The sequence below is a fragment of the Tauraco erythrolophus genome, chromosome 2 (assembly GCF_009769465.1).
Source record: "Tauraco erythrolophus isolate bTauEry1 chromosome 2, bTauEry1.pri, whole genome shotgun sequence".
NCBI lineage: Eukaryota > Metazoa > Chordata > Aves > Musophagiformes > Musophagidae > Tauraco > Tauraco erythrolophus.
Window position 1 is genome coordinate 115,182,957 of NC_141466.1, and position 141,609 is coordinate 115,324,565.

Sequence of the window (141,609 nt, forward strand, 5' to 3'; positions counted from 1 at the left end):
TATCTAATTTCATTATATATCTTCATGACAGGATGCAGGTTCGAGGATAGCCCGTGATAAGATACTGACTGCGAAAACAGATTTGGAACAGTGTCAGTGAAGCTTTGCAGACTGGTAGGAAAGAGTTGAGTTTCAGTAACAAGTACAGCTGTGCTCCAAAGCTTCCTCCACTGATAAAAATTAATGTGAGCTGAAATACCAACATACAGAAAAGGTGGATATTTTAGTTTAATATTTAAAGTCCTTTTTAAGATGTTTGTTTTTATCAATCCTGAGTTCATAGTGATAGGAAAAGAGAGAAAAATCTGGACAGAAAAGAGAAAGAGTAGAGTTACTGCTGTATATTGCCTCAGTCTTCACTGGCAAGAGCTCCAGCTGCACAGCCCAAGTCACAGAAAGCAAAGGCAGGGACTGGGAGAATGAAGAAACCCCCACTGTAGGAGATCAGGTTTGAGACCATCCAAAGAACTTGAAGGTGGACAAGTCCATGGGACCCGATGAGGTGCATCCACGGGTCCATGGGACCTGGCAGATGAAGTTGCTAAGCCACTATCCATCATATTTCAGAAGTTGTGGCAATCTGGTGAAGTTCCCAATGACTGGAAAAGGGGAAACATAGCCCCTATCTTTGAAAAGGGAAAAAAAGAAGACCCAAGGAACTACTGGCCAGTCAGTCTGACCTCTGTGCCCGGCAATATCTGGAGCAGATCCTCTTGGTGATTATGCGAAGGCACATGGAAAATAAGGAGGTGATTGGTGACAGCCAGCATGGCTTCGCTAAGGGCAAATCCTGCCTGACTAATCTGGTGGCCTTCTATGATGAGGTTACAGCATTGATGGATAGGGGAAGAGCAACTGACATTGTCTACCTGGACTTATCCAAAGCATTTGATACTGTCCCACACGACATGCTTGTCTCTAAACTGGAAAGACATGGTTTTGATGGATGGACCACTCGGTGGATAAGGAATTGGCTGGATGGTCACACTCAAAGAGTTGTGGTCAACGGTTCAATGTCCACGTGGAGGACTGTGACAAGTGGTGTTCCTCAGGGGTCAGTACTGGGGCCGGTGCTATTTAACATCTTTGTTGGTGACATGAACAGTGGGATCGAGTGCACCCGCAGCAAGTTTGCAGATGACACCAAGTTGTGTGGTGTTGTGGACATGCTGCAGGGAAGGGATGCTATTCAGAGCGACCTTGACAGGCTGGAGAGGTGGGCCTGTGAGAACCTCATGAAGTTCAACAAGGCCAAGTTCAAGGTCCTGCACGTGGGTCGGGGCAATCCCATGCACAAGCACAGGCTGGGCGGGGAATGGATTGAGATCAGCCCTGACGAAAAGGACTTGGGAGTGCTGGTGGATGAGAAGCTCAACATGAGCCAACAATGTGCACTGGCAGCCCAGAAAGCAAATCATATCCTGGGCTGTGTGAAAAGAAGTGTGGCCGGCAGGTCAAGGGAGGTGATTCTGTCCCTCTACTCTGCTCTCGTGAGACCCCACCTGGAATACTGTGTTCAGCTCTGGAGTCACCAACACAAGAAGGACATGGAGCTACTGGAGCGGGTCCAGAGGAGGGCCACGAAGATGATCTGAGGGCTGGAGCACCTCTGCTATGAAGACAGGCTGAGAGAGTTGGGGCTGTTCAGCCTGGAGAAGAGAAGGCTCCGGGGTGATCTTATTGCAGCCTTCCAGTACTTAAAGGAGGCCTACAGGAAAGCTGGAGAGGGACTTTTTACAAGGGTATGTAGTGATAGGACGAGTGGCAATGGATTTAAACTGAAAGAGGGGAGATTTAGATTGTATATCAGGAAGGGGTGAGGGTGGTGAGGCACTGGAACAGGTTGCCCAGAGAAGTTGTAGATGCCCCATCCCTGGAAATGTTCAAGGCCAGGTTGGATGAGGCTTTGGGCAACCTGGTGTAGTGGAGGGTTTCTCTGCCCATGGCAGGAAGGTTGGAACTAGATGATCTTTAAGGTCCCTTCCAAACCTAACCATTCTACGATTCTATAATTCTATGATTTGCCTCTCTCTTGGCCCATTTTTTTCCTAAAGCAAAGGAATGGACCACTGGAATCTCACTGGTCCCACACATCCCCAAAGAAGCCTTAAGGAGAACTTGTGGAAGGGACACGGTGCACACAAGACTTGCACAACTCCTGCCATCCAGATCGGCGCAGCATTCAGCCACAAAGCCTTGCCTGGGAGAGACTGAAACGTGCCACCGGTTCAGCCAGCAAAGGAGGGTGACTGCAGAGCCCTGAGGCCCGTCACACCGGGCACTTTAGATGAGTCTCACTGTGTGACAAAGGAAAACCACAGACTGGTATGTTTGGACTGAACACCTGCTAAGGATCACCCCAAAAGTGCTGGTGGACCCTTGCATGGAAGGATGGATCCAGGCACCCTCCTCACACTAGCCAAAAGGCCAGTCACTGTCATTTCAGCATTGAGTGGCCTTCCCAGTGTGAAGAGACATGCAGCACACCGTTTCTTTGAGGATCAGTGCTACTGGCTACAGGCTGCTTTTTCAGAAGTGTTGGAATTTTGTGTGCCAGCCCTTGCACATAAAAATTACCTGCTGAAGAGCTGGTGGGGCACCACCGCAGGAGACAGGGAAGCAGCTAGCATGCATTGAATCTGGTTTTCACATGCAGTTTCTAGGGATAACCAAGGCTATTATGATCCTGCATTCCCAAATGATCCTTTAAAAAAGTTTTTTGAAACTATGGCTCAACCGCTAATAAGTAAAATCTACTCCTGTGCAACTAGCCAAGGAGCTCCTTTGCCAAAGAGCATTAACCACAAAGCACATAACAAGTTTGCTGCAAGAATGACAAGAAGGGAGACCTACCTTTGTCTTTGTTTTTTGGTTACACGCTTCTGTTAGTACCCAGGGAAGTTTAACTTGGGGCTGGGAGACATGGCATGGTCCAGTCCTCAGGTTTCAGCACTGCTCTGGCCATCCATCACCCTGCAACTTCTCCTCAGCAATTCGGTCCTGAGGCATTAAACTGTCACAGCTCACACCAGCTGTCACACGTGGTGAGACTCAAACATCTGTCCTTCCGAAGGGACTCCCATTTCATTACTGATAAATAACAGCTATTGGCCTTGCCGTTCGGTAGCGTTCAGTTTTGCAGGACACTTGAATACATTATAGTTGGCTCATATGTGACTTGTGTGGGCAGCTTGCCCATCGTACTTTCACTTTGGGCTGTGATCTCATTAGACCTCACAAATTAAGCAGGACCAGGCTGGAGGAGAATCCTGAAACAGCACTGTTTATTTGGCTCTGGCAAGTGATAGGAGATAACCAAAGGAAGGATTAGCAAAGAGAGGGATGCCAAGAGGAACAAGAGCAGGCGTTTTTAGGAGATGCTAATCCAGCAACCGAAAGCGTCGAGCTGACTGGAGAGGTTAATGGGAGGAAGATTTGTACAGGAGAATCCACTCTAATCTAATCCTTCCACCAGCCATAATGCGATGACACTTGGAGCCCCACTCAGCAAGCCCTATTTTTGATGTTCAGAGCATTTCTTAGCAGATACAACTAAGGTGCTGATCTTAAATCTTCAGGAGAAAATAAATCTTTGTCCTCAAAGTTAGAGATGATTACCTTGTGTGATCAGTCATTACCTTGTGTGATCAGTCATTCCCTCTGCTGAGTGACACAGTAACATCAGCTCCTGTATGTTCAGCTTACAGCTCCTCAGCGTTCTATGCTGAACTCCCTCTGGCAGTTTGCTAGCTCTCAACAACCTCAGCAGATAGCACCTGAGACTCTCCTGGGCCTCCAGGACCTCAGCTACTCTCTCCACCAGGTTCTTCTCTCCTCCCAGCACATCAGTGGCATCTCGGTATCAGACTCTCTCCAAAGGGCAGCTTCTGCAATGTATTTAGCCTCATAGTTCAGTCTAGAGCAGCAGTTTCAACTGTGGCAAACACCATGCTGCAACCGGCACTGCCTTCAAGAGATTGGTGGAGAGGTCAAGGGGGAAATATGACCTTTTCAGCGGAACTAATAGAGGCATTTATTTACAACAGCTTTATGCAGTGACCCCCTGAGGAACGTAATGACCGCCCAGAAATACGGCTATCCCTGCCCTAACCTCAGCATTTCGCTCTGATCCCCTCCCCTTTTCACACTAGCCCCTGCCAGCAGGGAGAGGGCTAAGCGTGGACAACAAAGCCACATCACCAGATTTCAGGACTGGCACGCCAGCCAGCACTTCAGACCATCTGCGTATTCAGCCTGTTCGCCAATAAATCAGGCTTGGTTCTCTTGGGAGGTGCTTTTTGAAGCCACAGGAACTAAAAGTACACTTAACAATTGATGAAAGCTGAGATTCTGCACACACTAGCAAAGCTTCATGCCCCAGACAAACACTGTGCAAATTACTTGGGACACATAGACTATGCTTATTTAACTCTCTTTTCTACACACACCTTCTCAAAAGGAATGGAATGATATCCTTTATGGTCCCTGAGTGCACTTAAGTTCTGCATATTTCCAAAAGTACTATCACTGCTTTACTTAAAAAGTCATCATCAAGTTCTTTCTTTTTTTTCTGTCATTCCAGCAATTTAAGAACATTGCAACAGCCTTCCTCACAGAGGAGACAGACTGATGTGGTGCGAGACAAAGACCCAAAAGCCACTTTCAAAGGAGCAGGTGCTGAGGTTTTCCTGCGTGATGAACCACAAAGGCCTGGAGACAGATCCCAGGCAGCGCAGAAGGAGGTGGGATACTACAGCAGTTTGGCATTAGCTGCTTTTCCCCACCTTTTTGCAAAGCAAGCAACAGTTTGGAGCAGCAGACTGGAAGATGAGAAGAAAAACCTGCCTCGATGGTTATTGTGTCTCTTCCAGTCCCCAAAAGCTGTATTCCCCATTCTGAGGGTATTTTAGGTGTTTCACTGCCTGGTCCAGAAACAGAAGCAGCTTGACATTTGGTTCCCTTTCCAAGATAGTGTGGATTATAGCTCTGTTATCAACACATCAATTTTTAAATGTTGGACTATGACCAGTCCCAGGAGCACCACTGCTTCCTGGAGTGGTTCTGAACAACGTAAAGAACTGAGAGCATCGCGTCTGGTGAGTGGCTCTGGAGAGGATTTCACTTGCACTGCTGCCTGCTGCACTACCTCTCAGCAGCTCTCCTCGGCAGGACCAAGTGGGAAACAAAATTCTCAGAGTGAAAACTGAATTTAAGATGAATGAATTCAATGGACTTGAATTCAAAAAAAGAAAACGAACACACACACACAAAAAAACAAAACTGACATACTTGGGGATTGTTTTATGAGAACCTAAAGGACATTAAATGAAAATATGAAATTAAGTTCAAAAACAATCAATTCCAAATAAAAAGTCAGCAGTTCTGCTAGGAGACTAATATAAAATCCTTCAGGCTCTCCCCAACAAAAACAACCAAAACACTTGGGAGTTTCTCTTCAGTTTTTCCCTCCCTTGTCCTTCACTGCACTCTCTCCATTTTTTGTGCATCAAACTATTAGTCTGCTCAAAATTCACTTCTTCTTCTGCCATTGTATCATTTCCAAGTCGAATTGAAATTTCATTTCCAACTTCAAGCTTCCAGAAAAGGAAAGTATTCCCGACACCACTTCGAACCAAAAGCCACCCTACATCCATAACAATATACTTCCCCTGACAGACAGACAGACTGAAAGGAGATCATCCATGAAGAGCAGTGAGGACCACCACGGTTCTGAACCATGGGGCAGCGACAAGGGTGGCCTTGCCAGGGGAAGCAGGAGGAGGATGTTAATCAGCCCACCAGCGTGTGCAGGCTGGTTCCCTACCTGCAATGTTTTGGAAGCACTAAGAAGGACCTGGATGCCATCTAGTGCTGTTCCACTCAGGCTTCAATTGTACAGAAATGCAAACACTCATTCTCCCAGTCTTCTACAGGTTCTGCACATCATGCATCAGGCTGGCTTATCACCATTCCAGCAGGGCACCTTTGGAAGATCCAGGGATGTGCAGCCAAAGCCTCTGTGCACTCAGGAGCACACGGGGTGCTGAGCAGATGGTTGCATTTCTTCTGCTTGCAGTTCCTGGCAGTGGTCATCATGGCACTAATATACGTTAGAAAAAAGCATCTAGAATAAGCAAAGATTGGCAAACTAAGTTGGAATTTATGGTACTTGGTGGGGGACAGAGGGGAGGACAACCCCCGGAAGCACCAGTCAAGCTCCAAAATTGTTATCAGACTCCTCCACAAAGCAGCAGCAAGTGCAGGTTTCAGTGCCTGACAAAGAGAGTCTTCCGTGGAATTACCTTAGTCAGAGAGCAGTTTATTTATTTACAGAGAGACGGAAAATCCCTTCCTCTAAACATGGAAATATGTCACTGGAAATGAGGAGGCTGTAGAAAAGGAATTGTCACTTTGAAACTCCCTTTATTTAAAGGACAAGTCGTTTGCAAAGTCTGAAGCATCCACCAGAGTTCATGCTCTCCAGAACAGCCTTCCCTTTGTCCTGTTAGTTTCCTGCACTAAAACGTACCCCTTTTCCAAATCTTTAATCGTATCTGCAAACTCTATTACAGCTATACACCTTGCTTTGAGGAGCCCGAACGCACGATGCAGCTTCAGAGAACCGCAGGTTTGGAGAGGACCCAAGCTTCTTCCTACCTACAAGTGCTGGAAGCCAGTCAGCTGAAACAGTGACCACAAAGACCCATGTTCCTACGTTCCTCGAGTTCACACCATGAGATTTGTTGCATTGCAGAAATCTCTGAACCGACACAGTGCAACTCCAGTGAAAGCAGGTTCTCCCAGCTTTCGCTGTCAACCCCCTTCCCAGAAACCCCAGGTTTAGCTGGGGGCAGGAAACATTGCTTCCATCTGATCACAGGAACTTCCGACTTGAGGCAGCTGAAAGGGTCATCGGTTCCTGAACCAGACAGTCTGTGTGATACCATTTCAGCCTGACTTACCTCTACCCCACCTGTCTGGGAAGGGTCACAAATGGTCTCACCTGGTTCAGAGGGGGAAGATTTTTAATACTTTCATTGATGTGGACATGAAAAAGATTCTTGTTGATACCAGTTTCCCACAGCAACTGTTGCCAGGGTAATAAATCTTTTATTGCCCCCACCATGGGCCAACAGCTGAATATAAAGAATGAGTTCACTATGTGCGAGAGAGCACAAGCCCGCTCCTTCTGAAACATGCCATCGGGCACTGAAATACTGAATATACCGAAACACTGAAATACTGTTGACTGTCTCATTGCAGGGCCTTTGGGAAGGCACTAAAATAACCAACAGACAAGTGCTCTGTAATGAGTTTATGGTCCTGCTTTGTATACTCTGGCTTACCTTCTAAAGATACGCATCCATCGGGGATTAATGCCCCTTCTACCTTTATCTCTTTTCTAGCAGCCTGTTTTGCCTCTCTATCCGCCAGTTCATTTCCTCTTTCCAATTCTGTGCTCACCTTCTGGTGTGCCCTGATGTGCATAATTGCCACCCTTTCAGGAAGTTGTACTGCATTTAAAAGTTTTAAAATCTCTTCTGCATGCTTGATAGCTTTTCCTTGGGAATTTAGCAGTCCCCTCTTTTTCCATAATGCTCCATGGGCATGTACAACTCCAAAGGCACATTTAGAATCAGTCCAAATATTCACAACTTTTCCTTGAGCTCTTTCTAGAGCTCAAGTCAGGGCTATGATGTCAGCTTTCTGTGCTGAGGTGTCAGCTGGTAATGGTCCCGATTCTATTACCTTTTCCGAAGTGGTGACGGCGTATCCCGAATGTCGCTTTCCACTTAAAACATAACTGCTTCCGTCTGTGAACCCTCTACGGGGGCATCTTTCAGGTCAGCGCAGCTGGAGTGCGTAGCCTCAATTCTTTTGAGACAGTCATGGTCCACTGGTTCTCCGGTGTTCCCACTAAGAAACGAAGCTGGGTTAACAATGTTAGTAGTTATAATTTCAACATCATCCTGTTCAACCACGATGGCTTGATACCTCAGGAACCTCTGCGGGGAGAGCCAATGACCCCCTTTTGCTTCAAGAACCGTAGACACTGTGTGGGACACGAAAACAGTCATTTCTGGCCTAAGGTAAACTTCTGGGCCTCTTGGATATTCAGGATGACTGCTGCCACCGCTCTCAGGCAACTGGGCTATCCTTTTGCGGCGGCATCTAGTTGTTTGGAAAAGTACACCACAGCTCATCTGTATGGTCCCAGATCCTGTGCCAGTATCCCTAATGCTATTCCCTGCTTCTCATGGGAAAATAAGAAAAATGGTTTACTCGCATCAGGGAGTCCTAATGCTGGCGCTGACATCAGGGCCTTTTTCAGCTGATGGAATGCTCGGTTTGACTCCGTATCCCACTGGAGGTGCTTTTGGCTGGATGTTACTAAAGAATACAGCGTTTTAACAAGCAAGCCATAGTTGTATATCCAGAGCTGACACCACCGCGTCATTCCTAAGAAAGTTCGTAGTTCTTTCACAGCCTGTGGTCGGGGTTCTGGCATATGGCTTCTTTCTGGGCTAGGAAACACTGACCGGCACTAATTTCATACCCAAGGTATGTAACTTGTTATAACGTCACTTGTGCCTTTTTCTGAGACACCTAGTACCCCTGGAGCCCAAGAAAATTTAGTAAACTTACAGTCCAGATAACTCGGGATTCTCTGGTCTTGGTCGCGATAAGGTCCAGGTTTTTGCTAGTTGGTTCCCGAAGATCGTAGGGCTGTTCTTAAAACCTTGTGGCAACACCATCCAGGTGAGCTGGGTCTTTCGACCACTCTTGGGATTTTCCCATTCAAAAGCAAAAATTTTCTGACTGGCTTCATGGAGAGGGAGGCAAAAGAAAGCATCTTTTAAACATAAAACTGTAAACCAAGTCAAATCAGGAGTCAGGGTGGTTAACAGGGTATATGGATTAGCAACCACAGGGTATAGATCTTCCGTTATTTTGTTAATGGCTCTCAGATCTTGAACTATCCTATAGGTGCCATCTGGTTTTTGAACCGGGAGGATAGGAGTATTAAACTCTGATTCATATTCTCTTAATAAACCTAACTCTAGGAATCATTCTATGATTAGATGAATCCCTTCCCTATCTTCCTTTTTTAGTGGGTATTGTTTAATTCTTACCATTCTGTGTCCGTTTTTCAAATTTATTACCACCGGCTGGGCATTTTTGGCACGTCTTGGAACATCAGTTGCCCGAACTCTGGGATATACCTGGTCGGTGATTTCCGCATTGATTTTTCCTTCTGTGGGAACATTAACTAAAAGCAAGCTCATTATTTGTATATACTGATGATCATTTACCTCCACAGTAATTTCACCTTTTTTGAATTTTATCGTGGCTCCCAATTGTTCTAATAGATCTCTTCCCAAAAGGGCTTTTGGAGAGTTTGGCATATACAAGAATTTATGAATGCCCACTTGCTTACCCAGTTTATATTTTAAAGTAAGCCTTTTCACTCTGGCCAGTTGCTCCTTTTACTACAATGTAATCATTTCCTAAAGGCATCAAGGCCTGATTTAAAACTGAATACGTTGCCACCGTATCTAGTAAAAATTCCATTTCCTTCTGTTCCTCCCCTAGCCTCCTAGTGATCTTTTGCAAGATCTCCGGCAGTTTTTATGACTAATTGTTTCTTTGTCTCAGTTAAACATTCTAACAATAATTGCATATCATTCCAGTCAGGGTTGTACTGCTTTATTATGAATCTAAGATTTTGGGCGGTGCTTACTGGATCGCTGCGATATTCCTGAGCAGCTGTCTTCCATTCCCTTAAATCGTTACAGGAAAATGGTACCTTAATTCTTATTGTCCCACCGTCCGGTCCTACTGCTTCCTGGAGTGGTGCCTGCAGAATTGTTGCTGTTGGCTGCTCTGCTGCTGCCAGCTGTTTTTTCTTAGTGCGGGAGGATATCGGGCTGTCTGGAGGAGTAGGGGTCTCGTTTGAATCCTCATTCCGCTCCTGAGACTGAGGGGGAGGCTTAAAAATATCAGTTAGATCTTGTTCTGAGTCCTGGCGTGTTTTACTTATTCTAGTACACCTCTGTCCAATGCTGCAGGCTGAGCAGCATCTTTTTAATTTATTTTTGTTCTCCCTCTTGTTTTCTTTTTCTAATGTGAGGACTATAGGATCTCACGGAGGCATTAGTCCGCAATCTGTCATTCAGGGTTATTTCGGAGAACAACGAACATATCTGCGTATTTAACTTCATCCCATTTTTCTTCCCTTCTTACAAACAACATTAATTGTAAAAGCGTGTCATAATTTAGTGTTCCACCCTCAGTGGGCCATTTAGCTTCATTTTCTAGCTTATAAAGCGGCCACCATTGGTTACAATATTTGATTAGTTTCTTTGTATTCTCCGTGCCTCCTTGTCCCACTATGTCTTTCCAGTGTGTTAATATACATCCCAAAGGGGATTTTTCATAAAGTTTACTTTTTGCTCCTCCCATTTCACTTAGTTTCCCTTTTCTCTCTTTTAACTGCACCTAAACATTCTGCCTGATGCTCGTGTGTGTAATAATACAGTTTCTAGGTTTGTCACTCGCTTTGTCCGTCTCCGGCTGTTTCCCTTGCGGGAGAACAGAACCACGGATTCAGACTCCGCACTCACTTCATGCGCAATTGCACGTCTCGCTCATTCACACGTAGATTTTTACGTTATCATGCACTTCATTCGTCTCCGGCCGCTCTCCTCGCGGAGAACACGGAACCACGGATCAGAACTCCACAGTCACTTGGCAGGCGGGCTGCGTCTCACTCGCTTACACACTCACTCAGTGATCAATCACACAATCACACGTTCCAGGGCTAGCCCAGCAAACTCATACAGACATCAAAGGCCTTATTATATGCGCTGATGTTACACGGTATAAACTTTGAATGGTATAAACTTTACGAAATACACGGCACCAAATTTTACAATAGATAGCAGTATATAGAGATTTCAAATCGTCCCCCTTGCTTTCTGACACCTCTCACCCTTTTCGGGGTGTAGGGCCAGGTGCAGCTGGAACAAAATGTCCTCTCTTGTTACTTACACTAACCCAAAACACCGATTACACAAAACACGGAACAACAGGAACAACAGAACATTTACACAGCAGATAACAGACAATTACCAATCCAGCTATTACCCCTCCTGCAGCTGCTAATATTCCATAAGCCATATGACTGTGAGGTTGCGCTACTTACCCACCCCTCTATGCCGGACTCAGTGCTTAGGCGCCCGAGTGAAGCGGCGAAACGGCGCCTCACCCTTTAGGGAGGTAGCGACAGCCTCTGAGTTTGCTCGATCTGCTCGCAAGATCGCTAGCAGCCTACCAGTCTCTGGTTCTTGCTGGCCCAGTTTCCGGATCTGGGTTCCAGCTCACCAGTCTCTGGTTCTTGCTGGCACGGATTCCAGCTCACCAGTCTCTGATCCTCTAAGGCAGCAAACTCCCCAGGGCCCTTACCTTACCGCAGGGCACCCTGCCCTGCCCGGGGACAACGCCGCACGCCGGACGTCTCTGCGCGCTCTACCAGCAGCCCCACACGCCGGACGTCTCCGGCCACTCTTACCCGAACATACCGTCTGTCCGCGGCTCAGGAAGTCCTTGTCTGCCTCTGGGTAATCGGCTGGCACAGGAGGCTCCTCCGAGGAAAGTTCTCGGGGCGCGCCGAGGGGCATCCGCTCCGCAGCCGGTTCCACAGTCGAGCAGAGAGTCTCTCCTGCCTGGATCGCCAAAACTGACATGCGGAAACAGACTCCACAACTCGGAGAGTTGTAAAGTAGGCATGTTTATTGCAGCGCTGGGTGCACGGCGGATCGCTCCACCACAAACGTGCAGCCCCGCCGTAGCAGTTTTCTTGTATTTATACAGACACACTCATAACCACCTCCCCAAAAGGGTAGTCTCTCCCAGGAGATCATTTCCATAGTCCCCGCCTCAGGATCCGCCTCAGGCTCCTCCTCGACGTGCCTCCTGGTGGTCGTGGGCAGGGGTCTTCAGGATGAAGGCCGTAGGTCTTCCTCACTGTGTATTTTTCACTTCTTCCCTAGAATTCCTGTTTTGGCTGAGCTTGCAGAGCCAAACCGGTTCCCAGCCTGGCCTGGCCTTGAGTGGACATCTGGTTGTCTCCTACTTGTTACTGTTTGAAAACAAATGTTAGTTCTTGTTAGTCCTTATCTCTCCTCTTTGTCTTTTCTTTCTCCCTACAGGTCACGAGTTACAACCTTGCCAGCATTTATTTTGTCTCTCTTACCGGCCTTCTTTTCGGGTAGTGAGTGTTTCAAAGCAGGGATTAGTATTTGATAACTTCTAACATTTCACAGAGCTATTTCACAGAGCTATGTATTTCCCAGAGTCTTATGCAGTCTTATGCCTATTCTTATACCTATCCATAGAAATAATAGCTAATATAGTCTTATGCCTACTCCTATACCTATTCCCAGGGAAGCCTAGAGTCTCCTGGATGGTTCATCAAGGTCTCACAGCTGTAGTTTGGACACATCTGCAAGGAAGCAGAGCATCTGCCACAATCACCTCTCTCCAACCCCCTCCTTCCAGGGAGCAGGGAATCAACACCCCAAAGGGCACAGGTGAGTTTCTTGGAGACTTCATCTTGGTGGATGTACAGGTAAAAGGAGCAAAGGGCAAAACCATGCACAGAATGAGTTTTCCTTAGCACCAAACTGTTCCCTCCCATGCAAAGAAGGGCGAACATAGTGTCAAGCCCTTGTTTCACCACAGGACAGCCTAAACTACAGCTTGGCTATCAAGCTATATGCCATCTCCATAATTTTCACATGAAGTTTTCAAATGTCTGCATGCTGATGTTCCCAGTAATCGGGTATTTGCTAAAAACTAGTTCTGCATCCTGAATCTTTCCTTCTTTTCTCCCCTTCCACGTCCTCCTCTACCCTGTCTCCAACAGCATGTTTCACTTTTGTTTGCTTCTTCTGTTTAGTCTGGAGAAGAGGAGGCTCAAGGGGGACCTTATTGCTCTCTACAATTACCTGAAAGGAAGTTGTAGAGAGATTGGGGTCGGTCTCTTCTCCCATGTTATGAAAGACAGGACGAGAGAGAATGGCCTCAAGTTACGCCAGGGGAAATTTAGGTTAGATATCAGGAAGAATTTCTTTACAAAGAGGGTTGTGAAGTATTGGAACAGGCTGCCCAGGGAGGTGGTGGAGTCCCCATCCCTGGAGGTGTTCAAAACCCGTGTGGATTTGGTGTTGAGGAACATGGTTTAGGAACCCTGACAGTGCAGGGTGAATGGTTGGACTCGACGATCTTGAAGGTCTCTTCCAACCAGATGATTCTATTCTATGATTCTTAACCAATGTCATTGAGAGAGTTATTTTGGGACAGAGAAGCCATTAGCAAAAGTAATTTAAAGGATAAACAGAAAAAAAAGGTTTTGCTTTTTAAAACCAATTAAATCATTTCCGACAGCATGCAGGGGGACAAAAAGCAGAACATCCATACTCCAAGTTCTTACACAGCAGAACTTCTAACAGACACAGGTGCACATCCCACACGGGCAGCTCCTATTCCCCTACCAAACTGCCGAGAAATCAATTGAAACACTGAAATATTTAGCAAAAGAGGCAACGAGCATTTCTTGAACCAAGTCCTGGTGAAGCACTAAGTCTCTTTGGAAGTAGGGCCACAACAAGACGCGAGAATGGGAGCCACACCGTCTTACAGCAGGACAATCCATTCAGCGGCAATGCGATTATGCCATCCTCAAAGGCACAAACCATGGGTTGCTCTTCCTGCCCGCTAATCCAAGGAATGTTTGTAGAGCTGGCTTGACACCTTCTGGCCATCTATGGTATCGCGCCTTATCACATTCAGAGTTTATTTACTTCCGTAACCTGGAAATGAGGCCACCACCACATGAAAAACACCGAACAGAAATCCCTTACGCTGTGCAGCGCTGCCCGGACAAACGTGAAACACACACCTGTAAAGAGGACACGATACTAGTTAGGCAAATAAAAACAAAAGTACACCTGAGTTTCCACCCCATTGATTTGTTGACTGCTTAACCACAGAGGCTCGCTCTGGACACACCTTGGACTGGTCACACAAACCCTCATCTAACCACTGCTCCGAATGAGCAGCTGCTCTGTCCTCCTTACTCTCTTCATTGCTCCCAAACTGCCAGGATTAGGGCTGCAAGGCAGGACCTACCCCATTTCCAGCCTCTTTTCCAGATGATGCTGCATCTTTGGAAGACGGAGGCATGAACAGCTTAGTTAGTCACCAACTAGCTGAGACCTTGGTGTTGCACATAACTAGTTGTAAGGATTGGAAAGTGCACAGAACTGTCAGTTATCAGCTCTCAGGTGAGGGGAATTTTTGGAACCACCAGCCCACTTGCTTGCAGCTGCCATACCCAAACCATTTCACACAGAACAGCTGCTGGAAGATGATGCAGGCAGGAGGCTCACAAGACAGCATGACCCAGCTGTTGTAGCACCAGAGTAGGAGACCAGAACTCGTACCCCTGCTACCGGCTTGCTGTCTGATACTGAAACAGACTTGCATAATCTTGATGTCGGCGAGACCGAAGAATGAAATCCCCCTCTTCTTCCTGCTGCCAGGTTCTCCCACAGCTCCACTCCTGTGACAGGTTTCAAGTGCACCGGACGGACAGACGCAGTAAGTGTCTGCCTTACAGGTATGACAGGGAGTGGTGGCAGCTTTCCAATGCCACCGCTCTCCATACTCAAAAGTGCCAACAAGATACTCAGCCTTCTCTTTGACCCCAACCCAGGGCTCCTGCTTCAACTTCTGGACAGGCTGGGACACACATAAACGTAGAATCTCGCACAACCAACACACAGCTGCTCCTTGCGTTACTCCACCCCAAAAGCTCAGCAAACCAGCACTCACTTTCATTCACATCCCTCTTTCATCTGATTTGAAGCCTGCCTGCATAGAGTAACATCAGTACTGGTTAAAAACTTACAGTTCAGCTTGATTTGGTAGCTTGTGTGAGCACAGACAGTGCACAAGCGTTGGTATTTATTTTCACAGCGTCTCAGAAATGAAACAAAAACAAAAACAACCTAGTTTCACAAATTAAGACACTAACTTATTGTCAGTTAAAACCCTCCGAAGACTGGAAGCCTCCAACTGCTACCCTTCTACCTCCAGCTCTCCGAAGACAAAACATGTCTCTTCCAGCTTTGTCAATGACACAATCCCCTATGCCTCCAGACAACGCTGCAGCCCCAGTGCAATCCCCAAGCCGTGGACAAACCAACAGACAGGACTGAAACATAGGGAGCGAAGAAATCAGTAACAGACGGTTTGCAGACCACTGTAACCTTCTAGGTTGGCCTCCTCCTCCACTAGAAACCTGCCTTCTACAAGCAGCACTTCATCCTTCACCACCACCCTTAGCTACCTAAGGTCTCTCTCAACAAACACCACAGGACAGGTATTTGGTAAAGGAGATGTATATTTATTCACTTTACAAAGAGGGTGGTATTTAGTTGCAACAGCTCCATTTATAGACAAATATATTATTGTACATTATAGTGGTGAACGGCTCGAACCTTTACCTTGTTTTGCTCTTAAAAATGTGTTTGCACCACTTCAGCTTCCATTAGCTGAGCAAATAGCTGTCCTTGTTCCGCCACTGAGAGATTAAAAATCCGTAATAAAGGTATAGCTGTGCGCTACGTATTCACAAGCATTCACCTTCTCGTTTCCCTGTGTTACTCCTCTCTTCCCACCCAATTCAACACAGTCTGTCCTCTGGGTTAGCATCAAACTTATATGCAGCCTCCAATAGAACAAGATTAGGAGCCACTGGTAGTTCTAACCTCCTTCTGAATCACAAGAAAAGTAATTGATTTGTACATACAAAAGTCTTGAGTTCAAATTTGTTAAAAAAAAAAGAAAAAGCCATTTTTAAGTCAGGTTAGCATCTAGGTATTGCCATGGCATGGCTAAACCAATGGAGGATGGGGGGGGGGGGGAGAAAAGAACTTTAGTAGAGAATTTAAATATTACAAAAATATCATCTTTTTTTTTTTCTTTTTTTTCTGTTCGTTTTTTTTTTTAAAAATGCAGCAGGATGCCCACTCGCTATTGCTAACTGAAGCATGGAAAGAAGGTACAGACCAGTTGTCTTTGATCCTTGAATATTCAAAACAAATTCAATGTAAAGCTGAACCAAGTTTACCACACAAACAGCGGTGGCAGATTTATTTCACTTGAGATACAAATGCATGTCCACACGACAGGCATAATCTGACCATGAGGTGGAAGAAATGTTTCTATAAGTAAGCGCAGGAAAACAGGGCGAGAGAAGGCTGGCATGGTTAAACATTCTGGACTCAGAAATGCACAGTGCCCCACGTGTGCCTCTGCACACAGGCCGTGCACAAGGTGGCACTCCCTGTATGCAAATATGGCATCTTTCAGCAAGATGATCCAGAATTACAGTTTGGTGGCCCACTTGTTTAAACTGTGAAAATTATTCTTTCGTGACGTTATTCTTCTTCGCTTTCGTTTTCTGGTTCCAAATCAGAATCACCATTGATTTCCTTTTCAACAGTCATGTCCTGTTCATCAGATTGCTCCTCTTTTTCTTCATCTTCATCCCAGTTTTCCTGGGGAAAAGATAAACAGGAATGTTTCAACCTTTGACAGTCACACAATTTCTGTTACAAGCCAATGAGAGAAGATCTGATCCAACTCCACTTACATCAGAGTCTTTATCTGCAATCATCTCATCATCTGAGCCTTCCTCCTCTGAGGATTCTGCAAAGAGAAAATAATCCCTCACTCTGGAGAACGGACTTTAAAGCCTTGTGCAAACAAAGCCCAACCCCACATGCTGCTGAGCCTCCAAACTGTGCTATTTCAATTTCAAAACTAATTCTACCCAAAGATTAGACTGATCAACAAGAACCAGGAGCAAGTCACCTCTGCTAATGATTATACAGTACGCAGTTGCCGTAGAAAAAAAGGCCAAACTGGAAGCGCACATGCACACACACTGACATCCACTACCTTGACATCCTGCTGACTCAAATGCGAAAGTGCCTCGACTGTATCTACCTTAGCAGACGGGCAGCTAAGACTAGAAATTTGAGGTTATCAGTTAAGTTAAGCAGCATATTGAACTTCCAAATAACTGATTCCTTAATTTGTGAAAAGGGCATGGGAGGGTGGACTAACTACAAGATACCTGCATCGTTAACCACTGAGTTTCCTGCCATGGCCTTCTCAAAAAAACTCTCTGCTTGCAGACTGTACACTAAGAGGTAAGCCCAGCAGCATGATGAAGTACTGGCTGTCACGTGAATCGAGGAGCTGAGCTACACCTAGCGTTCAACACTTACCATCCTCATATACCAGCTTTGCAGTCTGATTAACCTCAGTTACATCCTGGCCTGTTTCCGACGCTGCAACCTGAATGCAATTTGCAGATTAGCCTTAGATGCAATCGTATATTCCAATCTTATAATTCAACAATGTAAATCAAGTCTACATCAAGTTTAACACAGATTAATTCATTTATAGTAGTAGTTTAACAGCCAAACAAGTATGAAGGACAAGGTAAAATCTGAGGCATCTGCTCTGAAGCGGCCCAGTACCTCCTATCTATTCCCCCTTAAAACTCCACGGGTTAATAGACACATTTGGCAGGAATAAATGTGTCACACTTTCAGTGAGCACGGTCCCACTAGACAGTCAACCGAGTACACTGCTTTGAGCGTTATCAACATAGCTGCACAGCAGCTGTATTAAGTTCCCGATGACAGGTCCCATCAGATGTAATCACATCAGAAGGTTAAGTCTGCAAAGAGTACTTCCATACCTCCCGTGTTATTTAGTTGGAACTCACCTGGGCGACAAGAATGAAGAGTCTTCCATGCAGACGGGAAAGCTTTTGCAAAGTTTTTACTCTGCTCTCCATTAACTGGTATAGCATTCCCAGCTGAGGAATAAGGTCTGGCAACTTGGGAGAAGAGAAGGATGAAGAAAAATGAAGCTGTTAACCAACACATCCCAAATGTCTTATTTTCACATTTTTAAACAACCTTTGTACATTGAGAGTAAGCCATCCTTGCTCACAGTATTCTACACAGAAAGGAGAGCTGGGGGTTCACAGAAACCACCTGCAGTGTGATCAATTAGCATTTAGCCATGTTTAGAAACACATCTACTTTTAAAACACGGCAATTCTTACACTACTTTCCACAGTCACTGCCATAAGCAGGTACCAAAGCACTATTTGGAAAGCTGTGTAAAGAGGAATTGAGTATATACCAGTGTATGAGTGCAGCCTCAGCAACATGTGCAAGTTCTGATGCACAGCAATCCGATAATCAATGGGAGAAAGGATTAACAGTGCCAAAATGTCTTTTTCTTAACTGAGCAAGAGTGCTTTATCCATCACTTGTAAGGCAAGGCTGGACTTCAACCCAGGAGGCTACTACATTACTACCCTGCCAACTTTGGCACACCTTTGCCCTATAAATCTAACCATGCCCAAGACAGTCTCGAGATGAGCATTACAACAGCAAGGCAAATTTAGTTCCATAAGATTTAGAGACACAAGCTAGATTACTCTTTGACAGCAATTTTGTTCCCTAACTCTCACAGGCATGACATAATTTATCTTGGTTTGACTTTGGGATGACTACAATTATGTCATGAATGACTAAGACAAACAATTCATAACCAATGGGCAGCAATTCAGCAAAAGTGGCAGAAGTATAGCCCTCTGTACATTGATCTGGGCACCACCCTATATGGAGAGCAGGAGACAGATTCCTGAAGGAAGAACATACATCTATTTCAGCATTTAAATCTAGTTTTAGGTACGTGCATTGGCATTCAGGCAAAATACTTACTGTGGAAAGGTAGGATGCATGTAGAGTAAAAACAGACTTCAGCCATCGAACCATTAGTGAGGCACTGGAAAAGAAAATAAATTGCATCAAAGAGATACTGGCTGAGAAACACTGCCTTAACAAAAGTTCCTCTTTGCACCCACAATCAGGTGAGAACTTTTACCTCAAGATGCTGCAGTTTAATTACAGTTACTACAGAAATCAATCACGTAGGAGGAGGGACAGATCATAACACAGACACTAGAAAAGTTTCAGGTGAATTAAACTGTAGTTGAGTTGTCTCTTACCTGTACGGGTTGCCCTGCAATCTCTTCGTAAGCTGAAAGGACAAAAACAGTCAGTGATAAGTAACAAAAACACAATGAGTTTAAACACTCAACGTTACATCCATGCGACAGCCCCAGTATTGGGGCAGAAAGATCTCCAGGCATTTGAAGTTTGCTAGGATTAACCCTTGCCAGGCTCCTGAATATTACATTGCTGGCTCTACCATCATACACGCAGGCTGATCGCTTGCAGAAGCGGAGTTTAATCATTACAATAAAACTGGAACTCTCAACATGTGATACATCCAGTGAAGCTTAAAGCTGGCAGGAATAAATACAAGGAAATCCCTTTGTTTCTGTGTCTCTATCTGCTTAGTAGTGCAGCTGTTACAAAGTGGACAAGTTGGGGAAACAAGTGAAGGCAATACCAGGTAAAGGCTATTTCACAGAACAAACCTCAAGCCCTGGAGAGAACAGTTACATGAAGATCTGTCCATCCACTGAGATTACACAGTCTAACACTTGCACTTAGATTCTCTGACAAAGGTCCCAGAGAAGAAACACTGCACCTCCTTAACATAAGTCTAAGAAGGTGTCACAACACATGCTTAAAGGAAGTCTAAACACTCAAAACCAGGCCATCTGCATAATTCAGTTGAGATTAGTACCACAAGTACAAATTAAATCTTAACTTGTGGCCAGTGCATTAAAATATAAGAGAAATCTAACCATTAACTTATGTTACAGAATGTCATTCACATAACAAGAGCAACTAACTGATGTTCAGTTTAAACAAAGTAATGGTAATGTCTAGATAAGGCTAATCATTAAAATATTTCTGTCCAAATACACATTTTATGTAATATCACTGAATAAGCAGTTCAGAAGCCAAATCTCTTTTAAAATTATTACTAAGTGATGTCACAAAGCTTAAATATAGCAACTGGGCTTCTGAGCTATCTTCAAAAGAGGAAAGAAATTGCCCCTCGATTTCCAAACACTATCTAAACTCACTGCTCTAAATACATATTCTATTTTCCCTTCTCTCACATGAGTATCTAGCATACTTATGCTCAGAGAACTTGCCCTGGCTAGCACTGTGTCCTAGTTTTAGCTGGGACAGAGTCTTTAACAGCCAGAAGAGCTCTGTGTTTTGGTTTTACTCAGAGGCTCACTCTGAGAAGAATGTTGATAGCACGCTGATGTTTGTGGTTGGAAGTGAAACTCCACACTTCTGCGGAGTGCAGAAGCACGGCGGGATAAGGGGGGAGCATAGCTGGGACAAGGGGGACATGATTCCCCTTGTGATTTGTGGTGGAACTTAAGACTGAGGGCCAAACTGGCCAATTAGTATTCCATATCATGCAGCGTCATGCCCAGTATAAAAGTGAGGGTCAGCCGGGAAGAAGGGCTTTTGCGCTGTGGCTCTTTTGCGCTTCGGCTCTTTTGTGCTTGCTGCGCTGTTGCTCTGTTGTTTTCCTTCCCCGCACCCCCCCCCACCCCTCTCTATTTCGGGGCCTCGCGTTCGTCTGGGATTTGCAGTTTTCGGGACGAGACGGGCTTCGCATACGAGGGGGTGGTGAGCACCTACACTGTATTAAATCATCTGTATTAAATCACTCTTATCTCAACCCACGGGTTTCCCGTTTATCCTTTAATTCTCTCCCTCGTTCCTGGGGGTGGGGGAGGGGGAGTGATCGGCTGTGTGTGTGGGGGGAGTTTTCAACCTAACCCACGACACACTGCTGTTTTCATGTTTCAAATTACCATCCAGTTTACTTGTTCAAAAGATGATGTAACAGTAATTTTTTGCCATGGGCTAAACAAGCTTTAGATTACTCTCTTCCTTTTCTTTTTCCCCATATAATCATTTAAGATAATATTACATGATCTAACGCTTTTCCTAGCTTTGACAGTGATACTTTGTCCTTTGGTTAAGCTTCAGCCAGAGAAGATAAGAGCGTATCAGAGATAAATTAAGAGCAATTTCTGTCCTGTAAAATTACCAAACCAGTTTCAGTGGCAAAAATAGAGAAACATACATATTCTGGATTTTCCCAGCTAGAACGCAAACTAAATGTGTTTTGTATGACAGCACAAGAAACGCAGTCTCTCCTACCTCATGCAGCAGTGGAATGACAGCATGTATAGGCATTCTGGCTACTGTGTTCTTTATTACGTTTTCCTTTCTTGTGTTAAGCACTCTCTGTTAAAACAGAAAAATAGGATCAGAGAATCATTCGGTTTTAACATGTGCATGAGTCATGAGCACAATCAAAAATTCCTGGCTTTAAACCTCTTTTTCTACTTCACTACCTTTGTATGCTGAGATGAGGATAACGAGTAAATGAAGATTTTTCTATGAAAAGGAGCTCCATTTTTTTAAGTCAGCTACAATTAACAAAATAAGACAGTTGAATAACCCATCTAAAACAGTCTAGCATTGCCTCTAGCTCACTCACCCCATGTTAGAAACGCAGCATCACAGGTATATTAAAATTTCCCTTGCTATTTTCTGTGCTTGACTTCTGTAAATAATACCTTTCTCCAGTATACATGACAAGGAATTTCTATTCACCATCAAAGTCTTAGGAGTTCATTTCCCTGCCCCAGAACTATCATTTCCTCATAGTCCAAGTGCAACAGAAAGCTTTTCCAGTGAAGCCGTTGTCTTCAATGCCTTTTTCAAACAGTAAAGCTGTTGTCTTCAATGCCTTTTTCAAACAGTATCTACTGGCCCTCCAGTGTCTGATGAAAGGAGTGTAGGCAGGTGCCTTCGGCCTGCTGCCTCAGTGATAGTAGGGGGTGATATGTGTAGTCAGGAGCAACACACAAGTTGCCTAGAGGTAAAAGAAAATCCCAAAATAACAGCTCAGGTAATAAAGCTTCCCCCCCCTAGGGGTGCAGTGGGGTCGAAAGCCCAACTTACGTGCTTCTATACGAACGCACGCAGTATGGGCAATAAACAAGAGGAACTGGAAGCCCTTGTTAACCAGGGAAACTATGACACAGTTGCCATCACTGAAACACGGTGGGATGACGCGTATAATTGGAGCGCTACCATGGATGGCTACAAACTCTTCAGGAGGGATAGGAGAGGTAGGAGGGGTGGTGGGGTTGCCCTGTATGTAAGGGAAGGTCTAAACTGTTTAGAGTTAAATGTTGGGGATGACTTGGTAGAATGTCTGTGGGTGAAAATCAAAGGGGGGCCTATGAAGGCAGATATTGTAGTGGGAATCTGCTACAGGCCACCCTATCAGGACAGTGAGACTGATGAGCTATTCTTTAAACAACTGGGGGAAGTCTCGCGCTCACTAGCCCTTGTCCTTATGGGTGACTTTAACCTACCTGATGTCTGTTGAAAGTATAACATGGCAGTCAGGAAACAGTCTAGGCGATTCCTGCAGAGTGTGGAGGACAACTTCCTATCACAACTGGTCAGTGAACCAACTAGAGAAGGTGCTCCCCTAGACCTGCTGTTTGTGAACAGAGAAGGTCTTGTGGGAGATGTGAAGGTTGGAGGACGCCTGGGGCATAGTGACCACGAGATAATAGAATTCTCAATTCTAGGGGAAGTTAGGAGGGGGAACACTAAAACAGCCAAGCTGGACTTTGGGAGAGCTGACTTTGGGCTGTTTAGAAGTCTGGTTAATAGAGCCCAATGGGAGACAGCTCTCAAGGGTAAGGGGGCGCAGGAGGGATGGTTACTACTCAAAAAGGAAATTCTGGAGGCACAGGAGCGAGCTGTCCCTGTGTGCCGGAAATCGAGCCGCCGGGGTAGAAAACCAGCTTGGATGACAAAGGAGATTTGGGAACATCTCAAAAGAAAAAGGGATGTCTATAAGTCTTGGGAGAATGGGCAGGCATCCAGGAATCAATACAGGGAGGAAGTTAGGGCATGTAGGGAGATAATCAGGGGGCAAAAGCCCAATTGGAACTTAGACTAGCCAGCTCCGTAAGGGACAACAAAAAGTCTTTCTATAAATATATTAATAACAAAAGGAGGGCTAAAGATCACCTCCAGCCCCTACTGGACTCAGGGGGTACGTTAGTCACTAGGGATGAGGACAAGGCTGAGGTCCTTAATGCCTTCTTTGCCTCAGTCTTTAATAATAAGGTTAGTAGTTCCCAGGTGAGCTGGCCTTTGGTGTCCGAGAGCAGGGAGGGAGAGCAAATCGAAGCTCCTGTGATCCAAGAGGAACGGGTCAAGGATCTGCTCCTTCAGCTGGATGCGCACAAGTCTATGGGGCCTGATGGTATCCACCTGAGAGTCCTTAGAGAGCTGGCAGATGTCATTGCCAAACCCCTGTCCATTATCTTTGGGCAGTCTTGGCTCACTGGGGAAGTTCCACTGGACTGGAGGCTGGTGGATGTTACCCCCATTTACAAAAAAGGGCGGAAGGAGGATCCAGGGAACTACAGGCCTGTCAGTTTGACCTCGGTGACGGGCACAGTCATGGAACAGGTTATCTTGAGTGCTATTAATGAGCACATACAGGTTAACCGGGTGATCAGGCCCAGTCAACATGGGTTTATGAAAGGCAGGTCTTGCCAATCAAACCTGATCACCTTCTATGACAGGGTGACCCACCTGGTTGATGAGGGAAGGGCTGTGGATGTAGTTTTCCTTGACCTCAGTAAAGCCTTTGATACAGTTTCTCATAGTGTTCTGGTTGAGAAACTGGTAACTGCTGGCCTGGATAGGCACACCCTCCTTTGGGTTAAAAACTGGCTGGATGGCCGGGCCCAAAGAGTGGTGGTAAATGGGGCTAAACCCGGCTGGAGGCCGGTCACCAGTGGGGTTCCCCAGGGCTCAGTGCTGGGTCCAGTTCTGTTTAACATCTTTATCAATGACCTGGATGAGGGGATTGAACGTACCCTCAGTAAATTTGCGGACGACACCAAGCTGGGAGGCTGTGTCGATCTGCTCGAGGGTAGGGAGGCCCTTCAGAGGGATTTGAACAGACTGGATCGTTGGGCTGAGGCCAATGGCATGAGCTTTAATAAGGCCAAGTGCAGAGTCCTTCACTTGGGGTATAAAAACCCCAAGCATCGCTATAGGCTCGGGGAAGAGTGGCTGGAGAGCTGTCTGGCGAGAAGGACCTGGGGGTGTTGGTTGACTACCGGCTTGATATGAGCCAGCAGTGTGCCCAGGTGGCCAAAAAGGCCAATGGGATACTGGCGTGTATCAAGAATAGTGTGACCAGCAGGAATAGGGAAGTGATCCTGCCCCTGTACTCAGCACTGGTGAGGTCACACCTGGAATATTGTGTCCAGTTTTGGGCCCCTCGCTTTAAGAGAGATATTGAGCTCCTGGAGCGAGTCCAAAGAAGGGCGACTAAACTGGTCAAGGGGCTGGAAAATAAAACTTATGAGGAGCGGCTGAGGGAGTTGGGGCTGTTTAGCCTGGAGAAGAGGAGGCTGAGGGGAGACCTGATTACAGCCTGCAAATACTTGAGAAGGGATGGTGGGGAGGTAGGGGAAGGGCTCTTTACATTAGTGTTGGGTGATAGAACAAGAGGAAATGGGTATAAGCTTAGTCAGGGGAGATTCAGGTTGGATGTTAGGAAGTATTTCTTCTCTGAAAGGGTTGTCAGCCACTGGCATAGGCTGCCCAGGGAGGTGGTTGAGTCCCCATCCCTGGATGTGTTTAAGAATAGGGTGGATGATCTACTTAGCGATATGGTTTAATGGGGATTAGGGACAGTTGGACTCGATGATCTCTAAGGTCTTTTCCAACCTAGAAATCTATGAGTCTATGAATCTACTTGGAAACCACACACTCAGGAGACTAAGCACAGATCATGCTCACTTGAGCTAAAGTGAAGATGGCTGCATTAGTAACATCGCTTGTAAAACATCTGGACTGTGACATAACAAATTTACCATAAACAGAAGCATCTCAGAAGTTCACGGATTGACTTGGAAAGCAAAGTAGATAACAACAACAAGGTAACACCACCACCATCGTTTACAATACCACTGCCTTGAGCAGCACATCAGCAAGGAACAGCTGGGAGAAACAACGGATTCTTGACTGTTCAGCCTTCCTGGCTTTCAGGAAGGCTCCCCACAAGTCTCAGTAAATAGATTAAACAGCACACCATGATCTTGCAACACTTACATTTAAGATTTCTGCATCGTTGCTTTCCAAGCCCTGCACCAAAAGCACCGCGAAGCTGTCTGTTTGCGGAAGGCCACTTGGAGTTTTAACTTTGCTCACATCGATATCCAATGCCTCTAGGCGCTGCTCAATGCTTTCCTGCAGATGGTAGACAAGGGCAGTGCTGTTTCAGCGCAGTTTCTCAGAAACATCAGCTCAAAGTGCCTAACCTACAGCATCCCCTCCGATTCTGCACGAATGTAGCACAAATTTCGCATGTTCTTTTATACGTACTGACAGAGAATGGCCCAAGAAAAGAAGAAGTTTCGATTGAAAAGCAGTAATACACCTTAGCACAGAGAGACAGACACAAGCGTGCGACACAGTTTCTGCAGGAACACGGCAAAAGCATGGCACGGCACACAGGGTTTGAATGAGGGAAAGGTTTTGAGCAGAGGGAATTCTCTTTCATACAAAAAGACGGTATCGTTTACTTTGCTTCCACATCAAACGAAGCAAGTTCAAGTTCACCTAAAGAAGCTGTAACAACGATTTATGATTCTAGTTTCTCCGTTATTGCTTCGTTAAAAGAGGAAGCACTTTACCTCTGTCTCTCCTGGTTTCCTTTTGTTTTTCTTTTTCTCCTTTCCCGAGGATGGAGTTTTGACAGCTGCACTATGTCCTGGAACGCCAGGCACTAGAACTTTGGTGTCCGAGTTCACAACAGGTGTCTTTACCTAGCAGACAGAGAGAACCACGTTTGCAGGAACTGCTCACAGCTTCAGTTTTCTTCCAATTTAAAATACTGATTTTATTCTGAGACTCACATACTTGGTAAAACCAGCCTGCCACAACTTATTTTCTTGACATACATATACTAGGAAAATCCTACATTTTTAAGAGCAATTAATAACGTCAAGCAACAGTCAGCTACTTTTCATAGTTACCTAAAGCAATGGTCTCTTCGGAATCACCTGTGAGTCACTTTTCTTACATGCTTGTTCCAAAACACTCAAACTAAGTGTTCGTATCCAACAACGATTTGGTGTTCACAATAGATAAAATGTGTACTAATAGTCAGGCTCATAAACCACATGCAGATTAATTCAGCTTCCACTGGAAGGTAAGACCCGATCACGAACAGCAGCACAACGTAACAGTGAAAGGTGGTTATTTTTCACTTCAGTCCCACCAATTTCCTTCTAGGGATTGCTCAGACACAGAACTCAGTAGTCTGAATTAGACCATAATCACAATGACAAACAGAGCAACCTTAGGTTACACCAAACGAGCTATGGTATCCATCTTCAACAAACACAAAGGAGATCAAATTTTAAAGGCAATATATTTAATAATCAAGTGCTCCCCTGACCCACAGAGGATGTAAGGGAGTATGCCACTTCCAGAATATCAAAAATGACACCTGCTACTTCCAGAACATTTCTTTAAGCACAATGCTTCTGTGCAGGCGTTTTTTTGAAGTACTTGCCGCCCAGCTGTGTGCCCACTAAAGTGACACAAATATCACCTACCACAGTGAGCAAAGCAACTTCCATATGTTGTGTGCAAAAGTAAAACAAATTGATTTCGTGGCTCAAGAATTTTACTGCAGAACAGCAATGGTGTTATAATACTCGCCCTTTCGCTCACCACACTAATCACTGACCTTCTCCCCACAAGGCATGCTCAGACAGCCAAGAGAAATGCGTCTTCACTAGAATTCGGCAAAAAGCGAAACCAAGACGAGTATCATCACCGCATGCCAAGGAGTTCCTACACCTCTCACTGCATTTCAGCTCTGCTACCCACCAGCTCCAGGACCAAGGAATCGGCACAAAACCTCTCCTGGCTGATGGAGCACCAGATCCCATAGGCAACTTGAGGTGAGGGTTAGAAAAACAGTGCTGTCTGCTCACTTCACTGACACTGCAAGCGTTTCACATTTTCAAGGCCTTGAATATGCACACTGATTAAGAACTTCACAGACTGTCTCTAAACCCCCAGAGGATCCTGCATGAGAGAAAACAGTGGCAAGTGGCCTCAGCAGACACTGTTGCCACCTAAGTGTCAAGCTCACATTCCCAGGTGCCATATCCCTGTGAATAGGAACATGTGAAGGCCACCTAGAGAAACAGCCAGAAGGTCATGCCCTTTATGGCTCCATCACATTTTATTTAGACTCTAAACCAAAGCCATCCCAACTTCACCCCAAACCAGAAGGGTCAAAGAGGCTGTACAAACTGTCAGACTCCAGGGGAAGAACTGATCTCAAGCAGAAAAAAAAACATCAGCCAGTCCTATCTATCAAGCAGCCCTGCTGACAACAGGACTTGCTGTGAGCTACAGGAGGGTAACTGTGTGCAGGAGCATACTGGGACACAGAGCAGCCACGAAGCACTTTACCCACATGTGCCTGAGTGCTACGGACGTCTGTAGCTACCACCGCAGCTCTAAGCAGGCCCATCCAGAAATCCAACCCCATTTTAAAAGAAAACAGTGAATTCTACCATTTCTAAAGTAAAACAAGAGAAGGGACAAAATCGCATTTCATGCAAAGCTCACCTTTGTTAGAGCAACATCTGTTTTCAGTGACAACACTTTCTGGACATCCCTTATCAAACATATGTGGGATTCACTGGTGTTCAAAGACTAAAAGGACAAGAACAAAACCAGTTAATATATTTGAGATTCACCTCTCTGCTTCATTAAGCTACTCAAATATGAGAACAAATTCCAGAGGTATAAAGTAGAATTAACTTTTTTTTTTTTTCACTCTAGAACAGCAGCTGCTTTGCACATCTGCTTTTTGTTACCAGATCTCTATGCTACCCAAAGAAGCTCGCATAGGTAAACTGAAATAGTATTAAAACCAATTTCAATGGCCTAACTCAGTAACAGCTGAAATAGCAAGAAACAGCCAGCAATAACGTCAAGCTGTATTTTAACTGAAAGAACAGAGGAATACAAATTGCCTTTCAAAACAGCTGAGGGGCAACAGTTATAGCTCCCAGAAAAGCTATAAGAAAGAATAAGCTTTGTCTTGTTATACAATTTCAAAAAATTAAAACCAAAAAATCTCTCTCCAACCAAGAGCTGTATGCAGTCTGTATTACAAAATCCAAAACCTCTCCAGTAAGTTTTACATACCACTTTCTCTATGATGGGCTGTAAGGTGTTTCCATACACAAGCAGCAGAGACTGTTTGTCTGTGCAAAATGCAGCTGCTAGAATAGGGACTGGTCTTGGTGTGGAGTCCCCATCATCTCCAGGCGTTGCTATCTGAATAGTACAGTTTGATGTTAAGGGTTTTTTGCAATAACTGGAGAGAAAAAAAAAAAAAGGGAATTAAAAAATTCCAAGAAGTTTAGCTTAAACACTTCAGTATCTTGCACATCTAAGCACCTTTCATTAGCAGGTCCCCAGCAAATTCAGTCAGTTTACATCTTTTCCAGATGCCTAAGATGAGGTACAGATACAAAAAAAAAATCTTGGCTAAAGCAACGTTTAATACAAAAGTGCAGCACAGACTCCAGCAAGCAAGTTCTCCAAAAATGTGTCCAGTAACCCAAGAGAAAAGAACCAGCTGGAACCTGGTTTGCGAACAGATATGAGAGCTTAAAGGCAGCAGCACACCCTACAGTAGTCCCAGACCTTTCCCAAAGATGCCTTCAACATGAATACTAACTTACCCATTTAAGATATGTTCAAATAAATGCAACTGCCCATCTCTGCACACAACTGCTAACTTCACAGGCTGAAAGAAGGCATAGTAAAAGATTTTAATTAGATCAAAGGACAAACCTCCCAAAAGCACAGGACATCAGCAGACAGCTGCATAGCTGCAATTTGACTTTTTTCTGTAACTAAACACATTAAAGATACAATTATATCCATAAGGAAGATCAAAGACACTAACATCTCAGGAACATTTAGTACAACTATTAGGAGACATGAAGACAAAACTCCTAACTGTCATTTAGTGTATCACTACTGATATATCCAAACTTGAACAGTTTGGACAGTAGCAGATATATGTCATCATAAGCAGCAAAGTTCCAAAAATGCAGTACCCAACATCTCTAGAGGCACAGGTCTACAAAGGCGCTGATATTGAAAATATACTTAGAGCAAAGAAACTGAGACAAGTACTCTGGGAAATTAAATAAGAGGTGCACATTACAGAATACTCTTATCTCTAATGCATGCAGTAAGAGGGCACAACTGGAAACATCAGAAAATACAGCATGAAACATTGTTTTTAGAAAAGGAATCTAAAGGCAGCAGGAGAAAAATACTTTAAATAATTACTGAAACAGTTTATGAACATGTTTCACACACGTATACATATATCTCTTTCATAAGACAACTACTTTTGAAAGATTTGTACTTGCTGAAATTGAAACGTGGGGAATGAACACTGCTCCTTTAACTCATTAAAGGCTAGTTAATTCAAAATGCAGTTACGCTGTCAAAGCCACTTGAGATCAGAAAAAACAGGACCATACCCAAACTGGAGTTTGAGAAATCATTTTTTTGTGTTTTTTCCTGCCCAGTTCTAACACTCATTTTGATTACTAACTTTTTCTAAATAGGAAACGACTGACATTTCCACCATCACAAACAAAATTCCTGAAGAGAACACTGAATTTGCACTTAGTAGCTTTGAAAATTACTATTTCGAACTATCAGCTTTATAAATGCACCTGTAATAAATATCCTTACACCCGCGAATGGGCATTCTATTAGATTCCATGATTCAGATCTCATCTCTGCACAACAGAAGCCAAATACAAATCAAGCTTCTGTCTTTACACCCTTAAAAGGAAACTGATGTGACAACTGAAAACTGTTGAGCATATTTGATTAGAATCTATTGCACCTACCTCTTCTTTGACTTCTGATACAGTCAGGTCAATGAAAGTTGGTTCATCTGTTACTGTGAAAGACATGACAGCATTCTTTTCTTTCCGATCTGATCTGATCTGCCTGGAAGACACAAACAGCGCACACTATTAACCACAGCACAAATAGCACTCTCTGCACCTGAAAAGCCTTATAAAGCCTATAAACCACCAGTGACTGCGGTAGTATCTACCCCACCCAAAAATACTCATGCTGTAATTTTAGCTTTCAGCTTAGAAAGCGTTCTAAATTCCAAGTGCAAAGTAACTCCCAAGTGAAATTTATCAAGAAAACTTAGCATAAACCTTACAGTAAGTACAAAGAACTAGGAAGCCTATTACACAGTATGTTCTTGGCATACATTAGTGATTTAAATGGCAACTGGAAGCATGCTCAGACACAGCCAAGGAAATTCACGTCTTCATTCAACAATCAGTGAGTTGAAACCACCATTTAAGAGATCATCACTGCATTTCTCCAGAGCGCCTCTTCTGCTTAACCTTGTTTAATCACAGAGTTCAGAACATACTTGCTGAGTCTATCCTCAATACTGATCATAATCAAAGCTACAAATTGTGAAAAGCTTACATACCATACACTCAGTAATCGGTCATGTATAGCTCCAGACAAGAAATAAAGTCCTGTAATTCCATCAAAGGGCTTATTTTCATTTATAGGTTTCACTGTGGTAAACATTAACGATGACACTGATGTGGCATGGCCTGTGAAATGCTAAAAGAAAAAAAAATCTTTCAACAATTGCCATAATCAGTCACATGGCAAAAAATAAAATATTAGTTAACAAAGAAAGTCAGGAAAGATTCAAGCGGTACTGAGTCAACAAGGACATTCCAGTGATACCTTTTTTTATTTATTTTTTTTTCCTAGTGATCGGCTTCCTTGCATTTCTACATTTCAAGGAAACTTTTTCTGATCCTCCAGATACTTACGAGAATTTTAAAAGTTAAACGAGGAATGAAAGGCAAATTCACTAGGACTAAGTCCATGCAAAAGAAATCACATTCACCTGTACTGCTGCTCCTGTCAGAAAGCGCTTGCTTTCCCCCTGCCCTCCACAATTTTACACTTCAACTTTTACAATGAAACTACATTCATAGTTTCATTCTCAACTGTAAGACAAACACACGTCTGTCGACATGCTAAGGCTGTTTGACCCCACCTCCCCCCCAAAAATAATCAGTTCTTCAATCTGCTTTCATAAATAGTGGTTTTGGTCATCGCAGGATGCAGACATACACCGTAGCTGTCATGTGCCAGCAAGTCCACGTTAACAGCACATCCGTATACACTCACCTGACAGCAAGCACCAGGAGATCAGAGACTAGCTGCACCCTATCAGCCAGCAGGCAAGAGAACATGACTGCATTCACAGAAGAGATAAAACATGGTAATTCTGTCATGTCTGAGCCCCGCTCAGGGGCTCCTATGCCTTCCAACTGTTTCAAAAGCAAAACTGGTAATGCCACCAGTTACATAAAGCTTGGCAGAGAAACCCAAAGGCTTTAAGGAGGGACTCATGATAAAAGGGAACTCATGCACAAACTCAGGCCAGCAGTAACTAATACTGTGATGAACTGAGTTCTCTTGCTAGAAGGGTAACAGGACGGGACCCAGTGAAAAAGAACAGCATCCATCTTTCTGCCACAGGCTTGAGAAAGGCAGCTGGCAGCATGCTCAGACACAGCCAAGGAATTTAATGTCCTCATTCAACTCTCAGCAAGTTGAAACCACAGTTGAGGGTATCATCACAGCAACAGCTTCCAGCAACCTCAAAACTGCCAAATGTCTCCTCATACCCAATGAAAGTTTCTGATGTGCTATGAGGAAACACTAGATACATCAGGTCACCAATCAAGAAGGATGTTTTTTTGCATCTAGTTTAACAAAGTTACTTACTCTGTAGACTTCTTTGGTCTCCAGGTCCCACAGTTTTATAGTTCTACCGGCTGACAGCAGCATTTTCCCATCTGGACTAATGCATAGAGAGGTGACACTGCTATTGTCGCCTTTCCACTTGCTATAATTTGGAGGGAGGGTTTTTGTAGAAAGGGAGAAATGGAAAAAGCAATATTAATTAGCATAATCTCAAAATGCACATCAATCACACTGGAAAATTTAAGGCAAAAATTATTTAAAAAAAAAAAGTAGTTCAAAGATGAGGTCAAAGTTATTCTGTTTCTGCTCCTCTCCTTCAAATTAGTTTACACAAAAATACAGCAACTCAAAAATGTAAAGCTATTTAATATCGAACAACTGTTGGCATTTTTTTAATATTTGCCTATTCTGTTGCGAATTCCTCTCTCAAATTTCTCTACTACTCAAATAAAGTAAGAGAAGCCATACCATTTCAAGACTTCTCTTTGCACCATAACCCAAGAAGCTTATACCGACCCCTTTAGAAAAGCCTTTTCAACACTAAAATTCAGAGTTTCAAGGCTCCTTCTGTTCCTGGCCCTCCTCCCAAGTCTGTCAATGACACTGACAACAGTAAACCTGACCTGAAAGGCCTATAGTTCAAAGCACTTTAAAAAAAAAAAGAAAAAAAAAAAAAAAAAAAAAAGATGCATGCTGTCATTAAAAGCTTGCATCTGCTTTGAAGGAGCCTGAGTAGTACACATCTCTAACAGGATAAAATTGCAAGGAAAGCATTAACACAAACCCTTTACAGATAGGAAGTATTCTGCAACCCATCACATTCCGACTGTGAACAGCTGCTCTGGAAATACTTCCAAATAACTTTCACATGCCCAAGCAGCACCTCTCCTGTCTTCCAAAAAAGAGCTCACTTTTTGTATTGCTTTTGATTAGATTTCATAGAAGCTGAAAGTTTTAAGGCCTACAAACTTGACAAACAACATTACATTGTATTCTCTTCTAAAGAGGAGGTCAGGACTAAGAATTTCAAACCATTTAATAATGTGAACCCAAGAAGGTATTTTTAAATGTACTAAAAAGACTATATTTATATTTTTAAACAAGAAGCTGCATAAGGAGATGTACTGAATGCCTTTGAGAATTCAGAGTATTTAAGACATGAAAAAGCTACAGCCAGAGAAAGAAGTAATCCAGAGTGTTTTAGACTACTTCTCTCCAACACCTTGTCTTGCCTCTTCAGAAACTCTTCCCCAAAAGCTTGTCCCTCTGTCAGATGTTTCAATGGGCACTGCACAGACCTCCTGAAGTGGTTCTACAGACTACTTATACAGTAATTAAGAAAGTGAAGCCTAAAGCCAGGCGGTTTCTATTCCCTATCTAGCAGTTGACACTTCTACAGGAAAATGTCTAGAAGCCTGAAAACGAAAAGGAAGTTGAACACTTCTCTACTCCAAGAGCAATGATCCTGAATTCTCCATGGGACATGTAAGGATTCATTTCCAGGTCCTGACCTGACAAGTGTTAAAGAATGCAGGCAATCTCACAAGTGCATTGGGCATGAGCAATTATTTTTGATAATTTATTCCTCTAGTCTCATCAACTTAGGTAGAATTTTAGAGAATTGTTTTCTTCTACTCTTACCAATGTCACTTACCTTAGGTATGACTCAAAATATCACCAGGGAAAAAATTCAGGTAAAAAGTATGATATTATATTGCTGGTGTACTTTTAATGTATACAATCCAAGAATGATTTTTTTGTTGTCATCTTCAAAATTAAAGAATACAATCCTTCTAATTACCTTTTATAACCACAGTCCCCCAAAAAGCAGCAGTATGGGTCAGGGGCTAAGGGAAACACCCAAGATGAAGCATGACAGGAAAAATTCTCACATTTCCCGAGAAAACAGTATGACTGGGACCCATCTCAAGTATCTGTGCATGAACACACATGCTATGGCACACAGAGTGAATTAGATATCCACAGGCAGCTTCAGATTTGATTGCACCAGAATCACAGAGAAACAGTGGAATAGCTTGCAAGACAGGATGCTGCAATAAACAGACCTTTAGGAAGGAACTTCAGCAAGGACATGCCAGGAATGCAAAAAGGAGAGAGGTTTCTCCACACAAAAGGGTAGCAGGGCTGCTACTTGGGGGCAGTTCAGCAGGCTCAAGAAACAGGCTGTCAGAATCTCAAAGCTCAAAGAAAAATAGAAAGTCCTGCACGTGGGATGGAAAAATACCAGTACAGGCTGGGGACAAAGGGCTAGAAAGTAGCTCTGCAGAAAAGAAGCCTGCAGTCCTCATAGTCAACTGGAACACAAAGAAGCAGGGAGTCCTTGTATCAATAATGTCAACGGCACACTGATGCGCATTAGGTGGACTGTAGTCAGCAGGTCAAGGCAAGCGATTCATCTCCTCTGGGCACAACTTCTGAAACTGCATCTGAGCACTATGGCCAGTTTGGGACAGCACAAGAAAGTCAGTGACATGGCGGAATAAATCCAGTGGAGGGCCACAACGGCAACTTACAAACTAGAGCACGTAACATAAGAGGAACAGCTGAGGGAAGTGGGTGCCTTCAATCCTAAAAAGAGAAGACTGGAGGGAGATTTTACCGCCATCTTCTGCTACTTTACGTCAGGGTCTCAACTTCATATAACCAAAGGATGCACTTCTTGTCTAGGGAAATCAAAGAGGCTATTGATGATGGGCTATCTGCAGCGCCCACACCATCTTTAACAAAACAGACAGAGCTGCAGTAAGAACAACAGGCCAATTGGAAACATTACGGAAAAGAAACAACAGCGTAAGAGAAGGGTCAAGGTGCCATCACCTCTAGGCTTTTGTTGAAGTAGGATAACCAGGATCATTCATAGAAATCTTGGCGGCTTCTTCTTTAAAGTTCTAAACCAGTCTGACTTTATTACAAAATCATAGAATCATAGAATGGTTAGGGCTGGAAGGGACCTTCAAAGGTCATCTAGTCCAACCTCCCTGCAAGGAACAGGGACATCTCCAACTAGATCAGGTTGCTCAGGGCCTCGTCCAACCTGGCCTTGAACGTCTCCAGGGATGGAGCATCCACCACCTCTCTGGGCAACCTGTTCCAGTGTTCTACAACTCTCATGGTAAAAAATTTTTTCCTAATGTCCAATCTGAATCTACCTCCCTCTATTTTAAAACCATTACCCCTTGTCCTATCACAACAGGCCCTCCTGAACAGCCTCTCCCCATCTTTCTTGTAGAAAGTAAACGCCTACACCAGGCATCCTGTTACTCTGCACTAAGCTCTGTTCTGCTCAACAGCACTTTAAAAGTACTAGCCTGCTCAGACAGCCAAGTGGAACTGTCCCCACTGCACATCAGTAGTGAGCGAAACCAAGGGCGTTGTCATCACAGCAAGGCCCTTGGAGCAAAGTTGGGGGCGTGTAACTCATTTAATTGGGATAATATGTTCCACTATCTGCTCTTCTATATTTCCAAGGGTATTTCCTAGAATTCACATTTTTCATCGTCAGAAAAGTGACTGGAAGCCCATGTCCTACTAAAAGTTAACATGGAGGGACCCAAATCCCTCTCAGCGCAGTTACTCAGTTCATCTAGTCTTTCTGATACTGTGATGGGTTGATGTAAAGGGGTTCTGGTGGCATGAGAGGGGATTGGCTCCCTGTGACTTCCCTGGTTTTGGAACCGGGTCAGACCTGGTTCTGGCCACCAGATCGGACTCCCATCCCCTTCGGGGTTGAGCCAATCGGCGCCTCTGCGAATTGCTCTATTTAAGTTAGGACAAAGGAATCAGAAACGGTGCTTTGCCCGGGATTGAGAAGACAAGGGAGGAGGGCACTGCCCCCGCTCTCCAGCTCCCAGCCGGGGGCTGCCCACGCCAGGCCGACACCACCCGCTGAGGACGGCGGCGGCAGAGCCGCCTCGGGAACCCGCTCCCAGGGTGCCCACTGGGCCAAGTTCACCCAGAGAGGACTGAGATCTGAGAGAAACAGCCACACAGACACCAGGTCAGTGAAGATGGAGGGGGACGAGATGTGCCAGAGCTGAGTTTCCCCTGGAACCGGTGGCGAGACGGCAGGCAGCCCCCCTGCAGCCAGGACGGACTTGGTGGAGCAGAGACCTACTCGCGGAGCAAGTGGAGAAGCCCACGTTGGAGAAGAGATGCCTGAGTCTGAGGACAGTCATGGAGCATAGGATGCACGACAAGGTACAGATGCATCTAGAGTCCGTGGGACAACCCACGCCAGAGCAAGTGGCAACAACTCCCTAAGAATCCGTGACTGTGGTAAAGCCCGCACTGGAGCAATCCGACGGGGAAGGACTGCATCCTGCGGGTAAGACACGCTGGAGAAGTCTCTGGATTTTTCCTTGTGAGTAGGGGATCCACAGGAACAAGGGAAAAAGGGTGTAAGGACTCCTCCTCCTTTAAGAAAAGGGGCGGCAGTAACAACATGGAATGAACTGACCTGCACTCCCCCATTCCCTGTTCCCCTGCGCCACTGCGGGGGGAGGAGGTAGAGCCGGGAAGAAAAGGAAAGGGGAGGGGAGGTATTGTTTTTAAGAACTGGCTTTGTTTCTTTTTATCCTCTCAAGTAACTGGTTTTGTTTCTTTTTAACCTTTCAAGTAACTGTTAGTAAATGGTTTTGCTTTATCCTCAAGCCAAGTCTGTTTTGCCCAGGACCATGGTGGGTGGGTGCTCCCTCTGTTCTTGTCTCGACCCTCAGTCCTTTTATTATATTTTTTTCTCCTCTCCATTTCACTGGGGAAGGAGTGAGAGAGCAGCTGTGTGGAGTTTAGTTGCCAGATCGGCCTAAACCTCGACAGATACACAGAGGAAGAAACACAACCATGAGAACTACTCTTTTATCCCTTAATAAAACCACTTCCAATCTCAGAAAGTAACAGCCAACAATCAAGTTTGTACTGTGGGCATGAAGCCTGGATAGCAGAGTGCAGCAGTTCCAAGAGGGCCTCACTGAAACCTGTGAGGGAGGAAATACACAGAAGGAAGCCAGAAGGAATCTGACTGAAAACCAGCATCACTTACCACTTTACTTTGCAGGTCTGTGCATTCCACTCCACGATGTGCTTGTCCTCTGAACAGCTATACAAGCAGCAGTTGTCCTGATGCCATCTCACACAGTTTACCCTATTGTCATGACCGCCATCCTACAAAAAGTAAAAGAGGGTCAGCTCATTAATAAATGAACAAGTCTGGAGTACTGAGTCTTCCTCACACCAACGTGAACAAGCTGCTGCAGAAGTAAAAGAATACCCGAGTTTCTCAAAGTGTTGCACAGAGTCATTCACACAGATTTATCTTGCTTGTTATGTAAGCCAAGACTAAACCCAAGCTACTCAGGAGTAACAGGGAAGTTACGAACGAGAAAGCCAAACCAAAAACCAGCGCGTCTCATCTGAGAAAGATCCTGTGCTGAGAGAGCTCGAAAGCTTCCACAGGGGAGGCCAGTTCATACAAGAGTCCATCACAACAGCAGCTTCCCAGAATCGATGAGCACTTCAGTCCTGCCCTCCTCTCCCACCACACCGCGCAGGAACTCAGGGCATGACACTCCCATGGACAGCTTCGCTGTCCAGTTAAGCACTTCACTACTGTTATTTTTAATGCCAAATAACAAATCTATGCACAATGTTAAGACATCACACTAAAGTTGACACCAAGATTTCTCAATGTCTACATGCTGCCAATAACAGAACAAGCACCCTTTGAAGATTCCCAAGCACCTCAATTACTGCACCTCTGTCCCCATACGCAGCTATTATGGAAAAAAACAAACATGAATAATTAGTTTAGCTTATTCTGTTTTCTAGGAGCAGAAAGAGCAGCATAGACTGACTGAAATCATGAGTACTTGGCAGCGTGTGATGAAGAGGGTATTACTTACCAGCTTGCTCTGTAATTCTCCCTTTAATGTGCTGTACAACAAAATGCTACCAACTGCTGTACCAATCGCCAGGATATCTAACTGCCTGTCCACTTCTGCAACTTCAGACTTCCGTTTTTTCCTCTGGGGGCCATCCTGGAAAATTAAAAAACAGAAAACGTGAGATAAATTCGACTGACCAGCTAATCTCAGTGTTAAAGCAGAGGGGAAAAAAAACTTTTGTAAGTTTGAGACCCAGTCAGACTGCACAAACTCGGCTAAGACACAAAATGAAGACATTAAAGAGCAGAGAAACCAAGAGACTCATCTAGTACCTCCACGTACAAGGTAACAAAGTCACCATGAGTCACTTGGAAACATCTGGTGGAGGCCATTTTGCTGGCCTGCTGACCACACACACAAGGGAAAAAACACATTTCACTTTTGCACAGAGTGCGTGTCCCAGAGGCAGAAGTAAAGATTAACACGATCAAAACTCTTCATCCACAAAATGGAAACACTTGATCAAGAACCGTCAGTTTATTTTCTCCTCAAAATCTATTCAGAAGAGTCTTGCAAATACCAAGTATTCAGAATGCCTCTGAAAAAGAAAGTGCTACCCGCTGCACAGAGGGCAGCAACCAGGACTCAAAGCTACGTGCTCTGCCCAAGTCCTGCCGTCAGTATCAGAGCTCCTCCTACCATCAGGCAATTCTTAAGTCCTCGCTCTCTCGCTCTGCAAGTGCTATCAACCACGTCAAGGAGGAATTTCACTTCATCTCAACCAGAAATGGGCACATGCAGCACATCACTAGGAAGGGGAGAAGGAATAAAACTGGCTCGTGAGCATATGAAACAAATAAAGAAGGCAGAAGCAGCCACTACATTTATTCTCACTGCATTAATCCCACATAACTAACCGCACACACATCATGAAGAAAGCTAGAGGCAGTAAAGGTTTTCCAGTTATTTTTCACATGTATTTCTTTACTGACAATCCTTTATCAGCATCAGTGGGGCATTTTGTCAGAAACTTCTGCATGAAAGAATTGCCAGTGGAAAATTCAGACACCTATTAATGTTGGAGATGACTGGAGAAAAGACTCCGAGAACTGAAAAAAGAAGATAGAAAATAAAAAAACCCAAAACTTTTCTACGCTGCATTAGATAAGTACATACATAGACCAAGTGCAGTAGAGATCCATGCGGGATTCACTTGTGGATCAGGGTCTTCAACATGAAAGCACCCTGTTTTCATGGATAGGACAGGACAAGATGGGGGAGCTGAACTACACCAAGCATGTTTCCTTTTTATTTTTTTTCCAAACTCATGGAAACTCAAGCTTATTTATAAATCCTTCAACTTTGCCTGGAAAAGCACAGTGGTTTAATTACTAGAGATGAGTAAAAGAACTTATTTGAAAAGTATTTCTCCATAATGTTCTTACTTGAATAGGGCAGCCACTGAGACTTTTTTTAAAAAAAACACCACAGAAATCAGATCTCTGCTGTTCACATGTCAAGTAAAGCACTTAAAACACCGAAACAGGGGGAATCCTAAAGAGGTTTTGAGAGCAGATGATGACAGAACAAATGCAACTTATTAGGAAGAAAGTGGAAGAAGGTATTTTGAAAGTCAGTGGTCCACATACCCTTGCACCAGGCACCACTTCATGGAGCAGGTGCTCGCCAACACCACAAGCAGGAAGCACTGACACTTGGAAAGCAGCTGGGCAGGGAACATCCCAATAAGCCACCACTGCATCAGCAATTCCAGGGCCTGCAGTTCAACATTTAACTTCTAATATTCCCCTCTCACACATGGCCTTCATTAAAATGGCAGCAGTTCAAAACACACTTACTTCAGGTGTAACTTGGCCAAACATCGTTTACAGATATCTACTGGCACAGTTTTACTCCTCAACACCAGACACTAGTGCTACCTAGAGAGATGTTAACTCGCCAGGAAGAAAAAAAGACTAAATAATGTCAGAAAAAACATACTCAATAAAATATATTTGGCAGAACCATCACAGCTGTAGTTCTTCAGTTCAGTCTAACAACAAACTAATGAATTTTACAAAAGTTTACAGCATAATTATTCCAAGAAACAGTACGTTTTCCAGCTCCACTTCCAAATGTACCAACTTTCAAGCAGTGGACAGCATTCAAACTACTGGAATAATAAGAAAGCACTGACAGGTAGCCAAGTGCTGTCTGATTTAGTCCATTTTCCACACAACCCTGAACTAGGTTAAACTGGAGCACCTACAGCCTTCAGGGACAGGTCTCTAAAAAAGGGGTAGTTTTCAAAAGCTACTCAAACTCCTGTGCTTGACTTACGGCACCACGGCAGTGCACCATGTTAGATCAAGTTTTATTTCACACCGGACACATTAACCCCATTTTCACATGGCAGCTTCAGTTTATTTAAGAGTGAAGAACCACCTACACAGCCCTGCAATTAATGCACGTATCCTCATTTTCTCCAAAATTATACGACAAATGAACAGGTTAAGGTCAATCTAAAACTAACCCTTTCTGCCGCATTCTTCAAATGTTCTGGAACTTTTCAAAGTTCAGAGACTAAGCTACTCAACTAAGAAAAATGAGACAATACCATCTTCCTTTGGATTGGTGGTCTGTGTGTAAAGCGTTTTGAAATACTTCTTACAGTACTTCAAATAAACTAAAGTGTTGATATGCCAAAACACATTTTAAAAAGCACTTACTGCTTCTTATGATAAAGAAAGTGGATCTGACATACTTCATCCATGGGATAAATTTTTCCCCAGGAAACAGGTGTATTCTAGCTAAGAAAATAGGATTACTTCAACATAAATGGATGCACAGACACCGACCTGCTCTGTAGCATCACCTTTTTGATTAAGGTGAGGTGTGCCATGAAGTAACATACCTCGATCCTTCAGGGAAGGCTTCTTCCACGCAGGTCATACGAAAGACAAACGATTTTACACAGTCAGTGCTTCTGCTGATAGCCCCTTTTTTTTTGTTTAAAAAAATAATAAAACCTCCAGTGCCGCATCTCCCACCAACACGTGAACTTTCCCTTGTGAAGAGCAATCCTGCCATGCTCCTCTGAGGGACATTCCACCCCACCTCGGGGCACGTCACGCGTGGACATGCCCCAAGCACCGCCGAGGGCGCCGTGGCTGAACCCCACAAGCTCCGCTCCTCCCCACGGGACCCGGACCCCGCACCCCGCTCCCCGCACCGGCACACCGGGACACGGCGCCTCCGCTCCCCGGCCTACAAGGCCACGCCGACCCCCGCCACATGGCGCCGAGAGGGCGGGGTGAAGCCGAGCGGGCCGCGGCCACGCGTCGAAGCAACGTGGGTCGCCCCCCTCCCCATCGCACCCCCTCCTGTGCCCCCGTGTCGCCCCCGCCCGCCCCGCCCCTCCCCTCACACACGGCTCGTACCTTGCTGGGGGGCGGGCGGCCCCCCGGCGGGGCCCAGGCCAGGCAAGTGCAGGCAGCGCTGAGGTGGGCGGACGGCACGTACTCGTGCTGCAAGCGGCTCTTCGCCGTCTCCCACACCCGCAGACGCCCATCCGAGCCGGAGATGGCGAAGAAACGACGCTCGCGGGGGGAGAAGGCGCAAAGGGCCCGCGCCGCCACCGCCGCCTCCCCGCTACACGCTGCCGCCGCCATGGCGCTCCCTGCCCGGCCCTCTGCGCCGGCGCATGCGCCGCCCGCGTGCTCGCCCCGCGCGCCTGCGCCGCGCCCCGCGATGACGCCGCACGGCCGCCTCGGGAGGTGCGGACGCGCGCCGGCCGCTTCCTGCCGCCCCGCCTGACATGAGCGCCTGGCGCGCGCTGCGGCGGGCCGCCTCCTCCGCCCTCTCCTCTGGCGATGCGGCGGCTCCCGGCGGGAGGCCTCGCAGGCGGGCCTGGGAGACGTCGCTGTCGCCGCTGGAGCGGGTGAGGCGGCTGCTGCCGCCGGAGGAAGCGGCGGCAGTGGGCCGGTGCGCGGCGGCCCCTCAGGCTCCCCCTGAGGAGGACGAGGAGGAGGCGGCCGCCCCTCAGGTGTCTTCTGAGGGGGCGGGCGCGCGTCCCGTCCCTTTCCGCGCCGGGGAGCTGGCGCTGGCGGAGACGCGCAGGAAGTACCACACGACGCTGAAGTTGCTGTGCCAGCTGGCGGCGGGGTCGGTGCTGTCCAGCCCCCGCGGCCTCCTGCCGCACCGCGACATCATCGGGCAGCTGCCCGGGCAGGTGCTGCGCACGTCGACTGGGGCGCCGCTGCTGCTGAGGCGGCCCTCTCTGGAGGAGTACGTGCTGCTGATGCCGCGGGGACCCACCATCGCCTACCCCAAGGTACAGGCTGGCCGGTGACGAGGAGCTCGCTGGCCGAATCTCACCCTTACTTTCCAAGACGAGTAACGTGCTGTGTTTTTTCTCACCCGCAGGATGTAAGTGCCATGTTAATGATGATGGATATCCACCCAGGAGACACCGTTTTGGAAACTGGCAGTGGGTCTGGAGCTATGAGCTTGTTTCTGTCAAAAGCAGGTGAGAACCTGGGTTTAGGAAACATAGAAGCAGCACAGTTCTCTTATCGTACATTGCTTTCCTTTTGACCAAATACTCATGATCTGTTCCTAAAAGTTTTGTTCGCATGTTCATACATAGTTTGTTGACTTAAAGGAAAATTACGTCTGTGCCAGAGCCAGTGCAGGGACTGAAAACTATTTTGACTGTCTTTCATGGGCCATAGCACACAGGGTTACCAAAGGCCCTGCAGAAAGCTGAATTTCAACTATCATTGCTGTTGGCTTTGGCTTACCTGTGTTAGACTCTTTCTCTGATCTTTTGCTTTTTCTCCATCTTGATGGTCTACATGAATAATCAGATTGCTGGGCACCAGTGAAAATGCTGATGTGGACACACACTGTTATTTTTTCTTATTACAGCTCACCTAGTTTGATCTAGAACTCAGTACTCTAAAAGGTAGAGAGCCTTTGCACTCAGCAATGTGACTAGGGGTGAAACCTCACCCTTAAACTTCATCTCATCTGTAGGTATCCTGTTAGTGGACCACATTTCAGAGTAATTTGATTTAGGGGCTCTTGCTAGAACAACTTCCTTAAGGGAAAAGCAAAAAAACACCCACAATTGTGTGCTGCAGTTGTTTTTGTGCATACCTGAAAAACTAAGCACTGTTTGAATTTTGGTTTTGAATTGTTTTTTTTAAATGTATTTCTGCTATTGCAGAATGCCGCCCTTCCCTCCGATATTAAAGATGAGCTTTGAGTGTAGAGACAGGAACCTCATCATGGATCATCTTGAATTGATAGAGCAGAAAACCACCAGTTGCATATCCTGAAGGCTGTGTTTCAGCACAGCCCACCATCAGAGTAACTGAACTCTGGAGAGTGCTAGCAGTGGTCACTGAGCCCGAGAAGCACCTTTGTATCCTGAGCTCCCATGAAACCTCAGCGCTAATGTTTCTGTTTTACCATTTTCCAATACACGTTACAAAACATCCACATAGACTGTGCTGTCTCTGCAAAACATTTACAGTTTGGGCTGCCTTTGTGGTTGGACTCTGTATCATTCGACAGCTCAAGATGTTTCAGTGCTCCCACTTGCAGCCAGCCAAGCATCTATGGGAGGGGATGCTTCCTCTCACCTTCTTGGGAGGGAGACAAGCTGAGCCCATCAGCTGCTCTTTTTGTTCCAGACCATTGAATAACCTTAGAACTCGAAGGCAGCATATTGGTTTTCTATTACTCTCCCACGTAGCGGTGCTGTATGTCCACTGTCCCTTGGCACGTGTTCCAGGATAACAGTACAAGACTTTTTAGAAGCGTAAGTTTTTTCTGAGGAAGTTTATCATCCAGCAAGTATGTTACCAGTGCTATCAATCTAGCTGTGCTCTGGAATGCAGGTGATGCTGCTGAGGCTAACAAGGAATTAGGAACAGTTACACTCAGTGAATGGGACAAACTAGAGTGCTGAAGTCCATCAGGAGCTTAAAATTGGTCAGGGCATGTAAGCAATGGCAAAAGGAATCTGGAGGGTCCCCTATTGAGATAAACAGAGCAGTTTGTTCTTCCTGGTACTTTGTTTCAGCTGCAGTGATCTCCACCTATAATGCTGATTCAGTTGGAAACACTTATTTTGATGGTCAGCCATAAAATGCTGCCCCAAGATCACTCAGCTGCAGGTGGTTTTGATACATGTTGGGCCCAGGTTTTGAGGTCAGCAGTTGCACCTCTGCTCCCTCTCCCTATTTCTGCCTCCTACTGCGGTTCCTTAGCTCCTTCCAGTCATCTTTCTGCAATAAACTAGGTGGGCTTTTTAGTTACATGATGGGATTTGAAGATAGTATGGGATTATCCATGAAATTACCATTGCTGCTGTGGGAGCTAGAAGCTGACAAAACAGAAGGCAAAAGTCAGCACTTCTCTTTCCAGACATGTGTTTGGAGAGAAAGAAAATAAGAGTCATTAGCTTTTCCCACCTTCCCCTACAGGCAGAGCCTAAATCTGCAGAAAGAGATTGAATACCTGATGTTGGCTAAGGCAAAAGTTAGATTTTGCTAAATAAAGTGAATTATTTTCTGCCTTGGTTATTCAGCCCACTGTGGCCATTTCATACAAACACACCTGGACTTAGCAATTGTTCCTCCTTTTTCAGTCTTGTCCAATAGGTTCCTTCTGATCATTTACTTTAATTTAGCTGTAACTGTGCCAAGTCAGCAAAATCCTTGGCATCACCAGGCTCTTAACCCTGTCCATGCAAAGAAAGCCGTCCTGGTGTGCCAGTTTAATTCTTTCTTGAGGAGAAGGAAAATGGTATGAGACTGTATTGCTATTTCCAAATTTATTGAACTTAAATCAGCACCAAATACAGGTAGTGTTAGTCACAGCTGAACACAATTTGGTGCTGACCCAGAAATAAGTAGACTGAATTGGCTCTTTCCTAAGGGTGACTAATTTTGCCACTATTTAATACAGTGACACCCAGCAAGAAAAATAGCTGCTGCGCAGGTAAATGCTGGAGTTTAAATCTAGTGGACGCATTACCAAGGTCCATGGAAGTATTTAATTTCCAAAACTTATTGACTGCAGAGATTGCATTCGTCTCCCTTCTCCGTGTTACTCTCAGTTTATGGTTTATTTTCCGTTCCTTTTTTCATCTTTCCCAGAAACTCCTGACATGCAACAGGACAAAGTTAAGGCTGTGTGAAGAATGTGGCATTTGCTATGACTTTAAGATCTTTGAGAACTGGAAAATACGACATACACAAACTTGAGGTGCTGCAGTTTTGCCTGTTTTAACTAGTTGTCCTTGTTCTTCCAGAAGTCTGTTTCAAAAATGTAGAAATTCTTTGGAATGAGCAGAGCAAGGAATAAGACTTGTGAACAATTTGATTCTTCCAATATTTCCAAACTGTTAATCTCGAGTAGTACGGAGCCGGTGCCGCGATTCTCCAATTGTTTCAGATGACCAAAGGCGACACCGCTGAAACCCTCGCTCCTTGCGTGTTGGCTGTGGCCGCAGCCTGGTGCAGGGGGAGCTGGATCAGGGAGAGACTGCCGTGAAACCCATCCCTTTTGTTCCATTCTCTGGATGGATTCACAGAGGGATCACAGAGGTGAGGGAAGGAGCCTGGTGACTCCAAGCTAACATGGCTTAAGAAGTCACAAAACCTCACCGCTGAGCTGCTGGTGCTGAAAGGTGTCTGCGCCCATTCAGAAGTAGCACAGAGCAAGAGAAGGGAATGGTGCGACAGGTCTGAGAAATCAGAGTAACACAGCAATGCACGCCCTGCGCTCCGTGCCTGGATTTCCTCAGAACACTTCCTTTGGGAAGAACATTGTCTATTGAACTCATGGTAAATTTCGGGATAGTAATTTTATACATAAAACAAGTCATAAAATAATTTATTTTGGTTCCAAATGATAACAGGAAAACAACACAAGTCCAGGTAAATCAAAAAGGACACTTTAAAACTTGTCTATGGGACTGACGTCAGTGAGCAGGTCTGGGGTTTTCCTTAGCCCTTCCCCAACCTTAAGGAGAACAGAACGAGAAAGAACCATGCATAAAACAGCAAACCTTTCTAAAAACAAGGAGTGTGGAAAAAAAAAAAAAAAATCATTAAAAACTACCAGTCCCAAGTCTTATGAACAACAGAAGAGCTGTCAGCTTCATGGCCTCTGTGAGGAGTGACGTTTGTGGCAGCTCTCTCAGCTGGTACCTCTGGTGGCTCTGTCAGAATCATAAGGTCACAGGGCCACAGAGGCCCAAATCATCTTTGGCTGCAGGAGTTGCTTTGGGAGGACGTCTTAGGAACAGTCTGTGCTTTTCTATGCTGTATGTCATCTGTGGATTGATGGATTCCATTCTGTAAAGGAACTAACCAGGCACTTCAGCTGCATTTATTTGTTTTAAGTGGAAAGAAGAAATAAATTGTAATGGATTGTTTTCATATGTGATTCTTTCCTAAAGCAAAGCTGAGATTTAAAGGTGTACTTCTGTTATTTACTATGCTACTTTTTTCTAAATTCTTTATTACAAGGGGGGAAAGGAGTAAGTCTAGTGTCTTGTCTTTGTTTTCAGTTGGGCCCAAAGGACGTGTTATAAGTTATGAAATCAGAGACGATCATCATAATTTAGCTAAGAAGAATTACAGGCACTGGCGTGCTGCATGGGAAATAGGACACATGGAAGAGTGGCCAGATAACGTGGATTTCATTCTTAAAGACATTTCAACAGCTGCTGCGGATATGAAATCTCTAACACTTGATGCAGTAAGTCCAAAAAATACCCCCATTTGACACTTACCTTTTCTGCATAAATTCAGACCTCGAGTGCTCACACAACGGGATTCCCATATCTAGTTTAACATGAGAAAAACCAGTCAGGTCTTCATCAATGAAAGAAACATTGTGATTTTTTTTTTGCGGATTACAAGTATTTTCAAGGTTTCAGTTACAGGTTCTCAAATGAAAAAGTGATAAGGCTGTAGTATAGAAATACTAGAGTTGATCACTGCTGTCCTGTAAGCAAAGACAAACTTACTTTCCTGTATTTTGGAGAAACAGATATTTCTGTATCTAAGGCGTATTTCAAACATGAAATTTAAGAAAAATCCATAAGCTCATTGAAAATACAAATGTGTAAACACTTTGCTATCAGCTCTCTAGAACACACAAGGAAACTAAAGCCTAAGTTAGAGTAAGGAATGTTCTTGCTTGCTCTCCTCTCCTGCTTTTTCCATCCAGATTTTGTAAAGGGAGGCGTGCTGGGGAAAACAGCTGGATGTTAACCGCTCTACCATGTAAAGCAGACAAATTACTTACATTAACACTTCAAAAAAATGACAACTCTGTTAAATGGTTTGAGCAAAGAAATAAAATACACAGCATAAAAATACCATTTTTTAAAACTTCGTCAATCTACAGGAAGGATCAGATATGGCATATGCCACTGTTTTACAGTTTGTATAGTTTTCTAGCAGACGATGGATAACTTGACAAAGACAGAAATTTTCTCCATCTTCAAACAAAGAGCAAGTTAGACGTTGAGACTCTCGCGTGATCTTTGCATGACAAAGATGCTCTTGAATGTTTGGAGTTTTTTACATTTGAAAACTAGATATCCAAAGGTGCTAGTAGATGTCTTCCAAGTTTTTATTAACATCGGCATTATGGAATTTTATTAGTAGGAGGCTTAACGTTAACACAGGACTGCTATGTTGGTGAAACACGACGTGCTGTATTAACAGAAATCCATTTGAAAGTAGGAAGGACTTTGTTTGGAGAGGCAGTAATAAAACTGGTTTGTGGCTACATACTGCTCTTGTATGCGTTCATTTTCCAGAGATAAACATTGTTTTTCAAGCATTGTTGTTACGGAAAAAATTTGTTCGATATATATTAATGTTTACTGGGAAAACAAATGTATCTTTCTCTTGCAGATAGTACTGGATATGCTTGACCCTCAGTCTGCTCTGCCTGTGGTACACCCAAGTCTGAAACAGGGTGGTGTGTGCGCTGTGTATTTAGCAAAGTAAGTATTTATTTCTGGCACTTTTGCATTTTTTCAGGCAGCACCTAACCTTGTTACAAAACCAAACATCATTTCAAATACACATCCAGCATTAAAGAAATGTTCAACAAAATTCTTTTTTTCCCCATGTAATTTTTTTTAGAGAGTTGCACTCAGTATAAATTACACTTAGCTGAATCCTTTGGCCTTTACTTTGGGAATGTTCTCATTCTGGTCAGTGGAAGTTTTCATTTAATGACATCCTCAAAATAACTGTACTATTTTCCCGTTCACTAGTCAGGTTGCGAGCTCCTTTACCCTAAAGTTGAAGGACTCATGTAACCTCAAAGGTAAAGAATGTGACGAAGGCAGTAGAATCACACTAACAGTGTTACAGTTTGAGTTTTCCAAATACTACTTTATCCTTTGCCTTTCTTCAAAAGCATCACACAGGTTATTGACCTTTTAGACACAATACGGACCTGCAAGCTGCCTTTTTTGTGTGAAAAGATCATTGAGGTAACTCATAGAAACTGGTTGGTACTCCCTGCTAAAATCAAGAATTGCAAATCAAGACAAATGGTGGAAACACAAGAAAATAGTGAAGAACCACCTCAAAAGGAACACGAAGAAACCCACATTCAGGATCAAGTAGTACTTAAAGAAAGTGAATACAATGGTAAGAACATGATTGCTGACAAGATATCCTGTTACTGCAATTTGACAATCCAAAGACATAATGAAGGCAACGATTGTAGGAAGTGGCAGTATTTTTTTTCTCAGGTCAGATACGATTGTTGTGAAGAATAGATAAGGTTCTGGAGAGCCTAGATCTTGTCGGGTTTGAAAAAGGATATATTAATGGTTAATTAAATTTAAGTATCTTATTAAAAATCTAGACTAGCTCGAAAATAAAGTGCAAGCTGCAAATAAACAATGGCTGCCCTTCTACTGCTGTCCTCTGTACTCATCCTGTAGCTGCTTGAGAGGACCCTGATGGGCTTAAGGATTCCAGAGAAGAAACATTACCAGTGTGCTCTGTTCTGTAATCCCCCTCTTCTGGCAAATTCAAAAGAGATGCCTCATGCTAGTATAGATTTGCAAAACGTCTGAATATACTGATAGGTGAGAACAAAGCACTTGAACAGAAGCCAAAAGAAATGCATATATGTCAAGGAAAAATAATCCATGCCCATTGGCAACTCTAGGCTGCAGGTATGTTTTAAACTTGTTGGAAAGAATTAACAAAAATTACTCTTTGCAGAATCACTTTCTGACAACGCTGAAACATACTGCTCGGTGCCTTACATTGCCAGACCATCTTGTTGGCAGGATGCTCATTCAGGTGAGACACTTGGAAAATGTTTTTTTTATCTTAAATGTTTAGTGATATTTTATTTTCAAAAATACTATTTTTTGGACTAGCACTTGGCATGTTATTATATCATGAAGTCATAGAACTTTTAATAATAAACTACTCATTGCATCCTGAAATACTGAAGTAGTAACTTGTTTTGTTTTTCAATTAGCATTCCTTACCAAGCTGAGAAAGTTTCGACCACTGCTTTCCTGATGCTGCTGTCAGCTGCTAATTTGAGTATATTGTATCAGAATAAAATAAAAGGTGACAAAGTAGCTGCTATGTTTTGCAAGTTGTGTAACTTTTACATGATGACCACTTTGATTTCTACTGCATCTACAGTTTGAAATCCCACCGACTACTCAAAGGGAGAAGTTTTAACGATCATCAGGTACGGTGTTGTGATGCAACACAAATTGTTCAACAAAGTGCAATATCTGTTTCTGTCTCACTGGGTGTATTTCATTACCTGTAAACCAGTCCATGGATTTGTCTGGGTTCAAGGCGCTACCTCGTCTCCTTTTGCTGGACAGGCTCTGACAGTCTACCAGAAATTAGGATAAGAACTTTAGTAAGAAAATAATGGACCAAAGTCAGTCCTTTGAAATGCAAGTGAAGCAGCTTCTGACTTCTTTGGCTACCAACTGGTGGCTCTCAGTTTCTTTAAAAACATTGTTCTTAAAGCACAACTGTAAGAGAAACTGTAATGCACTGAATTTGTTCTTTGATGAAGCTGCACTGATTTCAAGAAAAAGACCAGATCTTGGCATTTCTAGCTTTGGCTCACTTCCAGCGCCCACGCTAAAAGTGTTCTTTCTGAACTTTACTGTATATAAAGCATTCTCAAATGGCCAAAATAAACATTTTGTTTTTCCAACCTCTGTCAGATACGAAAAGCAAGATCTCTCAAGTAAAAACAGATTTTTAAATTAAGCCTTTTAAGGTCTCATGTAAGTCTTAACATAAGCACATGGTGATGTTTAACACATCAAATTTATTAAATGACGTGTTGTAGCCACCTGGCTTGTCTTGTATCTCAAGGACAATTCAAATGCCAAATTTTTTGAAAGTTGAGGGATCCCTTGAGAATCATAGTTGTACTGCAGCTGTCAAAAACACAATGCCATTATAATAGTTAAAATCTGTGCAATAACTGAGAACATGTGCATATAAAAAATAGAGCAAAAAAAAATTGTAACTCTGTATTAAATATGTATAGTAAGAACTCTAGAGTGGCTATGGACTTATTCTAGGAAGCACCTCTCCTATGAAGACAAGCTGAGAGAGTTGGGGCTGTTCAGCCTGGAGAAGAGAAGGCTCTGGGGAGACCTTATTGCAGCCTTCCTCTACTTAAGGGGGCCTACAGGAAAGCTGGAGAGGGACTTTTTACAAGGGTGTGTCATGATAGGACAAGGGGCAATGGCTTTAAACTGAAAGAGGGGAGATTTAGATTAGATATAAGGAAGAAAGCCTTCACTCTGAGAGTGGTGAGGCACTGGAACAGGTTGCCTAGAAAAGTTGTGGGTGCCACATCCCTGGCAGTGTTCCAGGTCAGGTTGGAAGAGGCCTTGAGCAACCTGATCTAGTGGAAAGTGACCCTGCCCATGGCAGGGGGGTTGGAACTGGATGATCTTTGAGGTCCCTTCCAACCCAAACCATTCTATGATCTTTGCAGAGCTGAGGCCTTGTACAGCTTCCCCAGGAATTTGACATCTCCAGTGTGTTCCACTCTTAATAATAACCAATGAGCGTTTGCCCCGTAACTGCTGCGTGTAATGGAGGCGTCTCGTACAAAGGCCGAGGGCGCTGTTTTGAGTAGATTGATGTGCAAAGACTCAATTCATAACACAATTTTCACAACAAACTCTTGAATTGTTTTCTGCTCGTACCCCGATCTTAAAGGGAAATCTCGGATAAACTCTGTCAACAACTGAAATGCACTTAAAGGAAAACGTGAATTGTGATTTAATGTGTGTCCAAACTGACGACAGCAACCGAGCAGCCTGCCCTCTCTGGAAACAGTGCTCGCAGCTCGCGAGTGCAAGAGCACTTCAGCTCGCGTGGCACACTCTCTTTTTACTCACACCACACACACCGGTATTTTTACTGTTTCTTCTAGCCAATCCTAACTGTTTAAAACAGGATTCTCCATTTCATTTATAATGCAAGAATAGTAATAAACGCCTGAAGAGACAAGAACACTGGGACTGAACTGCTGGGGAACAGCACAGAGGAAAGGGACTTCGGGGTCCTGGTGGACAGCAGGATGACCATAAGCCAGCAATGTGCCCTTGTGGCCAGGAGGCCAATGGCATCCTGGGGTGTATTAGAAGGGGTGTGGTTACTAGGACGAGAGAGGTTCTCCTCCCCCTCTATTCTGTCCTAGTGAGGCTGCATCTGGAATATTGTGTCCAGTTCTGGGCTCCTCAGTTCAAGGACAAGGAACTGCTTGAGAGAGTCCAGCGCAGGGCCACAAAGGTAATTAAGGGAGTGGAGCATCTCCCTCATGAGGAAAGGCTGGGGGAGCTGGGTCTCTTTAGCTTGGAGAAGAGGAGACTGAGGGGGACCTCATTAATGTTTATAAATATGTAAAGGGTGACTGTCATGAGGATGGAGCCAGGCTCTTCTCACTGGCATCCAACAATAGGACAAGGGGAAATAGATATAAGCTGGAACATAGGAGGTTCCGCTTTTCATTTATAATGCTAGAATAGTAATAAATGCCTAAAGAGACAAGAACACCACCCAAAATCTCCCACAGTAGACGAAGCTACTTTAAAGAGACTCAAGATGTAAAGCACGTCATACTTCAGGAAGCCAAGGGACAAGATGTAAAAATGAAACTCCAGCCGTAAAAGCGCAGTTCCGCCACGGTCACTGCATTTGTAATTCGGATAGCTGCCACCACAGGGAGATCGTGGAGGAAGATGATGATAATCCTAGTCGTACAGATCTTCCTTTCTCACCACAAAGCAAGCAGTCAGGAGGAGTGCCACTAAGTCCTCGCGGCAGCTGGACTTCCTGATTGTATTGTCTCACAGCTCCACTGTGGTGCACGGGGCGTTCTCGCTGCCATATGTAATGTGCTGGAGTGATGGCCATCACCTGTTGCAACAGCAGTTACCTCAGAAACCATAAAGATAATGGGAAAACGTACACCTGAAAAACAGGGATCCAGTTCATGTATGGCAGAGAAGTAACACCACGTAGATGAAATGGGTGTCATCTGTGATCTGTCTGCTTCTACCTCACGAGAAAGTTTGCTGCCTGAGGCACAAGCAAGTGCACCAGTTATGAATCAGATGTGGAAACACAGTGATGTGCAGCCTTGTATGTTCCTGGGAATCACCACAAATACCAGTTTGTGCTTTGATGGTGCCTTTTACTAACTAGGAAACATAAACTAGACGGATCTTCGGTTTACAAAGCCACTGAACTCCTGAGTGTTGGAAGCCGGGAGGGTACGCTGGGAAAAGCATTCCACACTTGGCTTCTTCCTTGTACTTTTCCCATAGCATCTAATCCTGTTTTCAGAGATGGGATTCTAGAGTAAATGAGATTTTCTTTTCCACCAGCTGTAGTAAACATTATGTTCTTAGAACATGGCAGGGCTTTTCCAGACAGATACATTCCACCTGAAAAGTGAGGAATGTCTTTTTCTCCTCCTAATACGATTGAAAAAGGTAGGTTATAACACTGCTTAATAGTAGAGAATATTAAGTGTGTCCTTCTAAGGTTTTTTTTAAATGCAGTTGTGTTGGGTTCGCATGGCAAGGTTTTGGTAGCAGGGGGTGCTACAGGGCTGGTTTCTGTGAGAAGTTTCTAGAAGCTTCCCCTTTGTCTGACAGAGCCAGTGCCAGCCAGCTCCAAGGTAGACCTGCCGCTGGCCAAGGCCAAGTCCATCAATGATGGTGGTAGCTGCTCTGTGATAACATAGTTAAGAAGGGGCGGAGGAACTGCACAACAGCAGTTGCAGCTGGGGAGAGGAGTGAGAATATGAGAGAGCAATAGCTCTGCAGACACCAAGGGCAGTGAAGAAGGAGGGGAGGAGGTGCCCCAGGTGCTGGAGCAGAGATTCCCCGGCATCCCATAGTGAAGACCATGGTGAGGCAGGCTGTGCCCCTGCAGCCCATGGGGGTTAATGGTGGAGCAGAGATCCACCAGCAGCCCCTGGAGAACCCCCTCCCCAGAGGAAGTGAGTGACAGAACAGCTTTGGTAGGCACCTGGCATCCAGCCAGGGGCAACCCACCACAGCAGTGAAAAGCCCTTACCTTAAAAAGTCCATTGAAATGATGTCATTAATTTTGAAGGGACTAAAATTTCACCTGAGGTGCTGGGAGGCTCTGACCCTGTGGGAAGCCTGTGCTGGAGTGGGCTCCTGGCAGGACCTGTGGATGCATGGAGAGAGGAGACCACAGAGGAGGAGGTTCACTGGCAGGACTTGTGACCCCATGGGGGACCCGCACTGGAGCATCCTGTTCCTGAAGGACTGCACCTTGTGGATAGACACACTCTGCAGCAGTTCGGGAAGAACTGCAGCCTGTGGCAAAGACTCATGTTAGAGAAGTTCATGGAGAACTGTCTCCTATGGGACGGACCCCACACTGGAGCAGGGAAAGAGTGTGAGGAGTCCTCAACCTGAGGAGGAAGGAGCAACAGGAACAACATGTGACGAACTGACCACAATCCCCATTCCCCGTCTCCCTGTGCCTCTGAGGGGAGCACGAAGAAAAAATGGGGAGTAAAGTTGAGCCCAGGAAGAAGGGAGGGTGGGGGGAAAGTGTTTTAAGATTTGGTTTTATTTCTCATTATCCTACCCTAATTTGATTGGTAATAAATTAAACTAATTTCCCCAAGTCGAGCCTGTTTTGCCCTTGACAGTAACTGGTGAGGGATCTCTCCCTGTCCTTATCTCAACCCATGAGCCTTTTGTTATATTCTCTCCACCCTGTCCAGCTGAGGAGGGGAGCAATAGAGCAGCTTTGGTGGGCGCCTGGCATCCAGCCAGGGGCAACCCACCACAGCAGTGAAAAGCCCTTACCTTAAAAAGTCCATTGAAATGATACCATTAATTTTGAAGGGATCAAAATTTCATCTGAGGTGCTGGGATTTTTATTTGAAGGTTTTACTTGTATACAAATTTATAATTTGTAAAGCAAACAACACAAAAATATTTCTGAAGTGAATGAACTGAAACAACTGATGGTACATTTTAAATAAAAATAGTTGTATAAAGCAGAAAGATTCTAGTCTGTAAGAATTTCCCTTTTAACAGTAGTGCAACATAAAATATTCTAGTTTTCCTTAAAAGCACAGTTTCAAAGAAAGTATTTTAAATGCAGAAGAGAAAAAAAAATCCATGGAGGATAAATGGACCCCTACATTTTAGCTGCATCTTTTCTTTCCCACGGCTTGTTCTATGCGCTTTCGGGAAGAAACTATTTGTACAGAGCTGGATCATTAGCTCGTGTTAATTATAGTTTCAGCATCTACAATATTCAAACCCTCCCTACCTCTTCAAAGCAGCATCTGCTCACAATAGCTCTGAAGTCAATTCTATTCCATAGTTCGTCTCTCAGCTTTAAGAAATAAGGGAAGAGCTGTCTCCAGGCTTTTCCCATGGCCCATGGGAAGATCTCATACTTTGATGCATCGTCCTCTTCTTCAATTGTATTTGCCAGATACCTTCAAACATATATATTTTTGTGTCTGTAAATGTTATTCCATCTTAAATCACTTATCAGTATGATTTCTAACACTAAAAGGCACAATCTTGCAGAAGGCTTTTTTCCTACTCTTGTGAGGAAAACCACTAACAAAATACAGCCATCTCTCAGGAGTGCAGTATTTTCTTAATCAGAAAGTTCCATATGCATTCTTTTCGGAAATAAAAACTTAAGCTCCTAAAAAAATGGCTTTCCCTTGGAGTCTCCTACAGGAGTCGTATGCAAGAACTAACATATCCTGATGGTTTTGGCCAAACTGGCGAGATAGCCTTGCGCTAAAACGAACGGCTTCTGAGTGATTCCCTCAATAAAGCTTAAAACTATCTTATGAAACCTTAAACTTTACATTTTCTGCTTCAGAGATTTCAGCTGTTCTTGGAAAATCATGGTGTTCACATTAACAACAGCCGTCAGGACTTGCAGCTGGTGCTTTTCTGCTCCATCAGTTCCAGACGATCCAGGACGAGGCTCCTGCCGCTACACTCCCAGCTCACCTTCAGTTCCGAGGGAAGGGCAGCACTCTGCGACAGCAGAAACACGTTTAAAAGCCAATTCGAACAGCGCCTCATCTCCCAGGCACGCACAGCACCAGCTCACCATCCCGCTGTTTTTCCTTTTCCCGTTCGGAAGAGGCGTCATCGCGGGGCGCGGCGCAGGCGCGCGGGGCGAGCGCGCGGGCGGCGCATGCGCCGGCGCGGCGGGCCGGGCAGGGCAGGGAGCGCCATGGCGGCGGCGGCGCGGGCCCTTTGCGCCTTCTGCCCCCGCGACCGCCTTTTCTTCGCCATCTCCGGCTCGGATGGGCGTCTGCGGGTGTGGGAGACGGCGAAGAGCCGCTGGCAGCGCGAGTACGTGCCGTCGGCCCACCTCAGCGCTGTCTGCACTTGCCTGGCCTGGGCCCCGCCGGGGGGCGGCCTGGGCCTCAGCAAGGTACGGGCCGTGTGTGAGGGGAGGGGAGGGGAGGGGCGGGGCGGGCGAGGGCGACACGGGGGCACAGGAGGGGGTGCGATGGGGGTGGGGGCGACCCACGTAGCTTCGACGCATGGCCGCGGCCCGCTCGGCTTCACCCCGCCCTCCCGGCGCCATGTGGCAGGGGTCGGCGTGGCCTTGTAGGCCGGGGAGCGGAGGCGCCGGGTGCAAGGAGCGGGGTGCGGGTCCCGTGGCGAGGAGCGGAGCTCGTGGGGTTCAGCCACGGCGCCCTCGGCGGTGCTTGGGGCATGTCCACGCGTGACGTGCCCCGCGGTGGGGTGGAATGTCCCTCAGAGGAGCATGGCAGGATTGCTCTTCACAGGGGAACTTTCGTATGACCTGCGTGGAAGAAACCTTCCGTGAAGGATCGAGGTATGTTATTTCATGGCACACCTCACCTAAATCAAAAAGGTGATGCTACAGAGCAGGTTGGCATCTGTGCATCCATTTAGGGCTGTGTAGGTGGTTTTTCAGTCTTAAATAAACTGAAGCTGCCATGTGAAAATGGGGTTAATGTGTCCAGTGTGAAATAAAACTTGATCTAACATGGTGCACTGCCGTGGTGCCGTAAGTCAAGCACAGGAGTTTGAGTAGCTTTTGAAAACTACCCCTTTTTTAGAGTCCTGTCCCTGAAGGCTGTAGGTGCTCCAGTTTAACCTAGTTCAGGGTTGTGTAGAAAATGGACTAAATCAGACAGCACTTGGCTACCTGTCAGTGCTTTCTTATTATTCCAGTAGTTTGAATGCTGTCCACTGCTTGAAAGTTGGTTCGTTTTCAAGAGGAGCTGGAAAACGTACTGTTTCTTGGAAAAATTATGCTGTAAACTTTTGTAAAATTCATTAGTTTGTTGTTAGACTGAACTGAAGAACTACAGCTGTGATGGTTCTGCCAAATATATTTTATTGAGTATGTTTTTTCTGACATTATTTAGTCTTTTTTTCTTCCTGGCAAGTTGACATCTTTCTAGGTAGTACTAGTGTCTGGTCTTGAGGAGTAAAACTGTGCCAGTAGATATCTGTAAATGATGTTTGGTCAAGTTACACCTGAAGTAAGTGTGTTTTGAACTGCTGCCATTTTAATGAAGGCCATGTGTGAGAGGGGAATATTAGAAGTTAAATGTTGAACTGCAGGCCCTGGAATTGCTGATGCAGTGGTGGCTTATTGGGATGTTCCCTGCCCAGCTGCTTTCCAAGTGTCAGTGCTTCCTGCTTGTGGTGTTGGCGAGCACCTGCTCCATGAAGTGGTGCCTGGTGCAAGGGTATGTGGACCACTGACTTTCAAAATACTTTCTTCCACTTTCTTCCTAATAAGTTGCATTTGTTCTGTCATCATCTGCTCTCAGAACAACTTTAGGATTCCCCCTGCTTCAGTGTTTTAAGTGCTTTACTTGACATGTGAGCTGCAGAGATGTGGTTTGTTTTTGGTTTGTATTTGTTTTTTTTTCTTTTTTAAAAAGTCTCAGTGGCTGACCTACTGAAGTAAGAACATTATGGAGAAATATGTGCATAGTCCCTTTTCAAATAACTTCTTTTACTTATCTCTAGTAATTAAACCACTGTGCTTTTCCAGGCAAAGTTGAAGGATTTATAAATAAGCTTGAGTTTCCATGAATCTGGAAAAAAAATAAAAAGGAACCTGATGCTTGGTGTAGTTCAGCTCCCCCATCTTGTCCTGTCCTATCCATGAAAACAGGATGCTTTTATGTTGAAGACCCCGATCCACAAGTGAATCCCGCATGGATCTCTTCTGCACTTGGTCTATGTATGTACTAATCTAATGCAGCGTAGAGAAGTTTGTGGTTTGTTTTTTTGTTTTACTTTGTTTTTTTAAAACTTTTTTTTTTTAGTTCTCGGAGTGTTTTCTTCAGTCATCTCTAACGTTAACAGGTGTCTGAATTTTCCACTGGCAATTCTTTCATGCAGAAGTTTCTGACAAAATGCCCTACTGATGCTGACAAAGGGTTGACAGTAAAGAAATACATGTGAAAAATAACTGGAAAAGCCTTCACTGCCTCTAGCTTTCTTCGTGATGCTGGAAATAACTGTGGACTTTTGTGGTAATTTTGTTGTACCTTTGGGTTGTTCCAAGGGAAATTGGCCTTAACAGACTGAAATGGAGGGTGAACAAATTATAGTTAAAAGATTTATGCAAGGGAAGAGAATAAGATCTGTTCTTAATTGTGGCTTTTCTTTGCAGTCTTGGTAGTGTGTGGGGTAATTGGTAAATCTACATCAAGAGATTGAAAAGTCGCAGAAAAAGCGGACTGCACTTGCATCTTCACTGACTGTCTTTGCATGTCAAACAGCAGCTTCAAGATGGTTTAGTTGGCATTGCTGCCAAAAATTGAACTAGTTGAGTCTTTTCTCCTACATTGTCTGAAAAGCTGGTTGGTTTACTTGGTTGTGCTTGGTGAATGTGAGGGTTTCTCAGCACCTGAGTTTTCCTGATGTTTTATGAACACTTTTCTGTCCCAGCAAAGAAGCAGCCTAAACAAATACTTGCAAAAACCCCAATGTAATCTCTTTTGATGTAAAAGCATATTTATTGGCCTAAACCAAAGCGCTTTTCCTTGCAGAAGGTGTTGTCTGTGTTAAATGCAGAGGAAAAGAAAGTCCTGCTTCAAAGAACCAAAGTATTTATCCTGCAGTGTTAAACTTGGAAATCTTAGTTGTGGTGAAAACTCCCGAATCCTGCTTGTCCTTATATCTCGGGACCTGAGTGAAAGTTATTTACATTCCCTGCGTGATGTCTATACATCTATATGGCAGAGGAGCTACACCACATGGAGCTTGCACAGAGTTGGTGGCGCCCATCGGTGTCCTTTGGCTTCTGGCTGCTCGTCGGTGCAAATATCTGTTGTGTAGAGGAAGCATTAGCTTGTGTGTAATTTTTTTAATTGGAGAGAATGCCTTGCTGTGATGTAACAAACGTAAGGAGACTTACTAAAGTCTGATTTGAAAACTAATCAATAGCATTAGGGGTAACTTTTTTCTCCTGAAGTCCTTGAATGCTTTTTTCTTTTCTTTTTTCGTGTGTGTGTGTGTGGTTGGTTATGTGGGATTAACCCAGTGAGAATGAATGTAGTAGCTTCTTCTGCCTTCTTTATTTTAGTTTCACATGCTCACGAGCCAGTTTTATTCCTTCTCACCTTCCTGGTGATGTGCTGCATTCGCCCGTTTCTGGTTGAGAGATGAAGTGAAATCCCTCCTTGTCTTCCTGAAAGCCGATCTGCAATGACACTTTTAGGAGTAGTCTGAGCTGGCTGGTGCCAATTCAAGTAGTGAAATTTTATAAACTCAAGGAAATATTTTCATAAACGATTAAAGGGTATATTTGAGCTGCAAAGATTTCGGTTGTGAATGATACCCCTTTGTAGGGTCTTATTATCTGATGATAGCTTGCTTTAACTTATATAACTGTATATGTATATTGGTCTTTAAAACCACGCTCTCTCTTCAAGTTACAGTGATTTGAATTCAGTTCTCGAAAGAGCAGTGTGTTCACGTTGGTGTGAGGAAGACTCAGTAGTCCAGACTTGTTCATTTATTAATGAGCTGACCCTCTTTTACCTTCTGTAGGATGGTGGTCATGACAATAGAGTAAACTTTGTGAGATGACATCAGGACAACTGCTGCTTGTATAGCTGTTCAGAAGAGAAACACATCGTGGAATGGAACGCACAGACCTGCAAAATAAAGTGGTAAGTGATGCTGGTTTTCAGTCAAATTTCTTCTGGCTTCCTTCTGTCTATTTTCTCCCTCACAGGTTTTAGTAAGGCCCTCTTGGAACTGCTGCACTCTGCTATCCAGGCTTCATGCCCACAGTACAAACTTGACTGTTGGCTGTTACTTTCTGTGATTGGAAGTGGTTTTATTACGGCATGAAAGAGTAGTTCTCATGGTTGGGTTTCTTCCTCTGTGTATCAGACAGACTACATGAAATGAGTAACTGCACTGGGAGGGATTTGGGTCCCTCCATGTTTACTTTTAGTGGGACATGGCCTTCCAGTCACTTTTCTGACAATGAAAAATGTGAATTCTAGGAAATACCCTTGGAAATATAGAGGAGCAGATAGTGGAACATATTATCCCAATTAAATGAGTTACACGCCCCCAGCTTTGCTCCAAGGGCCTTGCTGTGATGACAACCCCCTTGGTTTCGCTCACTACTGATGTGCAGTGGGGACAGTTCCACTTGGCTGGCTGAGCAGGCTAGTACTTTTAAAGTGCTGTTGAGCAGAACAGAGCTTAGTGCAGAGTAACAAGATGCCTGGTGTAGGCGTTTACTTTCTTTTGTAATAAAGTCAGACTGGTTTAAAACTTTAAAGAAGAAGCCGCCAAGATTTCTAGGAATGATCCTGGTTATCCTACTGCAATAAAAGCCTTATGTATGATGGCATCTTGATCCTTCTCTTATGCTATTGTGACCCTGACTGAAAGTAGCAGAAGATGGCGGTAAAATCTCCCTCCAGTCTTCTCTTTTTAGGATTGAAGGCACCCACTTCCCTCAGCTGTTCCTCTTATGTTACGTGCTCTAGTCTGTAAGTTGCCGTTGTGGCCCTCCACTGGATTTATTCCGCCATGTCACTGACTTTCTTGTGCTGTCCCAAACTGGCCATAGTGCTCAGATGCAGTTTCAGAAGTTGTGCCCAGAGGAGACGAATCACTTGCCTTGACCTGCTGACTACATTCCAGCTAATGCGCATCAGTGTGCTGTTGACATCATTGATACAAGGACTCCCTGCTTCTTTGTGTTCCAGTTGACTATGAGGACTGCAGGCTTCTTTTCTGCAGAGCTACTTTCTAGCCCTTTGTTTCCAGCCTGTATTGGTATTTTTCCGTCCCATGTGCAGGACTTTCCATTTTCCTTTGAGCTTTGAGATTCTGACAGCCTGTTTCTCGAGCCTGCTGAGATGCCCCTGAGTAGCAGCCCTGCCTTGCAGCATATCAGCTGCTCTCCCTAATTTGGTGCTGCACGTGAACTTGTTACGTGTGCGTTCTTTCCTCTTTTGAGATCATTGATGAAGACCTGGGGAATTACTGAGGATGTTAAATGGTATTGGGATGTCCTTAAGGAGTGACATCAGTAACTGTCCACCAGCTGGACTTCATACCAGTGATGCCAGCTGTTTGAGCTTAGTGATCCGGGCTGTTCTTATCCCTCCTTGGAGTCCATCCATCCAGTATATACATCTCCAATTTGGCTGCAAGGTTACTGTGTAAGACACTGTCAGAAGCGTTGCTGAAGTCCAGTTAAATGGCACACGTGGCTCTCCTCTCATCTACCAGGACGTTTGTCTCATCCAGAAGGCAGTCAGGTCAGTTCGGCACGGGTTGGCATTTGTATCCTGGTCACTTGTTTTGACCTTTGAGTGCCTGGAAATGGCTTCCAGGCAGATCTCTTGTATATTCTTCCCAGTTGTTTCCTGGATTCTCCTTGTGGCTACGTTTTGTCTGCTTTTCTTTCCAAGTCATCAGAAATTTCTCCTGAGCTATGTGGCCACTCAAAATGACAGTGTGGTCTTGTAAGAACACTGGCTTCAGTGCTTCTGGATGCATCCCATTCAGGCTTAGGGAGCTGCATGTGTTGAACTGTCTGTTGTGATCCCTGATTCCATCTCCCGTTCCTAACAGGCAGTGACTCTGGCACTAAGTTTGGGTACGTGGGAGTCTTTGTGCTTTAGCCTCTCTGTGTACCGAATGGGTCCTTACGCTGTCCTCCACCCAGTGCCAGGGTAGCGGCAGCGCATCCGCTGCATCAAACGCTGCCTCGGGACGCGAGGGTGAAGCGGCACGGTGGGAAGAAGCCGTGTCCTGGTGCCGACACACCGGGAGTGATGGGCCACGCCGGTTTTGGGGCTCGTCTCCTCAGTTTGGCCAAAGCTGTCGGGATATGTTAGTTCTTGCGTATTGACTCATTTAGGAGATTCTAGGGTAAAGCACTTTTTTTAAGAGCTTAAGGTTTTATTTACCCAAAGAATGCATATGGAACTTTCTGATTAAGAATATTCTGTTTGATGCGAGCGGGTGCGCTGCCGCCACCTTGGTGCCAGACGGGGACGGCGCTGCCAGCATAGCGTGAGGGGAGAAGGGGGCAGTGGCTGCCCACTGTGAAGCGTCCCTCTTCTGCAGCGCTGTGTTTGTGGCCTTTGCTGTTTCCTCTACCATAAGCTGTTCTCAAACTTGACTTTAATCTCTCAGCTGCCCGTCAACATTGTAAAGGCTTCCTTAAAACGTTTCCCCAGGAGACACTGGACGTGAGGGATACGGGATACCTAACTTTAAAGATCATTAAAAATACAGGTGCAAGATACACTGCTGTTACTTTTCCACAGAAGCAATTATTGCGTGTAGTACTACGCAATCAGTCTAAGGCAGTCAATTGAAGTGCAATAAGAACAAAAAAGTCCCTTCGCTAGTAAGATTCAGTGGGAAATCTTACTGTTGTCTTTTAAGAGGTAAAGATTTGTTCTAGGAAGATGGCAAGAAATACATCCAATTTCATTGTTTCCCCTTGTATAGGCCAATTAAAGAGTAACTGGTCTCATTTGTTATGGTAATGAGAAGAGAGGCCTTTTTCCTCCTTCCTCATCTTTTATTAATAATTTGCTAGATGTCTTTATTTAGGTCCTCTGAGTCAGTGAGCATATTGAGAGAAAGGTCGTTATCAAGTTTCTGATCATGTACTGTGGAGAGAGAAAAAATCATATCAAGTGGTAAACGTACAAAGTAACATCATCTCTGTAGGATGAAATCAGGAAAGTGGGCAGCAGGGTGGAAATCATACCGAATACATCAGGTAGGCAGAAGTCTGTTCTTGGAGACTCTCTCTTCATATCTATGTGCTCAGGCTGACTTACCTTGCATTAAATCGTTCTTATTTTTGCATACTACTTTTCAGCTAAGGAACTCTAAGCACTCTTCAATTAAATACCATTCAGTTGATAACTGTGGAAAACAAGAAAGGATAAGTTACAGAAACTTCCATATAACCATCTAAACCATTCAGGCTAGGAAACAAGCTTCTGCTTGTGTTTTTTTTTTTTTCCTACTACAAAACATAAAACTGCAATGAGAATTGTGAAGTACATGCGTTCGTATTCTTTACATCTTCGTATTTGTATTCCTTGGCTTATCAATCAAAAGTGGCTTACAGTGTAGATCTTTGTCCACACACAGCTTTCCAGGGATTGTATGGGGTTTGTTTTCCCTTAACTCTCCCCTTTCAAAAATATTTTTTTGAGCTGGTGATTCTGCAATGAAACTTTAAAAGATTAATGTTTTTTTCTTTTCTTTCCTCTCTCAAAGATCTGTTTCAGCCTCTTTAGGGATCTCCTTGGTAGAGTACAATCAGATGAAGCCCTGGAGGGAAGAGGGGCCCCAGAAAGCTGGATAATATTCAAGGATCACCTCCTCCGAGCTCAGGAGCAGTTCATCCCAACAAAGAGGAAGTCAGGTAGGAACACCAGGAGGCCTGCATGGATGAACAAGGAGCTCCTGGACCAACTTGGACACAAAAAGATGTCCTACAGAGGATGGAAGCAAAGACAGGTAGCCTTTGAAGAATACAGAGCAATTGTCTGTGCAACCAGAGATCAGTTTAGGATAGCTAAAGCCCTGATAGAGTTAAATCTGGCCAGAGACATCAAGGGCCACAAAAAAACTTCTGTAGATATGTCAGTGATAAAAAGAGATCTAGGGAAAATGTAGGCCCGCTCTGGAAGGAAACGGGAGACCTGGCTACCTGGGATGTGGAGAAGGCTGAGGTTCTCAATGATTTTTTTGCCTCAGTCTTCACTGGCAAGAGCTCCAGCTGCACAGCCCAAGTCACGGAAGCCAAAGGCAGGGACTGGGAGAATGAAGAACCACCCACGGTAGGAGATGATCATGTCCGAGACCATCTAAGGAACCTGAAGGTGCACAAGTCCATGGGACCTGATGAGGTGCATCCGCGGGTCCTGAGGGAACTGGTGGATGAAGTTGCTAAGTCACTATCCATCATATTTGAAAAGTCGTGGCAGTTTGGTGAAGTTCCCACTGACTGGAAAAGGGGAAGCATAGCCCCCATTCTTTAAAAAGGGAAAAAAAGAAGACCCGGGGAACTACAGGCCAGTCGGTCTCACCTCTGTGCCTGGCAAGATTATGGAGCAGATCCTCCTGGCAACTATGCTAAGGCACATGGAAAATAAGGAGATGATTGGTGACAGCCAACATGGCTTCGCTAAGGGCAAATCCTGCCTGACTAATTTGGTGGCCTTCTATGATGAGGTTACAGCATTGATGGATAGGGGAAGAGCAACTGACATGGTCTACCTGGACTTATCCAAAGCATTTGATACTGTCCCACACGACATCTTTGTCTCTAAACTGGAGAGACATGGATTTGACAGATGGACCACTCGGTGGATAAGGAATTGGCTGGATCGTCGCACTCAAAGAGTTGTGGTCAATGGTTCAATGTCCAAGTGGAGGCCAGTGACGAGTGGTGTTCCTCAGGGGTCGGTACTGGGACCAGTGCTATTTAACATCTTTGTTGGTGACATGGACAGTGGGATTGAGTGCACCCTCAGCAAGTTTGCAGATGACACCAAGTTGTGTGGTGTTGTGGACATGCTGCAGGGAAGGGATGCCATCCAGAAGGACCTTGACAGGCTGGAGAGATGGGCCTGTGAGAACCTAATGAAGTTCAACAAGGCCAAGTGCAAGGTCCTGCACGTGGGTTGGGGCAATCCCAAGCACAAGTACAGGCTGGGTGGAGAATGGATTGAGAGCAGTCCTGAGGAAAAGGACTTGGGAGTGCTGGTTGATGAGAAGCTCAACATGAGCTCAACATTGCCGGCTACCAGCCAGCAATGTGCGCTGGCAGCCCAGAAAGCCAAACCGTATCCTGGGCTGCATCCGAAGAAGCGTGGCCAGCAGGTTGAGGGAGGTGATTCTGCCCCTCTACTCTGCTGTCGTGAGACCCCCACCTGGAATACTGCATTCAGCACTGGAGTCCCCAACATGAGAAGGACATGGAGCTGCTGGAGCGCGTCCAGAGGAGGGCCAGGAAGATGATCCGAGGGCTGGAACACCTCTGCTATGAAGACAGGCTGAGAGAGTTGGGGCTGTTCAGCCTGGAGAAGAGAAGGCTCCAGGGTGATCTTATAGCAGCCTTCCAGTACCTGGAGGGGGCCTGCAGGAAAGCTGGAGAGGGACTTTTACAAGGGCGTGTAGTGATAGGACAAGGGACAATGGATTTAAGCTGGGTAGATTTAGGTTGGATATAAGGAAGAAGTTTTTTACATTGAGGGCAGTGAGGTACTGGAAGAGGTTGCCCAGAGAAGCTGTGGCTGCCCCATCCCTGGAAGTGTTCAAGGCCAGGTTGGAGAGGCTTTGGGCAGCCTGGTGTAGTGGAAGGTGTTTGTGCCCATGACAGGGGGGTTGGAACTAGATCATCTTTGAGGTCCCTTCCAACCCAAACCATTCTATGATTCTACAGTCGAGCTATTCAACAGATGTTGTGACTCTTTAACCCCTACTGCACCATCCCCTGCCTCCCAGGACCCAGGGCTCTGCTCCGATACAGACCAGCTGCATAACCTTGGTGCAGTCTCTGAGGAAACCAAAGTTGTGAAAAAAAGCTCTGAGCAGTCTGCAACTTTACCTTCCTTTCCTTGCAGGACTCTCTAGAATGTGGGAGGATTGTTGAGTTGGGGATGACTCCAGAGTTCAACTTGGAAACATCATGGAAAAACATCAACGTGGAAAGGCTGATGGCTGAACACAGGGCCAATAGGGAATCAGAACCGCACCTAACACTAAATCCTCTGCATGACAGAGTGGGCCAGGATAGTGGTTTTCAACTGTAGGTATTATTAACTGCAGTTTTAGAAGGTTGTTGAACAATTCATCCAAGAATACCTGGAAGAATGTATTTTTCTCATTTCCAGGTGGCTTGCTGACATCAGGGGGCACTGTTTCACCACGAGGGATTTAAACTGAGACAAAGTGGCATTTGTCTAGTCTAGTGCGTTGGGGTTTATGTTGTACTCAATTCCTAATCCTTCCTATAGGTGGACATTAAATCAATTTAGCTGCTCTTCATCTTTCTATGTTACGACAGTTTGAATTGATATATATAATATAGAATTAATAAGACCTGGGATTCTTACAAAACATTTATTTAAAAAAAAAAATTGTAAATACACTGGAACTCAATTATATGAGATATACATAGTTACATAGGTACGCAGTAGCAGGTCCAAAAAGGCAGCTGTAGAGCAGTGTGCTTCCTTTAAATGAGAACAAAGGACTTAAAAAAGGAGAGTCAGCGACTTTTTTTTCATTGGAAAGCTGTCCTTCGAATGCTGGGATGACTGTAAATCCATCATCTCAAAACCACTAGTAGATGAGGAGGAAGATGATGATAATCCTAGTTGTACAGATCTTCCTTTCTCACCACAAAGCAAGCAGTCGGGAGGAGTGCCACTAAGTCCTCGCGGCAGCTGGACTTCCTGATTGTATTGTCTCACAGCTCCACTGTGGTGCACGGGGCGTTCTCGCTGCCATATGTAATGTGCTGGAGCGATGGCCATCACCTGTCGCAACAGCAGTTACATCAGAAACCATAAAGATAACGGGAAAACGTACACCTGAAAACCAGGGATCCAGTTCATGTATGGCAGAGAAGTAACACCACGTAGATGAAATGGGTGTCATCTGTGATCTGTCTGCTTCTACCTCACGAGAAAGTTTGCTGCCTGAGGCACAAGCAAGTGCACCAGTTATGAATCAGATGTGGAAACACAGTGATGTGCAGCCTTGTATGTTCCTGGGAATCACCACAAATACCAGTTTGTGCTTTGATGGTGCCTTTTACTAACTAGGAAACATAAACTAGACGGATCTTCGGTTTACAAAGCCACTGAACTCCTGAGCGTTGGAAGCCGGGAGGGTACGCTGGGAAAAGCATTCCACACTTGGCTTCTTCCTTGTACTTTTCCCATAGCATCTAATCCTGTTTTCAGAGATGGGATTCTAGAGTAAATGAGATTTTCTTTTCCACCAGCTGTAGTAAACATTATGTTCTTAGAACATGGCAGGGCTTTTCCAAACAGATACATTGCACCTGAAAAGTGAGGAATGTCTTTTTTTCCTCCTAATACGATTGAAAAAGGTAGGTTATAACACTGCTTAATAGTAGAGAATATTAAGTGTGTCCTTCTAAGGTTTTTTTTTAATGCAGTTGTGTTGAGTTGGCATGGCAAGGTTTTGGTAGCAGGGGGTGCTACAGGGCTGGTTTCTGTGAGAAGTTTCTAGAAGCTTCCCCTGTGTCTGACAGAGCCAGTGCCAGCCAGCTCCAAGGTAGACCTGCCGCTGGCCAAGGCCAAGTCCATCAGTGATGGTGGTAGCACCGCTGTGATAATGTATTTAAGAAGGGGAGAACTGCACAACAGCAGTTGCAGCTGGGGAGAGGAGTGAGAATATGAGAGAGCAACAGCTCTGCAGACACCAAGGGCAGTGAAGAAGGAGGGGGAGGAGGTGCCCAGGTGCTGGAGCAGACATTCCCCAGCATCCCATAGTGAAGACCATGGTGAGGCAGGCTGTGTCTTCTGTGTATTCTAGTTTTCCTGAAAAGCACAGTTTCAAATAGAGTATTTTAAATGCAGAAGAGAAAAAAAATTCATGGAAGATAAATGGACCCTTACATTTTAGCTGCATCTTTTCTTTCCCATGGCTTGTTCTACGCACTTTTGGGAGGAAACTATTTGTAAAGAGCTGGATCATTAGCTCGTGTTAATTATAGTTTCAGCATCTACAATATTCAAACCCTCCCTACCTCTTCACAGCAGCGTCTGCTCACAATAGCTCTGAAGTCAATTCTACACCATAGTTCGTCTCTCAGCTTCAAGAAATAAGGGAAGAGCTGTCTCCAGGCTTTTCCCATAGCCCATGGGAAGATCTCATACTTGGATTCTTCCTCCTCTTCTTCATCTGTATTTGCCAGATACCTTCAAACATATATTTTTGTGTCTGTAAATGTTATTCCATCTCAAATCACTTATCAGTATGATTTCTAACATTAAAAGACATAATCTTGCAATAGGTTTTTTCCTACTGTTGTGAGAAAAACCACTAACAAAATACAGCCATCTCTCAGGAGTGCAGTATTTTCTTAATCAGAAAGTTCCATATGCATCCTTTGGGGAAATAAAAACTTAAGCTCCTAAAAAAATGGCTTTCCCTTGGAGTCTCCTACAGGAGTCATATGCAAGAACTAACATATCCTGATGGCATTGGCCAAGCTGGCGAGATAGCCTTGCACCAAAACGAACAGCTTCTGAGTGATTCCCTCAATAAAGCTTAAAACTATCTTATGAAACCTTAAACTTTACATTTTCTGCTTCAGGGATTTCAGCTATTCTTGGAAAATCATGGTGTTCATGTTCATTTAGCAGCAAACAACTAAATATAGGTCTACGTTCATGTATAAATGAAAACCTAAGGATTTTCTCGATGTCTGTATTCCTCCCTTTGTTCTCCATGTGCTACTTTTGTGTCTGGTTCGTCTTCTCAGACAACAGGAAAATATTTCCTTCCTCTAGACCCAACTCCTGGAAATTGCAACTAGGACTTTTAGTCTCCTCCCTGCTTTTCTCACTTGCTCCTTACCTCAATATTCCTTCTAGTCCCAGTCTCCCAGACCCTCTGTCACTTTCTAATCCTCTCACTCTTCTGGCCTGGCTTTTCTCCCTTCAGTGGGGTCGGACAGCTTCCTCCTCTGTGCTCAGTGGATGCCACCCAGAACAGCATTTACAGTAGAAGAAACAGCCATCTTTCTGCCCGCACGAGTGTGCAAATTACGGAAAAAGTGTGCTATTACGGAAAAAGATGACCTGAGCACCGTAACACCATGAAAGAAATTGGGGAATCACTCTGTAGGTAGAGCCAAATATGGAGAGATTATACAGGCTTACTAAAGACAGATTCCTGATTGCACCCCTGTTTCAGAGGATAGAAATTTTAGGACTGTTTGAAAAAGTTCTCAGAAATTCTCTAGCAGTATTTTTCCAGTTGCCTCAAATCACATTGACAGAGACTTTGATAAAAAGTTACTCCCGAGGTGCATCTCGTGACAAAACATCTCAGTACCAATGACTGAAAGGCTGGCAGACATATAAAATAGGGTCTTGTAACAGGAAGTGTGAGGAACATATACGTTGTCATGTTTTGTCCTGCACATATTTCTTGTAATGCTTAAAAATGTTCCCAGATTTACAGTTTGGCAGGCAGAATGCCATGCTGTGTATCACTACACAACACAAACGTCTCCTCGCTGCTGCTCAAGCTTGTGGTCATCAGAGGAAGACTGTTGAATCTGTGCTGTTTATATGTAGCATGAAGGTCAGGTTTCTGTACTTCATACAGAACCCACACAACTACAGACTCATTAAAGAAGTCTCAGTATATAGCATAATTATCAGTGGCATAAACAAAGGAATTCAAGTTTCAAATAAAGCCCAAGTCTAACGTTCCACTATTACTTAATCCCTTCATATATGGGAGACACAAATATGAGATGCTACAACTCCTCAGATTTTCTTCCCGTTCCTTCTCTCTCTAGATGTTTATTCCCACAATCAATAAATGTTTGTAAGACTGGGGGTCCAGCCTTTTTTAAGGTCTGTGTAAAATGAGATATACATTGTTCTACACGTTTTTTGTTGAAATACAAGAGAAAATAGAAAAGAAGGGAAATGATCACAAAAGGAAGTATCATAACATGTCGGCTTCATTTGTAATTTAAAAAGATACTTTTCACCAGTTTGGTACTCCTTTTTGTATTTTTACCTTAAGCATTAAATATTTACACACTAAAATAGAACAACAAAATATCTGTAGACAGAGACATGGCTGTTATTATCCATGTAAAAAGCACTCCCCAGATTATTGAGTTTAGAAAACATACTTGCTTAATAGTTTTCTACTGTTCAGTCCATACATTGATATCTGTCATTATTAACCTACCAAATAATTGAAAGAAAGTCGTCATTTCCTGAGCGAGTAACATTTCACTAAGTAAAGGTTCCTGTTAAAAAAAGAAGAAATTAACGACAAAAATAGTCTGTGTGAATGAACCGAGTAACTGCGCTGAGAGGGATTTGGGTCCCTCCATGTTTACTTTTAGTAGGACATGAGCTTCCAGTCACTTTTCTGACGATGAAAAATGTAAATTCTGGGAAATATTCTCAGAAATATAGAGGAGTGGAACATATTATCCCAATGGATAATAGTGGAACATATTATCCCAATGAAATGAGTTACACACCCCCAGCTTTGCTCCACAGCTTTTTGCTGTGATGACAACGCCCTTGGTTTCGCTCACTACTGATGTGCAGTGGGGACAGTTCCACTTGGCTGGCTGAGCAGGCGACTGCTTTTAAAGTGCTGTTGAGCAGAACAGAGCTTAGTGCAGAGTAACAGGATGCCTGGTGTAGGTGTTTGCTTTCTTTTGTAATAAAGTCAGACTGGTTTAGAACTTTAAAGAAGAAGCCGCCAAGATTTCTATGAATGATCCTGGTTATCCTACTTCAATAAAAGTCTAATGTGAGATGGCACCTTGACCTTTCTCTTATGGTGTTGTTTCTTTTCTGTAATGTTTCCCATTGTCGTGTTCTTACTGCAGCTCTGTCTGTTTTGTTGAAGATGGTGTGGGCGCTGCAGATAGCCCATCATCAATAGCCTCTTTGAAGTGCATCCTTAGGTTATATTGAGACCCTGATGTAAAGTAGCAGAAGATGGCGGTAAAATCTCCCTCCAGCCTTCACTTTTAGGATTGAAGGCACCCAGTTCCCTCAGCTGTTCCTCTTATGTTACGTGCTCTAGTCTGTAAGTTGCCTTTGTGGCCCTCCACTGGATTTATTCCGCCATGTCACTGACTTTCTTGTGTGTCCCAAACTGGCCATAGTGCTCAGATGCAGTTTCAGAAGTTGTGCCCAGAGGAGACGAATCACTTGCCTTGACCTGCTGACTACTCTCTAGCTATTGCACATCTGTGGAATAGGGTTTGACCTTGGTGATTTAAGTCTGTGTTCTTGATGAGTTGGGAAACACCGATAAAGAGGAAGAATGCTGATAAAAAGGAAGAGGGAGTGTGAGCAGCTGTCATTTAGCTTAGCAGGTAGAAAATGATGCTTTTTTAGGCATAGCCAATAGCAAAGCTAAAACAGGCGCGTGCACTACTGATAGAAACCAGTGATAACTAAGCAAAGGACACGTGGATGCATTGTGGCTGGAAAAATGATCTATAAAAGCCGTTTGTAAATTGCAATAAACGTCTCTGGTGTCACATCTATGGAGTCTGTGTTATTCAGCCGCCGCACACATATCTGTTTGCAGTTGACCTCATTGCCGCAGGGACTCCCTGCTTCCTCGTGTTCCAGTTGACTATGAGGACTGCAGGCTTCTTTTCTGCAGAGCTACATTCTAGCCCTTTGTCCCCAGCCTGTACTGGGATTTTTCCATTCCACATGCAGGACTTTCCAGTTTCCTTTGAGCTTTGAGATTCTGACAGCCTGTTTCTCGAGCCTGCTGAGATGCCCCTGAGTAGCAGCCCTGCCTTGCAGCATATCAGCTGCTCTCCCTAATTTGGTGCTGCACGTGAACTTGTTACGTGTGCGTTCTTTCCTCTTTTGAGGTCATTGATGAAGACCTGGGGAATTACTGAGGATGTTAAACGGTATTGGGATGTCCTTAAGGAGTGACATCAGTAACTGTCCACCAGCTGGACTTCATACCAGTGATGCCAGCTGTTTGAGCTCAGTGATCCAGGCTGTTCTTATCCCTCCTTGGAGTCCATCCATCCAGTATATACATCTCCAATTTGGCTGCAAGGTTACTGTGTAAGACACTGTCAGAAGCGTTGCTGAAGTCCAGTTAAATGGCACACGTGGCTCTCCTCTCATCTACCAGGACGTTTGTCTCATCCAGAAGGCAGTCAGGTCAGTTCGGCACGGGTTGGCATTTGTATCCTGGTCACTTGTTTTGACCTTTGAGTGCCTGGAAATGGCTTCCAGGCAGATCTCTTGTATATTCTTCCCAGTTGTTTCCTGGATTCTCCTTGTGGCTACGTTTTGTCTGCTTTTCTTTCCAAGTCATCAGAAATTTCTCCTGAGCTATGTGGCCACTCAAAATGACAGTGTGGTCTTGTAAGAACGCTGGCTTCAGCGCTTCTGGATGCATCCCATTCAGGCTTAAGGAGCTGCATGTGTTGAACTGTCTGTTGTGATCCCTGATTCCATCTCCCGTTCCTAACGGGGAGTGACTCTGGCACCGAGTTCGGGAACGTGGCAGCCTTTGCGCTTTAGTGCTCTGGCCTCTCTGTGTACCGAATGGCACACGCTGTCAGGTGCCAGGGCGCACGCGCTGCATCAAACGCTGCCTCGGGACGCGAGGATGAAGCGGCACCGTGGGAAGGAGCTGTGTCCTGGTGCCGACACACCGGGAGTGACGGGCCACGCCAGAGTCGGGGCTCGCCTCGTCTTGTGCGGGAAAGCGATGCCGTGAGACGCCCCCGCGCCGCGGCCCTCCGAGGGCACCGACCAGGTGCGTGATGGGGCCGCGTTATCGCCCGGCGCTACGGCATCAGCGTGGAGCTTTCCGGACCCACGGCACCCGCGGGCCGCGCTCTGCCGCTTCAGGGCGCGTCTTGCCCGGTGACCGCGAAGGGCGCGACGGGCAGCGCGGCCAGAGCCCTCCCGCCTCCGTCCCGGCACCTGCTGACTGTGGGCCTGGCAACGGCCGTGCCCTGCTGTGATTGGCTGGCTGGCCCGGGGCGGGCTCCGCAGGAGCATCGCAGACCAGCGCTCCCAGCCGGTTGGAGGAGAGCAGGGCGCCTAATCGTGCCCCGCCGTCTGATTGGCTGAGGCAGCTGTCTCCCATGGGTTGTGACAGGCGCCGTCTGCAGCCGCGCGGCGGGCGGCTGAGGTGGGAGGGAGGAGCCGTGGAGGCGGCGGGCGGCAGAGCGGAGCTGTCCGGGGCTGCCGACCGGCTGGGAGCCGAGAGAGCGTCGTCACATTCGCTCTTGGCGGGTTTTGGGATTTTTTTTCTTTAGTGTGGCATTTAAGTAGGAGCTGGAGAGCCGGGTGGGCTGCTGTGAGCTGCCTCAGGCGGCCCCGTGCTCTGTGAAGGGAGAAGCGAGTGCATTTGCTCCTGTGTAAAAATACCGTTCCTCACACTCCGTCTGGTGTCTTCTCGACTGTTACAGTTAGAAACACCTCAGGTGTGTTTCTTTGGTTATGCCTTCAGGGTGTGAGGGTATTGAGGGTGGTGAGGCACTGGAACAGGTTGCCCAGAGAAGTCGGGGATGCCCCATCCCTGTTCAAGGTGTTCAAGATATTCAAGGCCAGGTTGGATGAGGCTTTGGGCAACCTGGTGTAATGGAAGGTGCCCCTGCCTGTGACAGGGGGGTTGGAACTAGGTGATCTTTGAGGTCTTTTCCAACCCAAATCATTCTAAGATTCTGTGTCCCACTTGAGGGCTAAGTTTTTATTCCCAATGGCTATAACCAAATGTTACAAAAATGAAGAGCTCAATACATATTTTAATGTTATATGACTTAATTATGATTCTGTTGCATTAATTCTATTATTCTTCTTGTAAAAATACACCATCAGGAATTGGAGAGGAGGAATGGGAGAGGTTTTTGGTAGATGTAAGTAAGTTTGTAGGGCTACAAGGATCTGACAAAGCAACTTTTTCTGGAAAGGATTTTTTTTCCATTTTTCAAAATTTTGGGTTGAAAAAGAAAGATTGCAGGCTGCGCTGAAAAAGATCTTTACCAAATTAGAACTGAATTAAAGAAATGTACATAGTTGGCTTAGGGCACAAGACTTAAATAATTAATACTACTATAATTAATTTTTGGATCACCTGACATACAAACTCTACTGAAACGCTTCATTTGAACAAAAGAAAAATAGAGAACTAGTGATCACACTGACTATTTTTGTAGTTAATTTCTTCTTGTTTTAACAGGAACCTTGACTTACCAAAATGAGGCACAATCTGGTGTGTCAGACACCTCCCACTGTCACTGTTCATGTGAAATTGAGTGCAACAAGATCGCATCAGCAAAACAACCTTATTAGACTAGAGTGGCCAGCTTTGAAAGACTGTGAAGAAAACTGGGAAAAAAGAGTTCCTACTGATAAATACAAATGTGCACAGAGACCATGTGTAGTCATTCAGCGTGAGGAAATGATGGCTTTCTTTAAATTATTTGGTAGGTTAATAATGACAGATATCAATGTATGGACTGAACAGTAGAAAACTATTAAGCAAGTATGTTTTCTAAACTCAATAATCTGGGGAGTGCTTTTTACATGGATACTAACAGCCATGTCTCTGTCTACACATATTTTGTTGTTCTATTTTAGTGTGCAAATATTTAATGCTTAAGGTAAAAATACAAAAAGGTGTACCAAACTGATGAAAAATATCTTTTTAAATTACAAATGAAGACAATGTGTTATAATACTTCCTTTTGTGATCATTTCCTTTTCCTTTCTATTTTCTCTTGTATTCAACAAATAACATGTAAAACAATGTATATCTTGTTTTACACAGGGCTTCAAAGGGCTGGATCCCAGTCTTATAAACATTTATTGATTGTGGGATTAAACATCTAGAGAGAGAAGGAATGGGAAGAAAATCTGAGGAGTTGTAGCATCTCCTGTATTTGTGTGTCTCTCATATAAAGTTTTGTATTTATTAAATTTAGTGAAGAGATTAAGTAATAGTGGAAGATTAGACTTGGTTTTCATTTGAACCTTGAAGACAGGAGTGAATCAGAGAGAGTTTGCCGTAATTCTGTTACAGTACGTGTTCACAGACAGTAATGCCCCGACCGCAAATCAGCAAGCGAGTATTGCCTTTCTGGTAGCTCGTCTTCTTTTGTCACTTATGTTTTTCTCATACCTCATCTCTTTCTCTCCTCATTTTCTCTGTTCTCCACAGCTGGGTCTAGCTTCTTTCCTTTTATTTGGTTTAATAAAAGGAAGATCGTTTCTTATTTACAAATACTTTGTAACAAAAAGAATTTTGGTGTTTGAAATGCTACAGCTTGCTTTTGTTGCAGATGATGATCTAATCCAAGACTTCCTGTGGATGGACCGCTGCTGTAAAATTGCAGACAAAGTAAGTGTATTTCCTCCTTAGATGCTAGAAGGTATATTGAGTGAAAAATCTGCCCTTACTCGCTTGATACTGTAATAGAAATACAGACCATAATTTTTTTCTAATGTGTACCTATGGAAGCTTCAAGAAACTCGATTTATGCTTTTGTTATTGACAAAAATGATCAAGATATCTTGGTGTAAGATAAATGTGTGAAGCATTTTAGGAAATTATATACTGAAATAATATATTGATACTTCATTTTATATTTTAAAACAGTATCTCCTGGCAATGACTTTCGTTTATTTCAAGAGGGCAGGCTTCACAATAACAGAGTATACCAGACTCAATTTCTTTGTCGCTCTGTAAGTACTTTTAAATTATCTGGTTTTATTAGATAAAGTCGGCATTCTTTCTTTCCTTTGTTTATGCCACTGATAATTATGCTATGTGCTGAGACTTCTTTAACGAGTTTGTAGTTGTGTGGGTTCTGTATGAAGTACAGAAACCTGATATTCATAGTATATATAAACAGCACAGATTCAACAGTCTTCCTCTGATGGCCACGAGCTTGAGCAGCAGTGAGGAGATGTTTGACCATGATTTTCCAAGAATAGCTAAAATCCCTGAAGTAGAAAATGTAAAGTTTAAGATTTCACAAGATAATTTTAAGCAAATGGAACTTTCTGATTAAGAAAATACTGCACTTCTGAGAGAAGGCTTTATTTTGTTAGCAGTTTTTCTCACAAGAGTAGGAAAAAACCTACTGCAAGATTATGCCTTTTAATGTTAGAAATCATACTGATAAGTGATTTGAGATGGAATAACATTTACAGACACAAAAATATATATGTTTGAAGGTACCTGGCAAATACAGTTGAAGAAGAGGATGATGAATCAAAGTATGAGATCTTTCCCTGGGCCATGGGAAAAGGCTGGAGACAGCTCTTTCCTCATTTCTTAAATTTGAGAGACGAACTATGGCACAGAATTGACTTCAGGGCTATCGTGAGCAGACGCTGCTGTGAAGAGGTAGGGAGGGTTTGAATATTGTAGATGCTGAAACTATAATTAACACCAGCTAACGATCCAGCTCTGTACAAATAGTTTTTCCTTTAAGTGCATAGAACAAACCACAGGAAAGAAAAGACACAGCTAAAACGTAGGGGTCCATTTATCCTCCATGGATTTTTTTCTCTTCTGCATTTAAAATACTTTCTTTGAAACTGTGCTTTTAAGGAAAACTAGAATATTTTATGTTGCACTACTGTTAAAAGGGAAGTTATAACTGACTAGAATCTTTCTGCTTTATACAACTATTTTTATTTAAAATTTACTATCAGTTGTTTCAGTTCATTCACTTTAGAAATATTTTTGTGTTGTTTGCTTTACAAATTATAAGTTTGTACACAAGTAAAACCTTCAAATAAAAATCCCAGCACCTCAGGTGAAATTTTGATCCCTTCAAAATTAATGGTATCATTTCAATGGACTTTTTAAGGTAAGGGCTTTTCACTGTTGTGGTGGGTTGCCCCTGGCTGGATGCCAGGTGCCCACCAAAGCTGCTCTATTGCTCCCCTCCTCTGGGGACAGGATTCTCCAGGGGCTACTGGTGGATCTGTGCTCCACAATCAACATCCATGGGATGCAGGGCACAGCCTGCCTCACCATGGTCTTCACTATGGGATGCCAGGGAATCTCTGCTCCAGCACCTGGGCACCTCCTCCCCTCCTTCTTCACTGCCCTTGGTGTCTGCAGAGCTGTTGCTCTCTCATATTCTCACTCCTCTCCCCAGCTGCAACTGCTGTTGTGCAGTTCCTCCGCCCCTTCTTAACTATGTTATCACAGAGCAGCTACCACCATCACTGATGGACTTGGCCTTGGCCAGCGGCAGGTCCACCTTGGAGCTGGCTGGCACTGGCTCTGTCAGACACAGGGGAAGCTTCTAGAAACTTCTCACAGAAACCGCCCCTGTAGCACCCCCTGCTACCAAAACCTTGCCACGCAAACCCAACGCAATTGTGTTTAAAAATATCTCAGAAGGACACACTTAATATTCTCTACTATTAAGCAGTGTTATAACCTACCTTTTTCAATCGTATTAGGAGGAAAAAAAGACATTCCTCACTTTTCAGGTGGAATGTATCTGTTTGGAAAAGCCCTGCCATGTTCTAAGAACATAATGTTTACTACAGCTGGTGGAAAAGAAAATCTCATTTACTCTAGAATCCCATCTCTGAGAACAGGATTAGATGCTATAGGAAAAGTACAAGGAAGAAGCCAAGTGTGGAATGCTTTTCCCAGCGTACCCTCCCGGCTTCCAACGCTCAGGAGTTCAGTGGCTTTGTAAACCGAAGATCCATCTAGTTTGTGTTTCCTAGTTAGTAAAAGGCACCATCAAAGCACAAACTGGTATTTGTGGTGATTCCCATGAACATACAAGGCTGTACACCACTGTGTTTCCACATCTGATTCATAACTGGTGCACTTGCTTGTGCCTCAGGCAGCAAACTTTCTCATAAGGCAGAAGCAGACAGATCAGAGACGACACCCATTTCATCTACGTGGTGTTACTTCTCTGCCATACATGAACTGGATCCCTGGTTTTCAGGTGTACGTTTTCCCGTTATCTTTATGGTTTCTGATGTAACTGCTGTTGCAACAGGTGATGGCCATCGCTCCAACACATTGCATATGGCAGCGAGAACGCCCCGTGTACCACAGTGGTGCTGTGAGGAAATACAATCAGGAAGTCCGGCTGCCACGAGGACCTAGTGCTACTCCTCCCGACTGCTTGCTTTGTGGTGAGAAAGGAAGATCTGTACAACTAGGATTATCATCATCTTCCTCCACATGATCTCTCTGTGTTGGCAGATATCCGAATCACAAATCACAGAATCACAGAATGTTAGGGATTGGAAGGGACCTCAAAGGATCATTTAGTCCAATCCCCCTGCCGGAGCAGGACCACCTAGATCAGATCACACAAGAACGCGTCCAGGCGGGTTTTGAACATCTCTAGAGAAGGAGACTCCACAACCTCTCTGGGCAGCCTGTTCCAGTGTTCTGTTACCCTTACTGGGAAGAAGTTCTTCCTCATGTTTAAGCGGAACCTCCTATGTTCCAGCTTATATCTATTTCCCCTTGTCCTATTGTTGGATGCCAGTGAGAAGAGCCTGGCTCCATCCTCATGACAGTCACCCTTTACATATTTATAAACATTAATGAGGTCCCCCTCAGTCTTCTCTTCTCCAAGCTAAAGAGACCCAGCTCCCCCAGCCTTTCCTCATGAGGGAGATGCTCCACTCCCTTAATTACCTTTGTGGCCCTGCGCTGGACTCTCTCAAGCAGTTCCTTGTCCTTCTTGAACTGAGGAGCCCAGAACTGGACACAATATTCCAGATGCAGCCTCACTAGGACAGAATAGAGGGGGAGGAGAACCTCTCTCGTCCTAGTAACCACACCCCTTCTAATACACCCCAGGATGCCATTGGCCTCCTGGCCACAAGGGCACATTGCTGGCTTATGGTCATCCTGCTGTCCACCAGGACCCCGAAGTCCCTTTCCTCTGTGCTGTTCCCCAGCAGTTCAGTCCCAGTGTTCTTGTCTCTTCAGGCGTTTATTACTATTCTTGCATTATAAATGAAATGGAGAATCCTGTTTTAAACAGTTAGGATTGGCTAGAAGAAACAGTAAAAATACCGGTGTGTGTGGTGTGAGTAAAAAGAGAGTGTGCCACGCGAGCTGAAGTGCTCTTGCACTCGCGAGCTGCGAGCACTGTTTCCAGAGAGGGCAGGCTGCTCGGTTGCTGTCGTCAGTTTGGACACACATTAAATCACAATTCACGTTTTCCTTTAAGTGCATTTCAGTTGTTGACAGAGTTTATCCGAGATTTCCCTTTAAGATCGGGGTACGAGCAGAAAACAATTCAAGAGTTTGTTGTGAAAATTGTGTTATGAATTGAGTCTTTGCACATCAATCTACTCAAAACAGCGCCCTGGGCCTTTGTACGAGACGCCTCCATTACACACAGCAGTTATGGGGCAAACGCTCATTGGTTATTATTAAGAGTGGAACACACTGGAGATGTCAAATTCCTGGGGGAGCTGTACAAGGCCTCAGCTCTGCAAAGATCATAGAAAGGTTTGGGTTGGAAGGGACCTCAAAGATCATCCAGTTCCAACCCCCCTGCCATGGGCAGGGACACTTTCCACTAGATCAGGTTGCTCAAGGCCTCTTCCAGCCTGACCTGGAACACTTCCAGTAATGTGGCACACACGACTTTTCTAGGCAACCTGATCCAGTGCCTCACCACTCTCAGAGTGAAGGCTTTCTTCCTTATATCTAATCTAAATCTCCCCTCTTTCAGTTTAAAGCCATTGCCCCTTGTCCTATCATGACACGCCCTTGTAAAAAGTCCCTCTCCAGCTTTCCTGTAGGCCCCTTTAAGTAGAGGAAGGCTGCAATAAGGTCTCCCCAGAGCCTTCTCTTCTCCAGGCTGAACAGCCCCAACTCTCTCAGCTTGTCTTCATAGGAGAGGTGCTTCCTAGAATAAGCCCAAAGCCACTCTAGAGTTCTTACTATACATATTTAATACAGAGTTAAAATTATTTTTTGCTCTATTTTTTATATGCACATGTTCTCAGTATTACTCAAATTTTAACTATTATAATAGCATTGTGCTTTTGACAGCTGCAGTACAACTATGATTCTCAAGGGATCCCTCAACTTTCAAAAAATTTGGCATTTGAATTGTCCTTGAGATACAAGACAAGCCAGGTGGCTACAACACGTCATTTAATAAATTTGATGTGTTAAACATCACCATGTGCTTATGTTAAGACTTACATGAGACCCTAAATGGCTTAATTTAAAAATCTGTTTTTACTTGAGAGATCTTGCTTTTTGTATCTGACAGAGGTTGGAAAACCAAAATGTTTATTTTGGCCATTTGAGAATGCTTTATATACAGTAAAGTTCAGAAAGAACACTTTTAGCGCGGGCGCTGGAAGTGAGCCAAAGCTAGAAATGCCAAGATCTGGTCTTTTTCTTGAAATCAGTGCAGCTTCATCAAAGAACAAATTCAGTGCATTACAGTTTCTCTTACAGTTGTGCTTTAAGAACAATGTTTTTAAAGAAACTGAGAGCCACCAGTTGGTAGCCAAAGAAGTCAGAAGCTGCTTCACTTGCATTTCAAAGGACTGACTTTGGTCCATTATTTTCTTACTAAAGTTCTTATCCTAATTTCTGGTAGACTGTCAGAGCCTGTCCAGCAAAAGGAGACGAGGTAGCACCTTGAACCCAGACAAATCCATGGACTGGTTTACAGGTAATGAAATACACCCAGTGAGACAGAAACAGATATTGCACTTTGTTGAACAGTTTGTGTTGCATCACAACACCGTACCTGATGATCGTTAAAACTTCTCCCTTTGAATAGTCGGTGGGATTTCAAACTGTAGATGCAGTAGAAATCAAAGCGGTCATCACGTAAAAGTTACACAACTCGCACAACGTAGCAGCTACTTTGTCACCTTTTATTTTATTCTGATACAATATACTCATATTAGCAGCTGACATCTCAGCAGCATCAGGAAAGCAGTGGTCGAAACTTTCTCAGCTTGGTAAGGAATGCTAATTGAAAAACAAAACAAGTTACTACTTCAGTATTTCAGGATGCAATGAGTCGTTTATTATTAAAAGTTCTATGACTTCATGATATAATAACATGCCAAGCGCTAGTCCAAAAAATAGTATTTTTGAAAATAAAATATCACTAAACATTTAAGATAAAACAACATTTTCCAAGTCTCACCTGAATGAGCATCCTGCCAACAAGATGGTCTGGCAACATAAGGCACCGAGCAGTATGTTTCAGCGTTGTCAGAAAGTGATTCTGTAAAGAGTAATTTTTGTTAATTCTTTCCAACAAGTTTAAAACATACCTGCAGCCTAGAGTTGCCAATGGGCATGGATTATTTTTCCTTGACATATTTGCATTTCTTTTGGCTTCTGTTCAAGTGCTTTGTTCTCACCTATCACTACATTCAGACATTTTGCAAATCTATACTAGCATGAGGCATCTCTTTTGAATTTGCCAGAAGAGGGGGATTACAGAACAGAGCACACTGGTAAGGTTTCTTCTCTGGAATCCTTAGCCCATCAGGGTCTTCTCAAGCAGCTACAGGATGAGTACAGAGGACAGCAATAGAAGGGCAGCCATTGTTTATTTGCAGCTTGCAATTTATTTTCGAGCTAGTCTAGATTTTTAATAAGATACTTAAATTTAAATAACCATTAATATATCCTTTTTCAAACCTGACAAGATCTAGGCTCTCCAGAAGATTATCTATTCTTCACAACAATCACATCTTACCTGAGAAAAAAAGTACTGCCTCTTCCTACAAATGTTGCCCTCATTATGTCTTTGGATTGTCAAATTGCAGTAACAGGATATCTTGTCAACAATCATGTTCTTACCATTGTATTCACTTTCTTCAAGAACTACTTGATCCTGAATGTGGAACGACTTGAGCTTCTGCGGCCGTGTCAGCCTGTGATTCTGCCAGAGCCACCTGAGGTACCAGCCGAGAGAGCTGCCACAAAGGTCACTCCTCACAGAGGCCATGAAGCTGACGGACCTTCTGTTGTCAATAAGACTTGGGACTGGTGGTTTTTAATAATTTTTTTGACAATCCTCGCTTTTACAAAGGTTTACTGTTTTACGCATAGTTCTGTCTCCTTAGGGTTGGGGAAGGGCTAAGAAAAACCCCAGACCTGCTCACTGATGTCAGTCCCATAGACAAGTTTTAAAGAGTCCTTTTTGATTTATCCGGACTTGTGTTGTTTTCCTGTTATCATTTGGAACCAAAATAAATTATTTTATGACTTGTTAAGTATAAAATTACTATCCTGAAATTTACAAGTTCAATAGACAATATTCTTCCCAAAGGAAGTGTTCTGAGGAAATCCAGGCACGGAGCGCAGGGCGTGCATTGCTGTGTTACTCTGATTTCTCAGACCTGTCGCACCATTCCCTTCTCTTGCTCCGTGCTACTTCTGAATGGGCGCAGACACCTTTCAGCACCAGCAGCTCAGCGGTGAGGTTCTGTGACTTCTTAAGCCATGTTAGCTTGGAGTTACCAGGCTCCCTCCCTCACCTCTGTGATCCCTCTGCGAATCCATTCAGAGAACAGAACAAAAGGGATGGGTTTCCCGGCAGCCTCTCCCTGATCCAGCTCCCCCTGCACCAGGCTGCAGCCACAGCCAACACGCAAGGAGCGAGGGTTTCAGCGGTGTCGCCTTTGGTCATCTGAAACAATTGGAGAATCGCGGCACCGGCTCCATACTACTCGAGATTAACAGTTTGGAAATATTGGAAGAATCAAATTGTTCACATTGGGGTCAGTCTTATTCCTTGCTCTGCTCATTCCAAAGATTTTCTACATTTTGAAACAGACTTCTGGAAGGACAAGGAAAACTAGTTAAAACAGCTAGGCAAAACTGCAGCACCTCAAGTTTGCGTATGTCGTATTTTCCAGTTCTCAAAGACCTTAAAGTCATAGCAAATGCCACGTTCTTCACACAGCCTTAAATTTGTCCTGTTGCATGTCAGGAGTTTCTGGGAAAGACAAAAGAAGGAGCAGAAAATAAAACATAAACTGAGAGTAACATGGGGAGGGGAGACGAACGCAATCAGTGCAGTGAATGAGTTTTGGAAATTAAACCGGTGTATTGCAACGCGTATTGGAAAATGGTAAAACAGAAACATTGGCGCTGAGGTTTCACGGAAGCTCAGGACACCGAGGTGCTTCTCGGGCTCCGTGACTCTCCAGTGCTCAGTTACTCTGACGGTGGGTGCCCACAGACCCCGTTTTCCAACAGCCGTCAGGACTTGCAGCTGGTGGTTTTTTGCTCCATCAGTTCCAGACGATCCAGGACGAGGATCCTGCCGCTACACTCCCAGCTCACCTTCAGTTCCGGAGGGAAGGGCAGCACTCTGCGACAGCAGAAACACGTTTAAAAGCCAATTCGAACAGCGCCTCATCTCCCAGGCACGCACAGCACCAGCTCACCATCCCGCTGTTTTTCCTTTTCCCGTTCGGAAGAGGCGTCATCGCGGGGCGCGGCGCAGGCGCGCGGGGCGAGCGCGCGGGCGGCGCATGCGCCGGCGCGGCGGGCCGGGCAGGGAGCGCCATGGCGGCGGCGGCGCGGGCCCTTTGCGCCTTCTGCCCCCGCGACCGCCGTTTCTTCGCCATCTCCGGCTCGGATGGGCGTCTGCGGGTGTGGGAGACGGCGAAGAGCCGCTGGCAGCGCGAGTACGTGCCGTCCTCAGCGCTGCCTGCACTTGCCTGGCCTGGGCCCCGCCGGGGGGCGGCCTGGGCCCCAGCAAGGTACGGGCCGTGTGTGAGGGGAGGGGAGGGGCGGGGCGGGCGAGGGCGACACGGGGGCACAGGAGGGGGTGCGATGGGGGTGGGGGCGACCCACGTAGCTTCGACGCATGGCCGCGGCCCGCTCGGCTTCACCCCGCCCTCCCGGCGCCATGGGGTAGTCCCGCTTCAAAGAACCAAAGTACTTATCCTGCAGTGTTAAACTTGGAAATCTTAGTTGTGGTGAAAACTCCCGAATCCTGCTTGTCCTTATATCTCAGGACCTGAGTGAAAGTTATTTACATTCCCTGTGTGATGTCTGTTGTATGGCAGACAAGCTACACCACATGGAGCTTGCACAGAGTTGGTGGCTCCCATCAGTGTCCTTTGGCTTCTGTCTGCTCGTCGGTGCAAATGTATCTGCTGTGTAGACGAAGTATTAGCTTCTGTATAGTTTTTTTTTTAATTGGAGAGAATGCCTTGCTGTGATGTAACAAACGTAAGGAGACTTGCTAAAGTCTGAACTAATCAATAGCATTAGTGGCGACTTTTTATTTTATTTTGTGTGTGTGGTTAGTTATGTGGGACTAATGTAGTGAGGGTAAATGTAGTGGCTGCTTCTGCCTTCTTTATTTTAGTTTCACATGCTCACGAGCCAGTTTTATTCCTTCTCCCCTTCCTAGTGATGTGCTGCATGCACCCGTTTCTGGTTGAGATGAAGTGAAATCCCTTCTTGACGTGGTTGATAGCACTTGCAGAGCGAGAGAGCGAGGACTTAAGAATTGCCTGATGGTAGGAGGAGCTCTGGTACTGACGGCAGGGCTTGAGCAGAGCACGTAGCTTTGAGTCCTGGTTGCTGCCCTCTGTGCAGCGGGTAGCACTTTCTTTTTAAGAGGCATTCTGAATACTTGGTATTTGCAAGACTCTTCTGAATAGATTTTGAGGAGAAAATAAACTGACGGTTCTTGATCAAGTGTTTCCATTTTGTGGATGAAGAATTCTTATCATGTTAATCTTTACTTCTGCCTCTGGGGCATGCACTCTGTGCAAAAGTGAAATGTGTTTTTTCCCTCGTGTGTGTGGTCAGCAGGCCAGCAAAATGGCCTCCACCAGATGTTTCCAAGTGACTCATAGTGACTTTGTTACCTTGTACGTGGAGGTACAAGATGAGTCTCTTGGTTTCTCTGCTCTTTAATGTCTTCATTTTGTGTCTTAGCCGAGTTTGTGCAGTCTGACTGGGTCTCAAACTTACAAAAGTTTTTTTTCGCCTCTGCTTTAACACTGAGATTAGCTGGTCAGTCTAATTTATCTCACGTTTTCTGTTTTTCAATTTTCCAGGATGGCCCCCAGAGGAAAAAACGGAAGTCTGAAGTTGCAGAAGTGGACAGGCAGTTAGATATCCTGGCGATTGATACAGCAGTTGGTAGCATTTTGTTGTACAGCACATTAAAAGGAGAATTACGGAGCAAGCTGGTAAGTAATACCCTCTTCATCACACGCTACCAAATACTGATGTTTTCAGTCAGTCTATGCTGCTCTTTCTGCTCCTAGAAAACAGAATAAGCTAAACTAATTATTCATGTTTGTTTTTTTCCATAATAGCTGTGTATGGGGATAGAGATGCAGTAATTGAGGTGCTTGGGAATCTTAAAAGGGTGCTTGTTCTGTTATTGGCAGCATGTAGACATTGAGAAATCTTGGTGTCAACTTTAGTGTGATGTCTTAACATTGTGCATGGATTTGTTATTTGGCATTAAAAATAACAGTAGTGAAGTGCTTAACTGGACAGCGAAGCCGTCCATGGGAGTGTCATGCCCTGAGTTCCTGCGCGGTGTGGTGGGAGAGGAGGGCAGGACTGAAGTGCTCATCAATTCTGGGAAGCTGCTGTTGTGATGGACTCTTGTATGAACTGGCCTACCTTGTGGAAGGTTTCGAGCTCTCTCAGCACAGGATCTTTCTTAGATGAGACGCGCTGGTTTTTGGTTTGGCTTTCTCATTGGTAACTTCCCTGTTACTCCTGAGTAGCTTGGGTTTAGTCTTGGCTTAAGTAACAAGCAAGATAAATCTGTGTGAATGACTCTGTGCAACACTTTGAGAAACTCGGGCATTCTTTTACTTCTGCACTGTCGGTGGTATGTACAGCGATAAATGTACGTGAATTTAGGGACCCAATGGCTTCTTAAAATCATGATGCGTGGAAGTGACCTTAGCTAACGAATGTCAGCTGTGTTTTATGGAAAAGCTGTATTTATGCCTGAAAGCCGTGAACAAAATAAATGATTTTCAGGTTAAAATTTACTGTTTGTCGGTTTGAAATCAGTGGCTGCTCTTCTATAGGAACAGGGTAGCAGATGTTATTTGGTAGGTCCTTTGTTTTTTACAGATAGGTTGACTTAAAAGATTATTCCTGCTAATATAAGAGCTGTCACTTGTAGGTGTCCTTACTGAAAAGAATCATAGAATGGTTTGGGTTGGAAGGGACCTTAAAGATCATCTAGTTCCAACTCCCCTGCCATGGGCAGGGAAACCCTCCACTACACCAGGTTGCCCAAAGCCTCGTCCAACCTGGCCTTGAACACTGCCAGGGATGGGGCATCCACAACTTCTTGGGGCAACCTGTTCCACTGCCTCACCACTCTCAGAGTGAAAAATTTCTTTCTTATATCTAACCTAAATCTGCCCTCTTTCAGTTTAAATCCATTGCCCCTTGTCCTATCACTACACACCCTTATAAAAAGTCCCTCTCCAGCTTTCCTGTAGGCCCCCTTTAGGTACTGGAAAGCTGCTATAAGATCACCCCGGAGCCTTCTCTTCTCCAGGCTGAACAGCCCCAACTGTCTTAGCCTGTCTTCATAGCAGAGGTGCTCCAGCCCTCGGATCATCTTTGTGGCCCTCCTCTGGACTTGTTCCAGTAGCTCTATGTCCTTCTCATGTTGGGGACACCAGCGCTGAATGCAGTATTCCAGGTGGGAGTCTCATGTCAGTGGAGTAGAGGGGCAGAATCACTTCCCTCGACCTGCTGGCCACGCTTCTTTTGATACAGCCCAGGATATGATTTGCTTTCTGGGCTGCCAGCGCACATTGCCAGCTCATGTTGAGCTTCTCATCCACCAGCACTCCCAAGTCCTTTTCCTCAGGGCTGCTCTCAATCCATTCTCCGCCCAGCCTGCACATGTGCATGGGATTGCCCCGACCCACGTGCAGGACCTTGCACTTGGCCTTGTTGAACTTCATGAGGTTCTCACAGGCCCATCTCTCCAGCCTGTCAAGGTCCTTCTGGATGGTATCCCTTCCCTCCAGCGTGTCCACAGCACCACACAACTTGGTGTCATCTGCAGATTTGCTGAGGGTGCACTCAATCCCACTGTCCATGTCTCCAACAAAGATGTTAAATAGCACTGGTCCCAGTACCGACCCCTGAGGAACACCACTCGTCACTGGCCTCCATGTGGACATTGAACCGTTGGCCACACTCTTTGAGTGCGACCATCCAGCCAATTCCTTATCCACCGAGTGGTCCATCCATCAAAACCACGTCTTTCCAGTTTAGAGATGAGGATGTCGTGTGGGACAGTATCAAATGCTTTGGATAAATCCAGGTAGATGATGTCAGTTGCTCTTCCCCTATCCATCAATGCCGTAACCTCATCATAGAAGGCCACCAGATTAGTGAGGCAGGATTTGCCCTTAGCGAAGCCATGTTGGCTGTCACCAATCACCTCCTTGTTTTCTATGTGCCTTAGCATAGTTGCCAGGAGGATCTGCTCCATGATCTTGCCGGGCACAGAGGTGAGACTGACTGGCCTGTAGTTGCCTGGGTCTCCTTTTTTCCCCTTTTTAAAGATGGGGTTTATGTTTCCCTTTTTCCACTCATTGGGAACTTCACCAGATTGCCACGACTTCTGAAATACGATGGATAGTGGCTTAGCAACTTCATCTGCCAGTTCCCTCAGGACCCGCGGATGCACCTCATCAGGTCCCATGGAGTTGTCCACCTTCAGGTTCTTTAGATGGTCTCAGACCTGGTCTTCTCCTACAGTGGGGGGTTCTTCATTCTCCCAGTCCCTGCCTTTGGCTTCCGTGACTTGGGCCATGCCACTAGAACTCTTGCCAGTGAAGACTGAGGCAAGGAAGTCATTGAGAACCTCAGCCTTCTCCATATCCTGGGTGGCCAGGTCTCCCGTTTCCTTCCGGAGAGGGCCTACATTTTCCATAGATCTCTTTTTATCACTGACATATCTATAGAAGCCTTTCTTGTTGCCCTTGATGTCCCTGGCCAGGTTTAACTCTATCAGGGCTTTGGTTTTCCTAACCTGATCTCTGATTACTCGGACAATTTCTCTGTATTCTTCCCAGGCTACCTGTCCTTGCTTCCACCCCCTATAGGCTTTCTTTTTGTGCCCAAGTTGATCCATGTTCATCCATGATGACCTTGTTCATCCATGCGGGCCTCCTGGTGTTCCTACCTGCCTTTCTCTTTGTTGGGATGCACCGCTCCTGAGCTTGGAGGAGGTGATCCTTGAATATTAACAAGCTTTCTTGGGCCCCTCTTCCCTCCAGGGCCTCATCCCATTGTACTCTAGCAAGGAGATCCTTGAAGAGGCCAAAGTCTGCTTTCCTGAAATCCAGGGTAGTGAGCCTGCTATGCAGCCTCCTTGCTTCCCTAAGTATCTTGAATTCTACCATTTCATGATCGCTGCAGCCAAGGCTGTCCTTGAGCGTCACGTTCCCCACCAGCCCTTCACTGTTAGTGAGAACAAGGTCCAGCATAGCACCTCTCCTCGGTTCCTCTGCCACTTGGAGAAGGAAGTTATCATCCATGCATTCCAGGAACCTCCTGGATTGCCTGTGCCTTGCTGTGTTGTCCTTCAACAGATATCAGAGTGGTTGAAGTCCCCCATGAGGACAAATGTCTTGCTGTGGTGTATTTTGTCTTCCTCAAAGCTGATCTGCAGTGAAGCTTTTGGGAGTAGTCTGAGCTGGCTGGTGCCGATTCAAGTAGTGAAATTTTATAAACTCCAGAAAATATTTTCATAAACGATTAAAGGGTATATTTGAGCTGCAAAGATTTTAGTTGTTGAGAGGTGAATGATACCCCTTTGTAGGGTCTTATCATCTGATGATAGCTTGCTTTAACTTATGTAACTGTATATGTATATTGGTCTTTAAAACCACGCTCTCTCTTCAAGTTACAGTGATTTGAATTCAGCTCTCGAAAGAGCAGCTTGTTCACGTTGGTGTGAGGAAGACTCAGTAGTCCAGACTTATTCATTTATTAGTGAGCTGACCCTCTTTTACCTTCTGTAGGATGGTGGTCATGACAATAGAGTAAACTGTGTGAGATGACATCAGGACAACTGCTGCTTGTATAGCTGTTCAGAGGACAAGCACATCGTGGAGTGGAATGCACAGACCTGCAAAGTAAAGTGGTAAGTGATGCTGGTTTTCAGTTAAATTCCTTCTGGCTTGCTATTTTTGTAGTTAATTTCTTCTTCTTTTTTTAACAGGAACCTTGACTTACCAAAATGAGAAACAATTTGGTGTGTCAGACATCTCCCACTGTCACTGTTCATGTGGAATTGAGTGCAACAAGATCACATCAGCAAAACGACCTTATTAGACTAAAGTGGCCGACTTTGAAAGACTATGAAGAAAATTGTGAAAAAAAGGTTCCCAGTCATAAATACAAATGTGCACAGGGAATGTGTGTAGTCATTCAGCGTGAGGAAATGATGGCTTTCTTTAAATTATTTGGTAGGTTAATAATGACAGATATCAATGTATGGACTGAACAGTAGAAAACTATTAAGCAAGTATGTTTTCTAAACTCAATAATCTGGGGAGTGCTTTTTACATGGATACTAACAGCCATGTCTTTGTCTACACATATTTTGTTGTTCTATTTTGGTGTGTAAATATTTAATGCTTAAGGTAAAAATACAAAAAGGTGTACCAAACTGGTGAAAAGTATCTTTTTAAATTACAAATGAAGACAATGTGTTATGATACGTCCTTTTGTGATCATTTCCCTTTCCTTCTTATTTTCTCTTGTATTTCAACAAATAACATGTAAAACAATGTATATCTTGTTTTACACAGGGCTTCAAAAGGCTGGATCCCAGTCTTACAAACATTTATTGGTTGTGGGAATAAACATCTAGAGAGAGCAGAAATGGGAAGAAAATCTGAGGAGTTGTAGCATCTCCTGTATTTGTGTGTCTCTCATATAAAGTTTTGTGTTTATTAAATTTAGTGAAGAGATTAAGTAATAGTGGAAGATTAGACTTGGTTTTCATTTGAAGTTTAAGGTTTCATAAGATAGTGAAGCCGTTCGTTTTAGTGCAAGGCTATCTCGCCAGTTTGGCCAAAGCCATCAGGATATGTTAGTTCTTGCATATGACTCCTGTAGGAGACTCCAAGGGAAAGCCATTTTTTGAAGAGCGATTAAGAAAATACTGCACTCCTGAGAGAAGGCTGTATTTTGTTAGTATTTTTTCTCACAAGAGTAGGAAAAAAGCCTAGTGCAAGATTATGCCTTTTAGTGTTAGAAATCGTACTGATAAGTGATTTGAGATGGAATAACATTTACAGACACAAAAATATATATGTTTGAAGGTATCTGGCAAATATAGATGAAGAAGAGGAGGAAGAATCCAAGTATGAGATCTTCCCATGGGCCATGGGAAAAGCCTGGAGACAGCTCTTCCCTCGTATCTTGAAGCTGAGAGACGAACTATGGCGTAGAATTGACTTCAGGCCTATTGTGAGCAGATGCTGCTTTGAAGAGGTAGGGAGGGTTTGAATATTGTAGATGCTGAAACTATAATTAACACCAGCTAACGATCCAGCTCTGTACAAATAGTTTCTTCCCTAAAGTGCATAGAACAAGTGTCCATGGGAAAGAAAAGACGCAGCTAAAACGTAGGGGTCCATTTATCCTCCAAGAATTTTTTCTCTTCTGCATTTAAAACACTTTCTCAAAGAAAGTGCTTTTAAGGAAAACTAGAATATTTTATGTTGCACTACTGTTAAAAGGGAAGTTATAACTGACTAGAGTCTTTCTGCTTTATACAACTATTTTTATTTAAAATTTACCATCAGTTGTTTCAGTTCATTCACTTCAGAAATATTTTTGTGTTGTTTGCTTTACAAATTACAAGTTTGTACACAAGTAAAACCTTCAAATAAAAATCCCAGCACCTCAGGTGAAATTTTGATCCCTTCGAAATTAATGGTATCATTTCAATGGACTTTTTAAGGTAAGGGCTTTTCACTGCTGTGGTGGGTTGCCCCTGGCTGGATGCCAGGTGCCCACCAAAGCTGCTCTATTGCTCCCCTCCTCAGCTGGACAGGGTGGAGAAAATATAACAAAAGGCTCATGGGTCGAGATAAGGACAGGGAGAGATCCCTCACCAGTTACTGTCAAGGGCAAAACAGGCTCGACTTGAGGAAATTAGTTTAATTTATTACCAACAAATCCGAGTAGGATAATGAGAAATAAACCAAATCCTAAAACACTTTCCCACCACCCTCCCTTCTTCCTGGGCTCAACTTTAATCCCCATTTTCTCTTCCTGCTCCCCTCAGAGGAAGATGGGGAATGGGGATTGTGGTCAGTTTGTCACACGTTGTTTCTGCTGTCCCTTCCTTCTCTTGGAGAGGACTCCTCACACTCTTTCCCTGCTCCAGTGTGGGGTCCCTCCCATAGGAGACAGTTCTCCATGAACTACTCCATCATGAGTCTTTGCCACAGGCTGCAGTTCTTCCCGAACTGCTGCAGAGTGTGTCTATCCACAAGGTGCAGTCCTTCAGGAACAGAATGCTCCAGTGTGGGTCCCCCATGGGGTCACAAGTCCTGCCAGTGAACCTCCTCCTCTGTGGTCTCCTCTCTCCATGCATCTACAAGTCCTGCCAGGAGCCTGCTCCAGCACAGGCTTCCCACAGGGTCAGAGCCTCCTTTGGGCATCCACCTCCTCTGGGGAGGGGGTTCTCCAGGGGCTGCCAGTGGATCTCTGCTCCACCGTTAACCTCCATGGGCTCCAGGGCACAGCCTGCCTCACCATGGTCTTCACTATGAGCTGCTGGGGAATCTCTGCTCCAGCGTCTGGGGCACCTCCTCCTCCTTCTTCTTCGCTGACCTTGGTGTCTGCAGAGCTGTTGCTCTCTCATATTCTCACTCCTCTCCCCAGCTGCAACTGCTGTTGTGCAGTTCCTCACCTGCTTCTTAAAGATGTTATCACAGAGGCGCTACCACCATCGCTGATGGACTTGGCCTTGGCCAGCGGCAGGTCCACCTTGGAGCTGGTTGGCACTGGCTCTGTCAGACATAGAGAAGGCTTCTAGCAACTTCTCACAGAAACCAGCCCTGTAGCACCCCCCGCTACCAAAACCTTGCCAACAGACCCAGCACAACTGTTTTTAAAATAACTCAGGACACAACATTCTCTACTATTAACACAGTGTTAAAACCTACCTTTTTCAAACATACTAGGAGGAGAAAAGACATTCCTCACTTTTCTGGTGCAATGTATCTGTCTGGAAAAGTCTTGTCATGTTCTAAGAATGTGATGTTTACTACTGCTGGTGGAAAAGAAATTGAGGGTGGTGGGGCACTGGAAGGGGTTGCCCAGAGAAGTTGTGGCTGCCCCATCCCTGGAAGTGTTCAAGGCCATGCTGGATGAGGTGTTGAGCAACCTGGTGTAGTGGAGGGTGTCCCTGCCCATGACAGGGGAGTTGGAACTAGATCATCTTTGAGGTCCCTTCCAACCCAAACCATTCTATGATTCTACAGTCGAGCTATTCAACAGATGTTGTGACTCTTTAACCCCTACTGCACCATCCCCTGCCTCCCAGGACCCAGGGCTCTGCTCCGATACAGACCAGCTGCATAACCTTGGTGCAGTCTCTGAGGAAACCAAAGTTGTGAAAAAAAGCTCTGAACAGTCTGCAACTTTACCTTCCTTTCCTTGCAGGACTCTGTAGAATGAGGGAGGATTGTTGAGATGGGGATGACTCAAGGGTTCAACTTGGAAACATCATGGAAAAACATCAACGTGGAAAGGCTGATGTCTGAACACAGGGCCAATAGGGAATCAGAACCGCACCTAACACTAAATCCTCTGCATGACAGAGTGGGCCAGGATAGTGGTTTTCAACTGTAGGTATTATTAACTGCAGTTTTAGAAGGTTGTTGAACAATTCATCCAAGAATACCTGGAAGAATGTATTTTTCTCATTTCCAGGTGGCTTGCTGACATCAGGGGGCACTGTTTCACCACGAGGGATTTAAACTGAGACAAAGTGGCATTTGTCTAGTCTAGTGCGTTGGGGTTTATGTTGTACTCAATTCCTAATCCTTCCTATAGGTGGACATTAAATCAATTTAGCTACTCTTCATCTTTCTATGTTACGACAGTTTGAATTGATATATATAATATAGAATGAATAAGACCTGCGATTCTTACAAAATCTTATTTTTGAAAAAAAAAAAAAAATTGTAAATGCACTGGAACTCAATTATATGAGATATACATAGTTACATAGGTACGCAGTAGCTGTTCCAAAAAGGCAGCTGTAGAGCAGTGTGCTTCCTTTAAATGAAAACAAAGGACTTAAAATATTTCTGTGATTGAGTTTCATAGATTTCATAGATTTCTAGGTTGGAAAAGACCTTAGAGATCATCCAGTCCAACCGTCTCTAATCTCCCATTAAACCATATCCCTAAGTAGTTCATCCACCCTTTTCTTAAACACATCCAGGGATGGGGACTCAACCACCTCCCTGGGCAGCCTATTCCAGTGGCTGACAACCCTTTCAGAGAAGAAATACTTCCTAACATCCAACCTGAATCTCCCCTGACTAAGCTTATACCCATTTCCTCTTGTCCTATCACCCATCACTAATGTGAAGAGCCCTTCCCCCACCTCCCCACCATCCCTTCTCAAGTATTTGTAGGCTGTGATCAGATCTCCCCTCAGCCTCCTCTTCTCCAGGCTAAACAGCCCCAACTCCCTCAGCCGCTCCCCATTTTATTTTCCAGCCCCTTGACCAGTTTAGTCGCCCTTCTTTGGACCCGCTCCAGGAGCTCAATATCTCTCTTAAAGCGAGGGGCCCAAAACTGGACACAATATTCCAGGTACGGCCTCACCAGTGCCAAGTACAGAGGCAGGATCACTTCCCTATTCCTGCTGGTCACACTATTCTTGATACACGCCAGTATCCCATTGGCCTTTTTGGCCACCTGGGCACACTGCTGGCTCATATCTAGCCGGTAGTCAACCAACACCCCCAGGTCCTTCTCTGCCAGGCAGCTCAGTTGTTTATAGATAGGTTAAGAAGCATCACTGAAGAAAAGCACAGGGCTAATCTTTTAATAAATGATATTTAGGATAGACTTATTCTTTTCTTTTTGATCTTTTAATATTTGTGAGGTAGGAAAAGAAATGCTTTTGGCCACTGATATCCTTTCCAGTGAACTTGTTGTTTAAGAAAGATAAAGTACCATAGGAAGAACACCTGGTATTTCTTTTCCAACAAAGTCATGAAGAAGAACCATTGGTTCTTTTAAATACAGATCATTGTTCATAATAAAATTAGTATTTTTTCAGTTATAGATTTTTTCTACTTATTGCAGAGTGTGAAATAGGAAAAAAAACTATCTTTTCCTTGTAGAGATGACTCCTGACCTTGTCAGGGGGAGCCCAGCCTCTCAATCAAATATGCTCTAGATGAAATGCACGCAGGCTGAGCGCTCTGTTCCTAAAGACCATAACAAAACTGAAGCAGTCATCTAAAAAGCAACCTCTGGACATGCAGCTAACTCTTTCAGAATAAAGGGTGTAGCGAGTCACAAAAGTTTCAGTAAATTAAAAAGGAACAAACAAACCACCTGAATCCACATCTATAACCAGAAACCTGTTTTGTTGCGTGGGAAGAGAGAGGAAGGATTTAGGTGAGTTGTGTGAAACAAATTGTTACGGCATCATGGTGCCTGAGCCGGGACTAAGCATAACAGACTGAATATGGCTCACCTGTTTGCTACTCGAGGTAGCAAGGACAGACACTGGAAAGGCACCTTACAGCTAAATTCTTGCTTTTGACAAATGTTCCAGTATGATTAGAACTACAAATGGTCCAGCGCCACTTAAGTATGTGTCGCTGATGGATGACTGGACAGGAAAATTGTTTTCGGCTTTGTTTACTTGAAAAGAACAACTAAGCATACAGCAGGGTTTTCTAATACTTAACTCCAAGAACAGCTGTGGTTACTCTCAGGTACTGAGAAATTCAGAAACTGGAAGAAAAAATCATTTGGAAATTATGTAGTGAACAAGAAGTGTACTGACTAGACTGATACAGCAAATGGTAAAAGAATGCGAAAGCTGCCGGCAAACACAGTGCATGTTTAAACACGCTGCTTCTGCATACTTCAAAACAGCCAAGTCCTCTGCAGCAGAAAATCTACGTAAAGTGCTGGGGACATAAGTTTGAACTTGCTGTTCATTTCTACTGCAAACAGGCTGATACGCCCTGTGTGAACTTCACCAATTCAAAGCAAGCAGTGGAAGCCTTTCAGATTGGCTTGTGAGGATTGGCACTTCTGAAGCACTGGTTGTGAATGAAATGAAGTAGTCTTATCTGAAGAGTTCCAATTTCTTTGTCAAAATAAACAGATGTGATAGACTACATTAGGTCTTCACCATCATGTCACAAAATGGCAAGTGATGAATGATGTGTCTCTTGATGAATGATGTATCTCTCCACATCAGTAACTCAAAACTCTGTGTGCATATTTTACATAAAAGGGAAAGGAGATGAACTCTACAGTACTCCTTTAAGTGTTTGGGGTTTTTTTTCAATCTTGTGACATCACCCACCATATTCTAACTTTCTAAAGCCACTGGAAATTGCAATTTGTGGTGGTGAGTATTTAATAACCATGGTTATTTGTTACCCAGTTCTGCCCACGCTGTTTTCTTCAGACTGCATTGTGCAAAAAGCACTAATGAGCAGGACTCCTCTGTTCCGCCATGACCCTGGAGCCATTTGTTTCAGCTGCCGAGAGCACCAGGCTTCCTGAGACACAGGTGCAGGAGCAAGGAGCAGGTGTGTGCCAGCCGTGCCCAGGGCGCTGCCGGTGTGCTGCGCGTGCGCAGAGAGCTGGATTGCTGACATTTGCACTGAGAAACGCAAAGTCTTCAGCTTGTGTTTTCCTCCTCTTTCTTCTCACAAATAACTAGCAAACTCTAGACTTCAAAAACCTTTGTGATGAAAATGTAGCTGAACCACTAAAACTTCAAGAATCTTACCTGAAAACCCACTTTTATAAAATCACAGTAGTGGAAAACATTTGGTTCACATCTAGTGAATAACAGACATGCATGGTCTCACTGATGTAGTGTGTATGTACTCGTTAGTACACAAACCCACAAAAGATCTAAGCATGTTATTATGCAGGAAATATATCTTTTTTTTTATCTAGGGAGAAGAAAAGTAGAAAAACTTTGGTGCTTTCAAAATAATGTCCCAATTCCTTTCCTGAAGGCAAGTTCAGCATTTCCTACACAATACCTGTTTGAGTAGACGAAAAACAGAGGGGAGCCTTCAGACACTTGGCTAGCTGGCTTACGATTCTGTAACTGGGCAAAATGTGTAAACTGCATCACATCTTTCTCATCTCGTTTTCCAATTCCAATGTTTAGATTTACCACTCAGTTTACTGGTCACGTAATGCAGATCACAAACCCTTTCAAACACAGGGTATCTATTTATTCTCTGGTTTTACACTGCTGAACACAATTCAATCTTTGTCCATGACCACAGCCCCTATAATATGAACCAATAGTAGTAATTAAGACAGGACAATTTCTCTTTTGTCAAGAGCTTTATTTTGATGCCATGGCATTCAGAAGACTCAACCCATGAATGGTTTAATCAAGAGTAACATAGCTATAACTTCTGGGAAAATTATTTTCATATGCAAATAGTTTGGCTCCAATCTCCTCATACTGCTAAGAAAGGAACAGCATCAAGTTCAACAGTGGGAAAGAACTTCACGGACAGCCCTTTGGAGACTTAAAACATGCAAGTTAAAATGTGAGCTGGAAAGAGTCTGGAATTTTTTTTTCCCACTCCCATTCAATGGTCCAGGCTCTACACAGTTAAATTAGAGTTGCCTCAGTTTGTTAAACATTGAACGCCCCTCCCAAGAGGCAATGGGCTCTATAATTACTCCACGGCAGGTCAAAAAGCTTTCTTGTTTCTCCAAATTCAGTAATCACAAGTTGTAAAAGTTCTCTCACTCAGAGGTTGAAGCAATAAAATGACTAGTACAAGGGCTGTAAACTAAAGTGCAAAGAGAAACAGATGAACTTTGGTAACAGCTCTTGCTAAGTGAAAAAATAAGGGAAATTCGAGAACTAGGAAAGTAATTACAACACAAAAGCAATTTATTTCAGTGAGGAAAAAAAAAAAGCATTCTGTGAGCTCTGGAACACCCAGCTCTCTTAAGCCCACTCCCTGCTGTCCGATGTGTTGTGCTACACGGTGTTTGTGGCACAAGATTTTTCTGCTCCGCTCATGGGTGTATTTATTCACCTTTGCTTGGGGTATGACTACGCACACAAATTAGAGCGAGGCAAGAGCGGGTGGGGATTTCCAGCACGCTAGCTGCTCCCTGGAAACTGCCTGTGTGCGTGCTGTGACCCTGTTTTCGTTGAGGAATAAATGTCTTCTGCTTACTGCTGGGCACAGCAGTGTCCATAGGTTGTTACTGGGGGTTACCTGGCATACTGTAAATCCACAGCCTAGCTAGCCTTGTAGCAAGCTGTACATACAGACAAGTCCGACACAAGCAAATTTAATGGCAGACACCTTCAGGTGGAGAGAAAAGTACTTCATGTGCCTTCTGATACCACCATACTGAGAGGTGGGACAACTATCTGTCTGTATAACCATCTGCTTTGGTTCTGCCTACAGTGCAGAGATGTTGTCATGCGATAAAACATGCTAAAAACTATTTAGGACTCTCTCAAACAGTTTTTAACAAGTGTTTTGACAAAGTTCCATCTGTATCTTCTTTCACAGAGAATGGCTGAAAGTGCCAAAAAAAAAGTATCTCCGATGCCAGAATTGAAACAATTTTAGTGTAAACGGAGCTTCTCTTACTACAACTTGTGATCTTGTGTTTTCCTCTGAGCCCTTTCCAAACCCTGTGAAACCAGTGAGTGTTCAGAGGGATTTGGCACAGTAGAAAATTAATAGGTTTGTCTCTCTGCTACAAAGTAGCCTGGATGAAGAGTTATTAAGTTTTTTACATCTAATGCTGTGCCTTTTAAGCAGCTTTGAATGCTGATAATAGAAGTTCTAAAAAATGCTGTTGGTATAAGAGCCATGGAGAGGTGTTTTCAGGTAAGTAAAGACAAGAATGACCAGCCTGTTACTGACCCCACCCACTGGAGTTAAGACTAAACCCTGGCAGAGAGGTGAGGATGCCACAACGTATCAAACAGATTGGTTTCTATAATCCTCAAAGACACAAATAGAACATACATTAATTGCATGAGCGTTTCTCTCCTGTGGCTACACCCTGCCTAGATTTATGAACCTCTGAACCAACAGCCCTTTACCTCTGAGTAGGTAACTCTTACTTTCAGTGAAAGGTCTCCAGCCTGATAGAGAACTAAGCTGTGTGCTTCTGAAGCTGAGGATCACTTCATGAGTGCTTCCACTGCCTCTGAACTGATTTCCATCTCCAGTGTGCACCATGATTTCGGCAAAATATACGACCAGAGTTATGTTTATAAACTGTGTTGTTATTCAAGGGAAAAAAAAGTCATGATCTAGAAACAGGCCAAAAATAAACAGAACGTGTAAACTAGCTTTTTTACAGTGTTCAAAAGTAGTTAGACACTCAGTCTAGCGGAAAGACACATGACTGCTCATTTATTTTCTTACTGGCTCTGTATTTGACCAGCTCCATATGGCCAAAACATTTAAGTTCTCCATGACTCCAAATGTTCTCATTATTCAAATCAATATAACAATACTTACCTGTTACATGGTGGTTTTCAAACCTGCAGGAAAAATAAAATACACAGAAGCACCAGCTTTATTACACTTCTTCGAGCTGCAGCATATATCAATTTGTGAAGGCACAGCATCTTCAGAAACACATCATGGACAAGATACTGTACATAATTTCTCAATATTGCCCTCTTCCTACAGTCCTTTCAAGGCTTCGTTCTACACAGATGGTACAGTCTGAAAAAAAAAAAGTTGAACACAAGCATTCTAAAACTGTCGTAATAAAAGTCTCTACTATAGATAATGTATATAGCAATGTCTACTGTCTAAAAAAGCCCGCTGGCAATTCTGAGCATAAGACCATTTCTGGTTGTTTCTAACTTTGGCAGCCTTAACCAGTTAAAAGTCATCATGAATTTTCAAAAGACATTAATTCCGTTGGGAAAACACTAGTAAGATTATGTTTTGCAATTTTGTATAATACATGGCCTATTTTCTAAGGACGAGACTTTGGTTATCTTCAGAAGGGTACACCCAAAACCCATCAGGTTTGCAGCCTCTGAAGAATCTCAGGCAGAGCCCCATTGCCCAACGCTCCAATGGCACTGATCATGCTCTCTCCACTCATCTCTCCAATCTGCTGACCACATTGCATGTCACAGCCCCACCTTGAATCGTTTCCTGATACTTCAGGAGTGACTCATACACCCTTGCAACTTTCCCTGAAAGCAGATTTTGTCCCTTTGCTGTGCCTGGGTTGTATCACAAAGCCCACTTACCCAATTTCTAGGGATGACCTGGAAATGACCTCCTAAAGACCTAGGCCAGATCCCAGTATCGCGCTAATTCTTACTGACTTCAGAAGGAGCTGGATTTATCTCCTCAGATCTGATCCACAGTTCACTGAAGTCAACAGAAAATCTCCCACTGGTGTCAGCAGCTCCTGAATACTTTAGTGGACTGAACTCTATCCTCCAAACAGATCTGGAGCAGACATAAATTACAGAGAAAAAGTTGAAAAATACAGATCACAAGAGTATTCGAACAAGTTTACATATTCTCTAGGGCCTGGTGATCAAAATATTTTTTTCTTCTCTTTGCTATATGATAGAGCCAGTATGTGCTCATAGCATTTAATTATAATTTGTCTGAACTGTAATTATGCTTCAGTAAGTGGAAACCCCAACTAGGCTACACTGCACTGCCTCATCAGCATTCAGCTATTTGATAAGAGGAGGTACCTCCAACAGTTGATAAAATTATCCTGTTTATAACAACTAAGCAAGGCCTTACTTTCAGAGCTGTATGCTAAAGAAAGTTACTATCGAATAGCCACGGAATAAGGTGTGTTCCACCACAAAGACTTATGTATTGGCCACAAAAGGTACAGAAAAGACACTGCCTTCCAATGCTCTAGACACCAAGGTGTCTGTGCAATGAAGCTCCTTCGATACTCGGGCCCTTTTATCTCTTTAATTATGCACCTGCTCCACTGGCTTTGATTCCACGGAGAAGCTTCCCCTAAAATAACCTGGAAAGAGGGTAACATTAACGCTGTTGTGAATGGTCCCTCATTTCCATTGCTTTGCTGAGGAGTGACGTAGTGTAGAGCAACTCTACTTCTAAAATACTGAGCAATGTTTAAACAGTAATTTCTTCAGATTTTGAAACCTGGGGAAATTACAGACAATGAGCTCTTTATTAGCGCCTGCAAATTGGAGCCATACCAAATACTGTACTACAAAAAACAACATGATGCACCTATGTTTGCACCACAGTTATGGCATGGCTTTCTATAGGTGATAACTAACAGTTCAGGGAAAACGTGTCATAGTAAAAACCCAAAACACACTGTAACAGGCTTCTTTAGTCCACACAAACACCCTCAGACCATTCCACCCTTAAACAATAAATGTTACAGCTATTTTTTGTATACTGACAGCAAAGACCTCTCTGGTATTTAGAGGTGGTTGAAGAAGCAGTGCTACTTTCAGTAGTAGCCACTGTGAGGTTTCAAGACTGCAGACTAAGGCTTGGATGTTTAAAACGAGGCACACCGGTTTACCTACACAGCATAAAGGCCAGGACAACGAGGAGGATTAGCATGTAGCCAGCCTGTTCGGTTCTTCTACATTTACACATTCAAAAAAAAAAAAAAAAAAAGGCAAAGCCTATCATAAAATTTACTGTTCGTTTTAATCAAGGCTTATGTAGTTCAGCTTCATGATTTGATAACAACAGGGTAACTCTTCTCATCTTGAAGAAACCCGTACATTTCCATAGAAAATCAGCTTTACAATAAGGCAGGCATTTCTGAGCCTATTGATCCTGCTCATCTTTCTGAAGAATGCCATCCTTTGACAGCAGCAATGCGACAAGTCCATATATCTGAGACCTGAAAGTCTTCCCAAGTTTTCACATTGCTAAGATCATGCTCTTACTTTGAGTCTTTGACAAGTGCATCAGAAGAGTCTTAAGAAGCCACACAAAACAGCAACAAGAATCCAGATAAACTCTGCAAAACTCTAATTCAGGCTGTACCAGGAGCAGAACCCAAAAACCAGCCATTAACTTAAACCCATCTGAGACAACACATACCCGATTTCAGCAGGGCACTGTAGACAAGAGTAAATACAAAACCAAAGATACGACACAAACACAGCTGCACACAAAGACAAAACCCACAAAGATAGCTGAACTGCACTTACATTTCAGAACGTGCAAAGGTTTCAAACAGTTTTATTAACTGAGGTCTGCATATAGAAAAGCGGTAACATGTTTTTATCGTACAGCGAACGTGAACACTGGTAAGAGGAAGTTTCAAGTCTTTGGAAACACTGCTGGTTTCTCATAAATGCAGGAACATGCTTAGAGGGACGTCACTCTGTTTTTCTCCTCTACTAAAATAACTTGTTTTCCCTAGGTAACTGACAGATCTTTCTGAAAGATCTACGCATACTTTTTTAACTGAATTAATAAACTAAAAACGAGCTTCATGAAATATTTTTAGTGTACCATACCTATCTTTTGTCTTCCATTCTGGCATTGCTTTTACACTTTAGAAAGCCATTTTTAAACCTAGAGCAGCCCTTCCTATGTTTCCTCCTCAACGACCTTGCAGGACTCTGGCACTACCTACCATTTCCTAGGTTCCCACAAAGCTTTGCTGTTCAGAGACAAAGCACCAAAGACTACATTTTTCTGAACAAGCGCAGGTTCCTGCAGCGTCAAAAGCGACTCCCTTGAAGGCAGTCCCAGAGTGACCTAGCAAAAGAAAACAAAACCAGCAGAAAGATCCTAAATAGTGGATTCTATATAGATACACATTCTGCTTTTTCTCAAATTAACTGAGGGATTATCGGGCTTTATTTTAAACCCTAAATCCTCACACAGCAGTTCAAAGCGCGTCACTGGATGTGGAAAAAAGGCTAACGATAAAGCGTGAATATTTATTACTGGTTCTCAGCTTGCTGAGAGTGGACTGCGGGAGGGATTCACGGCCGTCTGCCCGCAGAGGGGAGAGAAAACAGCCCCCCGCCGCTCTCCTGCGGGAAGGGAGACGCGGGGCCCCGCGGGCACAGGCCAGGGCAGAGACCTGGAGGCCGGCCACCCCCGGGCTGCCGGCGGCGCAGCTCTTCCCCCCCGGCGCCGACCCTGCCAAGGTCACCGGCGGGAGCCGGGAGAGGAGCGGGCCTCTGCTTCTCCGGGCCGGTGTGTCACCGCGCGGAGTGGCCTCCCCGCCCCGCAAAGCGAACACACCCGGGAGCTTCCCACCGTGACTAACAGTTTCTCCGGGACGGCGGGGGCGGCTGCCCCGCGGCTCCCCAGCGACGCGCCTCCCTCCCCGCGACAGCCCTGTCCCGTCCCGCCGCCTCCCCAGCGCGGGCGGCGCAGTTTCACGGCCCCTTCGCCGGGACCAACCGCACCTCGGGGCGCCCTGTACCCCCCTCCCCGCCCCACTACCACCGCTCCCCGTCCCCATCCCTGCGGAAGGGGCTGTGTTTGGGCCGGGCCGGGCCGGGAGCAGGGGCCCGCCCTGCCCCACTCGGTTTCGCCCAGGTGCGGAGGGAGGGGGTGGCGGTTTAACCGCGCGCCGGGCTGGCCCGGGAGGAGGAGCCGGTGCCACCGCCCCCCGCGCGTCCCAGGTGTAACCGGAGCCGGCAGGGTGCGGCGCGGCCACCACCTGCGGAACCTGTCGGGCGGCTCACATCGGCTCGTCGCCTCGCACGCACCGCTCCGCTCCGGCTTCTCTGCCCGCGCCTCGGAGGACTTCTCCCCGGCCTCTCCGCGCCCCGCCGCCGGTCCGAGCCATGAAGCTGCTCTGCGGGGCTGCGCTCCTGCTGCTGCTCTGCGCCGCTGCCTGTGCCCAGCAGAGCTGTGAGTGCCCGCACCCCTCTGTCCGCCCCGCACACCCTCTCGAACCGAGCTCTCCCCGCTCTGTGACCCCTTCCCGCGGCCTCTCTCGCTCTCCGCTGCCCGCACAGCCGCCCCCCTGGACGCCCCGCTCCGTGCGGGGTTACAAAATGGCGCCCCCCCTCCGCCGAGAGTACGGGGCCGCTGGCGCGTGGGGAGGGGCAGGGGTGGCGGGCCTCCGCGCCCCTTTGTCCTCGGCCGGCGGGACCTGGGAGCCTGCAGGAAGGGTCTTCGGGGAGCCCGAGCATCGCGAAGGACGTTCTCGCCCTTCCTAGGGGACGGGGGGGTGGCGAGGTGGGAAGCGGCGGGATACAGGCGCCCCGGGGTGCCCGGCTACCGCCCCGGGGGCGTCCGCGCTCACAGCCGCGCTTCTCCTCCCTCCAGCGTGCGTCTGCGAGAAGAACAAGCGCGTCACCAACTGCCGGCGGGTCGACGGCGTCTGCTGGTGCGACTCGGTGGGCTCCGGCGTGTCCGTGAACTGCAACACTCGTGAGTAAAGCACGCGTGTCGGCTGCGCTCGGCCTGGCTGCGCGCTTCGGTACCGGGCGGCAAGGAAAAGTGCCGACTAAACGCAAGGGAATATGTGAAAACGACCGTTGAGTTCCCGGCAAGGAAGGACAGTGTCTTCCTGGTCTTCCAGGTCAACTGGCCGTGGAAGATAAGCGCTTGGGGTTCCTCCTGTGTAACTTGTGTGGATGTGCGTGTGCTTGTGCTGATGCGGGCTCCCCCCTCCTCCTTTATATTTGCTCTCTAATGGCAAGGATTTCTCATAGATTCATTTTCAGCTTCCTTGTAAGCATGTATTGTGACTTTTCCTGCAAATCCAGAGGTGAAAGAGCCTTGTCTCGGGACCTTACTCTTGGTTCAAGCTCAGCTAAGCTCTGCATGACCCTCTGGCTGTAAGAAGTGGAAGGTGGCTGGGCTTAACACCTTTGCCTGGAGAAGATGACGTACCCCAGTTGCGTTGACTTTGTGCACCACCTACATGTTAGACACTGCTCTTCCTTGTAATGGCTTCGAATCTGGTTGCTTCTGACGTAACCTTTTGTTTTCACAGACTAAGAACTTTGTTTTGAACGTGCGTGGTCTGATGCTGCGTAACGTGACTTTCTGGTTATTTTTAGTGACTTCAAAATGCCTGTTGATGAAAGCAGAAGTGACGGGCTCAAAATCAGGTCGTCGTGAGAAACCAAAAGAAGCATTTGAAGATACAGATGGCCTTTATGATCCTGAGTGTGAAAATACTGGTGTTTTCAAGGCGAAGCAGTGCAATGGAACCACCTGTTGGTGTGTGAATACAGCTGGTGTTAGAAGAACGGACAAACATGATGCAGACTTGAAGTGCAATCAGTTAGTCAGAACGACGTAAGTCTTTCAACAGGGTGTGCTGGGACATGGAAACATTCCTGTATTAGGTTCTGCATTGTAGAGGATTTATCTGTACGACTGATCTGCTGGGGATGAATGAAGATGGAGCAATAAACACTTGATTACTAGATTTTTATTTTTTTTTTCCTCAGAAACAAGGAAGACATTGAAGGGTGTTGGAGGGGGCTTTCTTTGATTTTCTCTCACTTCTCTCTTTGTTGTTTGTTTTTTTTTTCCCCTGGGGTTACATTTTTAGTATGTCGTGTTATATGCACATGCTTTAAGACTATTCATTGTTCTTGCTTATTACTTCAGGTGGATCATCATTGAAATGAAACATGCTGACAGAGACGCTCCTCTGAACACTGAATCTTTAAAGAAGTAAGTGATGATAGTAAAATGTCAGGGCAGTGTCTGCATGCACAATTAGATGTTCAGTGTATTTCTAAACAATTGTTTAAAAGCATCGTCAAACCTGTGAACTCTTTTGTAAGACATCTTAGAAGTGACTTACAGATCCTTCCTAGAATTGCTTTAATTTTTATTGGAAATAAATTAACTGCTGATGATATTCACTTCCATTTAAAAATTGATCACTACTTTATTTTTTTTTTTTTAATCAAGTCAGTATTCTGAAGGAAATGTAAAGTAATAAGGTGAAACGGCCCAAAAAGTAAACCGATAAAGATGGTGAAGGGACTGCATAGAAGCAGCAGGAGAAAACCTACAGTTTAGTAGCTATTTTTTGACTAAAATAAAATCCTGCTTTCCTCTGGCAGAAGTCCTATAGGCAGAAAAATGTGCTTGTAGATATTTGATCCCCTCCCTCTATAGTGGAACAAAAGCCACTACTCTGTAGCTCCTCTTCTGAACTCTTCAGACTCTTATTTCTAATGCTCTAGTAATGTATATGTTTATTTTTCATTAATACATCTTCACTGTTAGGAATTAACAGAGCTGTAGTGTTAATTTAATAATGAGTGTGTACTAGGTTTGGTTGGGATGGAGTTAATTTTCTTGGTAGCAGTTAGTATGGTGCTGTGTGTTAGACTGGTGACCAAAACAGTGTTGAAAAGTCACCAGTGTTTCAGCTGTTGCTGATCAGTGCTTAAATAGTGTGGAGGCCTTCTCAGACTCATGTCAGTGAGTAGGTTAGGGTGGGCAAGAGGTTGGGAAGGGGACACAGCAGAGATGGCTGACCCAAACTGACCAAAGAGATAGCCCATATTCTATAACGTTGTGCTCGGCAATGAAAACTTCTAAGGAGAAGTTTTTACCAAGCAGCTCTTGCTCAGGGATTGGCTGGGCCTCGATCTGCTAGCGGTGAGTCATTGCTTTTGTATCACTTGGGGTTTTTAATTTCCCCCACCCAACCTTTTTGCTTATTAGACTGTATTTATATTGATCCATGAGAGGGTTTTTTCCTTGCTTTTGATTGCAAGAATCAGATGTCCTTCTGATTTTATTCCCAATGCTGCTAGGGGGAAGTGAGTGAATAGGTGACTAGGTGAGGGTTTAGCTGCCAGCTGAGGTCAACCCACCACCGAGAGACTGCAGGAAGAAAAACAATTGTACTAGTCTTCCCAACTTCTGAAAACAGATGTGTAAAATACTACTGCTTTTAACAGCTATGGCTTTAATATCCTTACAGGTTCTTCAAGGACACAATCACCAAACGTTATATGCTGGATGGACGCTATATAAGTAGTGTTCTGGTAAGAGGCACATAATTCTTACTAAAATATCAGAATTTTATTTTGTTGTTAATAACTTCGACAGCTCTTGTTTGATTAATGCAGTACAGCATAAGTCTTATCAAAGCTCTCAAAATAGTGACACTTACTGAGCAGTTACCAAATAGCTGCATCTGAACTGAAACACTGAGAAATTACATATTGCTGTCCTCGGTCTGTAGATAAATTCTTACTTTGCTTCACTAAAAAAGTGGAATTTGAATCACACTGTAAACAGTTAACTTGAGAGCAAGTACCATAAACTTGATTCAGGATGTGAGTTCACAAGTCAGATCATAATATTTTGCTTTGTATTTGATAGTGGTGTGTGAACTAGCCCCTTCTTAATACCGTGCTATGTTTTTTGCAGTATGAAAAACCTTACATTACTATTGATTTGAAGCAAAATTCCTCAGACAAATCTTCTGGAGATGTGGATATAGCCGACGTGGCCTACTACTTTGAAAAAGATGTAAGTGTGTCATGGGTAAAGTCTGCCAAAGACTAGATATGTATATTGCGTTGCATTTCAGTAGTCTTGCTGTGTGCTGGCTAAAGCAAGATGAATTATTGCAGTGCCTAGATGAACGCCTCTTACAATGTGAACTAGCAGGTCTCTTTTCTTCCCTATCTGTTCTTAGGTAAAAGGTGACTCCATCTTTCATAATAACAGACTGAATGTCAGCATTGATAATGAAATGCTTCGGTTTGAGAAGACAGTGGTCTACTATGTTGACGAAATAGCACCGGAGTTTACCATGAAGTCTTTGACTCCTGGCCTCATTGCTGTCATTGTCGTACTAATACTAGCAATAGTTGCTGCAATTGTTGTCCTGGTAAGTTCTAACAAAGCTGCCAAGCAGAACAGGAAACTGTAATTTGGGAAATAGTAACATATGAGGGTAACTGGACTCCCATAGAAACAGTCCTCTCTAACTGGCTTCTTTTTTGAGACTTAGGAGGTGATGGATATACCATCACCGTGTCAGGTTTCGACTGAAGGGTGTTGCGTGGGAAACAAAAATATTAGGAAGACCTCATTGCGGTGAAGAAAGCACCTGTCTTTAAACTTCTTAGTTTAAAGTAGTCGAGTGACAGACAGCCTCTCATCTACCTTGCTTTGGAAGGATGGAGAAGGGACAGTTTGAAGCTTTAAAGTCACAACCAGATAAAGTTATGTGTAAGTCAAGACTTAAATAAAACTTCACAATTATTCTATTCTTGTTTTACAGGTCCTCACAAGGAGGAGGAAAGGGAAGTACGTGAAAGCAGAGGTAATTAATTTCTGTTTAAGGGGTGTGTGTGGGGAGGAGCTTGGTCAGAATCCAAAAACTCCAGAGTTTGCTCTAGGTTAAAAGCTTGTGGGTGCTTCAGATGTGTTCAAGGAGACTGAAAATATTCAAATCTTGTAACTACTTTTCATCTCTGTATAGTTCACCGTGTTCATACCACACTGGTTTCAAAGGCAACTGGTGATCTGCTGTATTTCCCAGGGGTGGGGGGCAGTGCAGGCTCCAAGTGCTGGTTTTACATATCTATAGCAAGGGCTATGCAATCCACAGGAAGTACTGATAGCCTTGTTCTCTCCTGAAGACCTTTACTTGAGGTATTTGCAGTTTCTATTGAAGAAATACTTTCCAATGGAATAGTAACAAATGGTACTAGTGCGTGGTGCTTCACTCCTAGTGTAGAGCTTTCTGTAAAGGAATCCAGAGGGGGTGGTAGTTAAATGGTAAAGTCTGCGTGCTCCCCAAAGAATACTGTGTGGTTTGTTTTTTTTTAAAAAAAAAAAATATAGCTGAAGAGTTACAGTAGTCTTGGCACGTTTGACTCTTAGTGTTACATCAAATCCCTTTGCTAATGAAAATCTGGATTGTTTAATCCTATTGACTTCTTGGGTCTCACGTTGAGAAGTAGCATAAATGTTGATGTCGCTCTACCTCCTGTCCTCCAGGTAAAGGAAATGAATGAAATGCATAGAGGGCTGAACTCCTAATTAAATCCCCTGAAGACAGAGCAAGATTCCAACAAGAAGATAACAGAAGCGTTGGAGGCATGGATCTTAAACTCTTAAGATTCTCCCTGAGAGGGAGACAATTGTGTTCACTTAATGATTACTGAAACTCTTAACAGCCAAGACTGGTAACCATGCTACTACTTTTACTATTTGTTGAGAGTTAAATCTTAAATGCCCCATCTTACTCAAGTCAACTTCACTATTGCTCCCTGATTTTAATTTTTTTATGATGATGAAATGAGTTGACAGCTGTTGTTATTAGGGTTTTTGGAGCGTACATGCTTAAATAGTTATTTTACCCTGTCAGAGGTTTATTGAATATAATGATTTTTCTCCGTGTTGTAACAAGACTGTCTCCTGTATAACGGGACAGGGCATTTTTATGGCTTGTTTGTACTTTTATGGCTGTTTGTACATATTTGAAGTTGCTGTAACTTTTTTATGACTTGAATTAATAAAACTTCGAAATGAGCTTCTAATTCTTCCATGTTGAAATAATGATGATCCGCTAAGTTATCATGTTTATGAATTCAGTAGTGTAATATTTCCTGAAAGCAAGCAACCTCGGCGTAGGTGCAAATATTCTAGAATTGCAATTAACAAATTTTGTATTGGCCATGTAATATCTCAATAGCATGATTATTTTTTCTTAAAGCTGTGAAAAGTATGCTTTATCCTATTTTCCACTCTTGATGTGCCACAGGAGTAAAATGCTAAAATATGGATTGTTTGTATAAAAAATAAACATGCTGCGAATGTAGCAATTTCAGGAATGCATGGACTGCTCTTTCAAATGCTAAGTAAGTAGTTATAATAAAGCAAGCCCCTGATCTAGAACATCTCTGGTGTAGGGTTGGGGGTGGGTAGCCTTGGGATCTGGCTGTGGAGCTGGGGAAGAGCTATTGCACCATTACCATGAGTTGCGTAGCTATTCGGTGTGAAAGTTGTTGCACAGCTAGAATCTGTTTCTGCCCTTAACTACTGCTTACCGTCATGGAGGCTGACCAAACTTACACGGGCTATCCACCTCCCAGAGCTTCGGATAAAAGAGCTTGCTTTGGCTCTCAGTGATCTATGTAACGTATATTGGCTAGCAAGTAAACGTGTAGTCTGTCCAGGGTATCTGATTTGTAAAGGAAATGCTGTAACTGCTGTTGCCAGAGAAATAATGAGATGGAAGATAAGGAACTGAATGACAAATCTGATTACTGATGAGGTGTTTGTTTTGACCTCCCCCCTCCCTAAAACAGGAAAAGTAGGATAAACTACTGAAAGGATATTCTACATACTGTGTTCATACAATAGGAAATACAGCTCATTGGAGAGCTTGCGTGCATCTGCTAAACACAATGGGGAAGTTTACTGGGCCGTGTTGAATGTACCTCCGATGTCACAGGTCACCAGTATCCCTTCTGCCTTGGAACAAGGTGGTAGCTGACGTGCACGTGTTACTGTGTTGGATGCTGAAATGTCAGCAGCGACAGTTCCTTTGGGTCTTCCAACATCTGGTGCCATGAACCGGTGGGCGGTGAGCTGCTGCAGCCCCCAGGTTTTACTAAATTTCTTTTGAGGCTACAGTATGTTTTGGGAAGTGGAGACGTGTGCGTGGATTTGCTCTGTCAAGCTGCTGCTCATGCTAAGCACGAAAATCCTGAAGTAGAAACCAGAGTGCTTTGCAGCCTTTTCAGGCACTTTTTCAGTGACAGCTTCTGCAGGGCAGTCTCTCTGCCAATATACGCTAGTCCCTTTCTCCCCAGGTGTGCAGGTGGCCTGCTCAGGTATGATGAATTTTATACAATTCTGTAAGCTGTTAAACAAACCAAGTCTATTTTTCAGTTAAGTTGCCTTTTGCTGAGTCATGGTCACTTATCTCTGTATCCTTTACTTTCTTAAATGTCTACAATCTCTGCCATTCCTTTCTTCTCCCCAAGATAATCACAGAATCACAGAATGTTAGGGATTGGAAGGGACCTCAAAGGATCATCTAGTCCAATCCCCCTGCCTGAGCAGGACCACCTAGATCAGATCACACAAGAATAGCGTCCAGGCGGGTTTTGAACATCTTCAGAGAAGGAGACTCCACAACCTTTCTGGGCAGCCTGTTCCAGTGTTCTGTTACCCTTACTGGGAAGAAGTTCTTCCTCATGTTTAAGCGGAACCTCCTATGTTCCAGCTTATATCCATTTCCCCTTGTCCTATTATTGGATGCCAGTGAGAAGAGCCTGGCTCCATCCTCATGGCAGTCACCCTTTACATATTTATAAACATCAATGAGGTCCCCCCTCATTCTCCTCTTCTCCAAGCTAAAGAGACCCAGCTCCCTCAGCTTTTCCTCATAAGGGAGATGCTCCACACCCTTGTTTCCTCACCTCCTCTTCCAACCCTCCCCATCCTCATTTCATACCTTGTTTTTGGCCTGTGGGATGGAAAGAGATGTCACGTGCTGCGGCTGGACTGGAGCTATGCATGTGCTGACTTGACTGACTGGTACGTACCTGCTGGGTGGCCTGGACCTTGTCCCACTCGGTTTGTTTGAGAATTGGTTTCTCCTTACTTTTCCCACAGTAGAGGAAGACAGATCCTTTTCAATTTGTTTGCTGAATGGGGCTTTTCATGTTAGATACTTGCACAAGCTTTTTGTCTCTGATATGGTCTGCTTCCTTGCCAAATTTGACTGAAACTAGCCAAGGGGTTAGAAAACCACAAAGTTTACAGAAATTTATTCAAAAATAGAAGACAGTTTAACTAAAATCCACAATTTAAGAGATTGTACTATATCTTTTTCTAAACCTGGTTACTAAAGTACAAACATGATACTGCTCAGCTCTCAAAATGGTGGTCAATAACAGGGTTTTCCTTAGTTTCCTTTTCTAAATGGTGTTATTGACCTTCATATTGTGTTTTGTTTTGTTCTGTTTTGTTTACTAAACACTGCACTTGGGCAACAGTCCAGCTGCATTAAAGTGTGTATTTATGGGGAAATGGAAAAGGGTGAGGGGGCCAACGGTTGGGAAACTAGTGTATCAGCATCCTGCAGCTTAATTGTGTTTCATAGTTTTTTATAGCTAGAGGAGACTTAACATGCTGAAATACAGCCACTATCGGATGATGTCAACTCTCCACATCTGCATGTGATGTTTCTTCTTATATAGAGAGCAGTTCTGAACTACTGGAAAAAATGGCTACTGAAAAATAATATGGTATTAAATAGCAAAATACTGTGTTTTCTATTTTAATACTTTGAAAGCATTCAGCAAAGTTAAACAAGTTTCCTGTAAAAGAAACAAACCAATAGAACCTAATAAAGAGTATTAGTTACTGCATCAATTTTTGACAACGCAAATATTTTGATGCTTCCATTTGCCTAATTCATTAGCTTAATTCTGTGAAGGAGCATGTTTTTTAAATCTAAAGTTCTACACAAAGTTGTGATACTATATTCCCTCTTTTTAATGTAATTTCAATTGTGATAAAGGATATGAAGGACAGACTGAAGATTTATTAAATAACTTGAGACTGAATAAATGAGATCTTTTGCTACAGAAAAGGGATGGACCCAAACTGTAGAAGAAACCCTAGTAATGTTTATCTTAGTGCCTATGTACAAAGTGGGAAAATAGTCTTTACATAGGCAAGGGCAAATCTATTACTTCCTCATGAATTATTACACCAGCATATATATATTAGTTGTTATTAGTACTGAGCAAAATTAAATAAATGTTTATGCAAAGACAACGAGAGACTTTTTAGAAGAGGATATGCAAATAACGTGAGAAAGCATGACCAATAAAGTCCATAAAACTCTTCCAAAGACCTAAGTAATCCGTAAGCGCAGTTTCCACAACTACAAAATGAAAGGTTGGAGTGTGGCATATGTAGGGTATGTTGACACTGGCACAGTCATTACTCTCCTGAACAATCATAGTAAGTTTGGTTAGAGAAATAACATTGTGAACCATGTTTATTTATATCCTCACCTGCCGGACTTTGATTGCTATAATATACAGTGATGTTGGATTACAGACTGCTTGAAATAGCCCAAAGAATATTCTAGGAAACTAAAAATACTTGCAGCTCTGCTGCCCCAACTAGTTACTGAATTCTAGCAACTCCCAGAAAAAGCTACAGTCTCAATATTATTAAATATAAAGGTCCTTCGCTGGGCATGTGGGTGGTCAGGCATGCTGTAGGGATGCCTCATATGTTTGGGATAGTTGGAACCATCCCCACAGAGTTTTATGAACTTCGCTAAAATCTTCGTCCTCCTTGCCTTAGCAGTGACATGCAATGGCAGACGTATGCAAGGTAGAGGTTTGTAGATAAAAAGCAAGTGGTGTGTAATGTTAGAGGCAACACTTACCAGGTTATAGGACGTAAAAACTTGATACAGGTAAGTGTGGTGGTGGTGGTTTTTTTCTCTGCTAACCCTTAAATGCACTGCAGAATCCTTGTGCATTCAGGTGCTGGCAAAGTAGGGCATGGCTGTAGCAGATTGATCTGAGTTAGAAAAGTGCATACAAGAAAGTTAAAAGGTCCTTTACAAGGCAACATCCGCATTTTCTGTTTTCAGACTTTTATTAACTAAATATTGTTATCTTGTTAATATTAAGTCTCTGCTGCGTTATTTGTGTGCACACATACATACACATCAGTCTAATACAAAATTTTCTGATGACATCCCCACCAACTCAAAAGCATTAGAGCTGCCACTGATCACACCTGTATACTAATTAACCTTTGGTGAAAAAGGATTTTTTTTCTTCTGTAGAGTGGCTAAAGGACATCCATTTTCCTAGCAGAAAAGCCATGGTATATGCTAGTTATGCATAAGAAGGCAACAAAATTAATTAATGTCTAGATTAGCATCCATTTTCCATCTGCCATGTGTGTAACCATTACAGCCTCCTTCTTGTTCCCATCGCTCCTGGTAGGCAAGGGAGAAAGCAGGAAGCACTCTGTTAGCAACAGCACAGTAAAGCAACCAAGCCTGGCAACAGGGAGATGGTCTCCATTCAGTTAGACCTGTGCGGATCAGAGGTGCACCAAGCTGGCTGGAATAACAGATGGGGCAAAGAAAAGAGCAGAAGCTCAGAGGAAAGGTGTGATCGATCCAGTGACATTTTGTGCAAGAGATGTCACGACATAAACGTTTTTCATGGATTGCGGTCACCACGCTGAGAGCATTAGCGGATGGTTTGGGTGGTGACTTTCTGTAAACCAGAGCCTGCAGCTCAGCAGAGCTGCCTGGAGCAAACTGCTGAATAAAAAGGTGTAGCCAGCCCAGAGGAGAGAGATGGAAGCACTGTAACATGCAGCAATTACAGCTTAGCAGACATTATTTTAACTCTTTTGAAGGTGGTAATGAGGTCCCTGGAGCCCACCTCCTCTCCTGCTTTCTGTAGAGGACACTTTTTTTCCTTCTTGTCCTATCTCCTGCCTTATCTGCAGTCATTGCTATATACAAAGACAAGCACTCCCAGCTATTCATAATGTGTATTTTGGGCTGACCTGTTATCACGTGTTGGCAAGTTTGCCTGACGTTATGAGTGCCTTCAGAAGGCTATGTATTTGCTAACTGACAATTATTTAGGCTGAATTTTCCTATGTGAGTACTGCCACAAGCAAACACTTTTAGTGGAGGGAGGTATCAGACCAGATAGTTTAGCCACTTCTGAAAATAAGGTTAGGAAAAGTACACTTATTCATACTGCAAATTAATCCAACTGCCCTGCCAGAGTGATGTCATTTTTACAACTGTTACGGAGATAAGAGGATGACTTTGGGCAACTACAAAGCTGTGAAAGCTCTAGTGACCTTATGCTTTGCTTCTTCCTTCCCAAGTCAAATGAAGGCAGATTGGACTTTCTTCCCCACAAGAACCACCTCTGTCCTTCAGCGAGTGCATTTGCAAAAGGGCTTTGAAGGCCTTTTCTGGAAAAGCTGTGTTACCTCAGGCGTACAGGACTGGGGCTTGGAGTGTTACCCCAGGGGTGACACTGGGCAGGAACAGGGCAGAGGTGGGGACACCAAAGCCTTCTCTGTGGGGGGACAGCCAGGACATGGCTACACCTTCAGACTGAGGGATCAGCGTGGCACCAGTGGTAAAAGGATAGTTTAGTGTGAAAACCTGAAGTAGTCCTTATGTGGGCCTCTGAGGGCCTTTAGGAAAGCACCTATTGGCATCAAGAAATATTAAAGATGAGCACTTTAATTCACTGAGTGGAAAGGAGAAGTCAGGTGAGAAATCTGGGAAAAGAGGTCCCAAAAGCATTCCATAGCTGGGACTGGGGTGGGGGGGAGCAGGAGGAAATGCAAGAGGTGAGGTGGAAGATGCTGAGGTAGCATTGGAGAGAGAAAGCAACGGGAGGCAGCTGAGAGGACATTCTGAAGCAGCAAGGTGCACGAACCTGAAAGAGGGATAAGGATTTATACAAGAAATGCTAAGGTATTTCTCCAGTTCTAAGATGTGTTCTGACCATAGGTGATTAAGGTGCAGGCAGCTGAACCGAGGTACAAGAATCACGATTTGGAACTGACTGGGAAAAAAAAAGTGGACCAAAGCAAAAGAATTTCCAAACATACTTGATTTAACCTGGGATTTCTTAATAATCACTGAATGAAAGATTCTGAGCATATACCTATTACTGTTTCTATTCCTTTGTGTTTTTACATCAGAAAGAAAACCAAAAAATAAAAAAATGCTGAGGATCGGACACGATGAGGAAAAATAAAAAAAAAATGAAGCACTCTGGGCATAAGGACCACCCTGTGGGCCAAGCTCAGGCGCCCTCCGAGCACTGCGGGTCTGCCTCTGAGCCAGGCGACCTCAGCGTGCAAACGAGGACCAGGTCGTCTTTTTTTTTCGGCTACTTGTCGCGACATGGCAGCGCACAGCTGGCGGGGCGGGGCGGGGCGGGCGTGACGCGCCGCGCGGGCCCCACAGCGATTGGGTGCCGCCGCTGGCGCGCGTGCGCAGTGGGCGGACCGGGGCGCGCGCGCGCGCGCGGGGCGGCCCTGTCGGCGCGCGGGGTGGTTCTGTCGGCGGGAGGCGGCAGCATGGCGGTGGAGCCGCCGCGGGAGGCGGTGTGGCCGGAGGGCGCGGGGGCCGAGGCGGGCTTCGTGCGCGCCGTGCTCTCGCTGCCCGAGAAGCCCGACACCACCGTGCGCTTCTTCGAGCGCGGCGACTACTACACGGCGCACGGCGCGGACGCGCGGCTGGCCGCCCGCGAGCTCTTCCGCACCCGCGCCGTCATCCGCCAGCTGGCGGGGGCACCGGGTGGGTGCGGGGTGGGGAGGGGGGGAGGCCCGAGGGCGGCGGGGGGCCGGCGGTGAGCGGCGGGTTGGACAAGGAAAAGGTGCTGCGGGGGGGGGGGGGGGGGGGGCAGGCGGTGTGGGGTGGCCAGAGGGGAGCGGGGAAAGGAGGGGGCTGGAGAGCCGGCGGCGGCGGGCGCCGGTGACAGCAGCCGCCCTCCGGGGGATAACGCGGGACGGGGCGCTGCGTGTTTTCCCGTTCCGCCGTGGCGGTTCGTGGCTGCCTGGGGGTGAAGTTCCCGGTGGCGTCAGTTTTGGAAGACGGGGACCGTGCCGGGGCGGGAGGTGCTGCGGTTTTCTTCCCGCAGGCTGGCCCCCGCGCCCGCAGCCCGCCGGGTATTGCTGAGAGCGAAGCCTGGCCTTGAATTGGGCGTGAATATTCAGCTGCTGTTCTCTGGGTCGATGAATGTCGGAAGGGAGATGTTAAGAGATCTCTGGATTGTAATGTCCGCTCTGATTCATGGTGGCTTGGAAGCAAGCGTCACTGAATGCAAATCTGTCTTCTTCAGCCTTTCGCAGCTTCCCCATGATGATGAGTAGCCTTTCTGAGTAGGACGCGTGCGGCAGATGTAGGTGTGCAAACGTGGGAAGGTGTCTACAGCACAACACACGGGTCTGAGCGTGTGCCGCTCCTCGCGCAACCTCATCCTACAGGGCTGTCAGAAGTGGATAGCTAGTTGAACACGTCATTTCGCACCGGTTAACAGCAGTTAATAACGTTTTTCTAGCTCATTAGTAGGTTTCCGTTTGTGAAAATGATTGCATGATGTTTTCTGTGATAGCTGAGGACGGGGCTCACGCAGTTCTATGCTGCAGGTGATCGATAAACATTGGTAACGTCACGCTTGACTGACCGTGGCCTGAAGAACTAAATAGCATCTAATTATGTATTATGTAACATTTTCTCTTCCATCCATTTGCTGTTGCTTATTTTTCCTGCCTTTGTGTTAGACAGTGGATCTTGCAGGTGTTGGATGTAAGAGCATTGAGATAAATCCTCTTGTCAGAAGAGGCAAACCTTAGTATTATCCTTAATCTCGAGAAACATAGTGTTGCAACGTCATTGGCTCAAACCTCACAAAATAAACTTGTTTCTTGTGAATGGCTTTTTTTGTGTGTGTCTAATGGCATTAAAAAGAGAATGACATTCTCCTGTGCTTTTCACTTTCTATTGCAAGTGATGAACTAATATAAACAACAAAAAAACCCAACCCCTCCCCAAAACCGCAAAAAACCACTCACAAAAAACAACTTGTGGAGAAGTTGTAGAGCTTGGTAGTTTCAAGTGTGGAATTTGATATGTCTTCCAAACTAGAAACACAAGCATCAGTATTACTTTTTTGTATTCCATTTAAAAGTGAAATTTTTCACAGCTGTAAGCCTGTGACTATCAGCTCTGGTTTTAAAACCTTTAAAGCCTTATCTAGCATATCCAACTAGAATTCGGCATAAAACTACATTTTTGGTTTCAGGATGATTTCAAAGCACACATCAGCTTCATCTTCCCCCTGCTAGTGTATTGTGTAGTCTCAGCTGAATAAAACAAAAATTGTGTTTTGCGGGACAGTTTTGCACTGGGAAAGAGAACCTAGTTATGTGGAATTAGTTTTTTACCTGCTTCCAAAGATTTAAGGAAAGATGAGGAAAGAAAATGAAAAAATCCTATTTAAAATAAACCCGTGAGTTCTTATGGGTGTGGAAATTCACTGTTTAACAACTTTCACGTGAAGGGAGGGAGAGCTTCAAACAAGAAGGAATGCCACTGAAAAGAGGGATGTGATAATCCCTATCTATTGCCTGTGCTTACTTTTTATGTCACCTATCTGTTATGTATCTGACTCCAGTCTGAATTAATTCTGCTTGCTGATCTGGCAGAAAACTTAATATACCCACCTGAAACCTCAGTTTGTTTAGTAGTGGAATTGTCTTATTCTGGGAGTAGGCTGGTGCCAGAGGTGGCATAGGAAGGTCAGGAGGTAGAAGTATTGGTCCTCTTGGCAGCTGTATGGAATTAAATTTGTTCAACTATATCGTCTGCCTGCACCCTTATGGGAAGAGAAGCAAAAAGTTTGTCAATCAGCACTTTCTAAGTTAAGTTTTAATGTAAACTTTCAGACTTTTTTGAGAATATACTGTTTTTGTAGTATATATTGTGATAAAAAGGAAATTCCTTGGCATGTGTGTCTTGCTGTCTTCTGAGTGCAACTAGGGCTGACAGTCTGTTCTGTCAACAGAAGTGGCTTATCCAGGAAATAAAAGATGTTATCCAGAAGGAAGACCTGTAGCTGGCTTCCACCACTCATTAGATTAAAATGCGTGAAAGATTAATTAGAAAAACAAATCAAGAATATTGTAAGGAGAGGAAGAGGGTGAGAGGAATGTATCTTTTTGTATATGTGTGCATCGAGATTTAGTGAAATGCAGAAATGAACGTTGCTTTTATTTGGATATAGTGTATGCTTTTAATCAGTTGAGTGTTGTGTTTTTGTTTCGTTTCGTGGATTTTTACATGCTTGGTCCATCGATGTCAGAATAATGTCCTTCCTGAAGGCTGTTAACTCTGTTTCTTGGGGATTTCAATTACAGAAAATAAATGCTATGAACAAATTCAGGTATCTTATTTTTTTTTTCCTTTTTTTTTTTTTTTGGTAGGAACTCAGAAACTTGAGAGTGTTGTGCTTAGTAAAATGAACTTTGAATCTTTTGTGAGAGATCTGCTTCTGGTTCGTCATTACAGAGTTGAAGTTTACAAGAACAAAGCAGGGAGTAAATCTATCAAGGAAAATGACTGGTATTTAGCATACAAGGTACAATTTTCTACCTTTATAGTTGTGTGATGAAAGAAAAAAAACCCCACGACTCTTTCCTGAGTCCCTTAGCTTGGAATTTTGGGATTTTCAGGAACTAACATTGCGGGTATGATGGTAAATCATGCGGTCTGTTACATATCCCTGTATTTTCTATTGCTGTAAGGCTGGAAGAGCTTGTTCTGTATCTTCACCATCAGTTGGGAAATTAAGGAAGCCTGAGGTAGTTCACTTTGTGTCAATGATATGTAAAATTTTAATGGTTAAAAAATAGAACAACTGTGTGTTTTATGTTACTGAACTGTTCATTACCTAAGTTTTATCTGTTGTTGTCTTCTTTTTTAAAAAAAGTATGTTTGTGTATACACACTCTTTACAAATGTATTTCTTTTCTAAATAGGGTTCTCCAGGAAATCTCGCCCAGTTTGAGGAAGTTCTCTTTGCCAGCAATGATATGTCGACGGCCATTGGGGTTGTGGGGGTTAAGCTGTCTACTACTGATGGACAAAGAGTAGTAGGAGTGGGGTATGTCGACACTACGCTGAGAAAATTGAGTGTCTGTGAGTTTCCAGATAATGATCAGTTCTCAAACCTTGAAGCTCTGCTGGTTCAACTAGGACCGAAGGAGTGTGTGCTGCCAGGAGGAGACACTGCAGGAGAGATGGGAAAACTACGGCAAGTAAGGGAACCATTCTGGCTTACAGTTAGACAAAACTTTTATCTAAAAAGCCGTATTCTAGCTTTTTAGCTAGGCTTCATGATTTGTGGAAAAATAAAGGAGCAATATGTTAACTCGAAGTTTTGATTTATGCGTACAAAACGTATTTGTCGACTTATTTGCATTTTAATCAGCAAAAGTTGTTCTCAGAGTAAAATCTTGTCTGTCATTCTTTCTGCAACCTAGTGTTAACTAAATCTTTCCAAAGGGTTTTCTTCTATGTGATGAACATCTGTCCCCTGAATATTGAAAGTAATTGTCAACTGTGTGTTAATGGGCAACAGGTCATTCAGAGAGGAGGAATCCTGATTACAGACAGGAAGAAGGCAGATTTCACTACAAAAGATATTGTTCAGGATCTCAATCGCTTGTTAAAATCAAAAAAAGATGAACAAATGAATAGCGCAGCATTGCCAGAGATGGAAAAGCAGGTGAGTGCAGAGCAGTGTTTAATATGCTCCTGTTGTGAGCTTATCTCCTTTGTCCTCACTGGTCCTGTTTTATGCTGGATTCCCATAATTCTGGGAAAGTGTATTGTAGGACCCATGGTATATTAGGCTACATTCTTACTGAAGTGTTTAGCAGTCCTGCTCAGCTTGAATCAGTGTCAAAGCTGGATTCCAGAGGTCCTGGGAAAAAAGTAAGATCCTTCACTTATGTCTTTAAAGTAATAAATTCTGGTAAACGAATAGGCTATGCACAGGAGGTACTTCCTATTTGAAATCTATCTAGCCTAAGGAATGAAATAAAATACTTTTATTATTTTACATGACAGGAAAATTGCTATTTGAAAACAGAGTAATGTTTATGATAATATTTTTGTGTTTTGCATCATCTTATGGCTCAAACATATGATTTAGTGCCTGCATGTCAACTAAGCATGTTTGTTCTCTTAGCTGCAAACAAGAGGTAATTTGCTCGAGATAAACATGTTTAATTTGTTTTAAAATACCCTTCACTGCTGATGCTCATTGCAAGTGTAAGGTACAGAGTTATTCTCCCTTAATGTGTGATTTCATAACAGGTTGAAATTGTTTGAAGTGTGTTGCAGCTGAACAAGTCAGTCATGCTTCTCCTTCTCTTTTGTGCTGGCACTAGCATTTGTAAGGCTGTGCAGTGAGTCAGATCAGCTTCTTGTTCTGACTGAAAACTAACCCTGAAACCATGTCCTGAGATGATCTGTGATCTCTCATTTATCTGCAATAACTTGTTTGTGTTCCTGAGCCAGAAATATCCTGATAACAGCTTTGGAAAGGTGGCAAGGCGTGCACTTCACATTTTGTTTATCAGATTATGCAAATGTATAGTTCGTTGTTCTTGCATCTACCTAGAAAGACGCTGCAGTGCCATAGGATGTCCCTATGAGAATGAAGTCTTGTGGAACAAGATGAGTCATGGCCCTGCTGGAATTGACATGGCTCAGAGTCTTCCCTGATTGTAATTTTCTAGGGGTGTTTATCAAATACTCTCCGATTCAGAAGTGTTTCTAACTAGAATGTGATATGTTGTGGTTTTTTTTTAAACTTCAGGTTGCTGTTTCGTCTTTGTCGGCCATTATCAAGTTTTTAGAGTTGCTGTCAGATGAGTCTAATTTTGGACAGTTTGAACTGACTACTTTTGATCTTAGTCAGTACATGGTTCTAGATAATGCAGCTGTTCAAGCTCTCAACCTTTTTCAGGTAAGAAATGCACACTTGAATTGTTAAATGTTTTGCAGTACACTTATTTAGCTGTTTGACAAGTAGCCTGACTGCCCGATTGCAACTCCCCAGATTCTGTTTAATGGCAACTTCCACGTTATAGCTTTGTTTTCAGCTACTCCTGTACAGTATATGTTTTAAACACTGTTAGGTACCATTACCACCGTTTTTGGTTTTTGTTAGCTTACTTTGAATGTAGAAGAGAAGATCATCAAGGATGTAGGAGGTGGCCGCGAACAAGTGTCTATGTAGAGTGCAGTTATTGGAGGAACCTTATAAGTACCTCATGGTTGTAGCTGCTGAAGAGTCTGGCTAAGCAGTGTGGTTTTTCTTTTGTTTTAGTTGGAGAGGTTCACATCTCCAGTGGCAGGAGCAGACATGAGGTATGGGAGGTGAGGAGAGTTCTGTAGTTTTGTGGTATGATAGAGAACTCCAAAGCACAGTTGCTTTATACAATAGTCCTGATTTTGGGAAAGAGAATAGAAGGTGTTGGTAATGGAATGGGAGGGCTGGCTGCAGCAGGCAGGGCGATGAAAAGGACAGTACTTCAGAACTTTCTGAAAGCACTGTGGCATGCTAGCTGGCCAGTGTCAATTTTACTTTTTACACACGTTTTCTATAGTCCAAGCAGGTTACTAGTCTCCTCCATACCTCCCCACCATGTCTGTTTTTCTGCTTTGCCCCTTTTTATAGTTGTAGGAAAATATGGACCCAAAACGCTGTGTTGTATCAGCTTTTTTTACTTCGTTTTCATGTTAGGAAACCCTGCTTAGTGATCTTTGCTTGGAGCTAATCCACTTGAGTTTCAGGTTTATAGGAAGAAGTCACAAAGATGGTCTCCTGTTTACCTTAGAGGGATTTCTAGAGGAAAAAAAAGACCATGTATTCAGCATGTGAGGTGGTTAACCCTGGAGAGAGGTGTTCTGACTCTGTTTTGTTTTGTTTTCTTTTTTTCCTGATTCTGTGCCACCGTTTAGGGAGTGGAGCAAAAATTATATCTTTTCTCAAGCTTTATGGAGGTATTCTAGGAAGTTCAACACTGTCTTAGGTACATAAGTCCTTGCAGGTGTTACGCGTTTTGTGATTGGAAATACACTGCCATGTCTGTCCTTAGGGGCTGTTGTGAGCTTTGGAACAAGGGGTTTGCCATGTAGCAGGAAGCTGCATTGTTGCCTTTGTGGCAGGCTGTCTGTGGGAAGGATTTTGGGCAGGAGCTAAAGCAAAGGCAAAATATTTTGTAATTCAGATTGCTCTGTGAGGTATGTGGGTGAAGTTCTTATGGTGCAACAGATGTGGTTGATGATATGAAACTCTAGCCTTCCAACTTGGATGTGTTGAACTAGGCCATTTGTATATGATATATATACACTCTGTGACACTTTTTTGAATTTAGAAGTTTTTTGTATGTAATACTGTCCAGAACACTAAAAATAGACACATCCACCTTAGAGATTAGATTTTTCCAGGGGTTAAATGTGTCAGTATACCTTCTCACTGTGGTAGTGATGCTAGTTCTACATCCCAGTTGTTTACAGGTATCCAGAACCTGTTCCTGGTTGAATGCTTGCTTGCTCTTTTAATTGCAGGTGTTCTTGGGTAAAGGGGGTTGAGATTTTTATTTCAAAGTTAAGAGTTGGAAGAAGCTTGTTTGCTGTTTTTCAACATTAAGCAAAATTTTTGCTTCCTAGCTGTTTGTGCAAAAAAACCAAAGAAAACCCCAAGAAAAATGCCCAAGTTTAATATTAAACCTGAATTAGAGATAGTAAACTATAATCTGAGCAGAGTAAGTTTAGAGATGTTTGTAATACTACAAAGATGATATGGGGAAGCTTGAGAGAATTTGGATATCTGTGTTCTTTCCCATTGCCTCATTCTGTTGTGTTGCAGCCCTCCCCCAGCGCACTCCAAAGATCTGCAGCCAAAACCCTTGAAGCCAAGTCCTGTTTCCTGTTTCTTGCTGCTTTTTTTAATGGACAGGACTCTTATTTTTTTGACCTTACAAAGGGCAAACTAGCAAATATCTAGCTATATTTCCACTTTTCATATTCTAAAGGCAAGCTACGCAGTGGCTAGGTATGTTTCTAACTTTCCTGTTCAGTCCGCTAGTTTCAAAATGGACAAACCTATTAATTGTTCGCCGTGTGCCAGGGACCAGAGTGTAAGTGCTTTAATGCTGTGCTGTTTCATTTGCCTTTTTTGATGAGTGTCAGATTTAATACAGAAAAAACACTGATTTGTTTCTGGGTAGCAAAGTTGAGTGCCATTGAGTGGGTGTCAATAAAATTCACTAACTCTTTTTTTTTTCCCCTTTTCAGAGTTCTGTGGAAAATGCTAATACTGCCCAGTCTCTAGCTGGTTTACTAAATAAATGCAGAACCCCTCAAGGACAAAGACTAGTTAATCAGTGGATCAAACAACCGCTTATGGACAAGAATAGAATTGAAGAAAGGTAACAGTGTTATGTGTTTGATAGGCTTACACAAGTTAGTAACTATTTTACAGACGACACTTTCTTTTAAGCGCAAATACTACAAACAAGACATAATGGTGGTGGAGGTTTTTATATGCTATCCTTCATCACATTGTAGTTAGAGCAGAAAGTGTTTTTCCCTGAGATGAGAATTGACAGGTTACTGTTTGATTAAATACTTTTTCCAATTACAACATTTTAAAGAGGAGGTATGATATGTTTAGATGGTCAAATGGTTCATGCTACAGGCTAAGGCAGTGTAGGAGCAACTTCTTAACTGTTATACTGCAAATGCCCAAGCTCTGTAATAGTATTTTGATGTCACTTTCAGTTTACCAACGGAAAAAAAAAAGAAACCAAAAAAACCCCCTCCAAATAATTAAGCAGTAATGACCTCTCTGTATTTCCAGAAAAAAACTACCTTTGATTGCAGTGGGGCACTATTACCGCATCTTGTGTAGATATTGTGACCCAAATATGGGTGGTCTTTTTCTTCCCTGTCCCTTCATACTGCTGCCTGTCACCGTGCATATGCCCTGCCAGTAGACAGCAGTATCAGTTGATACGAAGCCTTAGGGAATCTGGCAAATCTCTGCTGAGAGTGTACAGATAATTCTCTAGCCTTCAGAAGAGAAAACTGCAAAGGCCGTATTTCTACAGTGTGTATGTTTGTCTCTTGATTACGTTCACCGTGCAAAGAAAAGTTACACTTTTTTTTAAACTTGTGCTAATATTCTTATAATCGAAAACCAAACTTCATGCAACTCAAGTGAAAGGCAGGTTAATTCATTGCAAAAATCTATGTTAATGTGTACCTTGACAAAGCAGAAGAGACCAGAAACTGAATTTAACTTTGCTACCTTCTCTAAGGCTCATGTTTCAGATAGGGCCTTACAGATATATCTATATATGCTGTTGGGCTTTAGTACAGATCGTTTCTACCAAAAAAGAAATTTTGGCTTGGTCACATTGATGTTTGAAGAAGTTATGCAAAGAGCAGTTTTCTCTCTAGATTTCTAGAGACTGAGTTATAGTTATTCTGCTTCTCTTCAACAAATTTTTCTACTTTTTATAATAATTTCCAGAATAGTGCCTAGTAACTTAATCAGGGCACACCTAGAAATGTTATTAATGTGACACTGACATATTTGTCCACAGGTTTATCGAATGCTCTATCTTACTCTGGCGTTTATTACAAGAGCTTTCATCATTAGTTCTTGATTATGTGTCAAGGATCATCTACTTCTATCAGTTTTGGATTCTAAGACCTAAGCCAACTTTAATTTTATGGTTATACTGGTTTTAAGATTTTGAAAGTCATTACTCCCATTTGTAGTTTCCTTATGTCAAAGTAAACATTGGAAATGTTAACTTTTGTTTCAGACTTGTTTGCTCATTACCGTGCATCAGAAGTCCTGCAAGTTTGGAAGAGAGATGGTGTTTTCTTGATAAAGCTGGGATTAAATGACAGGCAGAAAATGTAACACGACCTATTTTGTAGAGTTATGATCATCTCTGCATTTTGTTTTGTGATTCTTTATGGCTAATGTTGACTGCATTTAGGAGAAGTTATATTTAAAGCAGGAGAGGAGTAATTAAAAGGAGTTAAGCTCTTAGTAAAGCCTGTAAAGGTTGGTGTATCTGAGTGTTACGAGGTTGAAGGAGGTCCATTGGTAACCTCCTGTATCTTGCTCAGCCACAAAATCATTGGGGTTGCAATTTGTTAAAAGTAGTTTGTTTTAATCTGTACTTATGGACACCGAAATACTATAGTCACAGTTTTTCAGTTTATTGTGCAGCATAGAACTACATAGCAGGGAACTACAGGCCTGTCAGTCTGACCTCGGTGCTGGGGAAGGTTATGGAGCAGATCATCTTGAGTGCCATCATGCGGCACGTATAGGACACCAGATCAAGCCCAGTCAGCAGGGGTTTGTGAAAGGCAGGTCCTGCTTGACTAACCTGATCTCCTTCTTTGACAAGGTGACTGGCTTTGTGCATGAAGGACAGGCTGTGGATGTTGTCTACCTATACTTTAGTAAAGCCCTTGACACCGTTTCCCACAGTGTTCTCCTGGAGAAACTGGCTGCTCATGACTTGGATGGGCGTAAGCTTCTCTGGGTGAAAAACTGGCTGGATGGCCAGGCCCAAAAAGTTGTGGTGAATGGAGTTAAACCCAGCTGATGGCTGGTCACAAGTGGTGTTCCCAGGGGAACTGGGGCACTGGGGCCAGTTTTATTTAATATCTTTATCAGTGACCTGGATGGGGGGACCGAGTGCACCCTCAGTAAGTTTGCAGATGACACCAAGTTGGACGGGAGTGTTGATCTGCTCAAGGGTAGGAAGGCTCTGCAGAGGGATCTGGACAAGCTGGATGGATGGGCTGAGGCCAACTGTATGAGGTTCAACAAGGCCAAGTGCTGGGTCCTGCACTTGGGTCACAACAACCCCATGAAACACTGTAGGCTTGGGGAAGAGTGGCTGGAAAGCTGCCCAGTGGAAAAGGATCTGGAGGTGTTGGTCAACAGCTGGCTGAATACGAGCTGGCAGTGTGCCCAGGTGGCCAAGAAGGCCAACAGCACCCTGGCTTGTATCAGAAATAGTGTGGCCAACAGGACTAGGGAAGTGATTGTCCCCCTGTACTCGGCACTGGTGAGGCCACACGCCTCACACTTCCAATACTGTGTTCAGTATTCTGAATATATTGTATTTTGGTCCCCTCACTACAAGAAAGACCTTGTGGTGCTGGAGCATCTCCAGAGAAGGGCAGCGAAGCTGGCGAAGGGTCTCGAGCACAAGTCTTATGAGGAGCAGCTGAGGGAACTGCGGTTGTTTAGCCTGGAGAAAAGGAGGCTGAGGAGAGACCTTCTCGCTCTCCGCAACTACCTGAAAGGAGGCTGTAGTGAGGTGGGTGTTGGTCTCTTCTCCCAAGTAACAAGTGATAGAATGAGAGGAAATGACCTCAAGTTGCACCAGGGCAGGTTTAGATTGGATATTAGGAAAAATTTCTTCACGGAGAGGGTTGTCAGACATTGGAATAGGGAAGTGGTTGAGTCACCATGCCTGGAGGTATTTAAAAGGCATGTAGATGTGATGCTTAGGAACATGGTTTAGTGGTGGACTTGGAAGTGTTGGGTTAATGGTTGAACTCGATGATCTTCAAGGTCTCTTCCAACCTACACTGTTCTATGATTCTGTTGCTAAGCTTGTCTGAATGCCTCTTGCTTTCAAGTACTGCTTTGAATTTTAATTCTTTGGCTTTAGGATAAAAGCAATGTATTTTACTTGTAAGCTGCTGGTGTGTGGTCCTCCCAATCTTAATGCTTTGCAAAGTGTGTAGGACTGTTTGTCTTTTAATCCAAAGGAACAAGCGTAATAAGAGAAGCTGTTAGTGGGACTGATGAGATGTAATGACAGATTGAAATATCTTTTGAAAGATATGCAATCACCAAGTTTTTTTTCTGTACAGCATATTGTGACTGTTTTAAGAATTACAAACTATAATTTAGAACATATAGGTGGTTTGAGAAGGAAATATCTGGACTGCTGTTCCTTAACTTTTCCTTTGTGGTCAAGGGAAGTTACTGATTCCATCTTAGCTTGAAGTGTGCTGAATTAAAGGACCCCATTTAACACTTAGTGCAAAACTCGTATCAAACTAGGCTGAACTACCAATTGGGCTGATGTTAGATGACAGTGTTTTGAAGTAAGCCTGTTGTTTTGCTTATACAGGAGGTAGAATCATAGAATCATAGAATCCTTAGGGCTGGAAGGGACCTTCAAAGGTCATCTAGTCCAACCCCCCTGCAAGGAACAGGGATAACTCCAACTAGATCAGGTTGCTCAGGGCCTCATCCAGCCGGGCCTTGAACGTCTCCAGGGATGGAGCATCCACCACCTCTCTGGGCAACCTGTTCCAGTGTTCTACAACTCTCATGGTAAAAAATTTTTTCCTAATATCCAACCTGAATCTACCTCCCTCTATTTTAAAACCATTACCCCTTGTCCTATCACAACTGGCCCTCCTGAACAGCCTCTCCCCATCTTTCTTGTAGGCCCCCTTGAGGTACTGGAAGAATACTGAGGTACTGGTATTTCGACTTAACTTTTATTCCAGTAGCATAGAATTGTACATCTGACTGTTTATTTAAAAACTTTAATAATTGAAGTTAGACTCTTGTAACCCTCTGGTAAGTCCTGTAGGTGGTGCAAGTCATCTTTTGGAGCTAAATGGATCAACTTCTTTCAGTAGATTTTAACCTGCAACGTGTGGTTAACATTTATGTATAAATAGAACACAGTGTTACATCAGTAGTCCATATTAACCATCGATACAGTAACAACACAAATTAACGTACACAGTAAACATGCTTCAGAAAAAATAATGTTTATCTACTGGAACAGCTCCTTATGAGAACTAAGAAAATAGGGGTTCCTGATACTTGCCTGTCTTGAAAGACTGCCCATGTCTGGCTGGTTTTCCATGATTAAAAAAATAATTATCAGTCATAAGTATGCAAGATACAGCCCTACTTCTCTCATGTGGTATGTTCAGAAGGCAAGTACCTGAGGTTCTTGCTCCTTGCCTTATAGTCAGCATATTTCTGAAATTAGAATGTAGTTGCAGAGACAGGAAGTGCAAATACATCTATTAATTGTGTAACATGATTGACTGTCATACAGCAAGCAACTTTGGTATGTAATGTTTGTTTTTCAGATGCTGGAAAGTCTTGAGAAATATGACAGAATGTAAAATAGTGCTCATTATGCCCTGACAAGGGAACTCGTGCTGAATGTATTACTTTTTTTCCTGATTTTTTTTTTTGGAGGAAACTATCTGACATTTGTGCACAGCACAAATACGAAATTCCAGCCGACTTTTTTAGTCCTCCATGCATACTGTGGCTGAACCTCTTAGACGTCTGTGTCCTGTAGTAGAAAAGGTGCAGAGGTCTCGGTTCCAGAGGAGTTACAGGCTGTGGTCTTACATCAGTTGTTCTGATTCAGCCCTGCTTTGAGCTTTTCTCTCACGTTCCTCAATATGATGCTGCATGGGGGCCAGATTGTAGAAACCAGTCCTATCTCTAGCAGAGTCAGAAAGTAATAGGTTTAGGAATCTTGAAGTGCATCAGTGGCTACGAGGGTAAAATTTCCAAGTTTGTAGAACATTCTCATTAATCAGTCTTGAATGACAATTAAAGTAGCAGCTTGTTTTTAAAAATGAAAAAGCAACTTGTTGCTAGCTAGTGTAGGCAGACTCGAATGCCTTTACAGTGCTTTATTTAGTAGTAAGTTAACCTAACATATGCTTTCTCTAGCAGATAAGCGGAGGGATGGAGTGGGGTAATGCATATGGGATAGCTTGGAAGCCGTGTGCCTGGGGACTCATCTCAGGTGCTCGTGAATAGACAGTATGTATGAGAAACGGCCAGGTGAAAGGACAAGTCTGTGTGTGTCACAGGCCTGTGATCTCCCTCCGATCGCAGAAACACAATCGTGCCACTGGAGTGCTCTAGTGCACGCTCCTTACGACGGCCAGGCAGGGAAGATGGATGGCTTGAGCTTCTGCAGAGATACGCTTCAATGCGCAGACCTCTGCTGCGGTGTGGGCAGTGGGCCTATCCAGAGCTTATGGGTCAGGATTATGGGACGGCAAAGTGACGGGGGGGCATTACAGTGAACATCTGCAGCACATCTGCCCTATCAAGATAAAGGAGTGGACAAAGCCACCTTGAGACAACAGGAAGAAACATGGTCGTGGGCCCTGGTTCTCTTGGAGGACTTGAGCTGCCCTGGCACTTGCTGGAGTGAAGCACGATGCTTACATCTGTGCACGTGGTGGCAGACAAGTCGGCAGCGCGCCCTTGCAGCAGCGAAGGCTGACCGCACACGGGGTTCCACTCGTGAGAGCAGGTTGAGGAATGTGATTGTTGACATCTGCTTGGTAGCTGCGAGGCTGCATCTAGAGCACTGCGTCCAGTGTGGGGCTTTGCAGTACAGGTAGGTGGACAGACAGGGACTGGTCCTGCAGAAAGCCACTGAGCAGGATCGTGGGCTGCAGCACGAGGGGTATGAGGAGAGACCTGGGTTTGTAGCCTGGAGAAGAAAAAACTAAAAGGGCGGACCTAACAGCTGCTTTCAGCTGCCTAATGGATGGGAGCCAGAGAGAAGGTGAAGCTAGTGCTTCTTGCAAAAGGGCACAGCAAAAGCACAAAGCAAAACAGACACCAGCTTTACCAAAGGACCTTCCAGCTGGATATAAAGAAAAAAATTTTCACCATGAGGATAGTCAGACTCTGGAATGTGTGCTTAGACAGATGGAGGGATCTCTGTTCTTGATCAGTGTTCAACTGAAATTAGCCTTCTTTTGAGCAAGGACTGGAACTAGGGGCCTTAAATTCCCTTTCAACATAAATTGTTCTGTGATAGGTTTTCACTACTTTTGTGTTCTTTTCTAAGCAGCAGCTGTCCTTGCAAAGCATTGCAGATAGGCTTAGTTGCTTCTGTCATTGTGGTTGGCAGCTCTGGAAAGACCTTCAGTACTTTTCCAAATACAGGTCAGTACTTCTCCACAATAACGGATAGATTTCAGGCAGTTAAATTAGTAGATGGTGACCTGCGTCCGCAGTAAGGGAGGGGAGAATATGACCAACTTGGAAGTTTGTCTAAATGGCTTAATTAAAATGCACTTTAAACACGAGGAGTGCCCCTAATGCCTGTAAAGAAGCTTCTGAAATGCAGGTTGCATCTGAGCTAGTTGGAAGACAGAGATGTGATTTGTTATTGTCATACAGGTCATGATGCAATAAATATTTTGTATGAGAGAAGTTGTCATTCCAGTGACGTGGAAATGGTGCTGGCTTCCCCGTAAGCCTCTAGAAATGTTAGAAAAATACCACCTTTGTCATTCCAAAAGTTATCGTCTCTAAGTCCTCTAGAGAAATGTTTGGAGCTTGAAGCTCTCAATGCTTCTTCTTTAACCCTCTCCCCTCCCTTAACCTATGTTTACTATTTTCAAAACTACTAGATAACTTGTATTTTCATTTGGATTTGCTTGTAAAACTGAGGTTGACAGTGCTGTCAATACTGAGTGCTGTCTAGAAATATTAAACAAAAACTCTGCTAGTCAAGCACATGTCAGGTCATATCTTCAGGAAGGAACTTCCATCAAAATCCCAGGTACTTGAAACCTATTAAAAAGCTTAGATTCTTGTGTTGCAAGAGGCTTGTTTTCCATTTTCTTATTTGAGAACAGAACAGGGGGATATGAATAAGAGTTGAAAAAAGACTCCTTTGATGACACCTTCAGGTGTGGGAAAGGCAATGTTGCTGTTTGAGCTGGAGAAGTGCCTAAAAGCTGTTTGTATTCTGCATGTTATGCAAATCGTTTGTCTTCTAGGTCAAGGATCAGCAATCAGCATTGCAAACCTGTAAATTATAGGTGGCATTCAATGGTGCAGCACTGGAGCAGGCACTGATAGTATCTCCTAGTTAAAACTTCCAGCTTGCCCTCTTCATCCTGACAAGTCCTCGCTTGGTGCAAAATAAATAGAAGGATTAAGCTTTTAGTCAGTTTCTGTTGCATATGAATTTTGAGGCTCAAGGGGAATGAAAATTAAACTGAAATTTGATTGAAGCATCAAATTGGTTTTCAAATTTTTAAGAAATAATCAGATTGCTATTTATTTAGGGAGATGTGAATCTGCAGCTGCCACGCTGTTCTCTTGCTCTCAGCCAGCCAAAAGGAGGTGGATGGTAATTAATGCAGTAGTTACATTTTGCTTAGAATCTATGTTTAATTATTCAGGATTTTTTTTTTTTTTTTAAATCACAGCCATAACTTAATGAAGTTTCCAGTTACAGAGTATGACCATATGAAAACTTTTATTATGTATATGTGTGAAGCTCTCTGCTTTGTCACAGTATCCTTGGTGGTCACTAATTTGAACATTGTATACAGGAATATGGTATATTCTCCATGAAAGAACAGTGAACGTATTATTGTTTCTGCTCTGTTGAATTTATATCCACAAACATGAGAAAGGTGGTATGTTAGGAAACTGCAACGGAAGCTCTTGGCAAGATAGTTTTGTCTTGACTTGTAATTTTATTTCATTTATCATGTATAAGGGTTGTAAAAGTCTTTAATGTTTTGTTTACATACAGTTTTGGGTTTCTCTTCTGTACAGAACGAATGCAAATGAAGAAATATTTGTCTTTTACGACAAAGAAATAGAACTTGTTCAGTATGCTCTTAGTCTGCATTAGTTTAAGGAAATGCACAGGTTAGCAATTTAAAAGAGTGTTAGTGTGGAGGGAGTGTAATAAACTTAGCCTCTTAATAGCATATGGAAACTTGCAAGCAATAAAACACTTAAAAAAATAATCATGGAAATACTTTTCCTCAGCTGCCTCTAGTCTTTGAAGACCATGCAGTAATATTGTTTTGTCACTGTATCCCAAAATGCTGTATTTAATTAAAAAGTAAGACTGCCACAAAACCTCTGCAGTGTAAGGAATTATGCTGAGAAGTAGACTTAGCTGCTTTCCATCTTCAGTTTCTCTGGATGGTTTTGGGTGGGGCAGTTTCACTATATGGAGTTTACAAACTTGTCCATGACTGTACAGTACTTGATGAGCTCTTGCTCAGCTGCCTCCATTGTTCTTTGTTATTATACGAAATGGGGGCTTATTAGTAATTCTTAAAATATGAGCACTTGTTTTCCAGAAGCCTACATACGACGTTGATGGAATGGCAATGTTCAAAAAAAGTTATGTGAAACTGGTTGTTCATGTCTTTAAATTAGGATATTTTGGCCTTCGTGTCCTTGACGCTTACTCTAACTAGCTGTTCTGTATGCAGGATTTCCTTGGTCTTCAGTGGTCAGACTTCAGTGTGAAGGTTTTTTGTTCGTTCTTGACTCTTATACATCATGCAGCAACCCGTGACGCTGAGTTGTTTCGTAGTTGGCTGGCACTGTAACTTTTTTAAATCAAAAGGTGTAGTCATGCTTCCCTGGCTGTGGATTGTCACCAGGTCCCTTGTATTGGTACTGGCGCTAGCGTTCATGTAGCTGCTTGGTTGGTCTTTTGATGGGGAATTTAATATGGTAAAATAATCCAGGGTGTAACATTGTATAGCATTGAATCCAGTAAAACTAGGCAGTTGCCAAAAGGGGCGATCCCAGTTCCCCTTTCTAGCCTTCAGCTCCTGCTGCTCCCTTTTTTTTATTTTTTTTTTGTCTCATAGCTACAGAATAATTTGGTTTGTCTTGTTCACCTCATGAAAACTAATCCATGAAAAATTGAGGAAAGTTGTCATCTAAAGTTAATCCTTTTGCTCCTCTGCAGCTGGTCCATGACTTTCTATCATAAACATGAGAAGATGAACATCTTAAATGCAAATCAAGCAATACCAAAAGTCTGTTCTTCAGATTTAATGATGACTTGTGTTTGCTTTCTCTGGGTATCTTGACTTTTTTAGAGCTTACGCTAATTAATTTATGTTGTGAGTTGGATTACCAAACTTGCTGCAGGAGGTTAAATTGGATGTCTGCCTATCCTCAAAGTGGAAAAGTGTCTGAATGTGTGGAATGGAGCTGTTGACTACCATTACTCAATAAACCTGCTACCTTTCTGATGAATTCACTATGAAGATGCTACTTTAATATTTTTTAGCTCCTACAGAAGGCAGACTATGGAAAATTTATGAAAAATAAAGTATGTAGGGAGATAATAAATCAAGCCTCTTGTAACGTGGGGAAGGCAGAAAACATATCTCTGCCAAAATGCGTAGGAGATACTTAGAGAATCTTATTTTATGAAATATCCTCTTACTGCTTTTGTCTATAAAGTTCCTTGAGGGTAAGAGACTGTTTAGTCCAGCAAGATTGTGCTGGGTTTTTGAGGTAGGAGAGGATTTGCTGTATAAAACATCTTATATTCAAAATGCAACGTTGATGGATCTTCTGTATGCTTTTTCTTCAATAAGCATGCATGTTTAAAAGTTGGGAACAGTGTTTATTGTTCTGTGAATTAGCAAGTTGCTATAAGGTGAGAATTTTCCCATTTTATCCCAGCCGCTCTTCTCTGGATCTGTTTAGTTCTTTAAGGGTAATAATTTTATTATTTCCTAGCTGAGAATGAAGAGGAGTGGTGAATCAAATCAAAGTAGTGCTGTTACGTAAGACTCTAGTCTGAATGGCAGTTCTCAATAATTAAAATATAATCTTTATTCCTACTTGGGAAACATAACTTTTGAGAAACGTAAGTGAAGATTTATTTTCCTTTTCTATAACTTGAATAACTGACTGTTACTGTAAGTAATATACTCAGGCTGTGGAATGGGAAATAAAAGACACTTGGTTTTGGTTTTAACTGTGACTGGGATGATTGTGTAGGTTGGATGCAGAGGTATATGAAAGTTTCTTCAGAATACAGACAAGAACGATACTCTTTGCTTTAAATGTTTTAATATTTTCAGGAGCCAAGTCTCGTAGAGAAGGATGGTCTGCCATGAGAGCGTGGGGTGGTCCCAACCACAAAGTGAACCATCAGCGGGAGCTGGTGAGGGAGGTGCTCGTAGGCCTCTTTGGGTCCCTGCTGCAAGGGCATAGGTGGTCTTCAGTCCTATCTGGAGAGAAACAGTGGGACTCTAGGCAAGCTGTGGTCATCGCCTGCCTGTAGAAACGCTCCTGAAGATCCCTCTCCTTACTGCTCTGAAACATAGCTTGCAGCCTGTGACTCTTGGCCATGTGAGGAGATAGATGTATGTGATAGTACCATGACGAGTGCTGCTAGCCTTGCCTTATAAACGGAGAAAAAAATGTTTTCTTTCTGCTTCTCTTCCTTTTGTCATAGGGAATTCGTGTTCATGCGTCGGAGCGCTGCAGTTCTTCGCTCTGACGTGCTTTCTGGCTGGAGGAGGCAAAGCAAGCTCTGCTTGTGTGCTGCTGCTTTATTTGCATATGCTCCAGAACGATGCCAGGCACTCCCTTCCCTCAGGGTCTAAAAATATTGCTGTTGCAGCAGCCTGCTTCAGGAGCGAGATCTTAATTGTATCAAGTGGTACCTTGCTGGCAAGGATAAGACCCAAGATTTTATTTTTTTCTGCTGAAGAATTATTCTCTTCTTTGCCTTGCTGAATCTGCTGGAGTTGGGAAGTGTTTAAACGCTTGTTCAAAACTAGCGCATTATTGGTAACCTATTTCAGTATAAATAAGACTGCAATAAGTGCCTTTTGGGAAGAAAGCATTTGATTGCAGTTATCGATGCTTTTTCTGAGAATACTGTTTTGTCTTTTTTATTGTGAGCTCATTAGCTTGCAACCTCACAGTCAATGCATAACAGCTTCCAAAGCTTAGCTTGATTGTTATAGAAAATAGTTATTTTGTGCCTGGTACCCTGTATGTAATGTCAGGGCTTTAATTTACTGTCTCTGGGCTTTGGCATAACACTCAAATGGTATATGCAGGAATTGGTGGGAAAAAGTCTGTTGCTTTCCTGATAAATATTAATGTTCTATAAATGTAACGGATGTAGAGGAGTGAACTCTGATTATTTAGCAGAATGAATGCATTTATTGAATTTAAAAATTTATCTGCAAGTGGACCGTTTGAGGTTGTTAATATCCAGTGTTGTTTTCATGGTTTGAGGACTAATTAGGAAAACTAGAAAAGGCAGGAGACTGATGTTTGGATGTAGCTTTCTCTTATGTTGCTTAATCTCTCAGGTTAAACAGCAGGCAGCCTGATGTGGAGCACTTCTGTCTGGCTGCTTAGTAGCACACTTTGTGTACCTGGTGCTCTGAAAGTGCATGCAATGTGCTTTCTGTGGCTCCTCTAGGGTCTAAAGCTGCCCTTCAAACCTCGGACTTTGCATTCCAAGGGACTACTTCAATAGAGCTGCAAGAAATAGTCAGCATATTCATGATTGCTTCAAGTTATGCATTTGAGTAAAAGACAGCAGTAGTGAGTTCAATGGAAAGACCTGCCCTGTAATAGTGGAATGAAGGCCAATTTCTAGAGCTAAATACATCCTGAAGGCATCAGATACTTGCCTGGAGATGCCTTGATTGAGTTCACTTCTGACTTGAGGGAGAAAGTATGGCAGGGTGGAGAAGAGCAGCAGGTAGCAATGCTACCTCACACTTTTTGTGGTGGCGGTGAGGGTTTCTGCCAGCTTAGAAGTGCTTGTGGGACCGTGGCTAGGGGATATAATTTCCTAACCAGCTCAAGCCAACATTAAGATACTACTGGCTTGTCCGCATCTGGCTGGGCCACCCCTGAGCGAGGTAGTTCAGGGGACCCTCGCTGGTGGAAAGCTAATACAGCCACAGCAAAGGAAGATGGGGCTGCAACTGAGAGCATCACCTTCAGTGTCAACCTGAGATATCTGCAGCCACCTTTACCAGACTACTAGTTTTTATTCCTCCCTGCTATGTGGCTTGCCTGTGTAAAGAGGACAGCTTTCAAGCCATACCACTGAGCCAGGTCATGCTTGGTCTCTATGACCGTTTTGTTTCTGCAGAGGAGAAGTTTTGAAACTCTTTTTGGGTCTAGAACTGTGAATCATCACAAAATCTTTTAAGAAGCTAGGAAGATCATCAGAGTACAAGGATCGCTATAATCTTACTGGGATGACAGCATTGTCTTTGTAGGAACGTACACATTACAGGTAAACTGTAAGATGCATCACTGTGGGGCTGTTTGTTCCTGATTTGCCATTTCTGTTAAGCTACTCTATTACACAGTGTCTTTTCATTGCTAGAAGCCTGTAATTTCACATCCTCCACATAGTAATGCACTTCAAATTCTGAAGTGAGGGGATATATACACTGTTGTACTCTTTCACCTTTGTTATTAAGGCAAGCTGTAGCTTTTTTATTTTTTTTTTTTTCTAGTTTGCAACAGTGGTTTTCAGGGAGGGAAGCTGTGAAGTCATTTGATATTACAGAGGCATTTACAGCACATTCTTAACTGAGGAAACAAAACCAACTTTGTGCTAGCTCGTGATAACTTGGATGAACAATCTGTGATGCTCGCTCAGACATAAGATTTTGAATCCTAATGATATTGTAGGGCCAAATTGTACCAATTTCATTAAAATAATAGAAAGATTTTGACCCCTTGCTTGGCATATTCTCTCTCGTATGTAAGACATGCTAGAGAAGTATGTATACAACTCATCCGGAGAGCAATGTTCTGAGTTGTTGATGAAACAAAAACCTGGATTCAAATCTTGTGTCTTCAAAGTACTGGAAGAACTGATGCTTATGGTGGGTCCCCTGCAAGGCTGCTCCTGCTGCTTGGGCTAATATTGCCGCCGGCTGGAGGCTTGCTGCCAGAAATCAGAGCAAATTCTGTGTGCACACAGTGTCCCGTGCGAGCTGAGTGGGGGATCAAGAAGGTCAGTGACATTAAGCCTTTGGTGTATGAGTGAAATAAAATGGCTTTTGGTGGTATTAGTCTCTCTAAAGCTCTTGGTTCCCTGATTCCTCACGTTTTGTGTTATTTTTATTTCAAATTGTTTACAAAGATTGCTCCAGTTTTGTAACAAAGTCTTTTGTGCATAACTAAGCACTTCCAAAAGCGTGTGTGGGTTGTCCAGATCTTTTGCATTGTTAATTCTTTGTGCTTGCCTGAGAAATTTTGAATGTTGTTTTTATAAATGCATATAACAACTCTGTATTGGGCAAAATGACCTGGGATAGTCAGTGTGATTTTTATGCTCTTGTGTGCTGGAGTAAAGTAATTTTCAGTGTCGGGCTTCAGATACCTTATTTAGGCTCCTGTGTGCCCATCTGAGGTGTCTGTCTTAATACTTGAAAGGCTGTAAAGCATACTGGGGTTCTTTGTCATGAAAAGAGCTTTACAAATTTAAGGTGATATTTTCTGCTTACCTAAGGTGGTGACAACTGGACTTTGGCTGAATTTCGTGAGATGGTGTTGTTTGTCTAGGGAATAATTGAGTCACCAGGAGGGAGCTTAGGACAATGCCTTGCTTATTTCTGGCTTGAAAACACAAATGCTGGTATTAATCTACTGCAATTTGGTCTAGTGTGGGCTTCCTTCAGGGAGTTAAAATGCAAAGTGCTTTGTGTGGAAAAGAAAACCCAACTAATTAGAACAGGTAAGATGGTGGCTTGGCTCTGCCCTGCCCTCCTGTTGAAGAGGTGGTATCTGAGGCTGTAGTGTTTGACGTTATCCTGGTAGTTTCTATAGGCATAGAAAAGAAGAATTTGTCAGTTTTGTGTGTCGGGGTTAAGCAAGTCCAGGGAGGGTTTATCTTGGTTTATCTTACATTGGATTAAGAAGAGATCTGAGTTTGAAAGAAACCCCAGGGAAACCAAAATAATGGTACATGAGGTGTTTTCCACTTTCCTTTGTGTGATGGAAATATGAAATTCAACTGGTATAACTTTATATTCTGAAACTTTTGTGGTGAGATCAAAGTCTTATCATATCTTAAAGCAATCTTTAATATGCTGCTTTTGTAAGTGGCATTTCTTTGATGAAATCCTATATAATCAAGTTGAACAGTTGGACAGAAAGTTGATCTTATTCTGCAGTTGTAGAAAACCTTTAGCAGGCAGAGAATACAAATGTGTGCTCTTCAGAAGTCTTGGCTGTTGAATAGCCAGGGGAGTTACAACCTTTAAGATCTACTTAAAAATAAGTCAGCTTCTCCTGTAAAAGAGTGCATTCTTAATTTCATTTTAGTGTTAACACTTTTTTCCTTGTGTCGTGTGGAATGTTGAGTTAGTACATTTTTTTCCCCATGAAAACATCTACTGGAATTTGGGATTTTAAGTTACTACTCTGTAGTAGTTATTTAATATATATATATATATATATATTACCCATTATTAAATATATATATTACTGGTTATATATGGATCCAAGTTTCATAATACAATACAAACCCACTTTTTCTGAGTAGTGGTGCTTGGAGAAAGCATTTTCCTTCCTGCATGCATGGGAGGTGCAGAACTGCCCAGGGTTTTGTGGGATGTCAGTGGAGGAGAGATTAAAACCTGGGTGCTTTATAACTCAGCTTGTTGTAGCTCACTGGTTTGTTAGGGTTTGTTTGTGCTGGCCGATCCTGCTCAGGCATTAAAAATAGTCTATTCATTTTAACTCTGGTCTTTTATTTTCATCTGTTAGTTTAGGTATTATTTCTACAGACAGAATTCTTTTCATTCTTCTGTGAAATCTGTGTACCAATCAGGCTTGATTAATGTTTTCCTATGAACTTAAACATCTATGCCTAGCTCTGTAAAAGCCTAGAAATACAATTAAACCCTCCTGACATCCTCTGTATTGTGGCAGTATTGAGTGCAGTAACCTTAAAATTGTGATGAAAAATGCTGCATAGATGTAGCAAAGGAAGATGCAATCTTTTCTGATGTCAAATGGGATGTAAACCTCGGCGGAATGGAAGCATTGTGATGAGACTTGGGAAAATGTGTGCCGCTTATTAGATCAAAAACAAGTTTTTAATGTCTTTTTTTGGTGTGGAGTGTTCATCTTTTGTCTGTTAGTAGTAGGTCCAAGAGACGCCTCTTGTCCACAGTAAAACACGGAAAAGGATGAAATGCTTTCAGTTGGATTCCAGAACATCCAACAGAAACTTGGAGATAGGTGGAGTTCTCCCCTGTGCAACCCCCAGCACACTAAGCCTAATGTTACTTGTTATTGCACAGAATTCAAAGCTGGTAAGCAGCCATGGTTTTGAATAGCAGGAAAAAAAAAGGGAGTTATTTCCAAGTTCAAGAAAAATACTTGTGTTTGTTTTCAGTTATATTAGCTGAAATTTTGTTTACTGTTTTTTTGTGGTTTAATTTGCAAGTTTAAATAACCATCTTGAAACAAAGATTTCATTTATGTTCTAGTGTGGTTTCACTAGTTATCAGTGTTTCCGTTATCTTGACTGTTCTGCCGTAGATCTGGGGGGAACGTTTGCCTTATTTTCCTGTCCCTTTTGGCTTTGTGGCAGAAACAAGTTATCCAGTGTTGTCAGCTGTTGTTTGATTACACTTTCTTGGATTTTTTTTATGAATTTCTTTTTGTGGTTTTTTTTTTTTTTGTTTCCTCAGTCGAGCTTTATATGAGAAAACACCCTGTCATTTGATTCCATTATTACCTGTGAGCATTAGGCATGCCTTATAGTTGCATTATCTTAACGTAGCCCTTTCTGTGCAGCAGCCTTGTATGTAGTCTTACCATACAGGAAATTATTATGCAAAATGTGGCATGAACACAAACCTGTCAGCCTTATATTTGTGGAGGGAGGAAAATAGAACAGTACTAGGAAGGTCGTGAGATGTTAGTCTAATTAGCATGGTTTTGGCAGAGGAAAATTGTACCATGCTGATCTGAGAACTCTTTGAACTTGTCATTGTTGTGGACAAAGGAGAAAAAAAAAAAAAGAATAAATTAGAGCTTTCATAATGCCTTGACAATTTCTTATCCAAGAGGCTGTTCAACAAGCTGAGGGAGTCATAGGACGAAAGTGAAGGGTTTGTTTGTGTAAAAGGCAGAAGCGAAAAAGAAACAAAACAAACCAAAAAAGGTTTTAATCTTGGCAAAGGCAAGCTCAAGAGTCCAGAAGCTGCATTTGGGATATTCTTTAATGATCAGGATAGCAGCTGACTAGTAAGGTAGTGACACTTTTAAAGGTGACACAAGTAAGGACCAAACTTTTAATGAAAAGTAAAACAGGCTGACTGATTGGACAGAGCATGATGGTTTTGATTTTACTAAGTATAAAACAATGTGTATAGAAAGAAAGAATGTAATCTGCCTATGTCTTACCGAGCTTTTCATGGATTCCGAAAGGGTGCTGGGCATCTGTGTGTCAGGTTGAAGGCGAGTCTCTCTGCAGTTGGATTTTAAAGATAAGGTACTGTGGCATTATAGAAACTGTTGCTGCTGGTCTTTTCCAAGTGCAAAATTTAATACGTTTCAAGAAGTGATTCCATGCCTATATGACTGTCTGGGTTATTGTTTGTGTAAGGACCTCTTGGAAGAGAAACTAAATGCTCTGGCCTGAAACATAAGCTATCGGAGGATAAGATAGGGTCTAATATAGAGGACAAACTTGAATTTTACCCATTCTTGCATGTCTGAGATTGGTTATCGAAATCAGAGAAAATAGTTTTTATACTGGAAATTTTAATATGGAAATCATGGAGTAAACTGTAGCTTAAGCAGGTTGGATAAAAACACCAAACCCTGGTTTCCTACCCCAGACAAGAGTAGTATTTTTCTAGGTTAAAATTCACTTTTATAATTGGATAAACCCTCCAAGTGTGTATGTTGCTTTCTTCCTAGTGCTTTTCTTAAGTGAGGAAAGGGTGTTTTAAACTAGAACTTCATGCAGCTTTGCAGGTAGGAAAATATGAAGGTATTTGTGACTACTGTCCCTTTGTGGGTTGATGGGTGGTGATATTTTGAGAAGTAATAAGTAGGTTTACAAATCCTGCATATTCTGGGAAGTGAGAGGACATAGCATCAGAATAGTGCAACCTCTTGTGTGTGTTTGCCGTGACCATAACTGCTAAAGACCAAGCAGGAAAACAGTTAGAGCAGATGGGTATGCCTTATGGGTAAGTTGCCAGTGAATCCTGTCTTGTTTTTGCCAAAGGGATTGTTTCCAGATTATGGGACTAAAAATGACCAAATTACGTGGTTCCTCTGAAGAGGAACAAGTTGATAGATACTATCCCTAGTTTCAGTAAGCTGTGATAGGGCTGAAGATAACTTTGAGGGGAAGATCTGCAGTTGGAATTTATTCCTTCTGTAATCTCCTTGGGAAAGTAGGCAGATGTTTAGTTTGTGGGCTTATATTTTGATCGTTAAGTGGTTGTATCAGGTGTCTTTGGGTTGTTTTGTTTGGTTGATTTTTTTTTTAATATTAAAAAAATCTGGTTTTTACAAAGTGTGTTTGGTCACCAGGTGCTGCTGGTGCCTCTGAGAAAAGTTTGTGATGTGAGTTGTAAGTCATATCTGCTAGGCAAATTGTGAAGATTTTTAATAAAGATGGCAATGCATCTGCTGTGACAAAATCATGTAATTTTTGTTATTCCTCTAAAGCATTTCACAGAAGCCTGAAAGCTAGAAATTGTGCTCAGAAACACCAACAGGATCAGAGTTGGAAATTATTTGGCTATTATGCCGTCACTTATACAAATCTGGTTCTGCGTTCTTGCAGTAGGTATCTTAAGTATATTCCTGTCTACTTCTCACAAGCTCTGAAACGTTAATGTATCTTTTAGAGATTCCCCGTGTTCCCCATCCTTTTCGGAAATGAAGCACCATTATGGGTCAGCAATGTCAATATTTAAACTTATTTATTAAGGCAATAGTTAAATGGATAAATGTAGAAGTAGGATTCTTCTCTTGTCTTTTTCATTGGTTTTGTTCAGTGCATTGATTTTGTTCAGTAGAATACAGAAGGTTCACCGGAGTGGTATGAGTAGAACACTTTCTGCAACAGAAGGA

General features: G+C 43.8%; 6 protein-coding genes, 1 long non-coding RNA gene and 6 other non-coding genes across 15 annotated transcripts in view; 7 read left to right on the top strand and 6 right to left on the bottom strand.

Annotated features, from left to right (window-relative positions):
* Positions 1–16,187: 16,187 nt before the first annotated feature.
* WDR43 (WD repeat domain 43) lies at positions 16,188–41,619 on the bottom strand. Its single transcript, XM_086631778.1, has 18 exons — positions 41,389–41,619; positions 37,967–38,101; positions 37,108–37,229; positions 32,070–32,190; positions 30,745–30,884; positions 30,134–30,236; positions 28,940–29,004; positions 28,398–28,569; positions 27,813–27,899; positions 25,856–25,987; positions 25,272–25,409; positions 21,267–21,353; positions 19,169–19,200; positions 18,882–18,945; positions 17,870–17,983; positions 17,364–17,433; positions 16,724–16,779; positions 16,188–16,628 (listed from the first exon to the last, which is right to left on the bottom strand). Exons 1-18 carry the CDS (start codon positions 41,617–41,619, stop codon positions 16,509–16,511), a joined length of 1,989 nt encoding a protein of 662 aa, XP_086487904.1. The 3' UTR covers positions 16,188–16,508.
* On the bottom strand, positions 26,933–27,011 carry LOC147529295 (small nucleolar RNA SNORD53/SNORD92). Its single transcript, XR_015222049.1, has one exon. It is a non-coding gene; the product is annotated as a small nucleolar RNA SNORD53/SNORD92 (small nucleolar RNA).
* On the bottom strand, positions 30,542–30,625 carry LOC147529296 (small nucleolar RNA SNORD53/SNORD92). Its single transcript, XR_015222055.1, has one exon. It is a non-coding gene; the product is annotated as a small nucleolar RNA SNORD53/SNORD92 (small nucleolar RNA).
* Positions 31,844–31,927, bottom strand: LOC147529297 (small nucleolar RNA SNORD53/SNORD92). The gene has a single exon (XR_015222054.1). It is a non-coding gene; the product is annotated as a small nucleolar RNA SNORD53/SNORD92 (small nucleolar RNA).
* On the bottom strand, positions 35,378–35,455 carry LOC147529298 (small nucleolar RNA SNORD53/SNORD92). The gene has a single exon (XR_015222050.1). It is a non-coding gene; the product is annotated as a small nucleolar RNA SNORD53/SNORD92 (small nucleolar RNA).
* Positions 41,620–41,765: 146 nt separating the features above from the next.
* Positions 41,766–49,558, top strand: TRMT61B (tRNA methyltransferase 61B). Its single transcript, XM_086631779.1, has 7 exons — positions 41,766–42,281; positions 42,374–42,476; positions 46,536–46,726; positions 47,896–47,987; positions 48,410–48,645; positions 49,231–49,311; positions 49,496–49,558. Exons 1-7 carry the CDS (start codon positions 41,766–41,768, stop codon positions 49,537–49,539), a joined length of 1,263 nt encoding a protein of 420 aa, XP_086487905.1. The 3' UTR covers positions 49,540–49,558.
* Positions 49,559–60,151: 10,593 nt separating this feature from the next.
* On the top strand, positions 60,152–60,229 carry LOC147529299 (small nucleolar RNA SNORD53/SNORD92). The gene has a single exon (XR_015222051.1). It is a non-coding gene; the product is annotated as a small nucleolar RNA SNORD53/SNORD92 (small nucleolar RNA).
* Positions 60,230–70,352: 10,123 nt separating this feature from the next.
* On the top strand, positions 70,353–70,430 carry LOC147529300 (small nucleolar RNA SNORD53/SNORD92). The gene has a single exon (XR_015222053.1). It is a non-coding gene; the product is annotated as a small nucleolar RNA SNORD53/SNORD92 (small nucleolar RNA).
* Positions 70,431–74,054: 3,624 nt separating this feature from the next.
* On the top strand, positions 74,055–80,564 carry SPDYA (speedy/RINGO cell cycle regulator family member A; the record flags this gene model as incomplete). The annotated part of the gene is made up of 7 exons (XM_086626344.1): positions 74,055–74,283; positions 75,139–75,197; positions 75,456–75,541; positions 76,037–76,208; positions 77,842–78,032; positions 79,467–79,498; positions 80,431–80,564. Coding segments are annotated over exons 1-7 (903 nt in total), but the record flags the coding sequence as incomplete, so codon positions are not given.
* A 23-nt stretch (positions 80,565–80,587) lies between these two features.
* On the bottom strand, positions 80,588–83,280 carry LOC147529301 (uncharacterized). Of its 2 annotated transcripts, none has more exons than XR_015223033.1 (4): positions 83,148–83,280; positions 81,657–82,797; positions 80,992–81,072; positions 80,588–80,810 (listed from the first exon to the last, which is right to left on the bottom strand). It is a non-coding gene; the product is annotated as an uncharacterized LOC147529301 (long non-coding RNA). The 2 variants fall into 2 exon arrangements; XR_015223032.1 differs by having other exon boundaries at positions 81,553–82,797.
* Positions 83,281–83,372: 92 nt separating this feature from the next.
* LOC147529302 (WD repeat-containing protein 43-like) lies at positions 83,373–89,327 on the top strand. The gene is given in 5 exon segments (XM_086626351.1): positions 83,373–83,502; positions 83,505–83,569; positions 84,884–85,018; positions 88,853–88,974; positions 89,053–89,327. Coding segments are annotated over 5 exon segments (474 nt in total). The 3' UTR covers positions 89,075–89,327.
* Positions 89,328–102,879: 13,552 nt separating this feature from the next.
* EPCAM (epithelial cell adhesion molecule) lies at positions 102,880–108,079 on the top strand. Of its 2 annotated transcripts, none has more exons than XM_086630038.1 (9): positions 102,880–102,946; positions 103,367–103,471; positions 104,107–104,347; positions 104,666–104,731; positions 106,002–106,065; positions 106,454–106,555; positions 106,725–106,919; positions 107,316–107,357; positions 108,038–108,079. In XM_086630038.1, the coding sequence occupies exons 1-9, from the start codon at positions 102,880–102,882 to the stop codon at positions 108,077–108,079; spliced, it is 924 nt and encodes a 307-aa protein (XP_086486164.1). The 2 variants fall into 2 exon arrangements, with proteins under 2 accessions (XP_086486164.1, XP_009987215.2); XM_009988913.2 differs by having other exon boundaries at positions 102,880–102,943.
* Positions 108,080–115,156: 7,077 nt separating this feature from the next.
* MSH2 (mutS homolog 2) overlaps positions 115,157–141,609 on the top strand; it is a 63,442-nt gene continuing 36,989 nt past the window's right edge. Inside the window, 6 exon segments of the mRNA XM_086630058.1 lie at positions 115,157–115,376; positions 118,064–118,218; positions 118,619–118,897; positions 119,221–119,367; positions 120,466–120,615; positions 122,952–123,085. Coding sequence (XP_086486184.1) covers positions 115,157–115,376; positions 118,064–118,218; positions 118,619–118,897; positions 119,221–119,367; positions 120,466–120,615; positions 122,952–123,085 — 1,085 coding nt within the window.

Excerpts from the sequence above, each read along its gene's own strand:
- EPCAM (XM_086630038.1), top strand. The coding sequence starts at position 102,880 with ATGAAGCTGCTCTGCGGGGCTGCGCTCCTGCTGCTGCTCTGCGCCGCT. Across the intron at positions 103,472-104,106 it reads GTCCGTGAACTGCAACACTC|TGACTTCAAAATGCCTGTTG; the intron begins GTGAGTAAAGCA and ends GGTTATTTTTAG. Across the intron at positions 104,348-104,665 it reads AATCAGTTAGTCAGAACGAC|GTGGATCATCATTGAAATGA; the intron begins GTAAGTCTTTCA and ends TTATTACTTCAG.
- TRMT61B (XM_086631779.1), top strand. The coding sequence starts at position 41,766 with ATGAGCGCCTGGCGCGCGCTGCGGCGGGCCGCCTCCTCCGCCCTCTCC. Across the intron at positions 42,282-42,373 it reads CCACCATCGCCTACCCCAAG|GATGTAAGTGCCATGTTAAT; the intron begins GTACAGGCTGGC and ends TCTCACCCGCAG. Across the intron at positions 47,988-48,409 it reads TGCGCTGTGTATTTAGCAAA|CATCACACAGGTTATTGACC; the intron begins GTAAGTATTTAT and ends TTTCTTCAAAAG.
- WDR43 (XM_086631778.1), bottom strand. The coding sequence starts at position 41,619 with ATGGCGGCGGCAGCGTGTAGCGGGGAGGCGGCGGTGGCGGCGCGGGCC. Across the intron at positions 38,102-41,388 it reads GCCGCCCGCCCCCCAGCAAG|GATGGCCCCCAGAGGAAAAA; the intron begins GTACGAGCCGTG and ends TTAATTTTCCAG. Across the intron at positions 17,984-18,881 it reads ATGCATCCTACCTTTCCACA|TTGCCAGACCTTATTCCTCA; the intron begins GTAAGTATTTTG and ends TCTTCTCCCAAG.